Source organism: Apium graveolens, chromosome 3 (genome assembly GCF_009905375.1).
Source record: "Apium graveolens cultivar Ventura chromosome 3, ASM990537v1, whole genome shotgun sequence".
Lineage (NCBI taxonomy): Eukaryota > Viridiplantae > Streptophyta > Magnoliopsida > Apiales > Apiaceae > Apium > Apium graveolens.
This window is the reverse complement of record NC_133649.1, coordinates 274,201,402-274,341,889: the sequence shown is the minus strand read 5'-3', so window position 1 is coordinate 274,341,889 and position 140,488 is coordinate 274,201,402. Positions and strand designations below refer to the sequence as shown.

General features: G+C 36.4%; 3 protein-coding genes and 1 non-coding gene across 5 annotated transcripts; 3 read left to right on the top strand and 1 right to left on the bottom strand.

Moving 5' to 3' along the window:
• Positions 1-18,820: 18,820 nt before the first annotated feature.
• LOC141715374 (small nucleolar RNA R71) lies at positions 18,821-18,927 on the bottom strand. The gene has a single exon (XR_012572139.1). It is a non-coding gene; the product is annotated as a small nucleolar RNA R71 (small nucleolar RNA).
• Positions 18,928-47,248: 28,321 nt separating this feature from the next.
• LOC141713348 (ubiquitin-conjugating enzyme E2 28-like) lies at positions 47,249-49,939 on the top strand. Its single transcript, XM_074516715.1, has 5 exons — positions 47,249-47,461; positions 47,833-47,916; positions 48,496-48,623; positions 49,386-49,490; positions 49,567-49,939. Exons 2-5 carry the CDS (start codon positions 47,847-47,849, stop codon positions 49,708-49,710), a joined length of 447 nt encoding a protein of 148 aa, XP_074372816.1. The 5' UTR covers positions 47,249-47,461; positions 47,833-47,846; the 3' UTR covers positions 49,711-49,939.
• Positions 49,940-68,217: 18,278 nt separating this feature from the next.
• On the top strand, positions 68,218-73,757 carry LOC141713347 (phosphatidylinositol/phosphatidylcholine transfer protein SFH13-like). 2 transcript variants are annotated; one of them, XM_074516713.1, is made up of 15 exons: positions 68,218-68,350; positions 69,205-69,294; positions 69,378-69,696; positions 70,098-70,197; positions 70,528-70,794; positions 71,088-71,165; positions 71,247-71,351; positions 71,434-71,483; positions 71,562-71,661; positions 71,765-71,863; positions 71,951-72,061; positions 72,151-72,286; positions 72,659-73,044; positions 73,119-73,193; positions 73,364-73,757. In XM_074516713.1, the coding sequence occupies exons 2-15, from the start codon at positions 69,288-69,290 to the stop codon at positions 73,382-73,384; spliced, it is 1,854 nt and encodes a 617-aa protein (XP_074372814.1). In that variant the 5' UTR covers positions 68,218-68,350; positions 69,205-69,287; the 3' UTR covers positions 73,385-73,757. The 2 variants fall into 2 exon arrangements, with proteins under 2 accessions (XP_074372814.1, XP_074372815.1); XM_074516714.1 differs by having other exon boundaries at positions 69,393-69,696; positions 73,364-73,756.
• Positions 73,758-74,295: 538 nt separating this feature from the next.
• On the top strand, positions 74,296-76,385 carry LOC141711066 (GPI-anchored protein LLG1-like). Its single transcript, XM_074513512.1, has 3 exons — positions 74,296-74,557; positions 74,659-74,715; positions 75,781-76,385. The coding sequence occupies exons 1-3, from the start codon at positions 74,461-74,463 to the stop codon at positions 76,140-76,142; spliced, it is 516 nt and encodes a 171-aa protein (XP_074369613.1). The 5' UTR covers positions 74,296-74,460; the 3' UTR covers positions 76,143-76,385.
• Positions 76,386-140,488: the final 64,103 nt, after the last annotated feature.

Sequence of the window (140,488 nt, the reverse complement as noted above, 5' to 3'; positions counted from 1 at the left end):
ACCATCAACACCAAACATATGATGAAAATGAGCTAATAACTCGTAGCCAGACTTAGCATATGTCGAGTAACGAGTAGAGGTCATAAGACTACAAGGACAAGTACCCGGAAATATATTGGATGAATGAGTGGAAATTTTATGAAAAGATTAAATACTGCAAGGTCAACGTGAGAACTCGAGGTTGTCATGCGAGAAGCATATCCCTGCCTGTTTCTAAACTGATTCCGGGACGAAATCCTTTTAAAGAGGGAAGACTGTAAGAACCCAAATTTTTTACATCGGTAAAAGACCTTTATGAATAGTAATATAATAACTTGAATTTTTGAGACCTTATAAACCGTTTAATGAATAGTAATCCTGACGGACGGGAAAAAGTTTTGAGCCCACACTATGTAGTGCATGAAAAAATGAGTTTCAAAGTTGATACTATGATTATACATACCAAATAAGTATATGAAAACGCTATTAGTTTTCGAAGAAAATGACCGTATTACGACTTATCGAGGATTACGGGAATCGCAATATAATTACGAGATTAAAACCCTATGGATTTATATTCAAGTATGATAATTAAAAATATAAGGAATAAATACGAAAGGAATTACGTCGCGAACCATTTACAAGTAAGTATTACGAAAACGTTTAAGCAACTGAGCGAACGCGTAAATGATTAAATAAACGTAACGCACTAACTAAACCATGGTAAGGAATTAACCATGGTTACTTCATCAAATAATGAGCTAACCATAGGATGATCAAGCTAGCTAGCAAAATAGTGTGCTAAAGAAGCTAACCCATATAGCTTAGCTTGGTAATCTAGCAAGCTACTTGGATTTTGTCCCCAAGATTTGCAACAAAGAATAAACCTAGAATACTATGCTAGGAAGATTATCAAATCAAGTGGAAGATCTCCCACCCCATTTCCTAGAAGCAACCTAGCAAAGTAACCAAGCTAAGCAACCAAAGGAAGCTAGTATAAATACCCCCCACCCCATCAAGCTTCCATTCGACTATTCAAGAAGAAAAGGAGGAATCCAAAATCAAAACTCAAAATCTATCCATGGTAAAATCATCCCATTAATTCTCAAGCCTCCTAGCAATTAAACTAAGGTAAAAAAATTCATTCATCTCTTTTTATCAAGGTTTGATGGGTGAAATAAAATCAATAAACTCACTAGTGAATAGTATGAATAGTAACCTCTCTTTGGTTCTTGATTTCAATGGTGGTTTTAGGTTCTAAAAATCATACCAAGCACTTCCAAGCCTCTACCATCCTCAAGAACACATCTCAAGCTTTCAATAAAGGTAAAAATATTTGGCCCAACTTTATTTAAGATTCATTTTTAAGATCCATTTAGTATGTGGTAGAAAACTTAATTTAAGAAGTGGTATTGTTGAGATCTTGAAGTTTAAGTTAAGTAGATTTAAGGTTGATTTTTGTTGCCTCAAGAACAGGAAGTTCTTGAGAGGAGTTTGTGTGTTAATTATGAAATGATGATTGTTGGTGGTTGTGTTAAAAGTTAGGGCATAAACGAAACCTCGATCGTAAACGTAAACGTAACTCCATTAAAACCAGCGAATCGTAACTTTAAGTTTCTGCAGAAAGTCCCGAAGTGGTAAACTATAGTTTCTTGAAAAACAATAATTTATTATGATATACAATGTTATAATGATCGTTTAGGCACTTGAATCACTTGATTCCGATTTACGGATCAAAAGTTATGGTCGTTTTAGTAAAAGTGATTTACGCGACAAAAACTGCTACAAATCACGAACTTTGAAAATATAAAGGATCGACTTAAATGTATTCATAGATCATGAAATTTTTACAGAGAGTAACATATTGAGTTTCCTAACTTCCATAAAAATTTCAAGTGAAAAAAAAATAATTTTTCAGTTTTATAAAAATATCGGAGCCGAGACCACGCGATTAGAAACCGTAAAATCCATAAGCGGAGCCGACGGCGAAAATGAAAATGAACTTAAGATACTTAGAAAAAATGAAGCGACCATGATGTGAATAAGGACTTAAAGGAACAATAAGGGTAGTATAAGTTGAGAGGGTGCCTAATAAGTAGCGCATGAGTGCGAGTCGCCGTAAATTAGAACGGGACCTAACGAAATGAATTGTGTTTATGGTTATAGATTTCCGAGCGGAACCTAGAACATCCTCCACCTCAAACTACCCAGGAAAGTTTTCAAACCCTACCTTTTAAGAACTGTTGTGTTGTGAATATTTTAAAAAACTGTGATATATGCATGAGATTGTTTTAAACTATTTTACGAAGTTTGAGATGTATTACATTACTCAATTGTTGATAATTTCTAGTATATGTTCATACCGAGTTCGAAATGTTATATTTAGACCGAGAGTCGGTCGGTATAAGATTATAAAAACCCGGAGGTATCCCGGAGGAGTTTATAATTGAGAACGTAACGCTAGCGAGTAGCGTGGCATGTATATATTTTAGACCGAGGATCGGTCAGTGAAAATTGATGAAAACCCGGAAGTATTCCGGAGGTGCGTATTTAAGAATATTAACGCTATAGTAGAGCGTGATGTATAAGTCGTAAGACCGAGAGTCGGTCAGTTTTGTTTTATAAAATATAAACCCGGAGATCATCCCGGTGATATTATAGGACGATTATAAGTCCATAATAGTACGTTTTATAGGGACTCAACGTCCACTTACGAAACATTAAAATACCTCGAACTTTTATTAAAACGATTTCCCAACAATCATATTCCCTCAACTATATTTTATTGATTCGAATAATAAATACTATAAACTTATTATTTTATCATGGGCGTAGTATACCCCAACAATTATTTATTTCAAAACTGATTAATCATTAAAGATTAATAATTATGTAGACACGAACTAGTTGAGGAATATTATTTTTAAATATTCTTTTAAAGAGTAAACTCATTCGAGGTTTAATTATTTATCGATCATCATTTAATTATTTATTATTTATGAAAGGGTTTATTATTGATTTAAAAATTATAGATCCTGATTTAAAATATACTTTCTGATTTCGGAATATCATTCGAATAATTTCAGATCGTCGGTGAATATTATCTCGACTTATTAATATTTTGAATATAGTTTCAAGGAGAAACTTTTCCCCCTTATTAATTATCTGTTGACAACGGTCAACTAACATTCTTAGTACTTCCTCCGAAACTTTCGGAAGTACATATATATATATACAGTAAAGCTATGCCTATCAACAAGCAAAACGCTTGGAGGAACTTCGATGTGGTTCGAGTTCTCGAGATATGATAGGATTTCCTAATGGACAAGGGAGGGGTAGGATCCAAGTACTTCGTGTATTGGATAGACTACTGGTACCGTAGGAGACGGTACAATATGTACCTATGGACCTGCGAAGTGTGTGTATACCCGAAATGAGGACACATAGCCCGTATGCGGCAAGGGTGATAACCAAGATGTGAAGGTGTCGTCCCTCTACTAGTAGAAAAGGTTACTTTTATCGTAGTACGACTGATCATCGTATGCGGTGGCTCCAACGAATGTCCTATTCTTCCAATGGGAATTGTGATGCAATACCGTAACCCAAGCCTAGGTGTTGGGTTTACTATTAAGGTATTCGCAGGGTAATAAAATCCACCAAAGGATTATTTTCGTAAAAGGTGTGTGTATCACCAAGGGAAACTATTTTCGAATAAAATGTAACTATCAAATATGATGTTGTACGTGAGTTTATCATACAGTCATTTTCATACTGTACATTGTTATGTTGGGCATTATAGCTCACTCTTGCTTTCTTTTAAATGACACAACACAACAGATAACCAGTATGCCAGTGTGGGACTTAGTCGCTTGCAGCCATGGGGAGGATCCATGGCAGCTTTGTCTCAGGTGTGCTAGAGTATCAGATAGGTATAAGATATCAGTCGCAATTATTGTAACTTCATGTAGAGGTTATAAATAATTGTTTGAGATCCTGTAAAGTACATTTGAGTGTAATAAAAGAAGATTACATTTTGTACGTCATTTTTAAGGCTATAACTTGTGTGTGTGAGTATGAGATTGGGGTCTGTTGGATTATTGAATCAATACCAGGTTACACATGAGTGAAGGATGGAGTGACGACCCAGATTCCCGACCCCGGATTTGGGGGCGTTATATTTGATAATAATCATAGTACAAACTATGATATTCCTTACAAGTATAAATGGAATGCCATAAACTACCACAATGAAAACAAGGATTTTGTGGTTTAAACCTAAGAGGCCGACTCTTAACTCCTGATCTAGGAGGTAAAGAGTTTATATCTTTATTTTTCCTATAAAAAGAAGCAAGATGGTTAGAGTTTCCACAGTTATAATATTTCTTTCTAGGAGCATTAGGAACAGGCTTATAATCATTGCTTTTATTCACACCTTCCTTTCCATTCCTATTTTTCCTAGGTGGCTTTACCTTGTTTACATTCTTAACATCTTTCAGTTTATGCTTAAGTTGCTTCTTTGTCATTAAGCCTATGTTAACTTCAGTTGGCTTATCCTATTTTGGTTTGTCAGAATTTAATTTCTTTTTAGCTTCTGATTTATCAATATCAGACTTTACAACTACAAACTTAACAGGATTTACCTTTGGCTTTTGTTTAACAACTATAGGCTTAATTTCTACAGTTTCCTTATCATTCTTATCATCTCCATAACCTAAGCCCTCTTTCCAATTTCCACTACTTAACAAATTCTGAGTTGTTCTGCCAGAGTTAGTCCAAGTCCTGATAATCTCTCTTTCCTTTTCTAACTCAGTTTTTAGAGATTCATTCATTTTAAGTACTTCATCCCTAACATAAAAGGCATCATCTCGATCTTTCTGAGTTTGATGGAACATGACTAACTCTTTTTCTAAATAATTATTCCTCTTTTTATAAGCAATATTTTCAGAAGTTAATCTTTCACATGTTAAAGTTCGATCTCTATAACTAATGAACATGGTTTTAAGATATCTTCTCAACTCAATAATATCATCAGTATGAAAGGCATAAGTAGTTTGAGGTACCTTTAACTCAGCAGCATCAGAACTGCTATCAGTATTTGCCATCAAGGCATAGTTCACCTCACTTTCAGAATCTGAAGTGTCTGTCAAGCTTTTCTTCTTTGTGACAAGTGCCCTGCCTTTGTCACTCTTCACTTTCTTGCAATAAGGAGATATGTGGTCTTTCTCACCACAGTTGTAGCATTTGACATTTGAGTAATCTCCTCTGTCAGACTTTCCTCATTTGCCTTCAGATTTTCTGAAACCTTTCTTATCAGAACTTGCACCTTTCCTGGAAAATTTCTTTCCCTTTCTTAATTTCCTGTACGCAATCCTGTGATTCCTTTCACCATAAGAGCACACAGCTTCATCATCTCTTCATCAGGATCCATCTCAGGTAAGCTTTTAGTTTCTGAGTCATCATCACTATCAGAACTTGATGACTCAGTATCAGACTTTGTGATGATAGCTTTTCCCTTGCCTTTTCTTGAGGCAGCTACTTTGGGGACATCCTCCTCAGCCTTAAGAGCAACTATCCCTGACTTTCTTCCATTCCTCTTGCTTCTTTGTTCCATCTCAAGTTCATGAGTCTTGAGCATCCCATAAATTTCATCAAAAGTTGTTTCATCAAGAACATAGTTGTCTCTTATAGTCGTGGACTTCAAATCCAAACTTTCAGGAAGAGCTAATAGGAATTTAAGATTTGAATCTTTAAGTTCATATTTCTTGTCCACTAGTGACAGATCATTCAAGAGTTTGACAAATCTGTCATATAATGTAGTTAATGACTCATCATGTTTTGAGTCAAAGTGCTCATACTCTTGAGTGAGTATAGTCCTCCTGTTCTTCCTAATTGAATCAGTACCCTGACATCTTGTTTCCAAGGCATCCCATATCTCCTTTGCAGTCTTGCAGTTGATTACCCTGTTTGACATGACATTATCAATGGCACTATGTAGCAAATGTCGTACCTTTGCATCCTTAGCAATAGATGAGATATCTTCAGCTGTATATTCACTTTTCTCCTTTGGTACTGTCTGTGCTGGCTGATCTGCAACTACAACAGAGAGCTTGGTTGGCTTATGTGGTCCTTCATTGATTCTATCAAGGTATTCTGGATCTGTAGCTTCCATAAACATAGACATCCTCACCTTCCATATGTTATCTTCAGATGGTTTCAGTATGGGAACCCTAATAGTCTCATATCGATTATGGATTTGAGTCTTTGGAGGTTCTTCAGTTTTGGTGGGCTTGGTTGGAGTTTGTGTTTCTTCAGACATGATTGATTTTGGATCTTAAACTATTTGTGTGTTAACAGATTGCTCTGATACCACTTGTTAGGTCACACACACTGTAGAAGGGGGTTGAATACAGTGTTTAGCACAATCAAATCGAATTAAGAACACAAATAACTGAACACAGATTTTATTCAACATAATAAACTTTGTTACAATATGGAACTGTCCTCTCTCAATGATGAACAAATTATCACGAGAGCTGTTAGGGTTACAATGAATAATATTTTCGATAATGATAACACATATAGTGTAAACCCTACGTCTGTGTTTATATACTACACAGTTACAAGATAATGTTCTAATTGATATCAAATATAATTATGCTTCCTAAAATATATCAATCATTTATCTTTTCTTCCAAGTATTCTATTTTTCATAGAATTCCTTCTCCATGCATATCTCTTCTTATGTTTGTCTTGATCTTCTTTCCTTTCAATCAGCCGCCTTGCTTATCTGAAAGTCTCCTTAAATTCTGATATTATCTCATGATAAATATCTTCTGATAACTTAAGTTCTGACAACTTAAGTCCTGACTTCAGTATAAGTACTGATTTCCAGTTAAGTACTGATTTGTCCTATTTAAGTAAGATCTGAAAACTAAACACAAATCATATTAGACATGACATCACAAATATATCTAACACCTTGTAATCTTGTATAAATGAAATAGAGTCAAATGCCAAGAAGACAATCTCAAAGGATGATTCAAAAAGTTTCAACGGATTATCAACATAAGTCTCGACGGATGATTAACCTGAGTTTCAACGGATGATCAATCTGAGTTTCAACGGATGATCAGATTCAAAAGAGTTGTTGATAGTGACTTGACATTCACATGCGTTGGTTGTATGCAAATGGAATGTGGCAGCCTAATTCAGGTTTTAGAGAATAAAGAAGCATTTCCATTTCCATGTTAAATTGAAGATATTCAAAGATGCTGGAAAGAGAAGTGAAGAAGCATGAAGTTAGACTAGAAATAATTTGTCTTATTTGTTTGTCTTCTTATCATGTAACTTGTTGATATATATAAACCAAGAGTAGCAAGTTGAATTGTATCAAAGTTAGAAAGCAATTTACCAGAGAAATAGATAAGGTAGAATTTGTAAAGAATTTCTCAGGATTTTGTAGATTCAACTTGTAAGTAGCAGTGTACAATTCTGTAACACAGAGTTCTCTACTAAATATATATCTCTGGTGGAAAAGCTCAATCCACCAGAAAGTTTTTAAGTACTTGCATTTAAATACTTTGTGTTTTGATTTCTATAATTCTTTTATTCTGCACCATTGCTAAATCAAACACAACTATATATATTTATTGAAGAACTCCTCTTAAAAATTGAAAAGAAGCCAAAATCACATTCAACCCCCTATGTAATTCTTGTTTAGATTATTTGGGAATAATAATTGGTATCAGAGCAAGCTTTAGAAGAACAAAGAGTTTAAAGATCACAACAACTAACAAGATGAGCAGAAAAGATGTTGGAGTAAAGATTCTATTTCTAGACAAAGACAACTATCACCATTGGAAGGTGAAGATGCACCTGCATCTCCTATCCCAAGATGAAGCATATGTGGACTGCATTGAGAAAGGTCCATATGTCCCTATGAAGCATCTGTCCCAAAGCCTAGAGCAGAATGGTCTGATCCAGATATTGAACAAGTTCATAAGGATAAAAAGGCCATGAACATTCTGTTTAATGGTGTTGATGGTGACATGTTTGACAACATCATAAACTGCAAAACTGTTAAGGATGTCTGGGAAACAGTTCAAGTTATATGTGATGGACCTGAGCAGGTAAGGGAAAACAAAATGCAACTCTTGATTCAGCAATATAAGCATTTTCATAGTGAAGAAAAGTGAGTCACTCGCTGACATTTTCAGTAGATTTCAAAAACTACTGAATGCTTTAAACTACATGAAAAGGTCTATCAAACAAAAGACTCAAACCTCAAATTCCTTAAATCTCTGCCAAAGGAATGGAAGCCTATGATAGTCTCATTGAGAAATTCTCAAGATTAAAAAAGGAGTTCATGTTGGATAGACTGTATGGGATTCTAAAGACCTATGAGCTTGAAATGGAGCAAGATGAGAAGCTGGAGAAAAGAAGAAAGAATGGAGGATCCATTGCATTAGTTGCTGAGCAAAAAAAGAAAAAGGAGACAAAGGTTGAAGCTGTTGAATTTACACCAAACCATAGAGTTTGTGAAGGCAAGGGAAAAGGGCTAGTAGCTGGAAATGAAGACAATCTTAGTCAAGATGACATGGATGACATAGATGAACATCTTGCTTTTCTGTCTAGGAGATTTGCCAAGCTCAAATTCAAAAATAATTTTGGAGCAGCCAAGTCAAACAGAAACATGGTTGATAAGTCTAAATTCAAATGTTTCAAGTGTGGCTTGGCAGGTCATTTTGCTAGTGAATGCATAAAGTCTGATTCTAGTAAAAAGAAGTTTGAGTCTGTTGATTACAAATAGAAATACTTTGAGTTGCTCAAACAAAAGGAAAGGGCTTTCATTACACAAGAAAATAACTGGGCTGCAGATGGATTAGAAGAGGATGAAGATACAAGCAATGTCAATCTAGCACTTGGCCAAATCAGATGAAATAGAAGTTAGTTCATCCAGCAATAAGGTAATCACCACTAATCTAGCTCATCTATCTAAAGATGAGTGTAATGATGTTATAAATTACATGTCTACTGAATTATACCATCTGCGTGTTACACTCAAGTCTCTCACTAAAGAAAACACTAAACTTAAAGAGAACAATCTATTTTTAAGTGAAAGAAATAATGTGCTAGAAACTCAATTTGTTGAGTTTGAAAAATTAAAGATAGAAAGCAAGATTGCTAAAGATGAACTAACTGAATCCTTAAAGAAATAGTAGATTTTAAGAAAGCAGCTTGAATAAGAACATGAAGTAATTAAGACATGGAATTCATCTAGAGATGTCCATGCTCAAATTACTAAAGTTCAAGGTATAGAATCCTTCTGTGATGAAGCCTGGAAAAAGAGTAAGGAGAAACTAGATTCTAATTTGGTAGAAGGACTTTCAATGGATGTGGATTCGACGGATGACGAATGTCTTCCGTCTAAAGACATAATGGATCATCCGTCGAAAGACAAGGAATTACATCCGTTGAGTGAGAAAAAGCCAATTAGCAAAGCTAAACTAGCTAAGCTAAATGAGAAATATAGATCAGTTTCTAAGAACTTTGTTCCAGGAGAAACAAGTCAAGTGAACAAGAACAAGAGAGTCAATGTAGGGCATCTGTCTATCAAGCAATTGAATGACAGATTGGAGAAAATTGAAGTAAGATCAGAATCTAAAAGGAAAAACAATAGAAATGGGAAATTAGGAATTAACAAACATAACAACTACACACATGATAAATATGCACCAAGAAAAATCTGTGTTAAGTGTGGTAGTGTTAATCACTTATCTGTTAATTGCAAACTTGTTATGCCTACTCCCATGTCTGTACCACCTTCATTTCCCAGCATGCCTACAATGCCTGTATATGTTATGCATGCACATAATTTGAATGCACAGTTTGCTAATATGCCATTTGCTCAAAATCCTTACTATGCTGCATTTAGTATGCCACAAATGCCATTTAACATGCCATACTGGAATAACATGTTTGCACAGAATATCCCTTTCCATGTTAATCGGCATGTGCATGATAATTCTGCAATGATGAATGGTTTTAAGGACTCTACTCAACTGACTAAGGATGAACTTCAAATGCCTATGTCAAATGAGGACAAGCCTAAGAAACCTAAGAAAAAGGCTAACAAAACAGGATCCAAGGAAACTTGGGTACCAAAATTAACTTAATTTGATTTTATTGTGTGCAGGGGAATAGAAAGAATCTTTGGTATTTGGATAGTGGGTGCTCAAGGCACATGACTGGAGATTCTACCCTGCTCACTGAGTTCAAGGAGAGAGCTAGCCCAAGTATCACTTTTGGAGATGACAGCAAGGGTTATACTGTGGGATATAGATTGATTTCAAAGGATAATGTTATCATTGAGGAAGTTTCCCTAGTGGATGGACTCAAGCACAATTTGTTGAGTATCAACCAGCTTTGTGATAAGGGAAACTCAGTAACATTTAATTATGAAGCCTGTGTTGTGACAAACAAGAGAAGCAACAAAGTGGTTCTCACTGGAGTGAGAAAAGGGAATGTGTATTTAGCTGAATTCAACTCATCAAATGCAGAATATGTCACTTGCCTATTTAGCAAGGCAAGTCAAGATGAAAGTTAGTTATCGTACAAGAAGTTGTCTCGCCTTAACTTCAAGACTATGAATGAGCTAGTCAGGACAGATTTGGTAAGGAGTATTCCTCAAGTGAAATTCTCAAAGAATGGACTATGTGATGCATGTCAGAAATGAAAGCAAATAAAGGCATCATTCAGAAAGAAGCTTGATTCAACAATTCAAGAACTTTTGCAACTATTGCACATGGATTTATTTGGACCAGTCAATATATTATCCGTCTCAAGAAAAAGATACTGCCTAGTAATTTTGGATGATTTCTCAAAGTTCTCTTGGACATATTTTCTAAAATCCAAAGATGAAGCTAGTGAAATCATCATCAATCATATAAGGCAAGTCAACAATCATCCTGATTTCAATGTAAGAAGAATCAGGAGTGACAATGGAACTGAGTTCAAGAATTCTGTGATGAGATCATTTTGTGAAGAGAATGGGATCATGCATGAGTTTTCAGTAGCAAGAACCCCATAACAAAATGGTGTGGTGGAAAGGAAAAATAGATCTCTTATTGAAGCTGCAAGAATAATGCTAGAAAAATCAAAGTTGCTAACATATTTTTGGGTTGAAGCTGTAAATACTGCATGCTACACTTAGAATATTTCCTTGGTTAATCAATCAAAATGCATGACACCCTACCAATTGTTTAAGAATAGGAAGCCAATACTAAACTTTCTTCATGTCTTTGGCTATAAATGTTATATCTTAAGGAATCAAACTGATCAGCATGGGAAGTTTGATGCCAAAGCAGATGAAGGCATTTTTGTTGGATATGCAGTTGGAAAAGCATATAAAGTCTACAATCTCAGAACCAACATTATTATGGAATCTGTACATGTTGTGTTTGATGATAAAAAGTTTGAAGGACTGCAAGATGGAGATTTTCATGAAAGCCTCAAATTTGACAATATTGAGATGATTTGTGAAGACAGTGATGATGAAAGTGATCAAGAACAAATATCTAAGGATAATGCAGAAAATTCTACAACCAATGAAGCACATAACTCAACATCCATCAAGAGATCAAGTGCATCATTCATTGAAAGATAATCTGCATCATCCGTCGAAAGAAAAAACTCAACATCCGTTGAACCATCAATAGAAAGGGCCAATAAATATCACAATTAGAAAGGACCTCAACTACAAGTCAAAGATCTACAAACTCTGAGGGAGTTTCTTCAAATCAAAACTCCGTCACACATCAAGACAACAATGAGGCCTCTTCATCTAGAGCTAATCTACCACAACAGAGGAAATGGACTAGAGATCACCCATTTGAACTAATTATTGGTGACGTATCTTCTAGATTGCATACAAGAAAAGCAACTCAAAAGGAATATCTATATAACAACTTTCTATCTCAGGAAGAGCCTAAAAAGGTAGAGGAAGCTCTGTTGGATCCTGATTGGGTTTTAGCTATACAGGAGGAGCTAAACCAGTTTGAAAGGAATAAATTTTAGAAGCTGGTACCCAATCCTAAAGGAAAGAATCATATTGACACTAAGTGGGTATTCAGAAACAAGATGGATGAAAATGGCATAGTAGTCAAGAACAAAGCTATATTTGTTGCTAAGGGCTACTATCAACAAGAAGGAATTGATTTTGATGAAACCTTTGCTCCTTTTGCAAGACTTGAAGCCATCATAATCTTCTTAGACTATGCTGCCCATGCCAATTTCAAGATCTATCAAATGGATGTCAAAAGTGCTTTTCTAAATGGAGATTTGGAGGAGGAAGTCTATGTTAGTCAGCCTCCTGGTTTTGAAGATCCAACTTTTCCAGAATATGTCTACTATCTTTTGAAAGCACTTTATGGATTGAAGCAAGCACCTAGAGCCTGATATGATACTTTGTCAAAGTTTCTCTTAAAAAATCACTTCACAAGGGGTACTGTTGACAAAACTCTATTCTTTAGAAATGTTAATGGCTCTAGTATACTTGTTCAAATTTATGTAGATGATATTATATTTGGTTCTACAGATGAAAAACTTTGTAAAAAGTTTGCCAAACTAATGCAAAGTAAGTATGAAATGAGCATGATGGGAGAACTAACTTACTTTCTTGGTTTATAAGTTAAGCAAGTTAGTGATGGAATATTCATTAGTCAAACCAAATACATTTATGATCTTTTAAAGAAGTTTGACTTAATGGATTGCACATCTGCAAAAACTCTCATGGCCACTGCAACTAAACTTGAATTAGGCACAACTGAAAAGTTTGTGGATATTTCAAGTTATAGAGGCATGGTTGGCTCACTTTTATATTTAACAACCAGTAGGCCAGATATAATGTTTGCTACATGTCTTTGTGCTAGATTCTAGGCTGATCCTAGAGAATCTCATTTAATAGCTATTAAGAGAATTTTCAGATATCTCAAGGGAAAACCAAAACTTGGCATTTGGTATCCTAGAGATTCTGGTTTTGATCTAACTGGTTATTCAGATACAGATTATACAGGTTGTAAAATTAATAGAAAAAGTACAATATGAACCTGTCAATTTCTGGGAAATAAGCTAGTATCCTGGTTCAGTAAAAAGTAAAATTCAGTCTCTACTTCTACAGCTGAAGCTGAAAATATTGTTGGTGGTAGTTATTGTGCTCAAATTTTATGGATGAAAAATCAATTGTTGGACTATGGTCTACAGGTGAAAAGGATTCCTATTTTCTGTGACAACACAAGTGTCATTGCAATTACTGAAAATCCAGTACAGCATATAAGGACCAAGCACATTAACATCAAGTACCACTTCTTTAGAGAGCATGTTATGAATGGTACTATGGAACTTCATTTTGTTCCAAGTGAAAAGCAACTTGCAGACATCTTTACCAAGCCACTTGATGAATCCACCTTCATTGGGTTGGTAAGTGAGTTAGGTATACTTAATTACTCTTAGTATGTTTTAATGTCTAAGCAGTTTGAATTGCAGCCAGAATAATATTTGATATTTCTTTTCAAAAATGTAAATTGTGGCTAAGTCATTATTTACATCTTGACGGATGTTCATTATCCATTGAAAATGAACATCCGTTGAATTTTATTATCCATAAAAATATCAATTATCACTATGGGTACTTTTATCATTATCCGTCGAATTGCACTCAATCTTAGCCATTAATTTTAAGCATCATCCGTCGAATTTACTTACAGTCTGTATGTATATTTCAACGGATAATCTTAGAATTTTGACAGTTTTCTTTATTTTTGAAACGGCTATTTTGGGCTAATTTGATTGGTTACTTTATTTACTTTTTAAATTATTGACAGTTTATTTCTAATGTAAGTATAAAAGCAAATTTCATTTCTATTTTTCACTTTTATCATTTTCAAGCAATTTCTCTAACTCTCTTCTTCCCAAAGCAAATACTCTCTTTTTGCAACTAACTTCAATCATAATAATGGCACCCGTAGTCAAAATCATGTCCTCAACTGGGTTTATCTATGAAAAGAACAACTTTGTGGCTCTAGTGAACAAGCAAATTCTGGCTTCTAAGATTATCACAAGATGATGAACTTCATACTGAACTGCAAATTGAGTAATGCCATGCTTGAGTCTCCAACCATCTACTGTGAAGTTGTCGAAGAAATTTGGACTACAGCAGTGTTCAACTCTAAGGACAAAACTATTACCTTCACTCTCAAAGGTAATGAACACTGTGTTAACTGTGATGCTATTAAAAAATGCTTTAAATTGCCTGAAAATAACACTACTTGCTTCACACACAGACACTGATGTGAGTAATATGCTAGTTTCTATGGGCTATGCTCTTGATGCTACTAAATTAGGTGATGTTAGGACATTGGGTCTTAGAAAAGAATGGAGTTTTCTGTGTGATTTATTAAAGTATTTTCTTGCAAAATTAGCAATTTTGATGATGTATCTTACTCACTTATTCACATGCTTTATATGCTCCTTAGTTATAAGTACTTCAATTTTAGCACTTCTGTTATGTATGAGTTAGGGAGTAAACTAGGGGATATTAAGAAGAGGTCTAAGAATATTTATTATGCTAGATTCTTCATGATGATACCTAATTTTGTTTCTGAAAATCTCTCAGTTGAGAACCCAAAAAACAAGTTAGATTGTTGGGTCCAAGAGGGAAGAGTTATTGCTGATCTAAACAGGACAAATCACCACAAGGATGTTCCCCTTGTGTACATGCCAATCATGGAACAGCCTCAGGTAAGTGAGGTAAAAATTTATGTGCCTACTACTTCCCAACCTAATATTTCTTTGCAATCAAATATGGATATGACACCTGTGACAGTGACCAAATAGGTGCCTACCCAAGCCATCAAACCAACATTTTCCATGACCAAGTCAAAGAAAGCCCCCTCTAGTTTCTCTCAAAAGAGACTAGTTGTAAAATCTACTAAAAGCCAAGAGGGGAATGTGAAGGGAAGTGAGACTGGTGAGGGACAGGGTGAACATCAAAGAAGCCCTAAGAATAAGGATGGAGAGGTGAGTACATCCCAGCCTAGCCACACTACAGTTTCCCAACAAACTGTAGTGCTTAACAAGGATATAAGCTCATTGCTAGTTACATCCTCCCAAAAGGATGTGACTATTGGAGGATGTGACTATTGAACAAAGCTCTCAGCCAAGAGCACAAGCCAAGAGGGTTAGGGACTCAAGCTCACCCCAGACATATGTCAGAAAAAAGAAATCAAAAACCATTAGGGATACACAGGGTGCACACACTGTGCCTACTGCAGTCAAAGACTCAGTTCATGCACCTTCTCAAAGTCAGATTGATGTGGCTCCAATAAATGTGGAGTCACAACCAAAATCTTTAGTTATGGAAGCACCCAACACACCAAACTCACCCACAAATTCTTTGGATATGGATATGATTCACACATCAATTCCTGATTCTCCATCTCTAACTCTCATGGAGAAGCCAAAATCTCAAGCAAGTGAGCATCATCTTTTAGATGATTTGTTGGCTCACTTGCAATTCCTTTCTGATTCTACTGAGAATATTGTGCAAAATCTCAAATCAATCTCCACAGATTCTACAGTAGTCTCTACTCCAAACTCTGTCATTTCTTCTATCTCGATGGATATTGCTCATCTGTCTACTAGTGACTGTATCTCGACGGATGCGCTTCACAGAAGACATCCATTGAAACTCTCAACTATTATTTCGATGGATGTTTCTCATCCGTTGAATATCACTGCACCACTCCAAATTTCAACTATAGTTACAAGTGCAGATGATCAAGTGGTTGTACAGTCACTCTTAGGATTGAGGGAAGGGAGTGAACAGGGTGAGAGGCTGAGTTGCTCTCAGGCAAAAGGAGAGGAAAAGAGTGAAAATCTGTAAGCTATTTCTTCCAGCTTGGCAAAAGTGAGTGAGTGGAGTCCCACCTTAGTAGGTGAAGGTGAGGGTGTGAGGGTGGGAAGCCAAGTGGAGCCCTTGATGCAAGAAAAGAGAGATCATGAGAGAAATGCAGGTACAGAAGAATGGGAAGAGCCCATTGTAAGTGAGTTAATGGATGTCAATGAGGCTGAAAAGAAACAGCTATTTCAGTAAGAGTATCAAGCTGTCTTAGACTCTGTTTCTTATGAAGCTGAGGCATTCACTCACCCTGTTTTAGCTTATCAAGTTTTGGCTGAACAGGACAATGTGGATGTTGAAAGAATGCTCAACTTGGTGCAAACTACTGCTTCTATACAAAGGGCCAAGGATGTCATCACAGCCATGTCACCCACAGTCGATGATGATGTTGATTATCAAACTGGTGGTTCTGAGGATATATTTAGGGATGAAGATGATGATGAAGGAGAGTTCATGGATACAGGGGGAGAAGCATGCCCTAGCTCAAGATCAAACATTCCATCTTTGGTGTTTTCCAAAGCATGTGATGAGTACCATTTCAAATCCACTCTTTTCTCACATCATTCAGCAAACTCAGACAGTCCTTCAAACTACTACAAATGCCAACACCAAGATACTTCTAGAAGCACATCTAAACTCTCTCCAACTGTATCAAATTCAATATCTCAAACAAAATCTAGATGTCACTAAGCTGAAGACAGAAATTGATCAAGTCAAGAAGGATGTTACTGAGAGATTGGAGGCTAAGTTTCCTAACACAACCATGCTAGAAATTGTTGAGTGGAATTTATGACACTTTATAACGCTCCATTAAGCTTTGAATTGATATATTTGTACTCAAGTTGGTGTTTTAATGTGTTTTCTAGTAGTTTTTGCATTTCAGGCATCAATCCGGGATTCAGGTGAATTAGCATTGATTTGATGCTAATATGGTGTTAGGATGGTGCCCAAAGGCTCATGAAGACCAACTCGTTGCAGCAGTAAAAGAAGGCAATTCCAGTTTTTCCAGAAGACCGGCGCCCGCGCTGTGCTAGCGTGCGGCCGCGGCAGAGAAACCGAATGCCAGCACGCCCGCGCTAGTAAAGCGCGCGGCCGCGCCAGGTCGGGAATCCAGTTTCCTGTTTCAATTAGAAGACTATTTTTTATGGGATTTTGGCTTAATTAGGATTTTATTTAAACACAATAAAAAGACGTTTTTTAAAACGGAGCTTAAGGAGAAGACGACAAGAAGACCTATATGACAATTCAACGAAGGCGAAGAAGATCTAGTTTATTCTTGTGAATCTTTGTTCTAAGTTGTAATCTTGGATGCTCGTATTTTGTTTTATTGAACCTAATACTCTGGATTACGTACTTTGTTTATTATTTGTTTATAAATACTACGTTTATTATACCATGCTTTCATCGGAACCCACATTGATGATGAGTCCGATTATGGACTAATCGTTATCAGTGGGGTTCTAGCGGATTTATCTAAGGATTTCTTTAGTTGATTTGTTTCGATGCCTTAGTGTGTGGTGATTGTATGATAACCTAGTTTTTTTTGTGCTTATTCATCTGATGAGTGTCGTGAACTTATAATATAGCGCATTAATTCTTAATGAAGTGACAGTGAATTTAAGGATTTAGAACTTGTCATGCTAGCATAGGTTCATGTGTTACTGTTATATATGATTCGTAGGTAATTTTAACCATCTAACTTGCCCTATGTAATCACGATAGATAACTTGTGCATTAAACCGTTATGTAGTCAAATTCTATAGACATATATGGTCTCAATATAATTGGTGTCTATTCAGCTTCTATCTCTTTTATGGATGTCTGGTAGTATAGTATGCGTACAACGAAAGTTGGCGTTTATCAGTTTCGTGTTATCTGATTAGTGTCTTCACCATTACATGCTAAGGTTAAGAATGAAAAGGCTATTGAATGAAGTACTTAATGAAGCTATCCCATGTTTGTGTCATATATTATTCAACTCTCTTAAATCTTCTTAGTTAATGTTCTCTAGTATAATTCTCAATAGGTAATCGTAGTATAATCAAACCCAAATTATTATTCATCTTAGCATTGAATAGTATCCATATCATTGTTGCATAAGCGCATAAATCATATAGTTAATTTAACCAGTCTATGTGGGAACGAACTAGAAATAATTATATATTACTTATGATCACGTATACTTGCGTGAAATATTAGCGTGTGTTTAGCGACTAACAAGTTTTTGGCGCCGCTGCCGGGGACTCGGTGTTAACTTTAGTTTTTATGTTTGTCATCAGTGATCGTTAAAGTTCATTGACTCAGACATTGTTACTTATCTGTTTCCTTGTCTTATTTCAGGTACTCTAGCGAGCGTGTATACATGCGCGTTCGCGGGCTCGTAAGAGAACTCTGGATCAAGCCGAGGAAGAAGCTGTAGTGATTTGAAGGGAAGTTTTTGAGGACAGAGAGAAAGTAGAAGAAGAAGAGAAAGTCGAGGAACCAGCTTTAGTAGTGATGGGAGATCAAGCAGAAATTCCTAAGGCTATGATGGACTATTCCCAGCCTAAGATCAATGACATTCAGTCGAGCATCATCAGACCAGCCATCCCAGTTAACACTTTTGAGATCAAGTCGAGCATAATTCAGATGATACGGAACTCAGTTCAGTTTGGGGGTTCTCCTACAGAAGACCCCAACATGCACATCAGGGATTTCATCGAGATTTACGACACTTTCAAGTTCAATGGGGTGACTGAAGATGCTATCAAGCTGTGACTCTTCCCATTATCTCTGAGGGATAAAGCAAAGTGCTGGTTACATTCTCTACCACCAGGGTCTATCACCACATGGTAGGATCTTGCTTAAAAGTTTGTCACTAAATTCTTTCCTATGGCGAAGACTGTTGTAATCAGGAATGCTCTTACTCAGTTTGCACAGTAAACTAGAGAATCTCTATGTGAGTCTTGGGATCGATATAAGGAGATTCTAAGGAAGTGCCCATACCGTGGCATGCCTGATTGGATGATCATAAAATGTTTCTACAATGGATTGGGTGCTACTTCTAGACCCATGCTCGATGCAGCATCAGGAGGAGCCTTATGGGCTAAGAGCTACAATGAAGCTTATGAATTCATCGAGATGATGACTGCTAATGAATACCAGAATCCTTCTCAGAGACTATCTCAGGGTAAAGTAACAGAAATTTTGGAGTTGGATGCAGCAACTGCTATAGCTGCCCAACTTAAGGCGTTGACGATGAAGGTGGACACTTTGGCTAATTATGGAGTTAATCAAATCATTAATGTCTGTGAGCTTTGTGTTGGTGCCCATGAGACTGATCAGCGTGCTATTTCTAGTGAATCAGCTCAGTTCGTGAGTAACTTTCAGATGTCGCAACAATCTGTGCCAGCCACCTATCATCCTAACAACCGCAATCATCCTAACTTCAGCTGGAGTAACAATCAGAATGCGGTGCAACAATCTTATCATCTATACACAACAAAGCAGTATAACCCTCCTGGTTTTTAGCAACCGCAATATGTCCCTAGGCAATAACTTCAACTTCAGCAGTTACCGCAAGCTAATGAAAAATCTGAATTGGAGGAGTTGAGGCTCATATGGAAGAGCCAAGCTGTGTCTATCAAGACCTTGGAGAATCAGATTGGGAAAATTGCTAATGCATTATTGAATCGTCAACCTGGCACGCTTCCGAGCTATACGGAAGTGCCAGGCAAGAAGAAAGCTAAGGAGTATGTTAAGGCAATTACATTGAGGTCTGGTAAGGTTGCAAATCCTGAAAAAGCTAAGACTCCAGAATCTGAAGTTGAGGCAGAAGAAGAAGAAGTGCAGAAGGAAGCATAAGTGGAACCAAGGAAGACTACTGTTGAGCATACTCCTCCTGAGGGTAATACAGGGGAGAAACAGATCTATCATCTACCTCCCTTTCCTAAGAGGCTGCAGAAGAAAAAGCTAGATAAGCAGTTTGTGAAGTTTCTGGAGGTGTTCAAGAAACTTCACATCAACATACCTTTCGCTAAAGCTCTTGAACAAATGCCTAGTTACGTGAAGTTCATGAAAGGTATTCTCTCTAGGAAGGTGAAACTTGATGACTTAGAGACTGTTGCTCTCACGGAGGAATGCAGTGCGGTGCTGCAACAGAAATTGCCTCTGAAGCTTAAAAATCCTGGAAGCTTCACTATTCCTTGTACAATTGGAAAGGTGTCATTTGACAAGTGTCTATGTGACTTGAGAGCTAGCATCAATCTGATGCCCTTGTCAATCTTCAAGAAGTTGACTTGCCTGATCCAAAACCTACTTATATGACTTTGCAGTTGGCCGAATGTTCTATTACATATCCGCGAGGTATTGTGGAGGATGTCTTGGTCAAGGTGGATAAACTCATCTTCCCTGCTGATTTTGTAATTCTTGATTTCGAGGAGGATAAAAAGATTCCACAATCTTGGGAAGACCTTTCTTGGCTACTGACCGAACCTTGATAGATGTGCAGAAAAGTAAGCTCACCATGCGAGTGATGGATCAGGATGTAACTTTTAATGTGTTCAATGCTATGAGATTCCCTACAGAAAATGAGGAGTGCTTTAAGGTAGAGATGGTCGATTCCATGGTTAATTCTGAACTCGATCGATTGCTAAGGTCTGATCCCTTAGAAAAGGCCTTGTTGGGGAATTCCGATAGTGAAGACGATGAAAGGGATGAACAATTACAATTTCTGAATGCTTCTCCCTAGAAGAGGAAGATGGATATGCCTTTTGAATCTCTTGAAATGTAGGAGCTAAACAAAACTCCTAAACGCCTTAAGTCATCTATTAAGGAAGCTCCTACTATTGTGCTTAAGCCTTTACCTGAACATTTGAGGTATGCGTTTTTAGGTGATGCATCTACTTTTCCTGTTATTATTGCATCTGACCTTTCAGGTAGCGATGAGGAGAAGCTTTTGAGAATTCTTAGATAATTCAAATCGGCAATTGGTTGGACAATAGCAGATATCAAGGAAATCAGCCCTTCGTATTGCATGTACAAAAATCTGATAGAGGAAGGAAGCAAGCCTGCTGTTGAGCAACATAGAAGGTTAAATCTGATCATGAAAGAGGTTGTGAAGAAGGAAATCCTTAAGTGGCTAGATGCAGGGATCATCTATCCCATTTCTGACAGTTCTTAGGTGAGTCTAGTTCAGTGTGTGACAAAGAAAGGAGGTATCATTGTGGTTGCTAATGAGAAGAATAAGCTCATTCCTACTCGAACAGTCATGGGGTGGAGAGTTTGCACTGATTACAGGAAGTTGAACAAGGCCACGAGAAAAGATCACTTCCCTCTGTCGTTCATTGATCAGATGCTTGACAGATTGGCTGGGCATGAACACTACTGTCTTCTGGATGGCTATTCGGGCTATAATCAAATTTGTATTATTCCATAAGATCAGGAGAAGACTACTTTCACTTATCCTATTTGGTACTTTCGCCTTTAGAAGGGTTTTTTTTGGATTATGTGGAGCATCAGCCATATTTCAGAGAAGCATGATGGCTATCTTCTCTGATATGATTGGTCAGAATGTGGAGGTGTTCATGGACAATTTCTCTGTGTTTGGTGATTCATTTGATGAGTGCTTGTAAAATTTTGACGACGTTATCAAGAGGTAGTGTTGAGACCAATTTGGTTCTCAATTGGGAGAAATATCACTTTATGGTACGACAGGGCATTATTCCTTGGCACAAGGTCTCTAGTAAGGGTCTTGAGGTGGACAAAGCCAAAGTGGTGGTCATCGAAAATCTTCCCCCACCAATTTCTATTAAGGGAGTTCGCAGTTTTCTTGGTCATGTGGGCTTCTATAGGCGGTTCATCAAGGACGTCTCAAAAATTTCTAAACCTTTGTGCAATCTTCTAGAGAAGGATGTCCTGTTCAAGTTTGATGACGAGTGTGTGGCTGCTTTTGAATTCTTAAAGAAGAGTTTAATCACGGTACCTGTCATAACTGCACCAGATTGGAGTGAACCGTTTGAGATGATGTGCGATGTGAGTGACTATGCAGTTGGAGCAGTTCTTGGGCAGAGAAAGAACAATATATTTCATGTGGTCTACTATGCTAGTAAGACCCTAAATGGTGCTCAACTGAACTACACAACTACGGAGAAAGAACTTTTGTCTATTGTCTATGGTTTTGAGAAATTTCGATCTTATCTAGTTGGGACGAAGGTGACAGTTTTCACTGATCACGCTGTAATTTGATATCTCATCTCAAAGAAGGACTCGAAGCCTAGATTGATTATATGGGTTCTTTTTCTCCAGGAGTTTGAATTAGAGATCAAGGACAGAACAGGGACTGAAAATCAAGTCGATGATCATCTCTCACGTTTAGAGGATCCAATTGCAACTTCACTGGATAAGACATTAATAAATGAGTCTTTTCTTGATGAGCAGCTGTTTGGAGTATAAGAGGAAGAATCGTGGTTTGCAGACATTGTGAACTACCTTGTGAGTAATATCATGCCTCCCGACTTGTCATACGCTCAAAGGAAGAAGTTTCTGCATGAAGTAAAGTGGTATATGTGGGATGAGCCATTTCTTTATCGACAAGGAGCTGACCAAATCATCAGGAGATGTACTCCTTACAGCGAAGGGGGGATCTTGCGAGATTGCCACTCAACGGCTTATGGAGGACATTATGGTGGAGAAAAGACAATATCTCATATTTTTCAAGCAGTTTTCTTTTGGCCGGCCTTGTTTAAATATGCTCATCAGTTCGTTTTATAATGTGATCGATGTCAACGTGTGGGTAATATGTCCAAGAGGGATGAGATGCCTCTTAATATGCTTCTCGAGGTTAAAGTCTTCGATGTTTGGGGAACTGACTTCATGGGGCCATTTGTCTCATCTTGTAACAATCAGTATATCTTGTTAGTAGTTGATTATATCTCGAAATGGGTTGAAGTTAAGGCGTTAACAATAAACGATGCGAAGGTAGTGCTCAATTTTCTTTACAGGCAGATATTCAAAAGATTTGGAACTCCAAGAGTCATAATCAGTGATGAGGGGTCGCATTTTTGCAATCGAAAGTTCACTGCTATGATGCAAAGGTATAATGAAATCTAACAGAGAGATCATACACATTTTAGAGAAGGTTGTGTGTCCATCAAGGAAAAATTGGTCTTTGAAGCTTGATGAAACTGTTTTGGCGTATAGAACAGCATATAAAACTCCATTAGGAATGTCGCCATTTTAGTTGGTTTATGGTAAGGGGTGTCATTTGTCGATGGAGCTCGAGCATAAAGCGTATTGGGCTTTGAAGAAGTTAAATCTTGATTTGGATGCAGCTGGAAAGAAGAGGATGCTTCAATTGAATGAACTCGACAAGTTTCAACTTCAAGCATATAAAAACAACAAAATGTATAAGGAGAAAGTCAAGAGGTGGCACGATAGGGGTCTAGTGCTCAAATCATTTGTGCCGGGGGAAACAAGTTCTTTTGTTCAACTCTCATCTTCGTCTATTTCCTGGAAAGTTGAAGTCAAGGTGGTCGGGGTCGTTTGTTGTCAAAACTGTGTTTCCACATGGAGCGGTGGAAATTTTTGAGAATGATTCGAGCTAAGCATTCAAGGTAAATGGTCAGAGGTTGAAGCATTACTATGGTGACACGACAAACTGCGAGGTGGTTAGTGCCATTTTATTGACCGTTTGATCTCGCATTTCTACGTCAAGCTAACGACGTAAAACAAGCGCTTCTTGGGAGGCAACCCAAGTTTGTTGTACATTAGTAGGTAGAGGAAGCAAGAAGAAAAGAGAATAACACAAAAAAAATCAGAAAAACGGAAAATTTCAGGGTTAACTTCATAAGCCAAGCATGCCCGCGCTGATCTAGCGCGCGGCCGCGCCGATTTAGCAGAAAGTGAACGCGCCCCCGCTGGTCTAGAGCGCGCTCGCGCTGGGGTCCCGATTCAGAAAAAGGGCAATTTGTGAAGAGAAAATCGGGGACTTCTTTTAAAAATCAATTTCTACCCGAATTTTACTCTTCCACATCCCAAATTTCCCTCTCCAAATCAAACCTATTATTCCCACTATTCCCATAATCAATTCCCACTTCTATTCCATATCTAATTCTCTTCTCACCTCCTATATATACATACACTTATACACAAACTTCTCCACCACTTCTCAAATTCTCAAACACAATTTTCTCTCAAACACTTATCTTTTATTCTCTCTTATTCAATCCCAATGGCACCCAAGAGACAAAGAACTTAAGTCAGCAGCAGCACTACTGATTCTTCGAGTGCAGGTGGTATGAGGCTGAGGTTTTTAACTCCCGAGGCTGAAGCGGAGTATACGAGGCTTCTCTCGAAGCCTATAGTATAGGAGAGATGTTTTCTGCCATCAGGGAAAGATGGTAAGTTGTTGGAGATGATCTTGGAGATGGGCTGGGTTACTTTTTGCGAGGCACCCGCTGCTATGCCCATGAGTGTTGTTCGAGATTTTTATGCTAATGCTAAGTCGGAGAAGAATGGTTTCACTGTGGTTAGGGGATGACGGTGGAGTACATTGCGAATGCGATAAGGAGGGTGATTGAGCAGCCTGCGAGGAAGCCCGTTCAGGACACCTAAAACGATAAGACTCCGGAGGAGTTTTATTTAGATTTGATTGTTGCTACTTTGTGTGTGCCTGAGACTCATTGGAAGTTCAATAGGGGCATGACCGATTATGCCACATTCCCTGCTTCGTGTATGAACAGGTTTGCTCGTGCATGGAATGCATTTATTTATGCTAATATCATGCCATCTTCTCATATACATGAGGTTACTGTGGAATGTGCGCGTTTGTTATGGGGAATTCTGCAGGGTGACTTTGTGGATCTTGGTATATGGTGATTTACCAAGGTATTATGGTATTTTTGCGAGGGAGTACTACGGGTTCCATACCCTATGCGTCCATTGTGACGAAGTTATGTGCGGCAGCTGGTGTTCATTGGCCAGCACACAAGCAGCTCCAAATTCTGAGTGCTCCGATTGACAGCACCACTTTGGCGACGATGCAAGAGTGGGATGGAGGCAAGCCTGATTTGAAGGGGCTTGAATATTCTTTTGACCATCTTCCTAGTGGGAGGCCAGCTGCTGGGGCAGCTCAGTCGAGTAGGACTACATGGAGATATCAGTTGGGTGAGGAGGGTGGTCCATCGCAGCAGGAGCAGGAGGAAGCAGGAGCTGATGGTAGAGTTGGTTTGAGCACGGCATAGTATAGGCGTCTAGCGAGGAGGATGGATGTGATGCATGACATTTATAGTCGGTTTGCAAATGATCTCACTCAGGCACTAGGGACTGCATTCAGAGCCACGGGTGTTGACATCTAGTGGCCAATATTTGGTGAGGACTTCATGTATCCACCTCCAGACATGTCTAACACTCCATCTGTTGGGGTTGAGGATCCTGTTTCCGAGTAGGTATGCCTGATTCCTTACTATTACCTTCACTGAGGATAGCAAAAATTTTAAGTTTGGGGGTAGTAATTGAAGGAATATGTTTTGTGTGAGTCGCATATAGTTTGCATATTCATGACAGTTTAGTGCATATAGTTGCATATGTTGCCATGTAGTTTTCTTTTGTTTTTTTATTATTTTTGTAGTTTTTATGATAGTTTGTCAATGTAGTTCATGCATTTGCATAATATCATGATCCCTTAGATGATTTTTCTGATTGACTTGTGATATTGATGCTAGTGTAGTGATGTCGTATTTAGTGATGTTAAGTCTTGTCGAATTGAGTTGCATGCTAGAGACAATTTTATTTCACTAAGTCTTATAGGTTGCTTGAGTGCTAGATCATAGTCATGGTTTATTTTTTGTCGAGGTTTAATCGCTTGTTTATATTTAGAATTTAGGATATTCTCTTAATGATAATTTAACATGGATTTTTAAAATTAGAGAAAATTGGATTTCATTGCTAGTTATTATAGCTAGGTGTCAAATGGCTAGTAGCCAGCTCATTTTATATGAGTAGTCTAGGGTTAAACGAGATGGAGCGAAACACACTCGTTCAGAAATTTGTGGAAAAAAAAGAAAAAAAAAAGAAAGAAAAAAAAAAGAAATAATAAGTGTTATGTATAATTGATCACGAGTGGGCTCTTTAGTACTCGAGTTATTAAGTTCTTAGGGGACTTTGTGCCTAGTGACCTAAGGCTTTTACGGTCTGGGATCCGCTAACCTAACGCTCGTTACATGGGTACTATTGTATAAGTCTTTTGTTGATCTCACTCATTGCACGGTCAAATAAGCATACTTGTGTTGTTTATGTGTTATGAATAAAAGCATGAGTCCATGTAAAACTCCAATATAAGAATTGAAGTGTTATAAGTTATTTTCAGTCTAACTTTTATTTTATTTATAACGTTGCGATTGCTTTGATGAGTAGTGAGTCATGATTATTGATCTAGTTGCGATAGTATATCTATAAGCATTTGCACACACGCACATCTCTGGTTTGTAGGTTGATTTGTAAGGTTTGATTGATCTTTATGTGAATAACTGCATTTGTTGAGATGTTGCTTGTTGATTGGTTTAGTTATTCTATGGGGATCGTTGCATTCATTTAGTTGCATTCATGCATTTTTATTTCTTGTTCTTTGAATCTGTTTATGTTTGAGGACAAGCATCGATTCAAGTTTGGGGGTATGTTGAGTGGCATTTATGATACTTTATAACGCTCAATTAAGCTTTGAGTTGGTGTATTTGTACTCAAGTTGTTGGTGTTTTAATGTGTTTTCTAGTGTTTTTGCATTTCAGGCATTAATCTGGGATTCAGGTGAAGTAGCATTGAGTTGATACTAATATGGTGTTAGGATGGTGTCCAAGGAATAAAGGCTCGTGAAGACCAACTCGTTGCAGCTATAAAAGAAGGTAATTCCAGTTTTTCCAGAAGAACGGTGCGCCCGCGCTGTGCTAGCACGCGGCCGTGCTAGAGAAACAAAATGTCAGCGTGCCCGCACTGGTGAAGCGCGCGGACGCCCCAGGTCGGGAATCCAGTTTCCTATTTCAATTAGAAGACTGTTTTTCTAGGCTTTTGGCTTAATTGGGATGCTATTTAAAGATAATAAAAAGACATTTTTTATAACGGAGCTTAAGGAGAAGACAACAAGAAGACCTATAACACAATTCAACGAAGGTGAAGAAGATCTAGTTTATTCTTGTGAATCTTTGTTCTAAGTTGTAATCTTGGATGCTCGTTTCTTGTTTTGTTGAACCTAATACTCTGGTTACATACTTTGTTTATTATTTATTTATAAAGACTACGTTTATTATACCATGCTTTCATCGGAACCCACGTTGATGATGAGTCTGATTATGGGCTAATCGTTATCGTGGGGTTTTTATAGATTTCTTTAGTTGATTTGTTTTGATTCCTTAGTGCATGGTGATTATATGATAACCTAGTTTTGGTTGTGCTTATTCGTCTTATGAGCGTCGCGAACTTATAAGATAGCGTGTTAATTCTTAATGAAGCGACAGTGAATTTAAGGATTTAGAACTTGTCATGCTAGCATAGGTTCATGTGTTATTGTTATGCATGATTCGTAGGTAATTTTAACCATCTTACTTACCCTGTATAATCACGATAGATAACTTGTGCATTAAACCGTTATGTTGTCAAATTCTATAGACATTTAGGGTCTCAATATAATTGGTGTCTATTCAGCTTCTATCTCTTTTGTAGATGTCTGGTAGTATGGTACGCGTACAATGAAAGTTGGCGTTTATCAATTTTGTGTTATCTGATTAGTGTCATCACCATTACATGATAAGGTTAAGAATGGAAAGGCTATTAAATGAAGTACTTAATGAAGCTAGAATCTCATGTTTGTGTCATATATTATTAAACTCCTTTAAATCTTATTAGTTAATGTTCTCTAGTATAATTCTCAATAGTTAATCGTAGTATAATCAAACCCAAATTGTTATTCGTCTTAGCATTGAATAATAGCCATAGCATTGTTGCATAAGCGCATAAATCACATAGTTAATTTAACTAGTCTATGTGGGAACGAACTAGAAATAATTCTATATTACTTGCGATCGCGTATACTTGCATGAAATATTAGCGTGTGTTTAGCGACTAAAAGACATCAACAGATAACTTAGGAAAAATTCTTATCTAGCCAGTAAGGTGGACTCCATAGACAAAAGGCTCAAAACCCTGAAAACATCAATTACTGAAATCCATCTCCATCAAGCCCAATAAACTCTGCTACTTCAGAAACTGGTGGCTGCACAAACTTCAACCTCCACTAAACTTGAGGCTAACAAAAAGGAGGAGAAAGACTCTATCATTCCAGTTAGCCAAGGGGAGTCAACAATTGAGGGGGAGAAAGTGCTCAATATTCAAGTAAACAAAGTGATTGTTCCAGCAGTTACTTTCACAAAGCCACCAGCCTTGGACAACATTGATCTGATCAAAATAGTAGCTGCTAAGTTGGAATCAAATCAAAAATTTAAAAAGCTTGATGTTGCAGCAGTTGAGCAAGAGCTGGATGCAAAATAGAAGAAGCTTGATGAAAATATCAAGAAGAAATTTGGTCCAATTGGGAAGCAAGACAGGGTCTTTTCTCACTTCTCTCAATTGAGACAAATTTCAGTTAATGAAATGAGCTTACAGAACATGTAAAGGGGCCAACCCTCATCAATCAAGTCTCCAAAGGCCAGTGTGATCTTTCAACCAAAAAGGAATTATCCAAAGAATTCAGACAAAAATCCACTGGACCTATCTTATGAAACCCTTAGGCCAGATGAAAAGAAGCTGCTTGCAAGGTCTATTTCCTTATCCAAAGATCCCAGAGACACAGTGTCAAAGAACAGAATTGCTAAGATTTACAGGAATGGTAAACTAATCTGTGTAGTGGATGGACATCCATAGTTTGCAGAGGCTAAGAAAGAAGAAAAGGTGAGGCTTAAACAACAACAAAAGCAAGCTGCTTTAGAAGGCAAGAACCTAGCCAAGAAGCCTGCAACCACAGAAGTTACATTGCCTGTTGTGATAACTGAAGATCTGAATGAAGGAAAGAAAGAAGAACCAAAGTAGACTAAGAGTAAGTTTATATACAAAATCCATGCAAAGAGGAAGATATATTTCAATAAAGATAAGGAAGACTACATGCCAACCCAATATACAACTCCAGGACAACCAACCATACCTACTGTGAAGGAGGCTGAATTCAAGGTTGATCCTAACATCTCCTTTCATGGTGAACCTGTTGTTCCTAAGGATAAACCTATAGATTGGGACAGCTTGCCTCTTCCTGATCTAAACATTCTAATCCTTACCAAACCAAGAAAGACAAAGAAGAGTAGTCAAAACAATCAAGCCTGCTAAATTTCAATCTAAATCTTTGGCCAAACCCAAGCCTACTGTCAACAAGGGAGATCAACTCTACATATGTGATATCAAAGAATTTTCAGACATAAATCTCTATCTAGATGAGCTAGAAGAAGTTAGAGTTATTGATGCCTATAAGCACCTTCTAGAGAGACTAGTCTTCAGGTACAAGGGTGGTAAAGATATTACATGGCCGCTTCACAGAATTCTCAATGAAGGTTATTCCACTTTGGTGACCATCTTCTCCGTAATCAAGAAAAACTTTGGATTTAATATAGTTGCCAAGAAAATGGTACTACAAAAGATTGAGGAGATAAGGAATAGCTGAAGAGGACCAAATTCACTTCCAAGAGTATTGACAATCCCTTTTAATGGAGATAGGGTGCATTTGAGACCATACTGGATTATGGAGTTCAATGATGAAAAATACATCAGAAGATTCTTCAGATTGGAAGATCAGCTAAAGATTGCAAGCAATAAAACTCTCAAGGAGATGCAAAAAAAGCTGGATCAGACAAATGAGGATGAATCAGAATTTTTCAGACAACTCCAATGTCAAATTGAAGAGAATGATGTGAAGCTGGGAAAGAAATCAAGGCAGTCAAGGAAATGACTTAAATTTGCACAATCTAAAGGAGCACCTTGAAAATGATCTGTAAGACACATTACAAATCTTTCTTTGTGAGAATTTTCAATAAACTACAACACTTGTAAATTTTAATCTACTTTATTTCATTCTGTATTCATAGAGTGTTTTGTTATCATCAAGTTTCTCTTAATTTATGGCTACAATTCTAGTAGACATAAATTGGGGGAGATTGTTAAAAAGATGTTATGTACTTGATGATAACTTGAACAAAATACTTAATAGATTCTATTTAAGTGAAATTGTAGCTTTCAACGGATGATCAATTCAACATCCGTTGAAAGAGTAGCTTATATAACAATAAGATTAGTAGCACATTTCTGTATACCTAAGTAACTTAGTGAACTAGATGTTGTAGAATGTTTAATTCATGTTGACTACTAGATTGATATGCAAGATAGGTTGGTTAATTGTAAATATTAGATACCTTGTAATTTTGTATAAATGAAATGGAGTCAAATGCCATGAAGACAGTCTCAACGGATGATCAACATAAGTCTCGACGGATGATTAACTTGAGTTTCAATAGATTATCAGTCTGAGTTTCAACGGATGATCAGATTCAAAAGAGCTATTGATTGTGACTTGAAAATCACATGCGTTAGTTGTATGCAAATGGAATATGGCAACCTAATTCAGGTTTTAGAAAACAAAGAAGCATTTCCATTTCCATGCTAAATTGAAGATATTCAAAGATGCTGGAAAGAGAAGTGAAGAAGCATGAAGTTAGACTAGAAATAATATGTCTTATTTGTTTGTCTTCTTATCATGTAACTTGGTGATATATATAAACCAAGATTAGCAAGTTGAATTGTATCTAAGTTAGCAAGCAATTTACCAGAGAAATAGATAAGGCAGAATTTGTAAAGAATTTCTCTGGATTTTGTAGATTCAACTTGTAAGCAGCTGTGTACAATTCTGTAATATAATATATATCCCTGGTGGAAAAGTTCAATCCACCATAAAGTTTTTAAGTACTTGTATTTAAATACTTTGTGTTTTGATTTATATACTTCTTTTATTTCGCATCATTGCTAAATCAAACACAGCTATATATATTTATTGAAGAACTATTCTTAAGAATTTAAAAGAAGCCAGAATTACATTCAACCTCCCCCCCTTCGTAATTCTTGTTTAGATTGTTTGGGAACAACAAAAGCAACTCAATTTCTAGGTGATCATTCTTTTTCTTTAACACAGAGTTTTCACTCTTTATTCTATTATTCTCTAAGGTTTGATCCCTAAAAATAACATGCAGAGACTTAAGAAATAAACTTAATTCATAGATATCATCAGTATCAAAAGCAAAAGTAGTTTGAGGTACCTTTAATTCAACATTAACATCCTCAGTGTTAGATATATTTGAGATGGCATGTCTAATATGATTCATGTTTAGTTTTCAGAGCTTAACAAATAGGACATATCAGGACTTACAGAAATCAGGACTTACTGGATGTCAGAACTTAATATCAGAACCTAAGGTCATATCAGAACTTAAGTGCGGGAAGACTTTCATATAAGGAAGGAAGCTGATTTACAGTAGAAGATCGAGACTAAAATAAAAGAAGATATGCATGGAAAGAGTTAGAAGACTGGAAGACTTGTAGAAGATATCTGATTGATATATTTTAGGAGACAGAATTGTATTCCATATAAATTAGAAGTTATCTTGTAACTGTGTACTATATAAACACAGACTTAGGGTTTATACTATATGTGTTATCATTATCGAGAAGATTATACATTGTAACCTAGCAGCTCTTAGTGATATTTGTTCATCACTGAGAGAGAACAACGGTTCTTATTATAACAGAGTTTATTCAATATACTTGATCTTTGTTACATACTTGTGTTAAATCGATTTGATTGTATAAACACTGTATTCAACCCCCTTCTACAGTATTGTGTTACCTAACAATTGGTATCGGAGCTTATCTGTAAACACACATACAGTAAAGATCCAAACAATCATGTCTGAAGAAGCACAAACTCCAATCAAGCCCACCAAAACTAAAGAAACTCAAAAGACTCAAACCCACAGTCGATATAAGACTATTAGGGTTCCCATACTGAGACCTTCTGAGTATCCCATATGGAAAGTGAAGATGGCTATGTTTCTGGAAACTACAGATCCTGAATACCTTAGACAGAATTAATGAAGGACCACATAAGCCTACCAAGCTCTCTGTTGTAGATGCTGATCAACCAACAAAGACCATACCAAAGGAGAAAGGTGAGTACACAGCTGAAGACATCTCATCTATTGCCAAGGATGCAAGGGTAAGGCATTTGTTGCATAGTGCCATTGATAATGTCATGTCAAATAGGGTAATTAATTGTAAAATTGCAAAGTAGATATGGGATGCTTTGGAGATAAGATGCCATGGAACTGATGCAATCAAGAAGAACAGGTGGACAATACTCACTCAAGAGTATGAGCACTTTGACTCAAAAGCTGATGAGTCTTTAACTGACTTATATGACAGGTTTATCAAACTCTTGAATGATCTGTCACTGGTGGACAAGGAATATGATCTTGAAGATTCAAATATAAAATTCCTTTTAGCTCTTCCTGAAAATTGGGATTTGAAGTCTACTACCATAAGAGACAACTATGACCTTACTGAAACTACTCTTGATGAAATTTATGGTATGCTCAAGACTTATGAACTTGAGATGGATCAAAGGAGCAAGAGGCATGGAAGAAAGTCAAGGAAAGTTGCTCTTAAGGCTGAGGAGGAATCTCCTAAATTGGTTGCCTCAAAAAGAGGCAAAGGAAAGGCTCTCATCATAAAGTCTGATTCAAAGTCATCATATTCTGATGATGATGATTCAGAAACTGAAAGTTTACCTGAAATGGATGCTAATGAAGAGATGATGAAATTGTGTGCTCTTATGGTGAAGGGTATCACAAAGATAGCCTACAGAAAATTCAGAAAAGGTAAGAAGTTTTCCAGGAAAAGTGGAAGTTCTGATAAGATAGGGTTCAGAAAGTCTGAAGGTAAAGGAAAGTCTGACAGAGGAGATAACTCAAATGTCAAATGCTATAACTGTGGTGAAAGAGGCCACATATCTCATGACTGCAAGAAAGGAAAAAGTGACAAAGGGAAAGCACTTGTCACAAAGAAGAAAAGCTGGACAGACACTTTAGATTCTGAACATGAGGTGAACTATGCCCTGATGGTAAATGCTGATGGCAGTCCTGAAACTGCTGAATTAAAGGTACCTCAAACAACTTAGGCTTTTCATACTGATGATATTACTGATTTGAGATTATATCTTAAAACCATGTTCATTAGTTATAGAGATCAGACTTTAACATGTGAAAGATTAACATCTGAAAATCTTGCTTATAAAAAGAGAAATGATTATTTAGAAAATGAGTTAGTTTTTCTTCATCAAACTAAGAAAGAAAAAGATGATGCTTTATATGTTAGAGATGAAGTGTTAAAATTGAATGAATCTCTAAAAGCTGACTTAGAAAAGGAAAGAGAGATTATCAGAACTTGGACTAACTCTGGCAGAACAACTCAGAATTTATTAAGTAGTAGAAACTGGAAAGAGGGCTTAGGTTATGGAGATGATAAAAGTGAAAAATGAACTGAACAAATTGAGCCAATTAATGTTAAACAGACTACTAAGCCAAAGGTAAATCCTGTTAAGTTTGTAGCAAAAACTATAAAGTCTGATTCTAAAAAGATGAAAGAGTCTGTGACAGAAGTTAAGGAAAAGTCAACTTCTGACAAATTAGAACAGGATAAACCAGCTGAAGTAAACATAGGCTTAATGATAAAGAAGCAGCTTAAGCATAAGCTGAAAGAGATTAGGAATGTCAACAAGGTAAAGGAAGCTAGGAAAAATAGGAATGGAAAGGAAGGTATGAACAAAAGCAATAATTATATGCCTGTTCCTAATGCTCCTAGAAAGAAATGTTATAACTGTGGAAACTCTAACCATCTTGCTTCTTTTTATAGGAAAAATAAAGATATAAACTCTTTACCTCCTAGATCAGGAGTTAAGAGTCGGCCTCTTAGGTTTAAACCACAAAATCCTTGTTTTCATTGTGGTAGTTTATGGCATTCCATTTATACTTGTAAGGAATATCATAGTTTATACTATGATTATTATCAAATAAAACCTTCTTTAAAGAAAGTTAGTATTATTCCTTCTAGTATAAAGTCTGATGCAAAGTTTGATATAAGTTCTGATAAACAGCATGTTAGCATAAACTCTGAAATTAAATCCGTTATAAATGCTAACAAACTTAAAAAGGCCAAAGGATCCAAGCAAGTCTGGGTCCTTAAAACTAACTATTAGTGGTCTTTGTGATTGCCGGGCAACAGGAAAACATCCTAGTGCTGGACAGTGGATGTTCATGACATATGACTGAAAATAAAGCCCTGCTATCAGACTTTGTGGAGAAAGCTAGCCCAGGAGTTTCTTATGGAGATGGCAACATGGGAAAAACTCTGGGATATATATAAATCTTGGGAATGTCATATTTGAAACAGTACCTCTAGTCTCAGGAATGAAACACAATCTGCTAAGTGTGAGTCAAATATGTGACAGAGGCTATCATGTGGATTTCTTTGAAGAAAACTGTGAAGTTGTAAGCAATTCTACAGGCAAAGTGGTTTTGAAAGGTTACAGGCATGGTAACATTTATGAAGCCAGACTTTCAACAAGTTTTGATGGTTCTGCAATCTGTCTGTTGAGTAGAGCATCAATTGAAGAAAGCTAGAATTGGCACAAAGACTCTCTCATTTAAATTTCAACAACATAAATGAGCTTGTAAAGAAAGATTTTAGTGAGAGGACTGCCAAAATCAGTATTTGCTCCTGATGGCCTTTGTGATTCATGTCAAAAGGAAAAATAAAGAAAATCTTCATTCAAGAGCAAAACTGAATCCTCAATTCTTGAGCCTTATCACCTACTGCATGTTGATCTATTTGGTCTAGTCAATGTCTTGTCTATTGAAAAGAAGAAATATGCTATGGTTATAGTGGATGAGTTCACAAGATACACTTGGGTGTATTTCTTGCACAAGAAGAATGAAATTGCATCTACTCTAACTGATCATGTCAGAAAGCTGGATAAGTTGGTCAAAGATTCCGTTAAAATTATAAGAAGTGATAATGGCACTGAGTTCAAGAATTCAATCATGGAAGAGTTCTGCAAAGAGCATGGAATCAAATATGAATTTTCTGCACCTGGAACTCCACAGTAAAATGGAGTTGTAGAAAGAAAGAACAAGACTCTCATTGAAGCTGCACGAACTATGCTTGATGAAGCAAAGCTACCAACCTACTTTTGGGCTGAAGCTGTGCAGACTGCTTATTTTATACAGAATGCTACACTCATAAACAAGCATGGAAAAACAACATATGAGATGGTGAAGAAAAAGAAGCCAAATCTGAAATACTTTCATGTATTTGGATGTAAGTGTTTTGTTCTTAAGACTCATCCTGAACAGCTGTCAAAATTTGATCTAAAAGCTGATGAAGGAATTTTTGTTGGATATCCACTTTTCACAAAAGCCTTCAGAGTCTACAATTTAAGAATAAGGGTTGTCATGGAATCTATCAATGTATCTTTTGATGATAAGAAGATTACTGGACTTGAAGATTTCAATGATCATGATCAACTGAGATTTAAAAATAAAGATTTAAATTCAGATTCTGTAAATTCTGATGACTTAAACTCTGATCCTGTAAGTTCTGACGGGTGAAGTTCTGATGTCATTGAAACTATGGTAACAACTCCAAAGGAAAATGCACTTGTCCAGGGGGAGCAAGCTGAAGATCCTACCACAACTCAAGACTCTCAAAAAGCATCAGAACCTGTCACTGGCTCTTCAAGTTCTGATTCATCAAGTTCTGATGAGCCAAGTTGTGATAATTCTGGAAACTCTGATACTTCAAATCTTGATGGATCTCATGGGGAGGATCTAGTTCTAGAGAACAACTTCCATCTGCAAGGAAGTGGACTAAATCACATACACCTGACTTGATAATTGGAGATCCTGAAGCAGGTGTCAGAACTAGAACTGCAACATCAAATGAATGTCTCTATCATTCTTTTCTATCTTAGACTGAACCAAAGAAAGTGGAAGAAGCTCTTCAAGATGCTGATTGGGTGCAAGCAATGCAGGAAGAGTTAAATAAATTTGAAAGAAATAAAGTCTGGACCCTAGTACCAAGACCAAAGAACGGATCAGTTGTTGGCACAAAGTGGGTGTTCAGAAATAAAACTGACAGTGATGACATAATTACAAGGAACAAAGCAAGGCTGGTCGCTAAAGGCTACTCTCAACAGGAGGGTATTGATTATGATGAAACATTTGCATCAGTTGCTAGATTGGAAGCCATAAGAATCTTTTTAGCTTATGCTGCTCACAAAAAGTTTAAAGTCTTTCAAATGGATGTGAAAAGTGCTTTTCTCAATGGAGAATTGGAAGAAGAGGTATATGTTGAACAACCTCCAGGATTTGAAGACTCAAAATTTCCAAATCATGTCTACAGATTAGACAAAGCACTTTATGGTCTTAAGCAAGCTCGTAGAGCATGGTATGAGACTTTAGCGCAATTCCTTCTGGAAAGTGGATTTCACAGAGGTACAATTGATATAACACTGTTCTACCTCAACCATGGAAAGGACTTACTTTTGGTACAAATATATGTTGATGATATCATATTTGGTTCTACAAATGCCAAGCTCTGTGAAAAATTTGAAAAGCTAATGCAGTCAAGATATCAAATGAGTATGATGGGAGAACTTAGCTATTTTTTGGGACTTCAAATCAAGCAAAATGAAGAAGGTACTTTTATTTGTCAATCCAAGTACACCAGAAATTTACTCAAGAAATTTGGAATACAAGACAGTTCAACTGCATCCACTCCCATGGTCACTGCAACCAAGTTAGATAAAGATACTGGTTCATCAGTAGATATTACTAACTACAAAGGTATGATTGGTTCTTTACTCTATTTAACTGCTAGTAGACCTGATATCATGTATGCTACATGTCTTTGTGCAAGATTTCAGGCTGATCCAAGAGAACCTCATTTAATAGCTGTGAAAAGAATTTTCAAGTACCTCAAGGGTACAGCTGATCTAGGATTGTGGTATCCTAGAGAATTAGATTTTAAGCTAATAGGTTACTCAGATGCAGATTTTGCAGGATGTAAAATAGACAGGAAAAACACAAGTGGAAGCTGCCAATTTCTTGGAGGCAGATTGGTTTCTTGGTTTAGCAAGAAACAGAAATCAATTTCCACATCAACTGCAGAAGCAGAATATATTACTGCAGAAAGCTGTTGTGCGCAGATTCTTTGGATGAAGAATTAGTTATTGGATTATGGGTTAGAATTCTTTAAAGTACCTATTTACTGTGATAATCAAAGTGCTATTGCTATGACAGGTAATCCAGTATAACACTCAATGACAAAGCACATCAGCATTAGGTACCATTTCATAAGGGAACATGTGATGGAAGGTACAGTTGAATTACATTTTGTTCCAACAGATCAACAACTAGCAGATATCTTCATAAAACCACTATGTGAAGCTATTTTACAAGACTGGTAAATGAACTTGAAATAGTTTCAGGTTCTATCTCTAAATCTGCTTAGTTTTTGTTCTCATGCATCAGACTTTATGATCAGTGTTTACAGATTATCTTATCTTCATGTAATCTGTGTTTAAATTGAAATACATTAAATGCTGATTGTTATCTGATGTGGATCTATATACTCTGATAGCAATGAGGATTATTGTGCTAGATGTTGACCTAGTAGTCTTTAACATACTAGAAATCCCATGTTTGAATTAGTTGTTTATGTGGAAATTCATTAACACAAGCAAATTCTGATTTTGAGCTTAGTCAAATTTACTTTGTGTATCTTATTACTAAGTCACAAACTAGATTTTTGCTTCTTATCTGTCAAATTCTGATGTCAGTAAATCTTAAAGATGAACTAAATGCTGATAAGCCTCACTTATCTGAAAAAAAAGAAAAAAAAAAATTAAAGTCAGGTACTCCTTTGAGATCTAGAGTAAATATGTGGAAGAGAAGACCCAAGTGCATTGCTGGTATTAAGTAATATGCATTTGAAAAGCAAATAAATTTTCCTTGGTGACTTTTCACATTCTCTGATTACTGGAGAAATACTCTGATAATGGCATAATTTTTTATAGCAGTTGTGACTCATTTACACTGAGAAACCACTGTGAAAAAGAATTCTAAAAGATGCATAAAATGAGCATTAATAGTTGAGGTGGACTCATGCACAAATTTATCCTATAGTAGACTTCATAATTAATGACAGATTTTAAGCACTTTTCTTAGTTATGCCTTATTTCTAAGATGTACTGAAGTTTATCAAACTTTAATCTTTATCTGATATTTTGCTAATGCACACACTATCACTCCATATGAATGATGAAAATTACTGTGGTGATCAAGTTGTTTCAGATAAATAGTTAAGTGTCATTTGCATAAATTCTGAGGACAAATTCTGATGGAAGTTCTGATGATTAAACTCTGAAGAAACAAGTCAGTATTTGTATGAAGAATCACATATACAAACATTCACTTTTTGAGTACAGAAACCATGTTTTGATGACTGTTAAAATCTGATAATAGTCAAGTTCTGATATTAAATCCTGATGGAAACTCTGATGCTTACGTGGCATTATTCTTTACTTGACTTATTTGTGGTAAATACAGTAACGGTCATATTTAATCAGAATATAATTAGGTGAGATAAAAACAGTCATAATCATTTGGGTTAGTGGTAAACGTGTTTGTCTTGAAAAACTGCATGTGCACAGTAATTATTACTTATTTCACGTGCCCATTAACTCCTGCTTTAAGTATTGACTGTTCACATATTGCCTAAATCATTACATATCGGTATAGGGAGACGCTCATTAAGTTAACTCTACACTTAGTCATTAATCAGTCCTCTAGTCCCTTGATATTCCATTGGCTATTTAACCGAAATTTCATCTCAGACATATCATCTTCTATTCTCACACAAAATCATTCTCTATCTTTTAATTCTCACTATTTTTCTCCTTCATAAAAATGGTTCTTGTAAACATGTTTATGAACTATGAAAACTTCAATGTCGAGTTCAGTTGTGGTGACTGGGAACAGGAATGGCATGTCACTGCCATTCCTGATGAGTTATGGAACTTGGTTCCACAAGAGGTTCGGACAAATCTCTTGTTCTTTGAGATGGACTATCAACTCCATCTTGATCTCTTGGAAGAAGAACAGAGAGAGGCTCTTCTTTAGCAAGAACGGATCATCCGTCTTGCAGTGCTAGTTGTCAGCAGCAGGAGGAACTAATCGATTGCTTTCCTTATTAGACCAAGGCTGTTAATGTTCACCATCTTAGACTAGGATTATCTTGTAATCTTTTGCATGTAATCTACAAATTTCATAAAATGTACTCTTTTGATATTTTAATGAACTTTCTTTTGATTGCAAGATTTGGTCTTTGTTTATCTCGCATTTTGTGCATGTGAATATTCTCATTGAAGCCTGTTAATCTTTACTTCATCTACTTGAACTGTATTTCTTGATGAATGTTTTGATTAAAATTGTGGTTACTAATAATTTGTGCTGATTTGACAAACAAATATTGAATTTGAATCGACATATCCTGAGTTATACTTGAGAAGGTAGAAGCAATTGAGAAAGCTCAAGAGAAGCAATAGGCCCAAATCTCTGAGGTCCTGGCTAATCAAGCTTCTCAACAGGCTCAATTGGATGAGATCCAATCTTCAGTTGAACTTCTTCTCTCACTCCTACTATCAGATGATGCCAAAAAAGGGGGAGAAGATAGTTAAGTCCAAATGCTCTAATGATCAAATACTGAAGAAGAAAGATGATGAAGCTGATGATCAGGGAAACCCTAGCAAGGGTACAGGTCAAGTTCAAAGTAAAGGCAGAGCAGCAAGGTTTCTTTAAGGAAACTAATTACTGATGCAAGCAAATCTTCTAGTCAAAAGAAGACAAGTTCTGAAACTGCTCAAACTCAAAATCTGATAGCAAGTATTAATACTCAAAATCTAATATCAAGTTCTGATGAGCGAAGTCTGATAACAAAGCCTGATATTTTGATACAAGGTGGAAGTCAAGATTCTCAAAGGTTTATGCAAACTCTGAAGCTAAAGAGAAAGCAGACTACTGTCTACTACAAGGATCCCAAGATTCAGACACTTGATGAGAAAATTGCTAGAAGATTATTTCTGAAGCATAATCCAGGAATGGATTTGGAAAATTTCAAGGAGGAAGAAGCTAGATTTAAAGCTGAAAAGAAAAATCTAAAGCCAAAAGCTTCTGTTGTAAAGAAACCTCCAAGGCCTAAGGTAAAAGGTATTGTGATCAAGGAGAAGTCACATATTGAGGCATCAAAGCCCAAAACAAGATCACAATCTGAGATTGATCCCAAAGACAAAGGGAAAGGAAAAGTTGATGAACCAATCAAGCCACAGGAGATGAAAATTTCTCAAATCCTGATAAAACCTGTGTGCAAAATGGTTCAAGTTACTGATGATATTCTTGCTGAAGATGAAGATGTTCAAAAAAGAAAGAAGATTACTGAAGAATTCAAGACAACCTCTGACAAGGCTCAAGTTGTTCAGAGTCAAGAACAGCAAGCTATAACAGAAACAACAAGTTCTGATAAAGTCATCAAGTCAACCTCTGACAGTGCTCAAGTTGATTTAGACAAGATGGAAGTAGCTGATAAAAAGAAACTTCTGTGGAAAAATGTCAAACCATCAGATCCAAAGAAAAGCCAATTGTTGTCTACCTTTATGACTATTGGGTTAAATGCTAGAGAACCAAGAGATAGAGCTGGACTAGGTTCTGATGAAGCAAAGATCAAAACAGGAGTTGAAGTTGCTACCGGAGATCCATTTTTATTGACTGACAGACCTCTTGAAGATGTTACACGGAAACACCTTGATAAGGTTATCTCTGTTCAAGTGGTACTGGATGCTCATGACAAGCACAATATCAAGGAAAATCTGATTATATTTCTTGAAGATGAAAGGACATATCAGATGTCAGAATCAGATGTGCTGAACAAATCATTGAAAGAACTTAAATTCTTTCATTACCTTTTAGAGGTAAAGTCTGATATTACCAGGATATGGTCAAAGTTCATATTGAAGACCATCAGAGATAAAGCAAGAATTTCTGGTTCAAGAGTTACAGAATTCATTCCTAGTAATGTTGAAGATGATGGAAGTGAAACTCCAATGAAGAAGGATTCTGCTAAGCTTGAAGTGTTACTGAATGAGAAATGTTTGTGCTACAATGAAGATTCTTCTCATCCTAGGGTAATAAGACTGAATGATGGTTTAGAAAGAAATCATATCTCTGCTTTAAGGACTACAATCTATCAGATTGAAAGTCAGAATGAAGAGATGAAGCAAGTCAAGACTACACTCTCTCAAGTCCTGAGAATTAAAGAAGAAAAACTGATATCAAGCTTTGTCAAGAATCATTATGGATTCAGATTGACTCAGTGAGATTGGTAAAAGCTACAAGGACTGTAAGTTGTACTTAGTTATCTAGTTAAACTCTTATTTGCATTTGTACTTAAATGTTTTTAACATCATCAAATCTATTAACTTGTATATTTTGCATAATTTACAAGTTGGGGGAGATTATTATATATATTTGAGATGTCATGTCTAATATGATTCATGTTTAGTTTTACAGATCTTAACAAATGGGACATATCAGGACTTACTGAAATCAGGACTTACTGGAAGTCAGAACTTAATATCAGAACTTAAGGTCATATCAGAACTTAAGTGCGGGAAGACTTTCATATAAGAAAGGAAGTTGATTTGCAGTAGAAGATCGAGACTAAAACAAAAGAAGATATGCATGAAAAGAGTTAGAAGACTGGAAGACTTGTAGAAAATATCTGATTGATATATTTTAGGAGACAGAATTGTATTCCATATCAATTAGAAGTTATCTTGTAACTGTGTACTATATAAACACAGACTTAGGGTTTACACTATATGTGTTATCATTATCGAGAAGATTATACATTATAACCTAGCAGCTCTTAGTGATATTTGTTCATCACTGAGAGAACAACAGTTCTTATTATAACAGAGTTTATTCAATATACTTGATCTTTGTTACATACTTGTGTTAAATCGATTTGATTGTATAAACATTGTATTCAACCCCCTTCTATAGTGTTGTGTGACCTAACACTCAGTATCAGCTTTTTCCATGAGAGCATAATTGACTCCATCATCTGAATCTAATGAAACATCCCAATTTCTCTTCCTTGAGATTAAGGCTTGTTTCTTCTCAGCTCTGGGTTTTTCGCAGTCAGCTACAAAATGTCTAATTCCATCATAGTTGTAACATCTCTCTTTTGACTTGTCAAGTTTTCCAGATCTTGATTCCTTTCCATCAATATTTCTTCTGTTGTTCCTCGTATTAGAGTTTGAGGAACTGGAACCTTTTCTGAAAAATCTTCTCCCTTTCCTGAAGTTCTTGTAGACCATCTTCTTGAAGCTTTTAACCAGTATGGTAGCCATTTGATCCATATCTCCATTGTTGTTATGATCACTGTCAGTATTTGATTCAGTATCAGTATTTGAGTCATCATCAGAATTTGATGATTCGGTATCTGACTTTGCAATCATGGCTTTCCCTTTGGAGTAGCTTTTCCTCCTAGCTTTCTCCTTTGGTTTCTCTTTAACCTTGAGTGCAACTGGTCTAGATTTAGATCATTTCCACTTGCATCTTTGCTCCATCTCTAGTTCATGAGTTTTCAGAACTCCATAGATCTCATCTAGAAATGTGTTATCAAGTTGATAATTATCCCTTATTAATGTGACTTTAAAGTCCCACTTTTCTGGGAGAGCAAGTAGGAACTTCAGGTTTGATTCCTCCAAATCATATTCTTTGTTGACAAGGGATAAGTCATTCAGCAACTTCTGAAATCTGTCATAGATCTCAGTTAAGGAATCATTGTCCCTTGAGTCAAAGTGCTCATATTCTTGAGTAAGTATTGTCCTCCTGTTCTTCTTGATAGCGGTTGTACCTTGACACTTTACTTCTAAAGCATCCCATATCTCTTTTGTTGTCTTACATCTAATAACTCTATTGGACATAACACTATCAAGACTGTTGTGCAAGATGTGTATGACAATAGCATCATTCATGATAGATGAGAAATCTTTAGGAGAGTAGTCATTCTGGTCTTTGTCTATCATCTTCTCTGGTTCTCCTGCAAGCGAAACAGCTACCTTCATTGGTCTATGAGGACCATTATAGATCCTGTTCAGATATTCAGGATGTGTAGCTTCCAAGCACATGGCCATCCTGACGTTCCAGATTGGATATTCATGTATCTTCAGTATAGGCACCTTGATTGCTTCATACCTACTCATGTTGCTGCTTATCTGTGATGTGGCTGGAGGTGGTGGCTTTGGATTCTGTGTATCTTCTTCTTTTTCTGACATGGTTGATTGATTTTCAGATCTTAAACTATTTGTACGTTAACAGCAAGCTCTGATACCAATTGTTAGGCCCTTAATAAACTGTAGAGGGGGGTGAATACAGCTAATACAATCAATTCGACAAAGCTTCAACAGAATCAATTGTTTTTTATATTAACTAATAAAAACTTATTACAAACGTACTCTCTCGAAATGGATGAACAAATATCCTTGAGGGCTGCTAGGTTATGCGAAAGATATAACAATGTTGCAATGCATATAGCATGAACCTAATATGTGCTTTATATAGAGCACAACTACATAATGTATAAGGAATTCTATTCTATTAACAACAAGGAAACTTATACAATGCTTATGAGATAAAGTCCTTCACCGTCTTGAGTTCCCGTTTCCTTTTCCTTATCGAAGATCAACTGGTGTGACAAATACTGATTACATCATTCAGTTGACATCATCATCCGTCGATATCCTTATCCGTCGATATCATCATCCATTGATGTCATCAACATCCGTTGATATAAATTCTGATGTGAACTTCTGATAGTTTCTACTTGATATCATCAATTGCTCCTAACGAGGATGGCTCATACACTATACCTTGAGATTCTAAAGTATGGACCTTTCATTTCTATGGTGAGGGTACATGAAGAAACTCAAGATGATGTTATTATTCCAGTTCATTATGCTCCAAAAGATCCATCTACATACAATGAGTCAGAGAAAGAGAAGACTGTTGGTGAGATTGTGAAGCTGTATGAACATAAGACATGATAACTCAACACTAGAACATGACAGATAAATAATACTACGTCTAGAATAAATATCAGGAAGAAATGAAGATAAGGTAAATACAAAGAATCAATATATTAGAAGAAGTTTTGAAGTCCGTTTACTGGTCACTCTAAAAGAAGTTCATTAACATGTTCATGCCTCAGTGAAGAATAAAGATTGAAAACTTTTAAGGTTTCAGAAGTGTCGAAGATTTTAGTATGACAGTGCCACAATAAGATTTCAGTGTATCGGCACTGATTGAAGATAGACAGTGTTTAAAGCATAGAAATATGAAGAATTGAAGAATCCTTGTCGAAAAAGAGAAAAATCATGGTTATATTATTTACATAAAAATGGAAATATTTATGGAAAATATTCCCGAAAATCAAGGAATTGAAGACTAATTCTTGAAAATTCCTAAAGGTCGGGGGGGGGGTTGCCCCCGAACCCCTAAACCAAGGCGCTTCGCTTCTGGATCCTAAAGTCCTAGCATTGGGAGAATTAACCGATTCAAGGCATATTCTAGCAGAGGAAATATGTAAAGAAAATGAGTACTGGGAAATTTCCAGAAAATAGTGTGAAGCCTCGAGAATTGAAAATGGTTGTAAGCGTGTAGGTCGCTTCATACTTTACGATAAAATGATACCCTGGAAGAGCACGATATGACTTAACTTTAACGAAATCTTATGTTAAGGTTTCCTAGAAGATTGGGGGGCAAATGATATGGGCCAAAAATAAGCCTAAAAACATAATTAATGTTGTATCAATTAGACCTAATATGGTCCAATGCCAAAGCCCAATTAATGAGACTCGAACCCATAGTTATTTATTAATTTCGTAATTAATAAATGGGATGAATTAACAGCTCATTAAATATGTTCGATAAAACATATAATTCTGTGAAAAGTAGCCTCCAAGGCACCTAAACCAACAAGAAATCTGCTTCATACGTTTTAGGACTCCAACGTCCATTCAAAAACGGATACTTGCTTACCAAGTCTCGTAACCCTAGTCCAATTTGTGGACATCCAACATTTATATAAAGAGTCTTACCCCATCATTCAGAACTAATTTTTTTGACTTAATTTTTGGCATAGAGCAAGGTATGTAGGCATCTTGTGAAGGCAGATTTGAGTCACGAAGCACGAGTGCAGTTAATCAAGGGCCTTGAGCTCACGAACTCTAACATTAATTGCAACCTATTTTTTTATCCATAACAACTGTGTATTAATTAATTAAAATACGTATTATATATATATATATATTTGTGTCTTTGTAAGTTTAAGTTTAAATGATCAATTATATAATAATAATAATAATAATAATAATAAATTTTAAATATAATTTTATGGGTTTCACGGGTGGGATTCGGGTTAACCAGACTGGACCGTAACCCGTCTTTTTTATTCAGGTCAATTTCAGGTCCGATCCATTTTTGAACCGACACGTATAATGACAACTCTAACATGTAAAATTCGTAACTGGTTGTCGGGTCGTGTCCAATCTTGACATGCCTACTTTTAAAACCTCCTAAAAATCACTACATATTGAAATCACAAACTACCACAACAACTACATTGCCATTTGTCACCGTTTATCATCACTTTTCCACCAACATCATCACCACTAACATCAATATCTATATAAAAATTTGAATAAAACTTGAAATCGCCATAAAAATGATAAAACATGACAAAATTTGAAATCAAGTTATGCGTCTGGAAATGAAAACAAATGAATAAAAGATGACTTGGAAGAAGTAACTAATTAATCAAAGAAGCAAGTATCGGCAAAGTGTTGATATAATCAATATAACATATTTAAATTTGAAAAAATGGGGAGAGATAGTGAGAGAATTTTTTTAATAAAAAACATGAAGTAACAATAAAAATTTGATTTTCTGTGTGTTCGTTGAAAAGATAAAGATCGACCGAAAAGATGGAAAAAAAATTATTTTATGTGTAAGATCTGAAATGAGTGATCCTACTTAAGAGTAGTATAAAAATGAAGTGATTATGATCACTTTCAAAACTGCACTTTTTTAATTTTTAATTGAGTATTTATATAATAACTAGGCCAATATTATACAATTTATCTAAAAAATGACAATAATGACTAATTTAATTGATAAATAAATTATACAGTGTTATAAAATAATGACATCTTTCATAATTTGGATATGCAAATTTATGTATTTACGATAATAACAATGTATTTTATACAAAAGAGGAATGCGTAATTTCATATTTCAATTTTATATATAATATTATATATTTGTAAAGAATATTAATAATTATGGATCGGTAGTTCAGTGCGTAGTACGGGTAAAATGCTAGGTAATATATATATATATATATATATATATATATAATTTGGATATAACAATAATTTTTTAGTTTTAGTTATGGATTTTTTTTATAATTTTTATTTTAATTAATAATACAAATTCAAAATGAAAGTTTCCATTTTACATATATACATCACATAGTTTTTTGCTTTATTAAAAAAATATTATTTCTAGTTGTCTTAAGATATACAATTATCAGCATTTTAATTTTAAATAAAGTACAACAAATGTCAACTATATTCGATTATAAATTTTAATTATAAGTTATATCATTAGCTTTAACACAAACTAATGATTCCGACCAAAAAATTACGAGCGAGTGATTTAATCGAATTGGTTTTAACATAAATAATATCAAGAATAATTCTAGAATTCCGAAATTGGTCCTGAAAATAAAGCACAAATATCGCATGTTGTGATGTGATTGACTCTAAATTAATTAGTCATAATGGATCCCTTCCATTCACATAAATTCGTTCAATAAAAATATCTCAAATGATCGAATGACCAATATCACATAATAGCATACTAATGTTTTGAAGGAAATTCAGGTTTTTGAAAATTTGTTTTTCATGTCTCTCGGAAAATCAAAAATTTTACGAAAAATTATATAATTTATGTATTAATAATTATTAAATAAAAATTAATATAAAAGGCAATAAAAGAAAAGGTGTAGGAAAAAATGCAAAGGGGGACGTGCATGTAAAGAAGTGCGCCCCTTGAGCATCCACCGCCAAGCAGGATCCTTGCTTGACACGCGGTGTCTCTACATATATCCCATCCCCCTCTCATACGTTTTCGCTTATATATACACAACATATATCTCTATCTATAGCCGCAACATCAATCAAATTTCAACAACAAACCCTAGCGATTAGATTTCCCCTTCTCCGTTCAATCCGTATGATTTTTCTTTATCACTTTTCTTGTTTCTTTTCTATTATTTTTTATTATGATGATTGTTTCGTTTTTATTATTATTGTTTATTTTAATTGATCAATCTTAAGATCTTTGTAATCCCCCCTTTCGGTGCTGTTTGATTCAGCACATACTGTGTCTTTTAATCTAGTTTTGGTTTATTGTACAGCTTTGTATGTGTTTTTGTGTGTCTGTGTTTAAGATAATAGTAAAGTCTGATTCTTTTTTTTTAATTTACTGTATATGCTTGTGTGTGTAAAATACAATTTTGGTGTACATTCTGTGTTTATTTAAAATAATAAAAATTGTTGATCTTTTAATTGCAAGTAATTGATTGATGTGGTTGGTTTGTAGGAGAAAATCAGAGGATGGCTTCAAAGAGGATCTCAAAGGAGTTGAAGGATTTGCAGAAGGATCCTCCTGCTTCATGCAGTGCTGGTTTGTTTACTCCTCATTTTTTTTGCGATTTTAGGGCACAAACAGGGGCAGTAGATTTTAGACCAAAGGGGTTTAACCTATGGTTCAGCCTTGCTGAACTCTAAAATATACATGAGATTTTTGTCGAATTCTGAATTTTAGTTAATGCTTAAGAATCATCTTGAAAGAAAATACTAGATTTTAAACCCTGGATGAAATTATAAAATTATCAATAATTTTTTTTAGGATGCTAATCTTGGTTCCACCAAATTTAGTCATTTTTATTGAAGTTTATATTGATTGAGTTACAGAAAGATATGAATTTCTGTAGTGTGGAAATTCTAGTTGGTGCTAAACAATTTTTGGTTATAGAAATATTGATGCAGAAGTGTAAAGGTTGAATCTTTATAGTATTTCTGTTATCTTTTTGGGCAATTTGGTATTGAAATGGTCATTTATGAACTATGCTGTTGATGCTTACATTAGTGATATAATATAAGTTGAGCTATGAGGTGAAGTTGAAATTTTTATTGTGGTTAAAAGTCTGAACAATTGAAGTAAAGCGAGATATGTAAAATATATTTCTGCTTCTGTTTTCAGGACCTGTTGGTGAAGACATGTTCCATTGGCAAGCCACCATTATGGGACCTGCAGATAGCCCTTTTTCTGGTGGAGTGTTTCTGGTGACTATTCATTTCCCACCTGATTACCCGTTCAAGCCTCCTAAGGTAATAATTCTTGCAGGGAATTATGAATGAAGTACTCTGCTATTCATGCAGATATTAATTTTCTATTACCTGTATCATTTGTTTATGTGACTTCTTCTTGTATCTTAACTGTGATTTTTTTAATAAATATTTGTCAAGCTCCGGGGCTTCTATCATATGTATTGGCTATATGGTTGCCTCCTTGGTGTACTAGCTATACTTGTCAGCACACAACCTTATAGGGCCGTTTCACCCTGTTTTTTTCAATCTAAAGTTTTAATTTCATAATTAGCTGCCACTTTGTTGATGTTTCTTTTTCTTTATATGCCTCATTCTTATTTAAGGATTATGCCAAACACAAATCCCTGCCAAAATTTTAAAATGTTTAAATTGTTTCGGACTTTGAACCTTGTTGCTTTCCACTATTTTCACATTAAATTATTTGGAGTAGCTCTAAGTATCCATCCATGTGTACTATTTAGAAATCCTCTCATATGCTGTATTTGTTCTAGCCCCTTGGTACAAAGGCCTTGAAGCTACCCTTGTAAGAAAATAAAGACCCGGTCAGTAATGCACCTAGTGTCGGTAACTAAATTGATAATGAGGTGCTAGGAAAGTAACAACGTTTCTAACCCCCAATTGATTGGTAATTGGATTACTATCTTGGTGCATAACGTCACTGTTGATGGTTGCTTACATTGCTCATTTGATCTTTCTTCTCCCTTATTTGCCTATCAAATACCTGTTACGGCTTCTTTAACTTGAGATACATGTATTTGCCAGGTTTCATTCAGGACCAAGGTTTACCATCCGAATATTAACAGCAACGGTAGCATCTGCCTTGACATCCTCAAGGAGCAGTGGAGTCCTGCACTGACAGTATCCAAGGTATGGTGTACAACATGTTGTAAAATACGAATTTATTCCCCAACTTCACCAGTCTTAACATTTCCAAAATTTTCAGGTTCTGCTTTCAATTTGCTCCTTGCTCACTGATCCAAATCCTGATGATCCATTAGTCCCTGAAATTGCTCATACGTACAAGACTGATAGAGCCAAGTACGAGACTACTGCACGATCTTGGACCCAGAAATATGCTATGGGCTAAAAGGGAGCATGCTATATGCATTCTGAATGTGGTCATTATGCTATTATTAAATAAAGAACAAGTTTGAAGTTTAAAACAATGGTCTGAATTGTCTCCCTTGTTCTTTGAGGATGTTCAGTATAATAGTGTTTAATCTAAAACCCGAAAACTTTTGGTATCCATGTCTCCCTTGTTCTTTGAGGATGTTCAGTATAATAGTGTTTAATCTAAAACCAGAAAACTTTTGGTATCCATGTCTCCAATTATAATTTTTATCTGCATAATTATTATGTTTATTTGTTTAATAAATGGTCGTAATATTTGGTCGTAAGAGTATGATGGAAGTTGCTATTGTTGTTTCCTGAATGGTTTTTCTGTTTTTTTTGCTAGGATTAAATTTGAATGTATTGATGTGAGTTTAATGACCGGTTAGAACCCTTGGTGAGATTTTAATGTAATTATTACCTCAAGCTTATTACTCTGTTGTCCAACCTTAATAAAATATGGGAGCTTCAAGCTTATTACTCTACTGCTCTGAGCTTGGGTGTAAGCATTAAAGGGCTGCTTGCCAGAGTCACATTGCTTGCAAAATTACAGTTGTTTATGTTAGTTTGTACAATTTGTAGTATGTTGATGTTGGAAGGATTTTTATCATTGAGGTTGCTATGGGATTAGATTTTTGCAATGACATTAGTGTTATATCTGAAAATAAAGAATGAAAATGTGATAGAGTGTGTAAAATTTGTCTGTGATGGTAGTTAAAGTTTATTTGTGCCGCTTTCTCCTGGATGGATGTTTAGGTTGAATTTACCGGCCATATGCTCAGCTGCCCAGGCATTCATCAGAACCTATTACTCCCTCCATCTCAAATTAGAGGTCATACGTAATATAAGGTGCTTTGACCGCGTATTTTCATTGATTATTTTTTAAATTTTTGTTTTGTGAATAAAATTTAAAACCGCGTCCAATGAGTTGTTGGGCCATTGCTAGCAGGAACAAATAAATGTGTGTAGAGTGTCTCGAGTTAACCCAACAAATATAAATAATTGAAATAGTGCAGCAACAACTCATTGGATGCAGAGGCTAAGTTTTATTTCCAGGCCTGGTTGTTGGTAGAATTGTTATTTTTCTCAATGAAGTAGAGGAAAAAAAACAGAAAGGGACAACTGATAGTAGAATAAATGCAACCCTGCTCACATGTCATTCTGTTTTGCTCTCTTGCTTGTTGCTTGTGTTGTAACCCTTCTTCTTGAATAGAAAACAGTAGTAGCTTGTAATTTTATACTTGTCACAGATAGAGCTCATCACTAAAATGTGCAGAGGTTAAGTTTCTACTGTCTCTTGTGTTGGTTTCAAATACTTGGGTGGTCCAGTTTATTTTTGCAGTACAGAATTGGTGGCATTATTAAGTCAAATTCGTGTAAAGTGAGCTGCAAAACGGACACCCTTGTTGAGATGTCCTTGTTGATTCTCCCTTTTGCATCTCTACTTGTATAAGATTTGTTTTGTCGACCGTGACTTGTCATCTTGTAGTCTACATTACAACGATGGGTCAAGTACACATGTTGTGTTGTTACTTTCGCTCTTTATATTTGGCTTTGTGCTTATTATCCTACTTAATTGTCTGTTAATACCCCTGAGCCCTGATAACAGAACATCACAACTTTTTGAGTTAATTGCTCTTTGTAACTCCACCTTTCATTTAAGATCAAAACAGTATACCTATTTGTAAAATACAGTTTATAATCATTAACTTTCAATATCAACTACAACATGCATCCCTTTGCGGTTATAAAATTAAAATTGAGATGTTAATATTAATAATTAAAATTTCAAATTAATTAAAAATATTTATTTTAATACATTTTTTACATGAAAAAAATTATAGCTATTTTCTATTAGTAATACTCTAAATTAATCATAATGCTAAATACTTAAAATATATTTAAATTAAGCAAAATATATGTTTATATATATAATTATAAAGTTTTTAAATATATCTATATTTTAAAATTTTAAAAATTATACTGAGTAATAAAATAATTGACATTAATATTGTTTTTATAATTTGAAATTCTAAATTTTAGTTTAATTTTAAAAAATTAAAATTATTATTTAAATATTTTGCTGAATTTCAATTTTACTATCCACAACATAAATATTTTTAACAAAATGATTAAAAGGATGCATATTTATTTGATGTCTAAAATTAAGGACTGCAAACTGTATTTTTGAAAATAAGTATATAATTTTGTTATTTAATGAAAGGTATGAGTTGCAAAATGCAATTTACTCAACTTTTTTATCGAGAGTTTAGTAGAGAATGTACATTAGTAACGTTAATTAATGAGTAGGATTAGGGCCTTGGTAAATGGTTATGGCATTCTCTTTTGCCTCTCTCTGCGTCTTCTTTTCAATGCATGCCAATGGAAAGATCTGTATCTATCTTTCTTTGTCATTCTATTCTTCCATGTTTCAGGTCTATTTCCACATCTTTCCACTTTCAGGATTACAAGTATTTGGAAATTATAAATTTGTAGTTTGAGAATTAGGAATGGACTAAGTATCATGCCAGTTGTTTTTTTGTTTCGGGGAAGTTAGATCGTAGAGATGTACATACTTTCGTACGTTGTGGAGTTTGAACTCTCGGTTGGACTTTTGTACAATTCTTTTGACGGGGTTGAACTCTCGATTGGACTTGCAACAACTTCATAACGTTTGGATCTCGTGATCACAACTTATCCCGTATTTTTTTACGATACAAATTGTTTAAACTAGTAGGGTTCATATTTTTATTAAAATCATTCGAACTCCTCATAATATATAGTATAAGAGTTGAACTTTAGATTGCAGGAGTGGTTAAAATTTAAAAATTTGTGAGGCACGAATGCTTGGGATTAGTTATGCTTCTTCTAGATGTACTTTTTTCATAGAATACAAGGACATGTTCTGGTGCGTGGTTAGAACTCAACTTTTCATGCTTAGAATTGGTTACTTTTATAAAGTAGCGTATTATGCATGTTTGTGTAAAGATAATTAAACAAAGGCAAAGAATGGAGGGGGCAAGCTAGTACTGCGACATGGTGTGTGCATGCAAGAATCAAAAACCAGTTATCGAGTAAACTTGGGAAGTTGGTAAAATACAAAAGATATTCTGTTGAATCTGGAGAATATCTTTAAATCAAAACCCTTGACATGTTAAAAGCGAGATTAATTTAGCTAAGAAAAATATAGAAGGATTCGAAGAAAGATTTTATCCTGAGAAAAGTAGGTGAGTTTCAGTTTCACGTGCCAGGAACAGGGGGGGATAAAGCTTCATGAATTCTGATGCCCTGCAGAAAGGAAAACATAATAAAAGATGACAGAAGAAGCACAGAGATTATAAGATTTGGCAAGCTCCTGCTCTGCTTTCACTTTTTGTACTCAAGGGCGACGGGACATGCCGCTACTTAGAAACAATACTAATATGCATGGGGTGCCCCTACTGCCTACCTACCAACCTAGCCTACCCTCAATTCTACTCCCTGTAACAGTTGCCCGTGATAATGTCAGGATTACAAAGTTATACGTTTACTATTTGCAAGTTTCATAATATTTATTTTTAAAAAATATTTTGAATAAAAATTTATACATGAAATTTTTATTCATAATTCTTTTTTTAAAAAGAATATTATGGAGTTATGCTTTAAACAAGCATTGAAAAACTTGCCGAAAATTAATGTATAAAATTCAATAGGACAGAGGGAGTATAAATTTTCATAAATATTATTTATTTTTAGTTACATAATATTTTGAATTTTTATCCTGTTTTTTTAAAATACACAGTTTTTTATCCAGGCTGAACCAGATTTATATCCAGATTTTTCGATTTTCATGTCTGGCCGGAATTTCAAAAATAAAGGAGACCGGGGTCGGGCCGGGTTGAGTCGAGCTTTTTTGGAATCGGGTTTTTTAACCATTTTACCGGATCGAATCAGATTTTTCAGGATTCAGATTTTTGGAATATCTTTATATACAATACAGTAAATAGTGTTCTAGACTTGGGCACTGATTTATGCATTTTCCCCAAAAAATGGTCAAAATCGATTTAAAGCGATCTATATAGTTAAAAATCTGGAGGGTCTAGACGATCAAAAATTGGACATATGCGAAACATAACTAATAAAATGGAAAATTAAATTGTAGATCCCTGAACTTTCGACGTTTTATTTTGTAGGTCCCTAAATCAAAGATTATGTATTGCAGGATACTTAATTTTTTGAAATTTTTGATATAAATCCTTCCGTTAAAAAGATTTCAACGGCGTTATAATCAGAAAATTAGGGTTCTTGATATTCATATGGATCAAAACAATTTTGAAGGTGTTAGTGATATTCTAATTTAAAGTTCAAGTAGTTAAATTGAAATTTAAATTACCAGCAACACGCATATGACACTAATTTTTACAAATTAGGTCCGATTCAAAATTTTATAAATTAAGGTCCCCAAAATTCGATGAAGAATAAAAAATTTAGGGTCCAATTTAGGATTTTTCGAATTGAACATAATTTGAAAAAATTGGTGTCATAAAAGTGTTGATGTTGATTCAAACTTCGTTTTAACTACTTAAACTTTAAATTTGGATATTATTAATACCTACAAAATTGTTTTGATCCATATGAGCATCAAGAACCCCTAATTTTTTGATTCTAACGTCGTCAGAATTTTTTTAGCAGAATGACTTATATCATAAATTTCGAAAGTTAGGTGACCTGAAATACAAAATCTCTAGTTTAGGAATCTAGAAAATAAAATCCTAATAGTTCAGCGACCTACAATTTAATTTTCCCTTAACAATTTTTTTTTTTTAAGTTTTATGATTTTGATTCATTAATTTTATAATTTTACAAAATATTATGCCAATTTTTAATATAAAAAATAAAGTACTGTGTAAGATGTAACAATCTAGTTAATATATGTATTTTGTTATATAAAAATATAAAGTTAATATATTAGTATTAGTTTAGAATTGTGACTTTGAATATATTTAATATTTTAAATTTGATAAATAGTTTGTAATGAGTGTTAAATGTTTAAATATTGTTTAATAATTAATATCATTCTATTTTTATTTATCAAACAAATATTCAACCTACTGATTATTATATTATATAATTATTAAACAGATAAAAAAATATTTATATTCTTTCATTATATACAGATTAATCAATTCGATTAATTTCCTACTTGCAGGTTAATCTCTTGAAAGTAACCCTATCAATTTATGGACCATCCACGGGACGGCAAGAATGACAACCCTAGAGTCTAGACCATATTAGAGAGACGTTCAAGACAGGGTAAAGTTCGTTTTTGAAAAAGTGTCTGATACGTATTTTAATATGAATATAAAGTACAGTTTTATAATTTTTTTTCTAATTTTTTTAATAAAAATAGAATGCTGAAATCTTTATTCATAAAAAGAAATTTAATTAAAAAAAATATAGAACTATATTTTTTATTTATTTAAATATACGTGTCGAATATTCTATTAAAAATGATAATAATTGAGAGAAACGGAAAGGTACTAATTACTCATTTTATTATTGAATTAGTGTATCTTTTTTTATATACGAGTACCCCTAAGTATTCATTCCTTATTCATTTTAACAATTGGTTGCTTATTCCCGGGAGTAACATATTTTATAACATTAAACATTATTATATACTCCCTCCGTAACATATTATATTATGTGTTTTTTTTACTATTATATAGTCAAAGTGAATATACTTTAACTAATAATTAAGACAAATTTATATGTTATTTAAAAAATATTGAAAAATATATTTTGAAAAAGATTAAGATATATTTTTTAATAATACAAATTTTAAATTATATTTAATTATAAATAAAATATAATTTACGGTAAAAATATAAAAAATTTGATGTAAATTACTTAAAACAAGACACCTGATGGCGGAAGGAGTACACCATAATGAGCAAAGGTCACGTACAAAGTACAAATACATTCGCACATGCGAACACTGTTTTGAGACAGGGTAGTATTAATTGTTGCCCAAGACCCAGTAATGTCCTGTACGAGTAGCAGTAGTATAATGTTTCAATTGTAGCAGACGGGGCGGGGGCAATAATCACAACATAATGAAGAAAGGGTAATAAATGTATCTGAAATTCTATCTTGGATTTTGTTCACAGCGTGCCCCAATTATTCACCTTCCACCTCGGATTCTCCCATCAACGTTGCCCAATAGGCAATAGCCCTCTCTCCCCCAACTCAACCTAACTTAACAAACCTAAGGTTGGTTATGTGTGTTTCACCTCGTTTCCTGTTTTTGTTTTAAAAACTACTCCCTCCGCCCCGTTATACATTTCTCATTTTGATTTCACTTTTCATGATAAACGATTGATTATTAATTTACGTCTAATTTATTTGATCTTGTTGAATTCGTATTTATAAGTACTTTAATACAATAAAGTTTTTATATTTAATATTAATACGAAATTAAAGATATTAACAATCAAAAGTGTGCATTGACAAACGTGTCCGACATAAATATGAAACGTTTTTAGGGACAGAGAGAGTACATATGAGAGTACTATGTACGGAGTAGTAAATAACATTGTATAGTATTTGATAGGGAATAAATAAATCATGGTTGCGTGGTTAATATTGTATTAATTACGCATGATTTGGGTTGCATTGACCCAATAAGAAGATGTATGACATTCAGACCAAAAATGTTAACACATTAATCAGGCCTGATGGACCAGATCAGGCCTGATGGAGCAAAGAAGGCCCAAAATCCTGATTATTAATTAATTTCGTAATTAATTAATAAGGGGAAAATCAGCTATTGAGAAGAGTCCCAATAAGGACACAAATCATTATAGATTGGCCTCCAAGGAACCTCATAAGATAAGGAATCAGCTTCCTACTTCCTAGGACTCCAAAGTCCATTCTAATTCAGAGACTTGACCACAAAGTCTCCTATGCCAAGTCCAATTCAAGGACTCCCAGCATCTATATAGGGGGCCTCACCCCACAGATCAGAACTACGTTTTTTGGCTTGATTCTCTAATTCACAGAGATACGTAGGCATCTCGTAAAGGCAGAGTTAAGCTACGAAACATGAGAGCAGCCATTAAAGGTCTTGAGCTCCTGAACCTTAGTAATCAATACAACAAATAATAACCTTTGTTTTTTATCAATAACATTTAGCCGTCTGTGGGAAAAGACAACAACAACCATGGCAAAAACACGGAGAACAATTAGAGCTCTTGAGGAAGGAACACCATCGGGGACAACCCAAGTGATTTCGTCAATCGTGGAGATACCTCCTCATTCTACTTATGCAGCTACCCAAGGAGAAGCCCAGATAGGGGCAACTCAACCTCAACCAAAAGGGACGATTCCCTCGGCTATTCAAGGTACGAATCCCCAAGTTCAACAACTACATGCACCTGTGAATTCTCGACCCATCGGGTACGAATATTCAACTGTTGTAACTACTAACCCCCCTTATGGGATGCCCTTTTACCCCGAGGTTGGAGGAAGTGGACATGCTGGACGGAGTGAAGCGCGAGGGCGATAGCCCCCATACATACGAGGTTTGACTCCTATCCCTGAGGATCAAGAATTTCTGGTCCTTACACTGAGAGAGACTCTGAATCTTCGGATGATGAAGTAGCCCCTGAGAAGGAGACGTGCTGGCAAAGAGCCGATGGCTGATGGTAGCCAACGTTCCTCAAAGCACCCAATGGACGAATCCCCGAGAAGTGCAGGAAAGGATCAGGGACTCATGAGGCTGACATTCAAAGGCTGAGGCGAGACTTGGAGGCGCACCAGACCACCAGACCCCCAGTACCTCCTAGGGGGAGGAATCCTCCTCCTATCATAGACCTGGATGGTCCAATACAAAGAAGGGTTGTTGTCCCAAGGGCTGATCCAAGCAATCTTCTTCCCCTTTGAAAGTCCCGGACCTTGGTGACAAGGTAGCCATGATAGCACTGCAATAAGGAACTGGGGATGAATTCTTCAAGATGTCTTTAGCGAAACGGCCCCCTAAAAGCATGTTGCAGCTCCAAGATAGAGCCGGGAAGTACATCAAGGTGGAAGAGAGCATGAGGAAGACTGTAGTGAGTAATGAGCCCAGTGGAGGCAAGAAGCGGAAAACTGACATGGAATATATCGCTAAGGATAAGTATCCTAGAACCGAGCAAAACTCTGATTCAACCCCCAAGAAGGGAGGACCTGGGCAAAAGTTCACTGAATACGCTAAGCTGAATGCCCCTAGGAGCCAGATCTTGATGGAAATCGAGAAAGATCGAGATATACGTTGGCCTAAGCCTTTGAAGGCTGATCCTGCCAAACTAGATAAGAGCAAGTATTGCAGATTTTACAAAGATGTTGGCCATGACACCGATGAGTGTAGACAACTAAAAGATGAAATTGAGTTCCTCATTCGAAAAGGAAGATTGAACAAATACACTGGAGAAGGAGGGGATAGAGGCAGCAACGTGAGAAGAAACTTTGATGGCCGAAGGAGAGATCAAGAAGATCAGGGGCGAAATCCCCAACCTAGAGGACCGGTGATAAATACAATCTTCAGAGGACCGCGCCCCCAAGGGCCTGTGATCAACACAATTTTTGGAGGAGCAACTGCTGCTGGGTTATCCAAGAACTCCAGGAAAGCGTATGCTCGAGAAGTTATGCATATTGTTGGGGAAGCCCCGAAGAGGGCCAGGACAGGAGTAACAATGTCTTTTGATGATTCTGATCTGGAGGGTGTGAAATTTCCCCATGATGACCCGTTGGTCATAACCCCGATAATAGGGAACAACCCGGTAAGAAGGGTCCTTGTGGATAATGGTGCTTCAGTGGATATTTTGCTCCATGACACCTTTTTAAGGATGGGATATAATGACTCCCAATTGAACCCAACTGACATGCCGATATATGGATTTGCGGGAGTGGTAGAAGGAATAATCAAATTGCCAACAACCATAGGACAAGAACCAAGACAAGCAACTCAGATGTTGGACTTTGTGGTGGTGAATGCTAGTTCAACTTACAACGCTATCATGGGAAGAACAGGGATACACGCCTTCAAGGCAGTCCCTTCTTCCTATCATTCAGTTATGAAGTTTCCAACCCGAGATGGGATTGGAGAAGAGAGAGGAGATCAAAAATGGCTAGAAGTTGTTATGTGGCCTCTTTAAGGGCAGACGGAGTTGGGGGGCAGGTTCTTCCTATTGAAGACCTGGATATCCGTGAGAATGATGAGAAAAAAGGAAAGCCAGCAGAAGACTTGGTTTCAATTCCTTTAGCCCCCGGAGATCCTAAGAAGGTAACTTTTATTGGAGCCAAGCTCAAGGAGCCCCTTAGAGGGAAGTTGGTGAAATTTTTGCAAGAAAATAACGATGTGTTTGCTTGGTCCGCAGTTGATATGCCAGGAATAGATCTGGAACTGATCACTCACAAGCTGAATGTGGATCCAAGTCGGAAGACAGTGAAGCAAAAGAAAAGAAGTTTCGCTCCAGAAAGACAAGAAGCTATAAAACAGGAAGTGGAGAAGTTTTTAGAGGCTGGTTTCATAGAGGAGATTCAATTTCCAGAGTGGTTAGCAAACCCTGTAATGGTGAAGAAGGTCAATGGAAAATGGAGGATATGTGTGGATTTCACTGATCTAAATGATGCATGTCCTAAGGACTGTTTCCCGTTACCAAGGATCGATACTTTGATAGATGCCACTGATGGGCACAAGATGCTGAGTTTTATGAATGGATTTAGTGGATACAATCAGATCAAGATGCACACGGACGACATTCCGAAGGTATCATTCATCACTAACTTTGGTGTTTATTGTTATCTTGTTATGGCATTTGGTCTCAAGAATGCAGGAGCCACCTATCAAAGGTTGGTAAATAATTTTTTTTTTAAGGATCTTATTGGAAAGACTATGGAAGTCTATATTGATGACATGTTAGTCAAGAGTCTAGTAAAGACTGATCATATAACCCATTTGAGGGAAGCTTTTGAGGTCCTGAGGTACCACAAGATGATGTTAAATCCTACGAAATGTGCTTTCGGAGTAGAATCTGGAATTTTTTTGGATTGATGGTCTCCAAGAGAGGAATCGAGGCCAACCCCGATAAAATAAAAGCAATCCTGGATACGGAACCACAAAAAACTGTCAAAGATGTTCAGAAACTCACAGGAAGGGTTGCTGCCCTGGGACGCTTCATCTCCAAGTCAGGGGACAAGTGCTTGTCATTTTTCAAGTCCTTAAAGAAGGTCAAAGATTTTGAATGGAGTGAGGAAAGCCAGAAGGCATTTGAGAAATTAAAGAAATATATGGCTCATGCCCCGTTGTTGGCCAAGCCAACTTTGAACGAGGTTCTATACTTGTATTTGGCCATTTCAGAAAATGCCTTGAGCGCTGTGTTGGTTAAGGAGGAACTGAGAATCCAGAAACCCGTATACTATGTCAGCAAAATTCTGCACGGAGCTGAGTTGGGTTATTCAACCATTGAGAAGTTTGCTTTAGCTCTGGCAATGGCTTCAAGAAAGTTACGTCCTTACTTTCAGGCTCATCAAATTGAGGTTCTAACAAATCAACCCTTGAGAAATATAATCCACAGTCCTAAGGCTAGTGGGAGACTGATCAAATGGGCAATAGAGCTGGGAGAATTCGACATTAAGTATAAGCCACGAATGGCAATAAAAGCCCAGATATTAGCTGACTTCGTGGTGGAATGTACCATACCTAACTAAGAAGTCGGGGGGTAGGAAGATACCATACCTCAAGACAAGGAAGTTGATAAGGGGGGTAAAGAAAAGGATGATAAGGAGAAAGAATATTGGGTTCTCTATTTTGATGGAGCATCAAAAACAAATTCAAGTGGAGTGGGTTTGGTGTTACAAAGCCCCGATGGGTTCTTGATTGAGTATGCCATGAAGTTAGACTTCCCAATCACAAATAATGAGGCAGAATATGAAGCTCTGATAGCTGGCATCGGCTTAGCAGGGACACTTAGATTCAAGAACTTAAAAGTCTGTGGAGACTCGAAGCTGGTCATATCCCAGGTAAAGGGAGGGTTCGAAGCAAGGGATGATACGATGGCTAAGTATGTCCGCCTAGTAAGGGTTGTGATGACCCAATTCGATGAATACCATATTGAACACATTCCGAGGGAGGAAAAATGCTAAGGCAGATGCGTTATCAAAGTTTGCTTTATCCGAGATAGAGGAAAGTTCGGGAAGTGTGTACTTCCGCGTTCTGAAGACACGGAGCATTGATGTTAAGCTTGTAGCTCCTATGGGTCTGGGGACTTCATGGATTGATCCCATTAAGACTCATATTCAAACCGGATGGTTGCCAAACGATGCTACTGAAGCACGGAAGTTGGCTGTTCGAGCATTGAGATACTCTTTAATAGATGGATTTTGTATAAAAGATCTTTTGTGGTTTCTTACTTAAGGTGTCTCAGGCCTGATGAGGCACGTTTGGCTCTTGAAGAAGTACATGAAGGCATATGTGGGCAACACTGGGGGGGCAGAGCATTAGCTCATAAGATAACCCGTTTAGGCTTTTATTGGCCAGAAATGATGGTTGATGCCAAAGAATATTTGAAGAAGTGTGACCGCTGTCAGAAGCATGCACCTATTGTTAGACAACCCCCTCAGATGCTGACCTCCATCAACTCACCCATCTCATTTGCTATGTGGGGAATGGATATACTTGGACCTTTCCCCATGGTCACGACACAAAGAAGTTTTTAATTGTAGCCATTGATTATTTAACTAAGTGGATTGAAGCCAAGCCCCTGGCCAAAATCACAACTAAGCAGGTTGCACAATTCCTGTGGGAAAATATCATGTGCCGGTATGGAATTCCCCGCATCCTAGTCACTGACAATGGAACACAGTTCAACAACGAGGAATTCAAGAAATATTGTGAAGAAAATGAAATTGAGTTACGGTTCACCTCTGTGGCTCACCCGCAAGCCAATGGGCAAGCGGAAGTGGCAAATCGAATAATCCTGGATGGACTAAAGAAGAGGATCGAGAAATCGAGGAATAATTGGGTGGATGAGATACTCCCAATACTATGGGCCTATAGGACTACATGTAGAGTCACGACCGGAGCAACTCCCTTCATGTTAGCATATGGGGCAGAAGCAGTTGTTCCCGTGGAGATATCACATTCCTCTCCCAGGATTCAAGCTTTCAATGCTGAGGAGAATGAGGAAGGGCAAATATTAGCCCTGGATCTAATCGACGAAGTGCGAGATGAGGCACATGCGAAGATAGTAGAATATCATAATAAGGCTTTGTTCTACTACAATCTAAGGGTTAAGGAAAGGTTCTTCAAGCAAGGAGACTTAGTCTTGAGGAAGGTGGAAGCCTCTGGTGTTGGGAAGAAAGGAAAGCTTGCCCCGAATTGGGAAGGGCCGTACAAGGTTAAGAGCGTTCAAGAAAGGGGAACCTACAAGTTAGAGACTATTGATGGTTTTGAAGTGTCGAGAACTTGGCATGCACAAAACCTGAAGGTTTACTATGTGTAAGTCAGTTGAGTACGATTCTCACTTGTCAAAATGACAAGTAGGTTTAAAAGCACCTTGAAGCTTTGCTTGTGTAGAATTTTATATTCCAGTAGAATTTACATTATCGAATCATTATTGTTAAGGGTCAAACCCATACTATGTAAGGTTTTGGAAAACCAGACTTCATATTAATGAGTTTGAAATTATTTCAACCTTTGGATGTTTAAGTTGTGATAATACCTTGTGTGATTTTAACAAAAAATATGCTTTGATTGTTGAAAGAAGAAGACTTCAAGGATTCTTTTATTATAAAGAGTGCATGTTGCACAACTCAAAGGGCCAAGTAGTTCAAGTTTAAAAGCATATTAAGTGCTGGAAAGATAAAAGAGAAAGATGTGAATAGGAAAAGCAGCATAAAATAACCCCGAAGGGTAATAAGCTCTGATACAAACAAAGTTCAAACATAAGTTAAGAATAAAATCACAAACTAGAAAAACTACTCCTCCATGCGGGAGCCTTCATTCCCTTGCTCCTTATCGGCACCTTCTTTCTCAGCATCCTTCGCAAGAGAAGCGGGAGGAAGAAGTAGTGTTAGGATCCAAGATGCGATCATCTGACTGAGGGGAGTTGAAGAGGGCATCTATGCTGTCCTCCGTCTCAGCCTGTTCAGGACTTATAAAGTCCTTAGGGTCGACTAAGCCTGGATGCCTCTCAGAAACTGCCTTCACGACCGCATCCCATCCCTGGGTAAACTGTAGGGAATAAAGATCCTCATCATGAATCTCCATGAGATTCTTAAACTTATCAGAATCCATGTAATCATCGATGAGTTTTTCCTTATCACTCCTAAGTTTCACCAGCTCAGAATGAGCCTTAGCCAGCTCCTCCTTCTTCGTGTCCAGCTTCTTCTGCAGGGCTTTAGCTCTTTCCTCCCATTTCTTCATCTCCTTCTCAAACTCATCAGAGTTACCCTTCCAAGACCTAGCCTGATGGAGGGCCGCCTGGAAGTAGATGTTACTCTGCACAAAGAAACATGAGTTAACACTAGTTCATTGAAAAATAAGAAAGTTGGAATTTAAAAAAGAAAGAGTAGAATGTTACCGCAACTCGGGCCTGAGAACCCAGAAGCTCAATAGTCTCAATGTCACTCCCCTTAACGATGTCAGTGAAGTCATGGGGAGTGATGGAATGATACGACCAATTCTTAGCATGTTTGGTGGATCCAACCACCGTGTCACTTCTCCTAAAGCCCCAGTTAGGCCTGAAGGAGTGTGCCTTAAGTGGAGGATCCACGTCATCCCCCAGCTCCACAACAGGTACGTGGGGCCTAAGGAAGGTGGGAGCATCAGGCTTGCCCCTGGGGTCCCTGTTTAGCTTGGCCCTCTTCTGGCGGCCAGATTCCCCCTCCTTGGGCCTGTTGACATTATATATAGCCTCACAAGCTGAAAGAAAAAGTAGAAGGAATATTAAACTTCAGAAGATAATAAAGTTGTAATTAAAGGGAAGGAAAAATAGCTACGCAGGTATAAATTTACCCTTATCACTGGCCTGAGAGAGACCAACTTTCTTCAAAGAAAACTCCTCTAAAAGAGTTCAAGTGTCTGTTTTCCCATCATCTGAAATTAAGGCTTGATAGGCCACCTCCTCCTCATCAGTTAACCTGATGCTACCAGGACTACCATCTGATACTTTGCAAAAGGGCCTACGGAAGAGTGTGGCCCAATCACCCCCGGCCCAGGTCAGCCTAACAAACTCATCCCTCCATTAGGGTTGTTCTCGACTATGGAGTTGCTATCGAAAATATGGGGAATTTTGGGTCGTTGACGAATTAAAACCCAGCCCGGTTGACCCATGGAACTATTATAAAATTGAAAAACTTTCCTAAAGACAGCTACAGAAAGAGGTAAAGTGTTTCTAAGACAAAGAACCATAAAACAGAGAACATTCCTCCATGCATTAGGGGGAAGTTGACAAGGGTTAATTTTTACATCTGCAAGCAGACGAGGAATAAATTCGTGAAATGGAAATCTAAGACCCGCGTTCAAGGCTCCTCTATAAATAAACAAGGTATCCCCCTCCCAGTTACATGTCCTATCCCCGGGGGCAGCTGGGGTAATCCTAAGATAGGGTGGAAGTTTATACAGGGTATTCATGGACTCAATTCTACGCTCTAACTCATGAAAAGTGTTACCATGGTTATACAAATCTAATTCAGATAGAGAGGGATATTCATCACCTCTAGAGTTTATCATATCGATTAAGGAAGTATACGGAGATTGAATTTGAATGTTTGTACCTCTCTTGGAAGTGTTCATCTTCACCAAACGAGCCAAGTCACGATCCGCCATTGATATGCTTCGGATGAACGCTTGAAACCCAGAAAAAACTTGAAGGTGGTGGAGCTGCAGTGGCTGAAGTCGCCGGAAATCGCCTTCTTAAGAGAAATCTAAGAGAATTTTGAGAGGAAGTTTGAGAAATGAGGAGTGAAGTGAGGATTCTCACTTCTCACTTCTCTTATATAAGCGAAAAGCTCGGAATACGAGGCGTTTTTAGGTCCATGTAGCCAGGCCCAACTTGAAAAAAGCCCATTATCGAGAAGTGTTAGGAATAATCTAGAAGCACCAATGGAAACTGAAGGGTCAAAAATCGACCAGAATTTTAAAGAAATGATTCGATCAGAGTCCTGATCGACAAGAGGCAGGAATCCTGGTCGATATTTCATTCGATCAGAAGGGTAAAAAGCCACTTAGTTCGATCAGAGTCATGATCGATATAGAAAAGAACTCTCATCGATATTTCATTCGATCAAAAGGGTAAAAATTCACCTAGTTCGATCAGAGTCCTGATCGACAAAGAAAAGAGTCCTGATCGATATTTCATTCGATCAAAAGGGTAGAAATTCACTTAGTTCGATCAGAGTCCTGATCGACAAAAAGAAGAATCCTGATCGAAGATACCATCAATTAGAGTGGTGTATTGTGAGCTAGTTCGATCAGAATCCTGATCGAAATCGATCAGGAATCCTGATCGATTCTGCATAAATCCTGATCGAAGATTCCATCGATTAAAGTGTTTTCTGAGCTAGTTCGATCAGGATCCTGATCGAAATCGATCAGGAATCCTGATCGAAGATTCAATCGACCAAAATGACAATATCACAGTAAGATCGATCAGGATCCTGGTCGATTTCGACCAGGATTCCTGATCGATATGGTATGAATCCTGATCGATTTTAAGCCAAGAAATTAAGAAAAATTCCAAAATTAAAGGAAAAATTCCGGAAAATTAAGGAAAAATTCCAGAATTAAGGGAAAAATTCCAGAAAATTAAGGAAAAATCCCAGAATAAGGGGAAAAATTCCAGAAATTTAAGGAAAAATCCCAGAATTAAGGGAAAAATTCCTGGAAATTAAGATAATTTCTAAAGAAAATGAGATGAAAGTAAATCGTTGTAAATATGTAGGTCGCTCCACACTTTACGCAAAAACGATACACTGTAAGGGAACAAATGAACTTAACTTCTGCGAAACCTAGTTACTATTTCCCAAAAGTTGGGGGGCAAATGATAGGGAATAAATAAATCCCGATTGCGTGGTTAATATTGTATTAATTACGCATGATTTGGGCTGCATGACCCAATAAGAAGGTGTATGACATTCAGACCAAAAAGGTTAACACATTGATCAGGCCTGATGGACCAGATCAGGCCTGATGGAGCAAAGAAGGCCCAAAATCCTGATTATTAATTAATTTCGTAATTAATTAATAAGGGAAAAATTAGCTATTGAGAAGAGTCCTAATAAGGACACAAATCCTTGTAGATTGGCCTCCAAGGAACCTCATAAGATAAGAAATCAGCTTCCTACTTCCTAGGGCTCCAAAGTCCATTCTAATTCAGAGACTTGACCACAAAGTCTCCTATGCCAAGTTCAATTCAAGGACTCCCAGCATCTATATAAGGGGCCTCACCCCACAGATCAGAACTATGTTTTTTGGCTTGATTCTCTAATTCACAGAGATACATAGACATCTCGTAAAGGCAGAGTTAAGCTACGAAACACGAGAGCAGCCATTAAAGGCCTTGAGCTTCCGAACCTTAGTAATCAATACAACAAATAATAACCTTAGTTTTTTATCCGTAACAGTATTGATACTCCCTCCGTCCCACTGGGATGTTTACGTTACTATTTGGCACGCATTTCAAGGCTTTATAAAGTATAGTTTCATAATGTTTTTTAATTTTTTTTTGAATAAAAGTTTAAACATAAAATTTTATTCAGAAAAAAAAATTTTAAAAAAATATTATGAAACTATACTTTAAACGAATATTGAAAAACGTGCCGAAAAGTAACGTAAACAATCCAGTGGGACGGAGGGAGTACTATTTTTTACCAATTTTATAATAGTGGTCAAAATTTCTTATATTTAAACCGTAAATTACATAATGATAACCGTCCACTTATTTTTAAAGTAATAACTTCACTTTAAAATTTTAAAATAATGACATATTATCATTATAAGAAGAATTTTAAAGAGTTTTCCTAAATTGATCTTCATACTAGACGTCGATTAACAAATCACTATAACTTAGGTTATAAGTTTTTTTAATAGGTGGACACTCTTCTTTATATTTTTGTTAAATTTTTTGTTGATGTTATTTTGTGAGGAGGTTGAAAAAACATGGAAGTGGGACACATAGAAGAAGTGAAAAAACTGATTTGAGTTTGTTTATATTTATTTGTTTAGTGATATTATATGGTTTTTAGTGATAACAAAGGTATGAGTCTGGGTAACAATTTGATGAAACTATTATTTTGAACAAATACTTTTTTAACAATTTATAAAAATTTAACCACTATTTTGAAAATAAGGGTGAAGAACAACCACAATTATGTAATTTACGCTTTAAATATATATTATTTAACGGTAATTATTTGACCGAAGTTGACGAAAACCATTTTTTTAAAGACGGAAAGGAAAATTGATCACTATTTTAACAATTAAAAATTTGACCACTTTTTAAAAAAATCATTATAAAATACGATCACCACTAATTAATTTACTCTTTAAAAACACTTTCTTTGTTTCCCTTGCACTAAAAAAAACGCACTCTTTAATTTCACCGTTCCCACGCCGCTCTTATTTTTTTGTGATTGTTTGGTTTGGAATAAAAATAATAACAGGAGGGGATCAATTTTAACTATACTAGCTTAAATCCGTGCATAGCACGGGTTCCCGTTAATATTTAAATTTTTATTTATCTCGTTATTCTATATTTTTAAAATTATTGATATAAATATAAATATATAATAATAATAAATTTATAAAAAAGTGATAGGATAACGTGCGGGTGTAGTTTAGTAGGATAAGTACTTTATATTTAGAAGTTTAACAATTTAGTAGTTCAGCGGATATTTAACACTATTTTTTTTTATTTTTTTTAATAATAGGATAAGCAGTGATTGTAATTTAGTAGGATAAGTAAATTATATATGTAGTAGTTTAATAATTTATTAGTTTATCAGATATATAACACTATTTATTTATTTTTTTAATAACCAAAGTTAGGAATAACCGTTGAACCAAATTATAACTTATTCCGGTTATTATAGTATATAAGTATAAATTTGTCCTGATTTACCGTACGGGGTCAGGCTGCAGTAAATTACAAAAAATTATGTACAACTTCCCTTTCTAAAAGGTGGACAATTTCCATTTTTAAAAAATAGCCGATAAGTTACTACAAAATTGCTAAAAAAATAATTGTTTGATTTAATCAATTTTTGATAAATTATAGATATTTATTTTATTTTTAAAAAAATTACCTAATAAATTATAAATCAATACCTCAATTTAATAATTTGGATTTCGTAATCTATTAGCAATAAAATATATTTAAAGAAAGAAGAGTCCTGGGCTGGAAGCCTCACATTTTTTGGTTGTCAAAAATTAGATATTTTTATAATTTAAATACACATACAGACCCACAAAGTAGAAACATATACCACAATTTACTACTCCTCCTACATATATATACTCTGGGAGATGCATGCGATTATAACAGACCAGCTGATTAAACATATTCTGATCTAGATCATGTTCTACCATTTTAATTAAGGTTTGTCTTTAACAATTTTGTATTGTTGATATTGTTTTGATGTTTGCGATCAAGGTGTTTAATTGATCATAAATGTGAGATCTGTCGGATTATATTCCTGCATTCCAGTGTTCATGTTTTATCCAGCATTTGATTTTTTATATTTACATGTCATGAAATGAGCTGTTCTTGGATTCTTTGTGTTTGTGTGTATAGTTTCCATTTTTTTTATATCAACTAAAATGTTCTGTAATGATATTCAGCTCAATTTTGCCGTGTATGATTTTTTTAGTGTATTAATTTTTAACTTTTTGAATGTTTCGAAAGAGTTTGAACATTTGTGTGTAGTTTCTTAGACAATAATAAGGTGCTGTTTATGAATATGAACCTACTTGGAAAATCATTGCACTTCATGTTGCTTTACTATAATTACATATGTTCTAGAGCCTAAAGTTTCAATCTTTCATCTTATTATCATTGATTTCAGTACTTTATCTGTTTGTGGATGTGATTCATGCTGTTTATAATTCAGTTTCGTTTAAAGTTGAATGCCTTGGTTTACCTTTGTTTGTTCTCATGTTGTGTACTGGATTTGCTATAAAGAATGATATAAGATAAACGTGTTTTTGATGTCTCTCGTTGTCTGGGGTACCAAATCACACTCCTATAACTGTATTCTTGTACTTTCGAAACCTGTATAGACGTAATTCACGAGAAAAAACAAGCACGGTTTCATTTGATTTCCTGCTATCAAATTACAAACATTAGCTGTCATGCCTGTTATGCTGAATTGCTTCATTTATACTATCTTGCTGCATTTTTATGTGGTACACTAGCCTCATGTTTTTCACATTTTTGTTGTTGTGGTCATGCAGACAACAAAACTTGGACGCCTTTTCAGGAGACTCTTTTGTTTTAAGCTTAATGCTAAGTCTTTTTCTTCGGTACCTTTCTTAAAATGTCTGGTAAGCTATACATATATTCATTCAAAGTTAATGTTTTTCTGTTTATATCTCTCAAAGAAATTGCACAAATGTTTCTGATTCAGCATGTCATTCAATAGGCATAGAACGAGTAGAAGCTTATGATGAATTACTTGGGCGAAGATCCAATTTTGAAAATTTTGAAGATGAAAGGCAGGGATCCAAGATTGGACATTTTAGAAATAGAGCTTTGAATGCTTCAAACAAGATCACACATTCTCTGAAAAAGAGGGGGAACAGAAAAACTGATTATAGAGTTCGTTCAGTTTCCATAGAGGATATTCGTGATGCAAAGGAAGAGTGTGCGGTTCTGGAACTGCGCCAGAAACTCATTGATAAGAATTTACTGCCTGCAAGACACGATGACTACTATACACTACTAAGGTTTTTAACTTTTTTGTGGAAATTTGAATTGTTATTCTGTTAATCTGGATGTACTAAGATGGTATTCAAACAGAATGAGCATGCACGGTTTCCTGTAAAATTCCTAAAAGTTATAGTACTATGAGAACTTGTTGATATATTTTCTAGTTGTGGAGTTCAGTTTTGTAATCTTCTATTGCAAGATTGCTGCGTAATTTCACTGCTCCCTAGTGTGAATAATTGCTTCACTCTGTTAAATGAGCTTTAGTAAGGAATTTATCAAGAACACTATGTGTTGTAGTATGAGTCAATTATTGAATTTGTTCAGTTTTAAAGGTAAAACTGGTTTGATATCTCGAGATTTTACAGTTTCTTGACAATTCTCCCAATTAATTATTTAATTTTCTTATCTGCAAATGCAGATTCCTTAAAGCTAGGGATTTTAATGTTGACAAAACAATCCAGATGTGGGAAGAAATGCTTAAGTGGAGGAACGAGTACGGAACTGACAGTATACTGGAGGTAATCACAGTACAAAGACCTTTTAATGACCTTTTTATGTTGTTTGTTGCTGTGAACTGATTTCTTGATATTCTGCATTTTATAACTTAAAATTTTGATCTGGTGACTCTGAAGTAACTTTTTGGATACTAATAACAGCACTCTTGATATTCTGCATTGCAAGAAAAAAATATCTGGTTTGTTTACAAAAAAATGAAGAAACTTTTTTCTGGCACCTGAAATTTGTATGTGCTTTCGTAGTAAGATGTTTTGTTTTTCTGAATATTTACTTTTACCTACTATCGTTTACCATCTTATACTCATCACTAGCCTTTGATATTGTCTAATTAGGACTTTGAATTTGAAGAATTAGAAGAAGTCCTGCAGTTCTACCCTCAAGGATACCATGGGGTTGATAGAGAGGGAAGGCCTGTATACATTGAAAGGCTTGGAAAAGCACACCCAAGCAGGCTTATGCGTATTACCACACTCGAACGTTACTTAAAATACCATGTGCAAGAATTTGAGAAAGCAATTCACGAGAAGTTCACTGCATGTTCAATTGCAGCAAAGATACAGATATGTTCGACAACTACAATATTAGATGTGCAAGGCCTGGTATGCTGATCTGTAACTCAAAACTTGCACTGATTCTTTTCACATGTTTGGTTATTCAAAAACATTTTTGATTTAAATTGTTAAGCTTTCAGCATAGACATCAATGATAAAAGCAAAATTAGAGTTTAGAATATAAGATATTTTTTCCATCAAATCTGTTGTTACAATCCGCGTCACTTCAAATGAGATAAAGTGACTTTGTTAAATAGAATTTAAAATTCCCGGTAGACTATTTGATATACGGTCTTCTCTAGGTTTAACGTATTAAACGTAGTGTATACCTTAACTTGCAGGGTGTTAAGAATCTAACACCAACAGCGGCGAGTCTTGTGTCAGCCATGGCTAGAATTGATAATAACTACTATCCAGAGGTGCTGATCTAATTTTAGTGTTTATACCTTTAAGTAAACATGGTTTAATTACCTGAAGCTGTAGTATGTTATTGTTTCCAGACCCTACACCGAATGTTAGTTGTCAATGCTGGTTCTGCCTTCAAGAAGGTGCTTTGGCCTGCTGCTACGAAGTTTCTAGATCCAAAAACTATCGCAAAGATTCATGTAAAGAATTTTATTTACTCTACCATAGTTTTCCAATCGTCTTGCAGTTAAGTTATTTGAAGTCCTTGATCTCTTTTTCCAGGTTCTTGAACCCAAATCTCTGGGCAAACTTCTTGAATACATTGACTCGAGGTATATTATTTTAATCCTGAGACTTCCTTTGTTGCTTTAGATTAATAACAACTAATTACCTTATCTTAATTATTTCAGTCAATTGCCGGACTTCTTGGGTGGTTCCTGCACATGTCCTTCCGAGGGAGGGTGTCTTAGGTCTAATAGTGGTCCATGGAACGACCCTTATATAATGAAGGTAATATATATAAGTTGGTTAATAATTTTCAAGATATAGAATTACATTTCAAGTTTATATGTTGGAGAGAATTCTAAATGAGGTTGTTTTCTCCAATTTATAGTTCATACGTAATGCAGAGACTAAATTTGTGAGGCAAATCATTCGAGTATCAAGTGACCAGCAAAAAGATGAAGCTTATACTCAGTTGTGTGGGATTAAGGCAAGTTCCTAGCTTTTGTACGGAGTATCATATATATGTCATAAAAAATCGGACTCTGTATATAATTAATATATTATGATCTGACAGGGTAGTAGTGATGGATCAGCACTAGAAGATGTAACAGAGATTGATGATCCATGCTCTTTAAGTACGAAAAATAGTTGTAGAATTGCAAGATTGTCACCCATTCACAGTGATGTGAGTTTTGTATATTATGCCAGAAATATATCCTGATGTATTGTTGTATTACAATTTACATTATCTGTTTATGCGACTGAATGATACAGGCAGCGAAATCAGATTTAACTGTCTACTGTAGTTGTGATGATTATTCTGGTCAGGGTGATAACGCTGTTGAGACCGACCAAGTACCGGAATATTGTCAGTATTTCACTTCTAATGAGGGAACACTAGATAGAGAAGGTACTATTCATATTGTACATTTAAGTTATGATAGATTAGTTCTGTGATTGGTATGCTTTTTTCTTTGTGGAGAACTCGTGTATTGTACATAGAGAAGTTTTTGGTGGGGGGATTTGCTTACTACTTGAATGCCTGCCCGCTCACCAATATATTTCATCTCACAGCTTTGCCAGATTCCTTGGCACTGTTCAATCATCTGTTTGCCTTCCTCTCGTTTTTGATAATGTGCCAAGAAGTCAAAAAATCACTACATATTAATGATTAAATGTCAACCAATCTTGTCTAATATAATAAGTTAAAGTATGTTCTAGCTATTCAACCACAATGTATCATCTGATAATCGTGTCTGTAATAACTGCTTTTGCGATTCAGGTGGTTTGGTTATTCACTGGTTGGTCGCTATTCAGGAAAAGGTGGTGAATAGAAGTTTCTGGTGTGTGGCAAAAACATTGCTATATATAGTGATCAAACTGTTCACATTTTTGTGGAGTTTTCCCTTTGAATCTAGGATAAGGACCAATGAACATTCATCTAAGGTTATTGAAGACAAACCTGACGTGCAATCACCCAATGGTGGTAAAGCTGTCATCGGAGAAGATCTTATTAATCCTTGCGTGGAGCGTCTGCAAAAAGTAGAGCAGATACTTGACAAACTGAAGAACAAACAACCTGAAATTCCGAGAGAGAAGGATCAAATGCTTCTGCATTCATTGGAGCGGATCAAGTCCGTGGAGTTTGAGCTTGACAAAACCAAGAGAGTAAGTCACATTGACATGTTGAGATATTAGTGTTGAAGCTTTAGTGTATTCACCTGCAAATCTTTTTCGCACAGGTATTGCATGCAACAGTGATGAAGCAAGTCGAAATTGCTAAGCTCATGGAGAATCTGCAGGTCTCCAAATCAAGGGTATGCTATAACACTTGTCTGTTAATAATATAAAAGGCACCCCTAGCCAATTGATAATATGCAGGCGGTACATGTATCACATTTTGAGACACCAGAGGGTGTTGTAAAACTCTGTGTATTCAGTCGTTCTTTCTTCTACTCTACTGATCAACCGTTGTTTATTGTTGCAGAATCGACGATTATGGCATTGATTTTGGACAGCTGTATAGGAACATGCTGCATAGTCATAGATACCCTTCAGAGGTGATTTTATCAGGGAAAAAGAGAGAGAGGAACTTGATAGGCTTGAGATATGTAGGTGAGAGTATAGAGGGAACAATCACAGCAGTGAGAAGATGAGTTGATGTGTATGTTGTAAATTGAAAAGATGTTGAAACTACATCCATCTATTTAGCTCCAGAAGTTGTTCCCTGCTCAAATACAGGGGGGGGGAGTGTAAAGTAAAAATATGTTAATGCGGAGAGAGTTATACATTGCAGGATCTTTGTCTGTCCTGTTTAGTATGAATCGATGTTGCTGCTTATATACCGTCATAACACCAACAAGAGTAACTAAAATTGTCCAATAATAAAGAAATTTAACAACTGTTACATCTGGAAGCTGAATACCTGGGACGGTGTTTGAATAAGTGATTTTTGCCGCCTCCAAGATTTTAAGTGTCATTGCTTGGTTTTTAATTCAATAATAATGACACCCCTAATATAAAATCGATTTTTCTATCATTTGTGTGTGGGCATACTATAATAGCTGAAATTTATAAATTTTGGTCATTTTGATTGATATAATTTTTGTTTATCCAGGTAGTCATCACTAATAAAAATAAGTAATAAATTAAAATGACTTAAACGTATAAATTTTCACGCTTATTGTGTGCTGATGAAGTATGATAGAAAAATCGATATAAAATTAAGCCCTCATAAATGTTATAGAAAGTTATAATTTTAGAGTGTACCACTTAATAGAAAAATGAATAATATTTTTAAAACATGTGATTAAATTGAAATTAGGCATCATCTAGCTATAAATTATAAAATTAAATTGACCGAGTAAACTAAAGTTGACCTATTATAAAATTTGCAGGCACAACATTAAACAACTGTAGTAAATATATACAGTATACTAATTTATTCCCCAGTTCATCCACAGGCGACCTAGAAGAAGAAGAAGGGATTGTTATCAACAGCTTTCTTGTGTATCTATATTTAAATACATACATCAAATTACTTAATTAGCTACATTTTATCAGATCAAGTAAAATATATATACTATGGAGAGTAATTCTGTTTCTTATTCTTCATATTTCAAGATTTTATTAATTTCGATTTCTATTTTGGTACACTTCTCTGCATCTACTTCCCTTTCTGGTATGTTATTCATGTTTTTAATGCTACTAAATCTCTATTTGTTTGCACTTGGTTTAATTAAATTAAGCCTCTAATTTTCTTTGATCATGATTTCTCTACAGATGGTATCTTTGAATCTCCTACCTCCATAGCACGCAACTTGCTTCAGGCTAAAAAAGGTATTGATTACACTCTTGTATCCCCCTTTGTTTTTGTTTACGTGCTCAAACTTTACTCGCGTAATTGGGTACGTTTGGTTTGGTTTGGTTCTTAATTAGTCTAATGGTTACTGTTAATTAGTTAAGATTAATTTAGCAAACAAACGCAATTCTTGTAGTTCCTGTAAAATATACAAAGCTTCCACTTATGTGCTTTTGCGGGATTAATTGAAATCTTGATGCTATCTTATTTAATAGTACTGATCAGTAATTGTAAGTATTTGTTCCGGATAGCTTTCTGGAGTTATGAATCCAGCCCATGCTAAATGTGCTGTCTATTAGCAGTAATATAGTCTGGGAGTTTGTTCAGTGGTCTATTGAAGATTGGATATTAGGCAAACCTATGAACATTTTGGGCAGTTTTTTATCATACAAAAACTCCTTAAGGGGGGAACTACCTGTTTTTTTTTTTGAAATTAGAATAATTTTGACTTTAAAAAGTGACTTACAGACGAGGAGTAATGAAGATCATTACATTATAACAGAAGTTGTATAGAATATTCCAGAATTATGTTCCATGTTTCTTAAGGATAAAAAAAGGCCCAGACTTCACTGCAAAGTCTGAGCTTAAGAGGTGTGAAATTCAAGAATCTGGACTTCATCCCAAACCTTGTGCAGTTTTTTTTTGGCTAAATAACCTGTTATACATTTTCGTCCGTGCTTGTTCAATTTTAAGTTAGCAATTCCTTAAACAAAGCATGAAAACCTTGCATATCCAAATGAAAAGTATGAAACTATTTTACTTGTCTTGACACTTAAAGAGTTAAAGTTATAGTGTGCCTGAAAGCATATGCTCAGATGTCTCCTTAGAATAGTAGGACCACTCCATTGCGATAGATGAAGCTGCTCACAAGCAGTTTCCAGAAATAATTTCCCAGTGTATGTTGCACAGACTTGAATCAGGCATTTAATGTGAATTAATATTCTTATACCCTGCGATTTATGCTCATATCATATTGTATATGTCTGGAACTTTTCCAAGTTATTTATGCTCTAACAATAAGTTCAACTTTTTGTTATGTACAGATTGCCCAATTAACTTTGAGTTTAAGAACTATACCATCATTACTAGCCAATGCAAAGGACCCAATTACCAACCCAACCCTTGTTGTGACTCCCTTAAAGAATTTGCTTGCCCTTACACGGATGAGTTGAATGATCTATCAAATACTTGTTCTGATACAATGTTCAGCTACATCACAAGGAAAGGGAATTATCCACCTGGCCTGTTTTCCAGTTTCTGCAGGGAAGGGAAGGAAGGTCTCGATTGCTCTTCATACATACCACCAGATTCAGCTAAAGATGCAAGTGACGGGAATACAAGAAATGGATTTCAGTTTCTAATGTTAACAACAGCCTGTCTGATTGCATCGTTTTTGGCTTTCTAAAAGCTCTAGAGGTTCTTGTTGTAGACATAGTTTTATTTTGTTGGCCTTTATGCAAGGTCAGAGTTCACTCATACTGGAGGTAAGGTTATATGTAATAGATTTACTTGTAGCATTGTATGATTGTAGTATATCCTGGCTTCGACCAAGGATTTTCATATCTTTTTCATCTTAGAGTAATAATATATTTGAACATATTAAATATTAACTAGCATCAAAATCCGTGCGAGACACCGATAACTCAAATTGCGTGTATTAAATTAAATTATGTATGAGCAATGTTGTTTAAAGAAGTTCGTTAAATTAAATTACGTATGAACGACGTCATATAAAATAGTTTGTAATTTGGAATTTGATATGAGAGGTATTGATAACGTGCATGACAGTTTTTAATTTTGTTGTGGAACATGAATATAATTATACTATTTTATGGGTGTTATTTAATTAGGATGAATTTTCAAAATATTTATACCCATGCCTAACCATTCGAAAAAATGACAAAAATAGCCAATTTTTGAAATATTTTAACCAAAATAGACATTCTGAAAAAATGACTAATTTTAGCCGATTGAATACTCTACCGTCAGTTGGGTATCCCAATTTGTATAAGATACTTCACTGGTAGTTGGGTATTTCATATATGGGATACACCAGTGACAGTTGGGTATCTCATATAAAGTGAATTGGAATGTCTAAAAAATTACGTCTGTATTATATCATATTTATAATAAATTATGCGTGTTAATGTGTCATTTATGTGGAATTATCTGTCAAACCTTAATTGCTATTTGTTATGTGCATTCTGTGTCGTTCCGGTATTTTTAAGTTATTTTTCAGATATTTTATTTTGCATTCATAGTTTTCATTTCAAACGTTTTACGACCCGAACTATGATTTTAAAGTAGGTATTTCAAATAAAATAATGGGCCTTATTTTTCATCAAACAGCTTTTACCATCGCATTATTCTGAACATCTAGGCATTTTATAAATTTTCTAGTTTTACGAAAAATGACTTTTCCGGGCCCCATTGGGTGTTAAAAATCCCACAAAAATCATATTTTTATTTTTATAAAATTATAGGACTTTTTTTTATACCTGTTTTTTTGTATTTTTGCATTATTCACAATTTTTGAGAAATTTTGGCATATATATTGTATATAAAATATTTATAAATTAAATTTAAATACTTAAAAATTATAAAATAAGGGGCTTATTAATTTTAAAATATGTAGAATTAGGGCCTTAATTTTAATTAGGAGTACTAATTTTACTAATATAAATAACCTAATATTTATTTAATTAATTATAATTAATCATTAAAAATATGCAAAATTCACAAAATTCTCTGAAATCGGGTTGGGAAGAACAGGGTCGGGTCAGGAATTCAAGCCGTGATTTCTCACTGATTACAACATCAATTCGTGTGATTCGAGTACCCAAATTGAAGGTTTCGATCTGTTCTTTCTGTTTCTAGCATCAATTTCATGTTTTAATCCGTAATTTTTGATTTTTGATTTCTAGGATTTATGTTCGAATTAGGACTTTTTGATTCTAGGGTTATTACGATGTTTTGATGATTGATATAGCTTTGTTAGATGATTTACAGTCGATTCATGGTATTTAATTGAACAAACGATGTCTGTATAGTGATTCACGATTATTAGGGTTTATGCTTAATTTTCAAAACCTAGCTTCGTGATTTTGGTGAATATTTGGTTCTTGATATGTTAGGGGTTTGATTGTACAATTCTTTAGCTTTGATTTGCACTATTGAACGTTAAGTTTCATATACAGAATCAAAAGTTGGTATTTTGACCCGTTTGTAAGTCGGGTTGAATGATTTTGTGAACTATGTGATGCTTCTTGGTTTCATTTGATGTTGTGAATAGATTATGCATGTTCTAAGCTTCATTTTGATGTATAGAACATAGGGTTTTAAGTTCAGAATAGCAAAAGCGTACTTTGGCCAGAGTTGTGGGTTGCAGATCACCGGAGATGAAGTTCCGGTGATGTTATGGTCATGTTCTGATCAGAATCAAACTTAGAAGGATACAGGGAAAGATTTGGGAACGAAAACGAAATGGAATGATGTATTTTTGGCCATGAACGGACGTTGTCGGAGTCTGACCAAAGGCTGCCGGAATCTGGAAAATTTCCAGAAACCGGTGGACCTTCAAGGTCGACCCGGTTGTGTTCTTCATGACCCGACTGGATTACCCGGTTTTGATCCAATTTTGTCAGAGTTTGATTTCTGACAAGTGTTTCTAGATTTAATTTTAATTTTATTTTTATTAATTATAAAAATCAGTTTTGTTTATTTTATAAATTAATTAATTATTTAATTAATTAATTTATATTATAAATAATTCTGAAATATTTTCTAAAAATCAGATTTCATTTTTTTCTCAATTATTTATTATTTATTAATTTTATTTAAAAATGATTAATTATTTTGATAACTAATCAAATAATTTTGAATAAATCATAATAAATTCATTTTAATTCCAAAATTATAGAAAAATCATTTTTAATTTTGATTCTTCTTAAATAGTTATTTAAAAATTATTTTAGGGTTTTAAAAATTAGTAATAATTATTTGTATCGAATAATAAATTGAATTATCAGTGTTTGATCGATATTAATTAGACCGTTAGTCCGATTCGAGCGAAACGAATGCCCTTTGACTCAGAAAAATGAATTTTTTTCATTAAAAATAATATTAGAGCCTAATTTCTTCTAGAAATTAGTTGACTTTATTACCTGTTTGGTTATCAGTCAAATTGCGTGCCGAGACTAGTCCGAAAAATTCCGAAAATAGGAAACGAGTCAGATAATGATCAGTTGAGCGATCAGCGAGTCGATTTTGATTCTAAAATTATTTTTAATTATAAAAATGATAATGTGCTTATGTACTTATGTGTATTATGTAGTTAATCGAGTCTTACTTGCTAATATATAATATACGAGTCAGTCATAAGCGCATGGTTAGATAATAGGAACGATGTGAAGTCGATTCAAGACGTAATTGAAGTACGAAATGACTAAATCAGTCTATTTCTCTGACAGAGGCTAAGCTAGCAAGGCAGATTGAGTTGGTAATAGACGAAGGTGACATATTTACAGTGAGTCCCGCAGAAGGCAAGTTTTTCCCCTATTCTAATTTCAGAATAGTGGTATTTCTTTAGATGCTTATCAAGCTTTCACTCTTTTGATTCTTGTTCATAAACACTGATACACACATGCTATTCTTTTGTTTATATTTCATTTCGATTCTTGATTTCTCCGTTTTCTTGGATTCTTGATTCATATTCCATTTGTTACACACTTATATTGATATATTCTGGTGATTAAAATATATCAAAGCATACCGATTGTTCCGGTTACTGTTCGATGGATTGAATAATGATGTTTTGGGGATTAAGTGTGTCTTAATCCTGAGGACCGGGATATGACTGGTGTCTCGAGATGGGCCGTAGTGCCTGGGTACCCGACTGGATCTATATATGGAGATATAGATCTGCATTATATTCTGACTGATCAGCAGGATATAGATACAAACTTGTGTCAAGTTTAGTTCATTTGTACTCTCCAGTAATGGCCTTCTTTCTATCTTCGTGGGGTTATATCTTTGCAGATATACCCGGGTTACCGATTCATTTAAATTAGTTTAACACTGTTTATATTTTGCGGACTTGTTGAGCAATTTTTGGTTGACCCTTTTTGTTGTTATTCACTTATTGTTTTCAGTTAAGAAGGAATATGAAACCCATCAGGACTCGAGTAGTAAAGAAGCGGGTCAAGCCTCGGGATCCTCTCATACCCAAGGTGTTAATCCCAATCCAGGAAGAAAGCTTTGCCCGAACAGGTGGAGTGTAGATAGTTAGTGTGTGTTTGAATAAAAGATGAAATTAGTTTAAAACTGATTAGACAATGGTTTGTCATAAAGAGAGTTTGTGAGATTTTGGATTTGGTTTGTAATAAAGTAGTTAATGGTTCTTGTTTTTATACTACAACCTAAAAAGATCCTGGTTAGTGTTAAAGGGGTTTAGATTCATTTCTTTATTATTTGTTAATCAGATTGTACAGGTTTGGTGATTAGCTAGTAACCCCCAGACTTATACCCCGGGTCTGGAGGGCGTTACATGAATACTCCACTGGAAGTTGGGTATCCCATATGCTAAAATTGGCCAACTTTTCAGAAATTGTTGTGTAAAAATAGGCTAAATTTTCCCTTCACCCTAACCATTCTTCAAGAATGATGTTAAAGGAACTTTAACTCATGACCAATAATCTTCATCATAAAATTTGGATAGTTTTCAAATGTTATATCCTAAAAGTTTAAGTTCTGGTTCTAGTTTTAATCACAAATCTTTGTAAGTCTTCTGAAACTTTACTCAATCCTTGTGCTCTCAGTTTTTGAGACTTTTTTTCTAACTATTTCATTATTTTGTCTTCTAATCTCTGATATTTTTAAGCATTCTTTGTTTTTTTCCTTTTTCCCTATCTGTATGTCTTTCAATACATTAAACAATTCAATTTTGAGTAATTAACTAAATGGATCTATATTGTGTAACATTATGATCAATTTGTCGACCTATGAGCTTGAGAATTGTTCAATTATGATTGAATAAAAACATTTGTGCTTTCATTCTCATAAGTTATGATTGCTCCTTACCTGTCCATGGATAATAAATGCATTCATTTATTTAATAAAATTTAGTTTCATTCACAGAAATAACTTCACTAAAAGAAGTGACCAAATGACCCAGAATTGAAATGAGTTTATTATCACTATTAATGAGTTTTGTATAAACACACTTTATTGAGAAATTTTTCTTTATTTATTAAAAGTGTTGCCCAGTAAAGATACAACTGTTTAAGGGGGTTGGATACAATTGTATAAATATTTCGAACAAGTAATAAAATATAACAGTTTTTTATATTTCTGATAAAAACTGTTACAAAATCCTCTCAAGAAATACTATTGTTCTCGAGAGCTGCTAGGTCGAATGATCCTCGAGTATTCTTTTCTAAGTGATGACCTAAACTGTATTTATATACTACACAACTACAACAGATTAATCTAAGATATGCATTATCAAAAACTAACTGAAACTGATACATATCTTAAACTAAACAGATAAAGTCCTATAACTCAGATATAACAGATATCTGCTCCAAATTATAAGGAACATAACAAATCTTCTAATGCTGGCTGTCTTCAAATATTGATGCCATACAAATGCCGATGACATACCAAATCCTGACAGTACATCAGATCCCGATGACACCCGAACAGCTAGACTGAGCTTCTTCTGATCATTGAGAATTCAATATGTAACAATCTCCCCCAATTTATGCTTAATACAATGAAGCATAAATTCCATTCTCAATGATGCCAAAACCAATCTACAAAATGTACAAGGAGTAAAGCTTACTTCAGTATCTTTAGATAACTAACAGTTATTCCAAGAAAGTTCTTCAATCTTTCTTCCTCCTTGTCTCGTAGGACTTTAACAAGCTTTTTCTTCAACTCTCTCTTCTCTTCAGTGTCTTCTCCAAGCTAATAGATAGCTGATCTTAACTTAGAAATTGAGCTTTTTCTTATCTTAAGACCACCAATCAACATGAAGCTTAAACTGACATCTTCATGATCAGGACTGAAGGATAACTGATGACTGTTGAGAAAAACTTGTAGCACTGCAGCTCCCTTTTTCATCTGCATCTCTTGACCAATATAAGTTCTGTATTCAGGAACATAATCACCATTGTATTTATCATCTTTTGTCATGACTCTTCTTCTGATTGATTCAAGTATCATAGAAGACCAGTTTCTGGTGACTTTGTTCTCAACTCTAAGAAGATAGTGAATGTATTTCAATTCTGTCACAGTCTTCATTAAGAGTTACTGCAATGTAAAGCTTTTTACTTTACCATCCCTGAAAAAGTACAGAATCTCTTTTCTGACATCATTATCATTTATCTTTCTATGTACAATCTTCACAACTTCAACTTTCTCAAGATGTGAAGGAGAAACTCTTTCACCAAGATTTTCTGTAAGAGTATCTGTATCCAGCAGTCCAGATTCTAAGATCTCCATACTAGAATGACCAATGCCTCCTCTGGTTCGAGATTTGATAAGTTTCAGTTTTTCATTGTATATCACCCAAGAAGGCTTCTTGATGGACTTATCAACATCTTCCTGTTCTGAGATAGAATCTCTTAACCCACCTGACACAAATTCAACATGCTTGAACCCCTTAGAATAATTGAATACATGGATGTCTTTCCATCCTCTATTCTTCTTGCCGGGAGGAGCATAGTTTGAAGACAAATCATCAGTCTTCCCTTCTGCTTTATGCTATAGCTCCCTCTTTGATTTTAAAACTCTCTGCAAATATTCTTTACATGCTTGATCAGCTTTCCTTCTATCAATCTTTTCTTTTTCATTAGCCTCTGAAATATGAGGAGTGATTACCATAGAAGGAGCTGACCCATTTAATGCTTTGATCACTTTTTCGTCAGAGTTAAAATCAGTTATCAGGTTTACATCATTAGGATCTGCTTTTACCTCAGAATTTGTGTCTGCATCAGGAGTTACATTCTGATTTGCTGTATCAGCTTGATCAATGTCAATGGCTGATCTTTTCTTCCTTGCTATTATCAACTCTTCTGGAATCTGAACTTCTTTATATTCTTCATTTCCTTGTACAGGAACATAACCTTCTCTGGATAGAAAATTCAGAAAAGTAGAGTTGAATGCAGTCACTTGACTTGATCCAAAAGTTCTTCCACCTCTTCCTCTTGACTTGACTTGCAGATCTACCACCTCTTTTTCCTCTTCCTTTAGAAGTGTTAACTTCAGCTTCAATCTGAGCCAAAAGCTCCTTTTTTTGCATAACTGCTTCTTCAGGTGTTAGATCAGGAAATTCTTCAGTTATATACCCAAGAGCACTCCCAGCATTCTTTTGCTCAAACTTCTTGTCTTTGTAGTACAAGACAATCTCTTCACCTGTTTCCTTATGTTTGTAAGGAAAGAAAATCCCTTTAGCTTCTGCTAAATTTGAGATTGTAATATCATCATCCTCAGGAGCACCAATAGTAGTCTTGTACTTGGCTTTATAAGTACCAGTATACTTCCTTTATCCTGAAGGATCATTCTTCTTGGAATGTTAAGTTGTTGAGCAGTAGAAGCAATTTGAACATCTGTAACTGGATTATTCTTATCACCATCATTATCAATATCTTTATCCTTTGTCTGAATAAAATCTGGTGTACATTTTATAGCAACTATCTTCTCCCCCTTTTTGGCATCAGTATTTGAAATAAGAGAAAACAGAGCATCCAGTTTGTCACCTATAAAAGAAACCTTGTCTTCTAAGGAGGAAAAAGGCCATGCTGTCTTGAGACTTAACAACATCTTTGATGGTATTTTTCACACTTTTGATTTCAGCTGAGTTAGGTGTGTGAAGCAAAAATCCATCAATTTTCTCTTTGATACCAGCATGAGACTTCTTCATTTCATCAAGTTCAGAGTGAATTCCTTTAACAGAAATGGTTGAGGCCTTAAGATGCAACTTCAGATCAGGAGTTTGAATTTCATCATAGGCACGATGAATGTGTTGCAGGCCAACAACAGATGAGATAAAAGTATTTGCAAGTCTCCATTTATAATCCCATTCTGTCTGCCTAAAATACTCAGCATCAGGATTGTAATAAGAAGGATTTTCAGTGAAGTGCGAAGAAGAACCAACATTGGACTTCTTAGATGCATCAATTACAGACTTAAGCTGAGCTGAATCAGAATCATCGTCATCACTATCATTGTCAGAGTCAGACAAGCCATCAGAAGAATGTGCAGAATCAGGCAGAATTGCCTTGCCTTTATCCAGATTCTTTACAAGAGATGCCTGTGGCTGCTGTGATCCTGAAACAGAAACATAGTAACACCTAAATCTCTCTGTTCTTTTCAAGTGATCTCATCACTTCTCACACAACATATTACTTTTAAGAGTAACATTTTTCTCACAGAAGAAACTTTTTAAGTAAAGAAAAACTTATTAGATTCTTGTCTCAAAACTACCTCTCCTTTTGCCAGTACAAGAGACTACCACTCAATTTATTTTTTTTGTTTTTTTTTTAAAATCTGATATTTTCACACAGTCTCTTAAAGGTTCAATCATACATATAGTAAAGAAATAAGAGATGGCTGAGAAGAGTTGTATGATTGTCATATAAATAGAGGTAACCTCAAAGAAGAGACTATTTATAATCATACAAAGATGAGAATATATGAGAAGTTAGCAATACCTGAAGGTGATTCCTCAAGTGGAAGTGATGAAAGTGGAGGAACAAACAGCACATCAGGATGCTTTTTCAAACTAGCAACTAGTAATGGATCATCAATCGTAGCTTGTGCAGTTGAAGGATGATTCTCAGTAGGAGCTGTTGTATAATCAGGATTTGATCTATCAGGAGAAGTTGAAAGACCAGCATCAGTACTTTGAACTGATGGTTCTTGTGGAGTCTAAGACATTTGAGCTGCTTCAGCAATGCTTGGTGAAGTTTCTTGTGTGCTCTTCTCAAATATAGGATCATCAATGATTGCATCCACCTGTGACAGTATCTCCTGATGAGTTTGCTTTTCTTGGAGTAGTTGGACAGAGTTAGCAAGAAGATCACTCTGAGCAATATTAATAATGATCCGTGCAGCCTCAGTGTCTGCATCTTCCCTTTGAGAAGATGGTTCTTGTATGACTGGATGTGTTGCAGTTGCTAAATCCCTTTGAGACCTGGGTTCTTGTCTACTAACATCCTTGTCAAGAGGTTGAGTCTTCTTCTTCTTTCTGATGTATCCAACTACTTCTTCACTTCTTCTATTCAACTGGCTCTTTGTAGTTTTCTTGTGTTCAACAGTTGCTTCAATTACTGGAAGCTTGTAAAGCAGAGCACTAGCATCAGTAGTTGGCTCCTTGATTCCAGTAGTATCAATCAAGTCATCAGGATTTTGATCAATGGACTTCTTGATTTTTGATAGGGACCCTATTGGCATATGACCATCTGATTCAGAATCTTCTTGAAAGATCAGTCTTCTTTTCCTGATTGGAAAGTAGTCTTCTTTCTTCTCACTCTCTCTCAGTGAGACCTGTTTAGCTTTCTTTCCAGATGTGACAGATTTCTTAAACAACCTTTTCTTTGTTACAACTGATATCTTTTGAGAGACAGCATAGGAGGCTAATTTAGAGGCTTGTTGTGTTTGCTGTTTGGAAGAAGAAATGCTTGGGTTAGAAACAAGATGGGTGATTTCTTGAGTCTTAGCATCAAGAACCGTGACAGAGGTGCCATCATCAGGATTTGCAGGCACTTGTGTAAGAGTAGGTCTATTTCTTAATAGAAATTGCCTGACCTCTCTAGGAAGAAAGGGTGGTCCTAAAAATTTGTTCTTTTCATCCCTTTTAATATGATCAGTGATTGCTTTTTCAGAAATTTGAAAAATAGGGAGTAATTCATCATCATCAAACATAGCATTAGGGCATAGAAAATTGAAAATCAGTTACAAAAACCTAGTAGACCCTATTACTCCTGAAACATCTGCTCTCCTAGCAATTATGAACTGTAATATAGTTTTACCATAATCAAAATTACCAGAGTTAAGAAGAGAGTACCCAATTCTCAGGGAAGTGGATGGAAGAGCATCAAAGTTTGTTGTCTTATTCAAGAAACATCTATTGATGTAGTCAAAGAAAAAGTTTCACTCTCTTTTCAGTTTGGTCCTGGCCAGTTTTCCAATGGTTGTGATTTCTCCTTGATAGCCTAAAGTTCTGAGCATATCAAACAACTGCTCAGTGGTATGAGTATCAGGAGCACCATCAAGAGCAGGCAATCTCAAGGTTTGCAGCAGAATATCAACATCAACTTCATATCTTTGGTCCTTATACTCAAAGGAAAAGCCGGTATATGTTGGATTTACCACAGCTGTGTTCCAAACCTGCATGACAGCCCTGTTTGACACCTTAACAGGATTTGTGAGAGCATACCCAATTGAACATAGCAGAAGAAAATCCTGAATATTATGAAAAGATTATGGTAGCTGCTGATGTGTAAGCAGAGCTAAGTAATTGTTAGTGCCAAATGTGTTTCCATGAATGATTGTGGTTTGACTGAAGAGTGGTGAAACTTCAGACGTTGTCATGATGTGAATAGCTTGTGAGAGAGAGTAAGTGTGAGATTTGCACAGTGAAACTATGTGTATGATGAATTGTGTCACATAATTTCTTCTGGTTTTATAGCTTCACTATTCAGAAATATGTGTAACACACTCGTAAGAAGAAGGTAACCTAGCGATTTGACTTCGAACAGGAAACAATTACCGAGTAATTGATTTTGATGGTGGAGTAAATTGCGGAAGTAAATACAAAACACATACAGTTATATCAACACACAACCGTAAAAGTTTGTTTATATGATAATCCACCATTAATCATCAATTAAGTGAGACACTTAATTGCAATAGTAAAACTTACTTAGAGATTTATTAATACTACTGATTCTGAATTAGAACGTGTTGACCTGTCGTCAGGATTTGAGACCTTTCTTCTGTCAGGATTTGACTAACTCAGGTTATGTCGATTCAAATTCAACATTTGTTTGTCAAAGTATCACAAATTATTAGCAACCACATTTTTAATCAAAACAATCATCAAAAAGTACAATTCAAGTAGATGAAGTAAAGATTAACAGGCTTCAAAAAGAACATTCACATGCTTATAATTCGAGATAAGCATAGACTAAATCTTGCAAAAAAAAATTTCATTAATATATCAAAAGAGTACATTTCATGAAATTTGTAGAATACATGCAAAATATTACAAGATAATCCTAGTCTAAGATGATGGACATCAACATCCTTGGTCTAAGAAGGAAGGCTATCAATTAGTTCCTCCTGCTGTTGACAACTAGCACTACAAGACGAATGATCCGTTCTTGCTGAAGAAGATCCTCTCTCCGTTCTTCTTCCAGGCGATCAAGATGGAGTTGATAGTCCATCTCAAAGAACAAGAGATTTGTCTGAACCTCTTGTGGAATCAAGTTCCATATCTCATCAGGAATGGCATGACGTGCCAATTCCTGCTCCCAATCACCACAACTGAAATCGACGTTGAAGTTGTCATAATTCATAAACATGTTTACAAGAACCATTTTTATGAAGGAAGAAAGTAGTGAGGAATAAGGAAGAGAATCGTTTTGTGTGAGAATAGGAGATGATATGACTGATATTAAATGACGGTTAAATAGCCAAGGGAATATCAAGGGACGAGAGGACTGATTAATTATTAAGTGTAGAGTTAACTTAATGATTTAACCAAAAAATTTCTTTTTAAGGCGCATCTCCCTAGACTGATGTGTAATGAAGGCAGTGATATATTTATTCAGACATGCACAATTAGCAAATAAAATTTACTTAATTTTTCATGCATATAAAATAGAATACATCAATTATTCCTGGCGTAATATCTAAAAGTTACAGCATTTAGGACATATCAGGATTTGATCAATATTCATCAGGATTTGATCAAATATAAAAACAAATTTACTTATCCCAATTAACCATACCAAGTTCATTCACAAGCTTTGTAAATGTTGCTTCAGGTAATGGCTTTGTGAAGATATCAGCCAACTGCTGATCAGTAGGAACAAAATGAAGCCCTATGGTTCCTTCCATGATATGCTCTCTTATGAAGTGATATCTGATACTGATGTGCTTTGTAAGAGAGTATTGCACCGGATTTCCTGTCATAGCAATAACACTTTGATTATCACAATATATAGGAATTTTTGAGAATGATAATCCATAGTCCATGAGCTGATTTCTCATCCATAACAACTGAGCACAGTAACTCCCAGCTGTAATATATTCAGCCTCAGCAGTTGAAGTAGAAATAGATTTCTACTTCTTGCTGAACCATGAGACTAATCTGCCTCCCAGGAACTGACAGCTCCCTGATGTACTCTTCCTGTCTATTTTATATCCAGCAAAATCAGCATCTGAATATCCACATAATGCAAAGTCAGCTTCCCTTGCATACCAAAGTCCAAGTGAAACTGTACCCTTGAGGTATCTGAAAATTCTCTTTACTATAATAAGATGCGGCTCCCTTGGATTTGCCTGAAATCTTGCACACAAACAAGTGGAAAATATAATATCTGGCCTGCTAGCAGTTAGGTATAATAGAGAACCAATCATAGCTCTGTAGGTTGTTACATCAACCGTTATACCTTCATTTGGATCAAGTTTTGTAGCAGTTGCCATATGAGTACTTGCAGTTGCACTTTCTTACATATTAAACCTCTTCAGTAGATTTCTTGTGTACTTGGACTGATTGATATAGATGCCACTATCAGTCTGTTTAATCTGCAAGCCTAGGAAGTAGCTCATCTCTCCCATCATACTCATTTGATATCTTAATTGCATCAACTTTGAAAACTTATCACATAGTGTTTGATTAGTTGATCCAAAAATGATATCATCCACATAAATTTGGACTAAAAGCAAATCTTTACCTTTATTTAGATAAAATAGGGTTTTTATATATTATACCTCTTTTGAATCCACTTTCAAGTAGAAACTGAGCAAAGGTTTCATACAATGCTCTAGGTGCTTGCTTCAGTCCATATTGTGCTTTATCAAGTCTGTAAATATAGTCAGGATGTTTGAGATCCATAAATCCTGGTGGTTGTTCTACATAGACTTCTTCTTCAAGTTCTCTATTGATAAATGCACTCTTGATATCCATTTGGAAGACCTTGAACTTCTTGTGAGCAACATATGCCAAAAAAATTCTGATTGCTTCCAACCTAGCAACAGGAGCAAATGTCTCATCATAGTCAATGCCTTCCTATTGAGAGTATCCTTTAGCTACCAACCTTGCCTTGTTTCTGATGATTGTTCCATTAGAATCAGTCTTATTTATAAAGACCCACTTTGTGCCCATAATTGACATGTTCTTAGGTCTAGGCACCAACTTCCACACTTCATTTCTTTCAAATTCATTCAATTCTTTTTGCATTGCCATGACCCAATCTGCATCCTTGAGTGCATCTTCTACTTTCTTTGGCTCTTCTTTTAAAAGTAGATTGTGATATAAACATTCATTTTGAGTTGCACTTCTTGTCTTTATGATCATCAGGATTTCCAATGATCAGATCAGGAGTATGATCTTTAGTCCATTTTTTGGCACTGGGAAGTGTCCTTCTGGAGCTTGATGCTCCCCCTGAATTGTATGCCTCTTCAAATGCATTTGAGGCTCCCCCTGAATCTGTTGTGTGATATTCTGATGAGATATTGGGACTTGACTCATGTTCATCTGATGTTGAATCAGCATTGGATTCTGAGAGATTAGATTGAGAAGAATCTTGAGATGATTCTTCAGTGTTAGTACCATCAGCTGGCCCTTGCTGTTGCTCCCCCTCAATATGTGCAGGTTTATTAGTACATCGATTGTCTTCGGAATCTGAAGGATTATCAGGATTTGGATCATCAGGATTTGACAGTTCATTTGAGTTTGATCCAGATTCTATCAATGCATTTTTATTTGCAAAAATTAAGCTTTCGTGAGTGTCTTCTTCAAAACCAGGAATCTTCTTATCATCGAAAGATACATTTATGGAGACTACTACAGTATATGTCCTCAAATTGAACACTCTGTATGCTTTTGATGGTGAGTATCAAACAAAGATTCCTTTATCAGCCTTTGATTCAAACTTTCCAAGCTGATCAGTTGAGTTCTCAAAAAAAACACTTACTTCCAAATACATGAAGATGTTTGAGACTAGGCTTCTTTTCTTTTATCATTTGATTAGGAGTAACACCATGTCTGTTTATCAGAGTGATATTCTGAGTATAACATGCTGTGTTTACTGCTTCATCCCAAAAGTAAGTGGGTAGTTTTGCTTCTTCTAGCAGAGTTCTGCCAGCTTCAATCAGGGTCCTGTTCTTCCTCTCAACAACACCATTTTGCTGAGGTGTACCGGGAGCTGAAAATTGTTGCTCTATGCCTTTGTACTTGCAGAATTCCTCCATCTTTGAGTTCTTGAATTCAGTGCCAGTATCACTTCTCAGGATTTTCACTTTGTGAGTAGATCCATTCTTAATTTTCCTTATGTGGTCCAGAAGAATTTCTGGAGTTTCATCCTTTCTGTGTAGAAAATAGACCCATGTATATCTAGTGAAATCATCAACAATTACAAGTGTGTACCTTTTCTTGTTGATGGACATAATGTTCACTAGTCCAAAAAGGTCCAGGTGCAGCATGTGATATGGCTCAGAGATAGAGAATTCTATTTTGCTTTTGAAAGATATTCTTCTTTGTTTAGAATTTTGACATGCATCATGAAGACCATCATTTGAGTATATCATGGTTGGCAATCCTCTTAAAAGCTCCTTCTTGGCAAGTTCATTGATTGAATTGAAGTTGAGATGTGAGAGCTTCTTATGCCAGTTCCAGCTCTCATCTACTGATGCCTTAGAGATAAGGCAAGTAGCTTCCTTTTCAAGACTTTCATGTAGCCTTGCTCCATATATGTTACCATGTCTGTATCCTATCAAGACAATTTTCTTTGACTTGTTATGAACAACTTCACAGTGTGAGTCATAGAATACCACATGATAACCTCTGTTAGTGATTTGACTGATGCTCAGAAGATTATGCTTCAGTCCATCCACCAGAGCTACGTTTTCTATTGCCACTTTTCCAATAATCAAGTTGTCATATCCCAGAGTATGTCCTACATTTCATCTCCATAAGATACATCTGGGCCAGCCTTCTTCTCAAATTCTGACAGCAGGGATTTGTTTCCAGTCATGTGTACTGAGCATCCACTATCCTAGGACAAGTGTATTTTTCTTGTTACCCTGCAATCAGAAGAGTAATTAATTAGAAGGATTTTTAAGGACCCACACTTGTTGGGCCCTCTTTTTGGACAACTTAAGCCTTTGTGCGTCATGAGTACTTTTGACAGTTTTTCCTTTGTCAGGATTTGTCTTGTCAGAAACAATTTTAGCAAAACCAACATATAACCTATTTGCTTTGCATGAAAATACAATAGATGAATAGTCATTCGATGAAAAATTATTTATTTATTTGAGGGATACTTATCGGACGCTGAACCTAGGAGAGAAGCAACCCTCAAACAACTTTATTAAACTTAGGCAAAGGTTCATAGTAATTGTGATACAACTTGTGATAAGAACTATAAGTATAAATCGAATGCCAACTACTACCACAATGAAAACAAGGATTTTGTGGTTTGTAAAATACTGATCTACCCCTAACATCAGACTCAGGAGTAGCAATTTTCTTTTTCTTATTCCTCCTGCAATCAATAGCAAGATGATTAGTATTTCCACAGTTAAAACAAGTTTTCCTAGGAGCATTGGGAACAACCTTGTAATTTGAATCCATAGAAATACTTTGCTTCCCATTCCTGTTTCTTTTAGGACTTTTTGCTTGAGGTTTATCAGTAGTCTCAGATTTTTTTTTTCAATTGTCTTGCTGACAAAAGTCCTTTGTTCTTTTCTTTCTTAATAGACATAATGGTTTCTTTGATTTCCTTTCTTAGAGTTTTATCACTTACCAGTTTTTCTTGTGATACTGATGTTGAACCCTTTTCAAAAGTGGATTTGGGTTCATCAGCTTTTGCAGAGATAAACTTAACAGCAGTTTTAAGAGTAATTTTATTTTCAGTGTCAACATCCTTAACTCCATCTTTATAGCCTAAACATTCTTTCCAGTTTTTCTTTGAGATTATCTCATGAACCTTTTTGCCTGAAACAGTCCAGGATTTAAGGGTTTTTCTCTCATTTTCTAGATCTTTTTCTAACATACTATATCTAGCCTCAAGAATCTTAACTGAATGTTTAGCTCTCTCACATTCTTTCTTCAAATCTATCTGATTTATTAAGTCAGACTCTAACTGTTCATTCCTAGACTTTAGGATCTCAATTTCAGTTATAAGTCTATCATTTTCTAGAGTTTTATTCTTAAAACTACCATGCAAAGATTTAAGAATAGATTTCAATTCAGATATGTTTTCAGTATCAAAAGAGAAGAAAGGAGTTTGTACCTTAGGCTCAGAAGCAACAGGATCATCAAGACTGGCCATCAGTGCATAGCATGTGTTATCATCTTCAGAATCAGAGGAGTCCACCCAATTCTTGCTTGATGTGATCAGGGCTTTGCCCTTCCCATTGTCATGCTTTATTTTCTTGCACTCTGTGGCAAAGTGACCAGGTCTATCACAGTTATAGCATTTGATCTTTGCCCTGTCTACCTTTCCAGCTCTAGAGTCCTTTCCATCTTTTCTCCTAATTGACTTCCTTTCACCTCCAATAAACTTCTTCCTGAAGCTTCTGTTGTTCTTGGACTTCCTAAACTGCATCCTCCTGAAGTCCTTAACCAGCAATGCGGCCATTTGCATGACATCAAAATCTGTCATGTTCTCATCAGTTTCAGAATCAGTATCATCATCAGGATTTGATGATGAATCATGAGTATCTGATTCTGGCAAATTGTTCTTCTTTCTTGCAGCTCCAACAGACTTTTCTCTTGAAGCTTTATCATTCACTTTCAAAGCAACAAATTTCCCTTTGTTGCTTTTCCTCTCCCTCCTTTGCTGAACTTCCAAATCATGAATTTTCAGCATGCCATAGGCTTCATCCAGAGTAATTAATTCCAGATCATACTGATGTCGTATGATTGAAGTCTGAATCTCTCATTCTTCACTCAAGGCTCTCAGAAACTTGGTGTTTAAATCCTCTCGATCATACACCTTCCCATCAAAGACAGATTATTGAGCAGGGTCAGAAATCTGTCATAGATGTCAGTGAGACTTTCATCAGGCTTGGCCTCAAAATATTCATATTCTTGAATCAGAACATCCCTTCTGTTCTTCTTGATAGCCATGGTTCCTTGACATTGAGTTTCAAGAGCATCCTAGATTTCTTTGGCAGTCTTGTAGGCTATAACCCTGTTTGACATCACAGAATCAAGACTGTTATGCAAAATGTTTCTTACCTTTGCATCCTTCAGCACAACTACTTTCTCTTCTGGTGTCCATTCTGTCTTCTCCTTCAGTTGATAATTTTCTGCAATAGTAGGAGTTGCAGGCACCGGTTTTGTTGGCATGAAGGGTCCATCATTGATTACGTCTAGATAATCTGGATCCGTAGCTTCGAGGTACATGAGCATCTTCACTTTCCATGTTGGATATTCAGTCTTTTTCATAATGGGAATTTTAATGCTTTCATACTTGTTCAGAGACATGTTTAGATCATTTTTGATTGTAAATTTATCAGTGTGCTCTGATACCAATTATTACCCAGTAAAGATACAATTGTTTAAGGGGGGTTGGATACAATTGTGTAAATGTTTCGAATAAGTAATAAAATATAACAGCTTTTTATATTTTTGATAAAAACTGTTACAAAATCCTCTCAAGAAATACTGATGTTTTCGAGAGTTGCTAGGTCGAATGATCCTCGAGTATTTTTTTCCAAGTGATGACCTAAACTGTGTTTATATACTACACAACTATAACAAATTAATCTAAGATATGCATTATCAAAAACTAACTGAAATTGATACATATCTTAAACTAAACAGATAAATTCCTATAACTCAGACGTAACAGATATCTACTCCACATTATAAGGAACATAACAAATCCTCTAATGCTGACTGTCTTCAAATACTGATGCCATACAAATGCTGATGACATACCAAATCCTGACGGTAAATCAGATCCTGATGACACCCGAACAACCAGATCTTGAGATTCTTCTGATCATTGAGAATTCAATATGTAACAAAAAGACTATACGAGATATGAGCCTTTTGCATAACTATTTTCTATAACTTATTTACAATATTTAATTGACGTTTAATTTTTACAAATTTCGTAAGTTTACCTATTTATCAAATCAATCTTGATAAATGAATGAATATAAATTAATACTTTCATCGAATGAATAAGTTGTATGGATAATTTGTATGGTTTTAAAAAATATTGATCTTAATTAATAGAAGAATAATATTAGTAAGTGAAATATTATAATCGCTCTTGAGGGTATTTATTAATGAAGATTTAACTGTATATTTTAAATTGATCAAGACTAAAAATGGTTCCCCGATCAAACATCAGTAATTCAAATTCTACATTAATAACCTTTTAATATGCAATTGATTTTTTTTAATTATCCTAACTTCTAAAATTCTTTTAACACACCATTCAATATTAATATCAGTCGTTGTTAAATACTATCTACTATCTTAAATTAGATTTTTACGCTTTATTGCATGAACTTCTATACTAACTATTTTAAATTTTCGTCTTCAATTATACAAGTTCCATGAATTATGTACTATGCATGACTCTTACGTATTTTTCAGTCACAACTATAAGTAGTACAATATATATTAAATATAATCCTCTTTTCAAAAATACATATTTTAATCAAACATTCAGCTAATTTGTATATAAAATCTTTTACTTTATTCTTATGAGCTACATTTTCAAAATCTACTAATTTTACAACCTCACGAATTATACTAATAAGTTACTGTATCTCTTGTAATAAAATACAATCTTGGATATAATATTATAATTTTTATTTTACGCTAAAACTTTCATATTTTTCATTATAACATATTATTGTATAACATCCATAATTTTGAGTATAATATAATTTTATATCTAGTTACGTAATCGGTAACCGATAAAAGATAAAGAGTCTGAATCTCATTTATAGTTATTTCAAATTTTTTACCAAAGTTTCATATTTTTCTTACTTTAGTAATAAATTTAATATTTTTTCAGTAGTGTCTATAATTTTCTTATAATGTCATCTTATTAATGAACTACATATTCTACATAATCATTAATAGATAATCGATATGTAATCTATAATTTATTTAAATATTATTTTGAAAAATTTCAAAAGGTTCGTATTTCCTAGTATGTACATTTTAACTAATTCTATTTTGAGTAAACAATTTAATATAATTTTGTAATACCAAGATTAACTAAAACATGTTATGCACTTCATTTGCGATTTTGTTAACCAAATCATGCATCTCAAAAGAGTAATTAATTTATCTAATTTTATAAGTAAATAAATTATCAAAATGGGTGATAGATATAGTGTTGTATAAGACATGCATGTACCTTAACAAGACTAAGATAATTTGTCAACCCTAAGCAAGTTGTATAGTTATCTTAATTTGTATTTTGTACTTGTAACATTTAAAGTCTATAAAAATGCAAAGGAGCAGACTGGAGTCTTTTTCCTGAAACAGTATCAAGCCTAAGGATTCTATCTAGAAGAAGATCAAGGTGATCATGCCTCAGAAGAATTTTGAATAAGCTTGGAGTTGAATAAATTTGTTTGGTTAAAAATATTCAAAGTCAAGATCTCTACAAGTCACATATTTAGTGTTATAGAGAAGTCATTTGAGAACTCCAAATGACTTATAGAGAAGTCAGGAAAGCTACTAGAGAAATCAGAGAGATATCGACAAGTCAAGAAGACATGAAGGTTGGAGATATCGACAAGTCATTTCTTCACTAGAGAACTCAGAGTTATCGACAAGTCTACATTCATTAGAGAACTCTGAGTTATCGATAAGTCAAAGTTCACTAGAGAACTCAGAGATATCGATAAGTCAAAATTCACTATAGAACTCTAAGTTGTCGATAAGTCAAAGTGAAGACATGATGCTGAGAGATCTCGACAAACCAAAGTTTCATTCGAGAACTCAGAGACCTCTATAAGTCAAATTCACTAGAGCATTAGAGATCTCGATAAGTCATTATACTTATCGAGATGTCAAGATCTCTATATGCCTAATTGGAGATCTCGAGTGAAAATTCTCAAAGTACAAAATCACAGGACCAATTCAATATTCAAGGTAAATAATCAATAAACAATCTAACCAGCTGGATTGACAAGTCTACACAAAGCAGCTTGAAGAATGTGCAAGATCAATGGTGAAGATTAACTGACAGAGGAAGATCAAGATAATCACAGGATGCTAAAGAAATGCTAAGCCAAAAATGGAAGAGTTACTTTTCTAGAAATAGAAATGACAAGTGACAGTTTAGAAAAGCTAATAGCATGTCTTATTGTACACTGTGTAAACCAGCAGTTAACTGAATTATAAAGTTAACACTGGTCCTTCAGTCAGTTATAACAATTAAGATCTTGTAATTCTCTCAAGAAGAAGCTAAACTCTTTATCAACAAAGAGCCTAGAAATTTTGTAGCAAAACATTCTTAATTTTAATATAAAATTAAGTGAGTTTAGAAGATTTGTGTTCTTTATTTCTGCAAGCTAAATTTCTGCATGAACACATTTTACTACAAGATTTAATTTACTTTGTTCAACCATAAACATTGAAGAAAAGCTAAAAAACATCTAAAATAAATTCACCCCCTCTGTGTGTTATTCATTTCCTAACATATAGGCCTATATATAATTATATATAATAAAAAAATACATACAAGTTATCATACAATAATCTACAACTATTTTCTTATTTATTGAGGAGATTATAAACAAAAAAAACTCTATATACCTAGTTAATGAATTACATCACATGGCTAAATGAGTTGGTTATGAGGTTTAATTAATTTACCTAGTAATTCAAATCACATAAACAACCATATTTTATGAAAAATTCACTAAATAGGTTCGAAAACTAATATATTTATTTATGATTTAATTTCTAATGAATTGGCTTATGAGTAAGGTTCAGATGCAAATAAATTGGCTTAGGAGTTATGTTCGGAAGCTTTCTAATAAATTGGCTAGGAGTTAGGTTCGGTAACTAATAAATGTATGTTAAGTATATGAATAAATGGTCCATAAATCAGGTTTGGTAAAGTAAATTTGCTTAAGAGTTAAGCTTGTAAGTTATGCCAGAGTTTAAATTGGTTCATAAATCAGCTTTGGTAAAATTAATTTGCTCAGGAATTAGGTTTGTAAGTCATGTTGAATTTTAATATATATATATATATATATATATATATATAAGAGATAAGAGATGGGCACAAATTTTTCAGTAGTATCAATTTTTCAGAAAAATTATCTGAAATAATATTATTTATTTTATGGGTTATATCTGCAGAGATATAATACAATTAGGCCAATACAATATGTGATCTAGTTACTTAGAAAAAAAGTGATCATGTTCACAACTATTTATATACCCAACTTCAACACATTATATGTTAAATGTAATTACGAATTAAATTATTCTCATGAGAAAATGACATTACCCTACTTTTCATAACTGGACACCAAAATAATCATGTGCACGGAACAGTGCCCAAAATGCGTGCCAAATACACATGTGGGTAATGCGTAGTCCGCCACATACGGGTTCTGTATACTTTTTAAAATTTATAAGCTACATGCATCTTACAAATGTGTGCACACCTAAATTTAAATATAAATATAAATTCAGACGGAACATGATTCTATGAAAGTTCGATTAGATGAAACGTGGTTTCTTCGAGCATTCAATTAGGTGAAATGTGGCCTATACGAGCCCTCGATTGGATAAGATATGGCCTCTACGAGCCTTATTTTTAATTAGTCTGAGTATGTGTGATTCCTTACGCGGATGCTCGGTTAAACTAAACCTTGAGGTTTGAGGTGTATCGAGTCTAGCTACCTCATTTTTTTAAGCATTTTTAATCTTGAAGGAGTCTCGCCCCAATTATGTTCTTGACTACATTTGGCTCTTCCAAACTGGGGATTGCTGTGGCGCCCCAAAACCCGGGGTCAGGAGTCTCGGAAGCCACGCTATCTAAACTCACACAACTCACACTACAATATGTAAATACTCACGCTTCACGACCCCACACTTAACACACACACACACTACAGGTTATTGTCTTGGAAACGAACCATCATTACTAGAGAAATTTTATTACAACCCAAATGTAATTAGTCTTACCGGGGGTGACCTTTAAGTAAGGTTAATCCGCCAGCCGAATATACGCTTCTTATTTCTTATATTACATAAACCATACTTATAAATAAGCCGAACTATAAACAACTGAAAACTAATCCAGCTTATTCCAACTACCTGAGGTACTGCACCAAACAATCTACGGAACAGCTGGCCATTTCCTACCCATTTCCTGGCTGTGGTTCTCATGGCAGGCATCTTGATTCACTGTTGTGTTATGTCAATTTAAGAAAACAAGTGTGAGCTAAGATGCTCAGCATAATAATGTACAGTATGAAAATGACTGTATAATAACATCATATATTATATATATGTTTTATTTAAAAGTAGATTTCTCGGTGTCCCACACCTTCTTATGAGAATAATTCTTTTAAGGGGTTTTTATAACCTGCGAATACCTTCATAGTAATCCCAGCACCTAGGCTTGGGTTACGGTATTGCATATCAATTCCAATTGAAAGATTTTGGACATCTCACAGGAGCCACCGCATACGATGATCAGTCGTCCTACGGAAAGTAACCTTCTTTACTAGTAAAAGGACTAATACCGTCATCTCTCGGGTATCACCCTGGCCGCATTCGGGCTACGTGTCCCATTTTCGGGTATACACATACTTCACAAGTTCCTTAGTACACAAAGTACCTTCGCCTGCGGTACCTTTGGTAGCCCATCCAGCACACGTAGTACCAGAGTCTACCCCTCCATTGTCCTTCAACAGAATTCTATCCATCCCGGAAACTTGAACTACATCGAAGTTCCCAAAGCATTTTGCTTGTTGATAGAGATTATTTATCTTTTTAGAATATAAGTGTATATATATGTATATACGTACTTCCGAGAATTTCGGAGGAAGTACTAGGGATGTGAGTTGACCGTTGTCAACAGATAATTAATAAGGGGAAAAATTTCTTCTTGAAACTATATTCAATATAATAATAAGTCGGGATAATATTCACCGACGATCTGAAATGATTCGAATGATACTTCTAAATCAGAAGGTATATCAGGATCTATGATCTTTAAATCAATAACAATCCTTAAATAAATAATCATTAATTAAGTAGTAGTCTATAAATAATTAAATGATAATTGATATTCATCATACCTCGAATGAGTTATTCTTTTAAAAGATTTATTTAAATAGTGTTCCTCAACTAGTTTGTGTTTACATAATTAATAATCTATAATGATTAATCGGGTTTGAAATAAATAAACGTTGAAGTATACTACTCCTATAATAAAGGAATACGTATATAATATTTAATATCCGAATCAATAAAATATAGTTGAGGGAATATGCTCATTGGGAAATCGTTTTAAAAGTTCGAGGTGTTTTAATGTTTCGTAAGTGGACGATGAGTCCCTTTAAAACGTATTATTATGGACTTATATCCGTCCTATAATATCTCCGGAATGATTCCCGGGTTTTATCTTAAATCCCGACCGACCCTCGGTCTTCTATCATACATTACGCTTAAAGCGAAATAACATTTCACGATATATACTTATCGTACAACATCGCTATATCATGCGAAAATTCAAAACTACGTATCATGGCAAACATAGTATTTATGCGATGATAGTAAAACAATATTTTCACAACACAACAGTAAAATAGAGTTGGGTTTGTAAACTTTCCTGGGTATCTCGAGGTGGAGGATGCTCTAGGTTCCGCTCGGAAATCTACAACCATAAACACATTTCATTTCGTTAGGTTCCGTCCTAATTCACGGTAATTCGCACTCATGCGCTACTCATTATACACCCTCTCAACTCATACTACCCTTAACATTTCTTTTAAGTCATAAACACTTTATGGTCACTTCATTTTCCTAAGTATCTTGAGTTCATTCTCATTATCTTTGTCGGCTCCGCTTAAGGATTCTTACGATTTCTACTCGCGCGGTCTCGGCTCCGACATTTTTATAAAATTGAGAAATAATTATTTTCACTTGAAATTTTTATGACTGTTAGGAAACTCCACATGTTACTCTCTGTAAAAATTTCATGATTTATGAATAATTTTAAGTCTATCCTTTATATTTTCAAAGTTCGTGATTTGTAGCAGTTTTTGTCGCGTAAAACACTTTTATTAAAACGATCATAACTTTTGATTCGTAAATCGGAATTAAGCGATTCAAGCGCCTAAACGATCCTTATAACATTTTCTATCTTAAACAAAGGTTATTTCTCAAGAATATACAGTTTACAACTTCGAGACTTTCTGCAGAAACTTAAAGTTACGGTTTGTTGTTTTTAACGAAGTTACGTTTACGATCGGGGTTTCATTTATGCCTTAATTATCAACACAACCACCAACAATCATCATATCATCATCAACACACAAACTCCTCTCAAGAACATCATGTTCTTGAGGCAACAACAACCAAACTTAAATCTACTTAACTTAATCATCAAGATTTCATAAACAACACTTAGTAAGCTAGGTTTACTAACACCCACTAAATGGATCTTAAACATGAACCTTAAATAAAGTTAGGCCAAAGATTTTTACCTTTCTCGAAAGCTTGAGATGTGTTCTTGAGGATGGTGGAGGCTTGGAAGTGCTTGGTATGATTTTTGGAACCTAAAACCACCATTAAAATCAAGAAACCAAAGAGAGGTTACTATTCACACTATTCACTAGTGAGTTTCTTGAATTTATTCCACCCATCAAACCTTGATAAAAAGAAATGAAAGATTTTTCTTACCTTAGTTTAGTTGCTAGGAGGCTTGGGAAATAATTGTGGGATTTTACAAGAACTAGAGCTTGGAGTTTTGAATTGCAATTTCCTTCTTTTCCTTCAAATAGCCGAATGGAAGAAAAACTGGGGGTGGGGGGTATTTATTGCACTTGGTTGCTTCTCTTGGATGAATTCTAGGTTGCTTCTTGGAAGGTGACTTGATATCTTTGCAAGTTGATCTTTATTCTTCCTAGGATAGCCTAGGTTTATTCCTTGTCTCCAAATCCATGGAAAAATCTTTGTAGCTTGCTAGCTTACAAGCTAAACTACAAGGTTAGCTCCTTAGCACACTATTTGCTAGCTAGCTTGGTCATCCTAGGGTTAGCTTACTATTTGATGAAGTAACCATGGTTACTTCCTTACCATGGTTTAGTTAGTGCATTACGTTTAATTAATCGTTTACGCGTTCGCTCGGTTACTTAAACGTTCTCCGCAATACTTATTCGTAAATGGTTCGCAATGTAATTCTTTTCGTATTTATTTCTTATATTTTTATTTATCCTAATTGAATATAAATCCGTAGGATTTTAATCTCGTAATTATATTGTGATTCCCGTAGTCCTTGATAAGTCGTAATTACGATTGTTTTTTCAAAGTTCGTTTTCTTCAAAAACTAATAGCGTTTACATACACTTATTTGGTACGTATAGTCGTAATATCTATTCCGAAACTCATTTTCTTATGCACTATATAGTGTGGGCTCAAAAGTTTTCCCGTCTGTCAGGGTTACTATTCATTAAACGTTTTACAGGGTCTCAAAAATTCGAGTTATTACAGTCTTCCCCTCTAACAAGGATTCCGTCCCGGAATCAATTAGAAAAATAAGTGGGGATATCTATTCCTCATGGTGTCTTCAAGTTCCCAAGTTGATTCCTCAACATTTTGATTTCTCCACAAGATCCTAACTAGCTTCACCCTTTTGTTCCTCAGCACTTGTTCTTTCTGGTCCATTATCCAAACTGGCTGCTCGATGTAGGTCAGATCTGGTTGTAAATCTACCTGCTCGTACTCTATTACATGTCGGGCATCGGCATGGTACTTTCTCAATATAGATACGTGAAACACGTTGTGTACTTGTTGCAAATTAGGAGGCAAGGCGAGCTCGTAAGCTAGAGGTCCTATCCTCCTCAAAATTTCAAAGGGTCCTATGAATCTGGGACTCAGCTTCTTTTTCTTTCCAAATCTCATTACTCCTTTCCACGGAGATACCTTCACTATCACCAAATCTCCTACTTCATATTCCCTATCCTTCTTGGTCTGATCGGCGTACTTCTTTTGTCTATCCTGGGCTGCTGCCAGTCTCTTCCTGATGAGTTTCACCATTTCTCTGGTCTGCTGGACTAACTCTGGTCCTAATAGCTTGTGTTCTCCAACTTCATCCCAACACAGGGGAGAGCGACATCTTCTCCCGTAAAGAGCTTCATACGGGGGCATTCTTATGCTAGCGTGATAGCTATTGTTGTAAGAAAATTCTATCAGGGGTAAGTGATCATCCCAATTTCCTTTGAAGTCGATGGCACATACTCGCAACATATCTTCTAGGGTCTGTATAGTCCTTTCGCTTTGTCCATCCGTCTGGGGTAGTAAGCGGTACTCATGTTTAGTCTGGTGCCTACACATTCCTGGAAGCTTCTCCAGAATCGGGAATTAAACCTCGGGTCTCTATCTGACACTATGGCTACAGGAACGCCGTGTCTTATTATAATTTTCTTCAAGTAAATATCTACCAACTTGTCTACGGTGTACCTTTCGTTGATTGGTAGGAAGTGTGCGGACTTGGTCAGTCTATCAATGATAACCCATATAGCATCGTGATTGGTCTTTGTCCTAGGTAAGCCTGTCACAAAATCCATGGCTATGTGTTCTCATTTCCATTCCGGAATTTCTAAGGGTCGTAACAGTTCACTAGGTCGCTGGTGTTCCGCCTTCACTCTTTGGCATGTCAAGCACTTGCTAACCCACTCCGCTACTTTTCTCTTCATGTTAGGCCACCAATAATATTCCTTAAGGTCACGGTACATTTTCGTACTTCCTGGGTGGATTGAATATCTAGAGCTGTGCCCTTCATGCAACAGCTCGTCCTTTAATTCTTGCACATTCGGAATCCAAATCCGGGACGCATACCTCATGATCCCTTCCTCATCCTTTTCGCATCTCACTTCCTCACCGATCAATGTCCCTTTTTCCTCGCTCATCTTCTTTTCCTGACATACTCATATCTTTGTAGTCAGTTCTGGTACTAGCTTAATCTCAAATAATCCTTCCGTTCTCTTACCGGTCATTCTTACATCGATTTCCATCTTCTCAAATTCCTTAACTAATTCCTCCGATGTCATTATCATTTTGAGTCTTTCCTTCCTACTAAGGGCGTCAGCCACCACATTGGCTTTACCCGGGTGATACAAAATTTCACAGTCGTAGTCCTTTATCAACTCTAACCATCTCCTCTGTCTCATGTTTAGTTCCTTCTGAGTAAAAATATATTTGAGGCTTTTATGGTCAATGTAGATCTCGCATTTCTCACCGTATAGGTAATGTCTCCAAATTTTAGGGCAAATACTATGGCTGCTAATTCTAGGTCATGCGTAGGGTATCGGCTCTCATACTCCTTCAATTGTCGAGAGGCATACGCTATAACCTTGCCGTGCTGTATTAGTACACATCCTAATCCTTTAAGTGATGCGTCACTGTATATCACAAACTCTCCCTTTCCATCGGGAAGAGCGAGCATTGGTGCTGACACCAGCCTCTTTTTCAGTTCTTGAAAACTCTCTTCACACTTTTCCGTCCATACGAACTTTTCTGCCTTCCGGGTAAGTCTAGTCAGTGGACCGGCTATCTTAGCGAAGTCTTGCACGAATCTCCGGTAATAACCTGCTAAACCTACGAAACTCCTAACCTCTGTCGGGGTTGCTGGTCTTTCCCAATTGGATACCGCCTCTATCTTGGCGGGGTCAACTAAAACTCCTTTGCTACTCACCACATGTCCTAAAAACTGAACTTCTCTCAGCCAAAATTCGCACTTCGAAAACTTGGCATACAATTTCTCATTCCTCAAGATTTCTAAGACTATCCTCAAATGTTCCGCATGTTCTTGCTCTGTCCTTGAGTAGATCAGAATATCATCTATAAAAACTATCACACATATGTCCAGGTACTTTTTGAACACTCTGTTCATCAAATCCATAAAGGCTGCGGGTGCATTGGTTAATCCAAACGACATGACTAAGAACTCATAGTGTCCATACCTAGTGCGAAAAGCAGTCTTTGGTATATCTTCCGGTTTGATTTTCAACTGGTGATATCCTGTCCTTAAATCTATTTTAGAAAAATGTACAGCTCCTTTGAGTTGGTCGAATAGGTCATCAATTCTGGGAAGAGGGTACCTATTCTTTATAGTCAGCTTATTCAGCTCTCGATAGTCTATACATAATCTCATGCTGCCGTCCTTTTTCTTTACGAATAGTACTGGTGCTTCCCATGGTGACACACTGGGCCTTATCATTCCGTTATCTAATAATTCTTGCAGTTGAGAAGCTAGTTCTTTCATCTCAACTGGGGCTAACCTATATGGGGCCTTGGATACGGGTGCCGTTCCTGGTGCTAACTCTATAGCGAACTCGATTTCTCTGTCAGGTGGTAATCCTGGTAAGTTTTCTGGAAATACATCCTCGAATTCGTTTACTATGGGTATGTCCTGTATGTTGGGGACCTCCTTCTGGGTATCTATCACATAAGCCAAATAGGCCTCGTTACCTTTCCTCAACAATCTTTTTGCTTGAAGCATGGTCAAAAATTTCTGGTTCTGTCGTTGACCTTTAAACACTACTTCTTTATCATTCTGCACTCTTATCTTAACTTTCTTCTGTTCACAATCTATTTGCGCTCCATTACGGGATAACCAATCCATTCCTAAGATCACATCAAATTCTCCTAACGCGAATGGTATTAAGTCGACCTCGAAAATCTCCTCTTCTAATTTCAGCTTGCTCTTAAGGTATATTTGATTTACAGGGATTATTTCTTTGTTTGATATTTCCACTCGTAATACCTCACGTAAGGGTATGGCATTGAGTTTTAACTTTCTAGCAAAATCTTGAGATATAAAAGACTTGGTTGCTCCAGAATCAAATAGGACATTTGCATGTTCGGAATTTAACAAAAGGGTACCTGCTATCACATCAGTGTTTCAGACAGCATCCTGAACAGTCATGTTAAAGGTCCTAGCGGCTGGAGGTCGGTTAGATGCAACTCTACTCATTCCTGAGGCTGGGGGCTTCAACGTTGGGCAATCCCGCTTCATGTGTCCTACCTTCCCACATTGGAAACACGTTACTTTGGGCCGGGTGCAACTGTTGGCAAGGTGCCCGATTTGGTCACACATGTAACATCTCAGAGGGGCTCTTGTCTGGTTACACACTCCAAGGTGCCTCTTCTTACAGGTTTGACATTCTGGTATTGGGGCACGTGGTTGGCTATGAAATGTTGCCCTAGATTGTCCGCCGCCCTGGCCAATGCTCTCACTTGGGGCCTTTCTGAATCCGGGGCCTCTTGCAGATTGGGACACCGCTCCCCTGATGAACCTACTTGGAAGGCTCCCATTTCCGGTTCCTATTCCTTGGCTTCCTATCTTCCTCTTCCTATTCTCCTTTTCTTTCACAGTCTGCTCACTACCAGCTTCAACAATCGAGACTTTCTGTACTAAGGTGGCATAGTCTGTCAGTTCTAACACTGCTACTCGGTTCTGTATCCATTGTTTCAGACCAAGCTGGAACCTTCGCGCTTTCTTTTCTTCAGTATTCACAAACTCAGGCACAAATCTAGACAACTCAGTAAATTTGGCCTCATATTCTGCCACGGTCATCTTATCATGTTTCAACTCCAGAAACCTAATCTCCATCTGGGTTTCCATAAACCTAGGGAAGTACTTGTCTAAGAACAGTCGGGTAAATCTATCCCATGGGATCACAACATCAGTTTCTAGGTTTCGTTTGGACTCCCACCAATAGTTAGCTTCTCCTTTCAACATGTAAGAAGCGAAAATGGTCTTATGTCGTTCCTCAACTCCTAGTATCTCGAAGGACATTCCTATCTCTTTGAGCCAGGCCCGTGCTTCAACGGGGTCAGCAGATCCTAGAAACTCTGGGGGTTTGAGGGACTTGAAGGCTCTAAAGACAGTAGCTGCAGTCTGTTGGGCAGCAGGGGGCTGTGGTGGAATAGGCTGTTGGTTCAGATTTGCTCTTAGCAGTTCCATAAATTCATTCACGGGGTTCCCTCCCTGATGGGTATCCTCAGCCTCTTCTTCTATATATTCTTCCTCATCATATTCATTATAGTCTATGTCATCTTTACTTCCCTCATTTACTACTGGGTCACCTCGTTGTTGGTTAACAGACTCTGCGGGCTGTGCCCTGGTTCCTCTTCTACGGGGTGGCATTATTCTGATAAGGAAAATTGGTCACATGATTATGACAGTTAGGTTATTTTATTCATATATAAGCATGTCATTTATTATTTAACAGGTTTTATAAAGTGCATTAATATAGACATCAATTCTTTAATAACTGCTTCGATATATATTCATAAGATCTCCCAATTATATCTTGGGGATGAAACAACTAGCCGAGTTCATACATGCCTGATTACAATCTATCACTGCTAGTTCTAAATACTGAAAGGAAAATACATAAGCCGTGTACCCTGAAAGGCTAGGAACGCTATCTACTACTAGCAATCCTATCAAAATTGGTGACAAGTCACTCAGCCTTCTTCAAGGTCTAAATCTAGTCACTAATCTCTCAGTCACTATCACTGCGAGTGAGGTCACGCACCCTCCTTATCGCTCCTGCAATCATCATCTCTGCATCGACTACCGGAATGTATCCTCCCACCGATGTCATCCTCATCTGAACCCTGGTACGGAGCTCGATCCCATCGATCCCTCTACGGGCTATGGCTGAGGAAGCAGCTCTGAAGTCCCTGGGGTAACCTAGTCGGGTAGCTCTCTCAGCTGTCAGTGCCTGGCGTAACTCAGCAATGCGGGCAGACGCCGCCGTGATCTCAGCTTTAAGCTGACTCACTACCCAGTCGTGTACGGCTACATGCATGGTCGCCGGTGGTGGTAGAGGTGAGTCTGGGTCGCTAGAGGATATATTCTGGACCTCATGGAACTGTGCTCGTATTCCCTCCTCATCATCGTCATCCGTATAGGACATAGGGCTCCGGATCCCTGGGGGTGGTGTAGGAGAGCGAATAGCCTGGTGTGGGTACATCTCTACATCTCTCCATACTACGCCATTAGCTACGGGGACAAGAAGCTCAGTCTCCTCTTCTAGGACATCCTCAGTAGGGTCATTGTCTGAATCATCAATGGGTGGGCTCTCTGGCTCAGGAATAGGGTTATGCTCAGGAATCATCAAATCATCAACAGGGTCAACCTCCCTCCTAGGCTCCACTGGTACCTAACACAATAGGCAAGGTGTTACTAACTTAGAGTTGGAATTCCCTTGAGGGTAAAACAGTCAAGACTACCCGTGTAGCCCGACGACGAACTCGACTTGAGCTCTAATTGATTGTTTTATTATTCTTAGGTCTACATATTTTATATCCTATCGTTTCCAAGATTTGATAACCTAGGGCTCTGATACCATTTCTGTGGCGCCCCAAAACTCGGGGTCAGGAGTCTCGGAAGCCACGCTATCTAAACTCACACAACTCACACTACAATATGTAAATACTCACGCTTCACGACCCCACACTTAACACACACACACTACAGGTTATTATCTTGGAAACGAACCATCATTACTAGAGAAATTTTATTACAACCCAAATGTAATTAGTCTTATTGGGGGTGACCTTTAAGTAAGGTTAATCCGCCAGCCGAATATACGCTTCTTATTTCTTATTTTACATAAACCATACTTATAAATAAGCCGAACTACAAACAACTGAAAACTAATCCAGCTTATTCCGACTACCTGAGGTACTGCACCAAACAATCTACGGAACAGCTGGCCATTTCCTACCCGTTTCCTGGCTGTGGTTCTCATGGCAGGCATCTTGATTCACTGTTGTGTTGTGTCAATTTAAGAAAATAAGTGTGAGCTAAGATGCTCAGCATAATAATGTACAGTATGAAAATAACTGTATAATAACATCATATATTATATATATGTTTTATTTAAAAGTAGATTTCTCGGTGTCCCACACCTTCTTATGAGAATAATTCTTTTAAGGGGTTTTTATAACCTGCGAATACCTTCATAGTAATCCCAGCACCTAGGCTTGGGTTACGGTATTGCATATCAATTCCAATTGGAAGATTTTGGACATCTCACAGGAGCCACCGCATACAATGATCAGTCGTCCTACGGAAAGTAACATTCTTTACTAGTAAAAGGACTAATACCGTCATCTCTCGGGTATCACCCTGGCCGCATTCGGGCTACGTGTCCCATTTTTGGGTATACACATACTTCATAAGTTCCTGAGTATACAAAGTACCTTCGCCTGCGGTACCTTTGGTAGCCCATCCAGCACACGTAGTACCAGAGTCTACCCCTCCATTGTCCTTCAACAAAATTCTATCCATCCCGGGAACTTGAACCACATCGAAGTTCCCCAAGCATTTTGCTTGTTGATAGAGATTATTTATCTTTTTAGAATATAAGTGTATATATATGTATATACGTACTTCCGAGAATTTCGAAGGATGTACTAGGGATGTGAGTTGACCGTTGTCAACAGATAATTAATAAGGGGAATAGTTTCTTCTTGAAACTATATTCAATATAATAATAAGTCGGGATAATATTCACCGACGATCTGAAATGATTCGAATGATACTTCTAAATCAGAAGGTATATCAGGATCTATGATCTTTAAATCAATAATAATCCTTAAATAAATAATCATTAATTAAATAGTAGTCTATAAATAATTAAATGATAATTGATATTCATCATACCTCGAATGAGTTATTCTTTTAAAAGATTTATTTAAATAGTGTTATGGATTTAAAACTAATATATATAATTGCTGTGTTTAATAATAAGGAACGTGAGCTCCAAGGCTCGATTTGACTGCTCTTGTGTTTCGTGACTCAATCTGCCTTACAAGATGCCTACGTACCTTGCTGATTGCCAAGGATCAAGTCAAAAAACGTAGTTCTGATCTGTGGGGTGAGGCCCCTTATATAGATGTTGGGAGTCCTTGAATTGGACTTGGTATAGGAGACTTGGTGGGCAAGTCTCATAATTAGAATGGACTTTGGGGTCCTAGATAGTAGGAAACTGATTCCTTATCCTTTTAGGTCCCCTTGAGGCTAATCTGTAAGGATTTATATCCTTATCGGGACTCTTCTCAACAACTGATTTTTCCCTTATCAATTAATTACGAAATTAATTAATAATCAGGGTTTTTGGGCCTTCTTTGTTCCATCAGGCCTGATCTGGTCCATCAGGCCCTGATCAGCATGTTAACCTTTCTGGTCTGAATGTCATACATCTTCTTATTGGGCCTAGCAGTTCACACCTTGTACAATTAATGCAGTATTTAATTATACTATCATAATTTATTTATCCCTATCATTTGCCCCCCAACTTTTGGAAAACATTGATTGGGTTTCGCAGAAGTTAAGTCTATTCGTTCCCTTACAGAGTTTCAGTTTTTCTGTAAAGTGTGGAGCGACCTACACATTTACAATGAATTTTCCTTTTATTCAGGAATTATCTTAATTTCCAGGAATTTTTCCCTTATTTCCGGGATTTTTCCCTAATTTTCTGGATTTTTTCCCTAATTTTCTGGGTTTTTCCCTAATTTTCTGGGATTTTTCCCTAATTTTCTGATTTTTCAGATTTCCAGCCCTTTTTTCGACCAGGATCCTAGTCGAAATTTCGACCTGGATCCTAGTCGAAATAGGGGTCAGCCTTGCCATCCTGGTCGAAGGAATTCGACTAGGATCCACTACCTGGAATTCGACCAGGATCCTAGTCGAACTTTCAACCTGGATCTAGGTCAAAAACTCCCCCACTTTTTAGCTCCTGGTCTTGAGCCTCGACTAGGATTTTGACCAGGATTCTAGTCAAAATTTTGACCTGAATCCTGTTCGAAAATTCTTTGATTCTCTTGCTTCCTGGTCGAAGGATTTCGACTAGGATCCACGACCTGAAATTCGACCAGAATCCTAGTCGAACTTCGACCTGGGTTTTTAATCCCTATTTTTGTAAGATGCTTGTTTAATCGACCTCATTCCTGGTCGAAGTTTCGACCTCAATTCATTCCCATTATTTCCGTTATTTTCGTGAAAAATTTTGGGCAGGATCCACGACCTGGAATTCGACCTGAATCCTGGTCTTTTTTACCCGTTATTTTCGGGTGCCTGTTCGAAAGTTTTCGGGCAGGATTCATGACCTGGATTTCGACCTCAATCCTGGTCTTTTTTACCCGTTATTTTCGGGTGCCTGTTCGAAAGTTTTCGGGCAGGATTCACGACCTGGATTTTGACCTGAATCCTGGTCTTTCACTAGCCTTCTTCATTTGGCTTTAATTTAAGGTATTTGTATTTTCCAAATCCTAATTGGATTTGGGCCGGGCCTTCTTTATTGGGCCTTATTGGGTTTTTCCAAATCTTACTGGGCCTCTTTTATTGGGCTTTTCCAAATCTTACTGGGCCTCTTTTATTGGGCTTTTCCCCGTTTAGATTCCTCTAGTATTCCTAGGAATATTCTGGAATATTCCTTTTTCTGGGCTTTTTCCCATGGGCCTTTGTCCTTGATGGGCTTTTTTCCTTCCAACTTCCCTTTTCCTCTTATATAAAGGAATGAGGAGAGGCTACTACTCCTCACTTTCTTATTTTTAAGTTTTTCTTCTTTCTCCTCCTGCTAAGATTCTCAGAGCAATAACAGCAAGTCGGAGCTCAAAGCCCTTTTTTTAGGAGCGCATCTTCAGGTAAAGTCCCTCCTTTTTTTGTGTGCCCTTTTTAAGATATCCTGTATATGTCCTTTTTGCAGATGGCTGACAAGAAAATGACTCGCTTGGCCAAGATGAACGTGGCTAAAAAGTCCAGTGAGTTCCCTATCCGATCGAGGTACACTTCTTTAATCGACATGATCAACACTCGAGGGGACGAGTACCCGTCTGATGCGCATCTGGACGCGCACGATCATATTAGTGCTTTACGGGATCCCAAGGAGCTGGAAAAGTTGAGCAGCTGCTTCAAAATCAAGGAACCTTTTAAGCTGGTTCTTGCAGGTCCGGCCGACAGGGCCTGCCAGTGGAAGAAGGACGCGCTATGCGTCTATAGGGATACTCTAAGGGCAGGTATCAGACTCCCTTTTCATCCATTCATTCCTTTGTTGTTGGCTGATGTGGGCATCAGCCCTTGCCAACTCCCCCCAATTCTTGGAGGCTTATTCTGTGCTACCTGTCACAATGTGCCAAGCACGAGGTTCCTACTTCCTGTTGCTGTTTTCAGGAAGATTTTTCAGTTCAAGAACAGCCCTGATAAAAGTCCGGGTTAGGTTTCTCTGAACTAGCACCCCACTATTCCCCATATCGTGAATGGTAAGTCCATCCCCGACAACAACTTGGGGTGGAAGAAAGATTTTTTGTTCATTGTTTGGGAAGGTGGAGACTGGGGCTCCCTGTTTCGATCAGTCCTTCGGGCTGGCCGTGGATGGGAGCCCAAATGATATAACTTTATCTGAGGAGGAGGCTAGAGCTTTCAACCTCCTTACACAAGACAATAGGACTTCCCATTCTTGGGACCTTATTCGGGAGACCGTCCTGGTAGAACGCGGCCTCTCGCCCATTCATAAGAAAAGTAAGTTCCCTTTCTTACCTCCTTTTTATTTCCTTCATTTTCTATTCCATTGATTTTTCAACTGACTTCGTTTGTTGCAGTGGCTGAGAAGATTGAGGAGGCTACCAAGCCTAAGGACCTGGAGACAACCAGGATGATGAGGGCTGGGAAGGTCTTTAAAGACCCTCGCCTTGGTGACCGCTTCCCTGAGTTCCTCCTCCAGGCAACGGAGCCAAGCAAGGAAGGCCCCAGCCAAGTTTTGCGCACCAAGCAGAGGCCAGGGGCCTATTTTTAACCTGCTTGGGGGATCCGAGGCAATAATTCAATCATTGGCAGCACGGCGCTGTCCAAGGAATGGTCCAAGCATTCCATCTCCCCGGTGGATTATCAAGACTTTGTCCTTCAACAGGACTTAGAGGGGAATGAGCTTTTCGGAGCCCAGGCTTTGGCGACGGTACGTCCTTTTCCTATGCCCTTCATACTTGTCTCTTCATGTTTCTTTTCTCATACTTTTGCTGTTTCTCTTGCAGGCTAACGCCCACTTCCAAGGGGCAATTCACCAAGCTAAGGCTTGGAAGGTTGGCCTGGAAGATGCTAACAAGAAGTTGGAGGAGGCCAACCAGAGAATACAGGCCCTTGAAGCTCAACTGGCCTATTCCACTTCTGACCTGGAAACAGCCCGGGCCGAAAATGTTATTCTGAAGGCGCAGAAGGATAAAGCCTTTGATGGCTGGATGGACACCCAGGAGTTCAAGGACTTGATGGTGGAGCACGATGCCCTCCTACACCCAGTTAGCTATAAGGAGGGCTGGGATGCTGCTGTGGAGGCCATCCAAGATGAAAATCCGGAAGTCCTAGAGCAGTCCTCCTTTCCTTGCCCTGTGCGAGTTCCGGAGCTGGGGGGGGCGTTACTAATAAGCTTGCTGATATGATCAAAGACGGCCCTTCAGGGAGCCCAAACCACAAGAGGAAAGAACTGGAGTCTAGCTCTGGGGAGGAGGAGGCTTCATTCGAAGAAGACCCTGCGCCTGCTGCGAAGAAGATCAGGGTGGAAGAACCTCCAAGGGCTGCGCCTCAGAATCCAGTGTGTCCCGCATCCTCCAAAGCATCTGAAGGCAATTCTGACAGAACTTCTGCAGGGACTTCTGAAGGGAGCACTGAGACGTCCGAGGAGACCTCGGATAGTGGTTCCTCGGATAGTGGTTTCGAAGAATCTCAGCCTTCCGAGGCCTAAGTTTTTTTTGTATATCTTTTTTGAGACAATATGTGATTTTAGTTTATGTCAGAAGTTGTTACCCTTCGGGGCTATATTAGCTATGCTGTTTTCCTTATTTGTCTCTTTCTTCTTTACAATACTTAATATGCACTTAAATTTTAAGCATCCTTAGATTGAAATAATTTCAAACTCTTTAATACGAAGTCTGGTTTTCCAAAACCTTACATAGCATGGGTTCGACCCTAATCAATAATAACTTGACAATGTAAATTCTAATAGAATATAAAGTCATACGCAAGCAAAGCTTCAAGGTGCTTTTAAACCTGCTTGTCATAATGACAAGCGAGAATCGTATTTCGACTATCTTACACATAGTAAACCTTCAGGTTTTGTGCATGCCAGGTTCTCGGGACTTCTGAACCATCCATAGTTTTCAGCTTGTAGGTTCCTCTACCCTGAACGCTCTTGACTTTGTACGGCCCTTCCCAATTCGGGGCATGTTTTCCTTTCTGTCCTACCCCAGAAGCTTCTATCTTTCTCAAGACTAGGTCACCTTGTTTGAAAAACCTTTCTTTAACCCTTAGGTTGTAGTAGAATGAAGCCTTTTTTTGATATTCTACTATCTTTGCATGAGCCTTATCTCGCACTTCATCGATTAAATCCAGGGATAACCTCTGCCCTTCTTCATTCTCTTCTTCATTGAAAGCCTGAATCCTTGGAGAGGAATGTGATATCTCCACCGGAACTACTGCTTCTGCCCCATATGCCAACATGAAGGGCGTCGCTCCTGTCGTGACTCTACAGGTAGTCCTATAGGCCCATAATATGGGAAGTATCTCATCCACCCAATTATTTCTTGACTTCTCGATCCTCTTCTTTAGTCCATCCAGGATTATCCGATTTGCTACCTCCGCTTGCCCATTGGCTTGCGGGTGAGCCACAGAGGTGAACCGTAACTCAATTTCATTTTCTTCATAATACTTCTTGAATTCCTCATTGTTGAATTGTGTTCCATTGTCAGTGACGAGGATACGGGGAATTCCATATCGGCACATAATGTTTTCCCACAGGAATTGTGCAACCTGCTTAGTTGTGATCTTGGCCAAGGGTTTGGCTTTGATCCACTTGGTGAAATAATCAATGGCTACAATCAGAAACTTCCTTTGTCCTGTGGCCATGGGAAAAGGCCCCAAAATATCCATTCCCCACATAGCAAAAGGAATGGGCGAGTTGATAGAGGTCAGCATCTAGGGGGGTTGTCTAACAACAGGTACATGCTTCTGATAGCGGTCATATTTCTTCACGTATTCTTTGGCATCAGCCATCATTTCTGGCCAATAAAAGCCTAAACGAGTTATCTTATGAGCCAAGGCCCTGCCCCCCAAGTGTTTTCCACAAATACCTTCATGCACTTCTTCAAGAGCCAAGCGTGCCTCATCTGGCCTGAGACACCTCAAGTAGGGAACCACGAAAGATCTTTTGTAAAGAATCCCATCTATCAAAGAGTACCTTAGTGCCCGAACAATTAACTTCCAGTGCTTCAGTTGCATCGCTTGGCAACCAACCGGTTTGAATATGAGCCTTAATGGGATCAATCCAGGATGTCCCCAGGCCTATGGGAGCCACAAGCTTAACATCTATGCTTCGTGTCTTCAAAACACGGAAGTACACACTTCCTGAACTTTCTTCTATCTCAGATGAAGCAAACTTTGATAGCGCATATGCTTTAGCATTTTCTTCCCTTGGAATGTGTTCAACATGGCATTCATTAAATTGGGTCATCACAGCCCTTACTAGGCGGACATACTTAGCCATCGTATCATCCCTTGCCTCAAATTCTCCCTTTACCTGGGATATGATCAGCTTCGAGTCTCCACAGACCTTTAAGTTTTTGACTCTAAGTGTCCCAGCTAGACCAAGGCCAGCTATCAGGGCTTCATACTCTGCCTCATTGTTTGTGGTTGGGAAGTCTAGCTTCATAGCATACTCAATTAAGAACCCATCAGGACTTTGCAAAACCAACCCTGCTCCACTGGAATTTGTTTTTAATGCTCCATCAAAATAGATAACCCAATATTCTTTCTCCTTATCATCCTTCTCTCTGTCCCCATTATCGACTCCCTTGTCTTGAGGTATGGTATCTTCCTGCCCCCCGACTTCTTGGTTGGGTATGGTACATTCTACCACGAAGTCAGCTAGTGCCTGGGCTTTTATGGCCGTACGTGGCTTATACTTGAGATCGAACTCTCCCAACTCTATTTCCCACTTAATCAATCTCCCACTTGCCTTGGGACTGTGAATGATATTTCTCAGTGGCTGATTCGTTAGCACCTCAATCTGATGAGCCTGAAAGTAAGGACGCAGTTTTCTTGAAGCCATTACAAAGGATAGAGCAAATTTCTCAATAGTTGAATAATTTAATTCAGTACCATGCATAATTTTGCTGACATAATACACGGGTTTCTGGACTTTTAGCTCCTCCTTAACCAACACCGCGCTCAAGACGCTCTCTGAAACAGCCAAGTACAAGAATAAAACTTCACTCAGAACTGGCTTGGCCAACAACGGGGCCTGGGCCATATACATCTTTAACTCTTCAAATGCCTTCTGGTTTTCCTCACTTCATACAAAGTCTTTGATGCTCTTTAGCGACTTGAAGAATGACAAACACTTGTCCCCCGACTTGGAGATGAATCGTCCTAGCGCAACAACCCTTCCTGTAAGCTTCTGAACATCCTTAACAGTTTTTGGTGGTTGCATGTCCAGGATCGCCTTTATTTTATCCGGGTTAGCCTCAATTCCCCTCTTTGAGACCATCAGTCCCAAGAATTTTCCAGTTCCTACTCCGAAAGCACACTTCGTAGGATTCAACATCATCTTGTGGTACCTCAGGACCTCAAAAGCTTCCCTTAAATGGGCTATATGATCAGTCTTTACTAGACTCTTGACTAACATGTCATCAACATAGACTTCCATAGTCTTACCAATAAGATCCTTAAAAATTTTATTCACCAACCTTTGATAGGTGGCTCCTGCATTCTTGAGACCAAACGCCATAACAAGATAACAATAAACACCAAAGTCAGTGATAAATGATACCTTTGGAATGTCATCCTTATGCATTTTGATCTGGTTATATCCGCTAAATCCATCCATGAAACTCAGCATCTCATGTCCAGCAGTGGCATCAATCAAAGTATCAATTCTAGGCAGCGAAAAACAGTCTTTGGGGCATGCATCATTCAGATCAGTGAAGTCTATACACATCCTCCACTTTCCATTAGCCTTCTTTACCATTACAGGGTTTGCTAACCACTCCAGAAATTGAATCTCCTCAATGAAACCAGCCTCTAAGAGCTTTTCTACTTCCTGTTTTATGGCCTCTTGTCTTTCCGGGGCAAAATTTCTTTTCTTTTGTTTCACTGTCTTCCGGCTTGGATCTATGTTTAGCTTATGAGTAATTAACTCCGGGTCTATGCCTGGTATATCAGCTGCTGACCATGCAAACACATCACTATTTCCTTGCAAAAATTTCACTAACTTCCCTCTAAGGGGTTCCTCTAATGTGGCTCCAATAAAAGTCATCCTCTCAGGATTCTCGGGGTCTAAAGGAACCGAAACCAATTCTTCTGCTGGCCTTCCTCTATTCTCGTCATTTTCTCGAACATCCATATCTTCAATAGGAAGAACCTGCCCCCCGACTCCATCTGCTCTCAAAGAGGCCACATAACAACTTCTAGCCATTTTTTGATCTCCTTTCTCTTCTCCAATCCCGTTTCGGGTGGGAAACTTCATGACTGAATGGTAGGAAGAGGGGACTGCCTTGAAGGCATGTATCCCTGTTCTCCCCATGATAGCATTATAAGTTGAACTAGCCTTTACCACCACGAAATCCAGCATCTGCGTTGCTTGCCTTGGTTCCGTACCTATGGTGGTTGGCAATTTGATTATCCCTTCCACAGGACATTCTACTCCAGCAAATCCATATATCGGCATGTCGGTTGGTGTCAACTGGGAGTCGTTATACCCCATCCTTAGAAAGGTGTCGTGGAGCGAGATATCCACAGAAGCACCATTATCCACAAGGACCCTCTTAACCAGGCTATTTCCTATTATCGGTGTTATGACCAGCGGGTCGTCATGGGGAAACTTCACACCCTCTAGGTCGGAATCATCAAAAGCCAATATTACTTCTGTCCTGGCCCTCTTCGGGGCTTCTCCAACAATATGCATAACCTCCCTAGTATATGCCTTTCTGGAATTTTTGGACAATCCAACAACAGTTGGACCTCCAAAGATCGTGTTTATCACAGGTCCTCGAGGGCATCGCGGTCCTCCAAAAATTGCATTTATAACCGGCCCTCTAGGTTGGGGATTCCGCCCCTGATCGTCTTGGTCCCTCCTACGATCTTCAAAGTTCTTCCTTCCATTATTGTTTCTGTCCCCTCCATCTCTAGTATACTTGTTCAATCTTCCTTTTCGAATCAAAAACTCAATTTCATCTTTCAATTGCCTACACTCATCGGTGTCATGGCCAACATCCTTGTGAAACCTGCAATACTTGCTCTTATCTAGCTTGGAGGGATCAGCCTTCAAAGGCTTAGGCCAGCGAATATCTCTATCTTTCTCAATCTCCATCAAAATCTGACTTCTAGGAGCATTCAACTTAGCATATTCAGTGAACTTTTGCCCAGGTCCTCCCTTCTTGGGGGTTGAATCAGGGTTTTGTTCGGTTCTAGGATATTTGTCCTTTGCAATATATTCTAAATCAGTTTTCTGCTTCTTGCCTCCAGTGGGCTCATTACTTACTACGGTCTTCCTCATACTATCTTCAACCTTGATAGACTTCCCTGCCCTCTCTTGGAGCTGCAACATGCTTTCAGGGGGACGTTTGGCCAAGGACATCTTAAAAAAATCGTCCCTAGTTCCTTGTTGCAGTGCTATCATGGCTACCTTATCATCAAGGTCCGGGACTTTTAAAGCCTCCTTTGTGAAACGATTCAGGTAATCTCTCAAGGATTCCTTAGCTCCCTGCACAAGACTCATAAGAGATGCTGAACTTTTCTCATGGACTCTTCCACTGATGAATTGCTTAATAAAATCCTGACTTAATTCTCTGAACGATCCAATAGAGTTTGGGGGCAGGCGACTGTACCATCTTTGAGCCATACCCGACAGGGTTTGAGGGAAGGTCCGACACTTTATAGCATCATTCATGGGTTGCAGCAGCAGTGCATTAGAGAATGTCCTAACATGATTAGCGGGGTCTCCCGTGCCATCATAGGCTTTGATAGTGGGCATCTTGAATTTCCTTGAGATATGGGCATTCATTATCTCTTCTGTGAAGGGTGGAGTTGGATCATCAGGATCTCCAAGGGGAAGGAGATTGCTTGGATCAGTTCTTGGGACAACAACCCTTCTTTGTACCGGACCATCCAGGTCTATGACAGGAGGAGGATTTCTCCCCCTAGGAGGTATCTGGGGTCTGGTGGCCTGGTGAGCCTCCAAATCACGCCTCAGCCTTTGGATTTCAGCCTCATGAGCCCTGATCCTTTCCTGCACTTCTTGGGGATTCGCCCCTGGGGTGCTTTGGGGGCGTTGCCTTCCATCGACCATTGGCTCTTTTCCAGGACGCCTCCTTCTCGGGGCCACTTCATCATCCGAAGATTCGGAGTCTCTCTCAGTGTAAGGACCAGAAAATTCCTGATCCTCAGGAATAGGAGCCAAACCTCGTATATAGGGGGGCGACTGCCCTCGTGCTTCACTTCGCCCAACATATCCACTTCCTCCAACCTCAGGGTGAATGGGCATCCCATAAGGGGGGTTAGTAGTAACAATAGTTGAATATTCATACCCGACGGGTCGAGAATTCACAGGTATATGTACTTGTTGAACTTGCAGATTCGTACCTTGAATAGTCGGGGGAGTTGTCCCTTGTGGCTGAGGTTGAGTTGCCCCTATCTGGGCTTCCCCCTGAGTAGATGCATAAGTTGAATGGGGAGGAACCTCCACGGTTGACGAAATCACCTGGGTTGTCTCTGATGGTGTTCCTTCCTCTAGAGCTCTAATTGTTCTCCGTGTTCTCGCCATGGTTGTTGTTGTGCTTCCCACAGATGGCGCCAAATGTTATGGATTTAAAACTAATATATATAATTGCTGTGTTTAATAATAAGGAATGTGAGCTCCAAGGCTCAATTTGACTGCTCTTGTGTTTCGTGACTCAATCTGCCTTACAAGATGCCTACGTACCTTGCTGATTGCCAAGGATCAAGTCAAAAAACGTAGTTCTGATATGTGGGGTGAGGCCCCTTATATAGATGTAGGGAGTCCTTGAATTGGACTTGGTATAGGAGACTTGGTGGGCAAGTCTCATAATTAGAATGGACTTTGGAGTCCTAGATAGTAGGAAACTGATTCCTTATCCTTTTAGGCCCCCTTGAGGCTAATCTGTAAGGATTTATATCCTTATCGGGACTCTTCTCAACAGCTAATTTTTCCCTTATCAATTAATTACGAAATTAATTAATAATCAGGGTTTTTGGGCCTTCTTTGTTCCATCAGGCCTGATCTGGTCCATCAGGCCTGATCAGCATGTTAACCTTTCTGGTCTGAATGTCATACATCTTCTTATTGGGCCTAGCAGTTCACACCTTGTACAATTAATGCAGTATTTAATTATACTATCATAATTTATTTATCCCTATCAAATAGTGTTCCTCAACTAGTTTGTGTTTACATAATTAATAATCTATAATGATTAATCGAGTTTGAAATAAATAAACGTTGAAGTATACTACTCCTATAATAAAGGAATACGTATATAATATTTAATATCCGGATCAATAAAATATAGTTGAGGGAATATGCTCATTGGGAAATCGTTTTAAAATTTCGAGGTGTTTTAATGTTTCGTAAGTGGACGATGAGTCCCTTTAAAATGTACTATTATGGACTTATATCCGTCCTATAATATCTCCGGAACGATTCCCGGGTTTTATCTTAAATCCCGACCGACCCTCAGTCTTCTATCATACATTACGCTTAAAGCGAAATAACATTTCACGATATATACTTATCGTACAACATCGCTATATCATGCGAAAATTCAAAACTACGTATCATGGCAAACATAGTATTTATGCGATGATAGTAAAACAATCTTTTCACAACACAACAGTAAAATGGATTTGGGTTTGTAAACTTGCCTGGGTATCTCGAGGTGGAGGATGCTCTAGGTTCCGCTCGGAAATCTATAACCATAAACACATTTCATTTCGTTAGGTTCCGTCCTAATTCACGGTAATTCGCACTCATGCGCTACTCATTATACACCCTCTCAACTCATACTACCCTTAACATTTCTTTTAAGTCATAAACACTTTATGGTCACTTCATTTTCCTAAGTATCTTGAGTTCATTCTCATTATCATAGTCGGCTCCGCTTAAGGATTCTTACGGTTTCTACTCGCGCGGTCTCGGCTCCAACATTTTTATAAAATTGAGAAATCATTATTTTCACTTGAAAGTTTTATGACAGTTAGGAAACTCCACATGTTACTCTCTGTAAAAATTTCATGATTTATGAATACATTTAAGTCTATCCTTTATATTTTCAAAGTTCGTGATTTGTAGCAGTTTTTGTCGCGTAAAACACTTTTACTAAAACGATCATAACTTTTGATCCGTAAATCGGAATTAAGAGATTCATGCGCCTAAACGATCCTTATAACATTTTATATCTTAAACAAAGGTTATTTCTCAATAATCTACAGTTTACAATTTCGAGACTTTCTGCAGAAACTTAAAGTTACGGTTTGTTATTTTTAACGAAGTTACGTTTACGATCGGGGTTTCGTTTATGCCTTAACTATCAACACAACCACCAACAATCATCATATCATCATCAATACACAAACTCCTCTCAAGAACATCATGTTCTTGAGGAAACAACAACCAACCTTAAATCTACTTAACTTAATCATCAAGATTTCATAAACAACACTTAGTAAGCTAGGTTTACTAACACCCACTAAATGGATCTTAAACATGAACCTTAAATAAAGTTAGGCCAAAGATTTTTACCTTTCTTGAAATCTTGAGATGTGTTATTGAGGATGGTGGAGGCTTGGAAGTGCTTGGTATGATTTTTGGAACCTAAAACCACCATTAAAATCAAGAAACCAAAGAGAGGTTACTATTCACACTATTCACTAGTGAGTTTCTTGAATTTATTCCACCCATCAAACCTTGATAAAAAGAGATGAAAGATTTTTCTTACCTTAGTTTAGTTGCTAGGAGGCTTGGGAAATAATTGTGGGATTTTACAAGAACTAGAGCTTGGAGTTTTGAATTTCAATTTCCTTCTTTTCCTTCAAATAGCCGAATGGAAGAAAAAATAGGGGTGGGGGGGGGTATTTATAGCACTTGGTTGCTTCTCTTGGATGAATTCTAGGTTGCTTCTTGGAAGGTGACTTGATATCTTTGCAAGTTGATCTTTATTCTTCCTAGGATAGCTTAGGTTTATTCCTTGTCTCCAAATCCATGGACAAATCTTTGTAGCTTGCTAGCTTACAAGCTAAACTACAAGGTTAGCTCCTTAGCACACTATTTGCTAGCTAGCTTGGTCATCCTAGGGTTAGCTTACTATTTGATGAAGTAACCATGGTTACTTCCTTACCATGGTTTAGTTAGTGCGTTATGTTTAATTAATCGTTTACGCGTTCGCTCGGTTACTTACGTTCTCCGCAATACTTATTCGTAAATGGTTCGCAATGTAATTCTTTTCGTATTTATTCCTTATATTTTTATTTATCCTAATTGAATATAAATCCATAGGATTTTAATCTCGTAATTATATTATGATTCCCGTAGTCCTTGATAAGTCATAATTACGGTTGTTTTTTCAAAGTTCGTTTTCTTCAAAAACTAATAGCGTTTACATACACTTATTTGGTACGTATAGTCGTAATATCTATTCCGAAACTCATTTTCTTATGCACTATATAGTGTGGGCTCAAAAGTTTTCCCGTCTGTCAGGGTTACTATTCATTAAACGTTTTACAGGGTCTCAAAAATTCGAGTTATTACAATTGAACTTCCTTTCAGTCCAATTTAGGATGCCTTAATCTTTCGGAGAACTAAGCCCCCCTGTCGAATAAATCTTTCTTTTACTCTTATGCTATAATAACAAGAAACTCGTTTATGATGCTCAACAATCGTGGTGTTGGCTTCATCGGGTCTAGAGCGAGCTTCATACATTTTTCGTTATTCTCGGGGCTCAAGCCGTGGTTATACATGAGAAATTTGAATTGGAACCATAACCTCAGCTCTGTAATTTAACAAGAATGGTGTAATTCATGTAGTAACTTTATAAGTGGCACAATATGCCCATGATATGTGAAGTAGCTCATTCGTCAAAGGATTTCTCGATTATTTGACCATCTTCATCAGTCTATCAAGAATTATTCGATTGGTCATCTCGACTTGCCCATTCGCATTAGGAGGAGCAACAGTTGTGAAGTAGGGCTCACTGTCGTTCTCCTCACAAATTCGTCTTAAAATCTTTATTGTTCAACTGTCGTCCATCATCCGTAATTAGGATTCGTGAAATTCCATGTTTGCATATCAATCTTTCTCGTAAAAATTGTGTAGCTAACTTGTTGGTTATCTTTTCCATGAGTCCAGACTCACATCACTTTATGAAGTAATCTATGACTACTATGAAGAACTACCTATGGGCACTAATAACAGGTAACGTACTGTAACGCCCTCCAGACCCGGGGTATACGTCTGGGGGTTACTAGCTAATCACCAAACGTGTACAATCTTATTAACAATTAATAAAGAAATAAAACTAAACCCCTTTAACACTAGCCATGATCTTTTTAGGTTGAAGTATGAAAACAAGAACCTCTAACTACTTTATTACAAACCAAAATTCAAAATCTCACAAACTCTTTTTATTATAAACCATTATCTATTCAATTTAAAACTAAGTTCATCTTTTATTCAAACACACACACTAACTATCTACACTCCACCTGTTCGGGCAACTCAAAGCTTTCTTCCTGGATTGGGATCAACACCTTGGGTATGAGAGGATCCCGAGGCATGACCCGCTTCTTTACCATTCGAGTCCTGATGGGTTTCATATTCCTTCTTAACTGAAAATAATAAGGTGAATAACAACAAAAAGGGTGAGCCAAAAATTGCTCAACAAGTCCACAAAATATAAACAGTGTTAAAGCAATTTAAATGAAACCATAATCCCGGGTATATCTGCAAAGGTATAACCCCACGAGAATAGAAAGAAGGCCATCACTGGCGAGTACAAATGAACTAAACTGGACACAAGTTCGCATCTATATTCTGCTGATTAGTCAGAATATAATGCAGATCTATATCTCCATATATAGATCCAGTCGGGTACCCAGGCACTACGGCCCATATCGAGGTACCAGTCATATCCCGGTCCTCAGGATTAATGCACACTCAATCCCCAAAATATCATTATCCAGTCCATCGCTTAGCAACCGGAACAATCGGTATGCTTTGATATATTCTAATCACCAGAATATATCAATATCAATGTGTAACCAATGAATTATGAATTAAGAATTCAAGGAAACTGAGAAATCAAGAATCGAAATGAAATATGAATAAAGGAATAGTAAGTGTGTATCGGTGATTATGCACAAGAATTAAAAGAGTGCAAACGTGATAAGCATCTGAAGAAATGTCACTATTCTGAAAGTAAAATAAGGGAAAAACTTGCCTTCTGCATGACTTACTGCAAATACGTCACCTTCGACTATTACCGACTCAACCTGCCTTGCTGGCTTAGCTTCTGTTAGAGAAATAGACTGATTTAGTCATTTCGTACTTCAATTGCATCTTGAATCGACTTCACACCGTTCCTAACGTCTACCCATGCGCTTATGACTGACTCATGTATTATTTATTAACAAGTAAGACTCGATTAACCACATAATACACATAAGCACATAAGCACATAGTCATTTTATAGTTAAAATAATTTTTAGAATCAAAATCAACACCCTGATCGCTCAACTGATCGTTATCTGACTCGTTTCCCATTTTTCCGGAATTTTTCGGACTCGTCTCGGCACGCATTTCGATTGACAATCAAACAAGTAACAAGGTCAACCAATTTCTAGAAGAAATTTGGCTTTAATATTATTTTTAATGGAAAGAATTCATTTTTTTGAGTCAAAGGGCTTTCGTTTCGCTCGAATCGGACTAACGGTCTAATTATTATCAATTAAACACTAATAATTCAATTTATTATTCAATATAATTAATTATTACTAATTTTTAAAACCCTAATATAATTTTTAAATAATTATTTAAGAAAAATCAGATTGAATTATTTTCTCAATTATTTATTTATTATTTATTTATTATTTATTAATTAATTAAAAATGATTAATTATTTTGAGCTTGAAGCCTTTTTTGAATCCTAAAGTAGCATCCGGGTCACCAAGAACATCCCGGGTTGGGGATGAACTGGCCGGAAATTGCCCAGAATCCAGCGACCGGCCAGGATTCCGACAACCCTGATTCATGCCCAAACAGCTTCGTTTGATACAGTTTTTAAGTTCAATTCATTCCGAATCACTTCCCCAATCTGTTTCAGTCCAAACTCGACCAAAAACATCCCTGCAACAATTTCTCCGGCCAAAAATGACATGAACTCTGGCCAAAATCCTATCTTTTGATTTTGTAAACGAAACTCAACGTTCTATAGTGCAAATCACAGCTAAGAACACATACAAACTAACCCCTAACATCACAAGAAACAAATATTCACAGAAATCATCGAGTTGTGATATGAAAATTCGATATAAACCCTAAAAATCGTACTTTGCTATCTGAGTATCGTTTGATCAATTAAATACCATGAATCGACTGTAAATCATCTAACAAAGCTATATCAATCATCAAAACATCAAAATAACCCTGAAATCAAAAAGGCCTAATTCGAACATAAACCCTAGAAATCGAAAATCAAAAACGATGCATTAAAACATGAAATTGATATCAAAAACAGAAAGAACAGATCAAAACCTTTGATTTGAGTACTTGAACTGCTTGATTTGGTGAAGAAATCAAATCAAAATCACAGTTTAATTCCTCGACCCGACTTGATTCTTCCCGACCCGGTTTGCAGAGAAAATCAATTAATTTCTGATTTTTAGTTAATAATTAATAATAATTAAATAAAAATTAGGCTATTTATAATAGTAAAATTAATACTCCTAAATAAAATTAAGGCCCTAATTCTAAACTTCTTAAAATTAATAGGCCCTTAATTTTATAATTTTTGAGTATTAAATTTTAATTTATAAATATTTTATATATACAATATATATATGCCAAAATTTCCCAAAAATTGTGAATAATGCAAAAATGCAAAGAAATAATATAAATGAAAGTCCTATAATTTTATAAAAATAAAAATGTGATTTTTGTGGGGTTTTTAAAACCCAATGGGGCCCGAAAAAGTCATTTTTCACAAAACGAGAAAGTTTATAAAATGCCTAGATGTTCAAAATAATGCGATGATAAAAGCTGTTTGATGAAAAATAAGGCCCATTATTTTATTTGAAATATTTGCTTTAAAATCATGGTTCTGGTCGTAAAACGTTTGAAATGAAAGTGATAAATGCAAAATAAAATATCTGAAAAAATATCTTAAAAATACCGGAATGACACAGAATGCACGTAACACGTAACAACTAGGGTTTGACAGATAGTTCTTACACATAAATGAAACATTAACACACATAATTTATTATAAATATGATATAATACAGACGTAGATTTCCTAGACGTTACACGTACCAAGAATATATGTTATTGTGCAAGACATGCCTGCATATAATAAGACTAAGTCACATTGACAGCCCTAAGGATAAGTTGTATGATAATCTATATTTGTATTTTTTTAATTATATTCCTTGAGTCTGTAAAAATGTTAAGTCGATTAGATTGGAGGATTTTTATGTAAACAACCTTCAAGCTAAGGAATAAACTTTGAAAGAAGATCCAATCCTGATCATGCATCATAGAGAAGTATAGCAGCTTGAATTTGAATAATATTGTTGAAGGAAAAATGTTCTAATTCAAATATCGACAAGTCGCATATCAAGGAATATCGAGAAGTCTGCCGAGAAGTCCAAAATGACTTGTAGAGAAGTCTCAAGAGATATCGACAAGTCATTTTTTTATGTAGAGATCTCAGATATCGACAAGTCAAAAAGTCTATGTAGAGACCTGGAGATATCGACAAGTCATTTCTTCATGTAGAGACCTAGAGATATCGACAAGCCAAATCTTCATGTAGAGAACTAGAGATGTCTACAAGTCAAAAGGCTATATAGAGAACTAGAGATGTCGACTACCTATTTTACGTGTAGAGAACTGGAGAACTCGACAAGTCAAATACATATGTAGAGAACTCAAGATATTGATAACTCATTTTACTTATCGACATGTGACATCTCTATAGAACAAAAGAGATCTCGACAAACTATCTCAAAATTCAGAATTCAGACAAGTTCAAGATTCAAGATTATCAGTCAACAAAAAATTCATTCACTGAATTGGAAAGACTACAAAAGTAACTTGAAAAATACAAGATGAAGGGCCAAGATTCACCGGACAAAGGATGGTCACAGACCTACAAGATTCTGCACAGATTTGCTAACACCGGAAATGGAAATAGACAAGATAGCTTTAGAAAACGTGTTAGTGTATTTTGGTGCAATTTTTGTAAACCCGTGCTGTTGATCTCTAAAGCATGCACGGGTCCTTAGTTTAGTAGTAAGAAAATAGATCTAGAAAATATCTTCTATTTTCTCAAGATTTGTAGCTGAGTTCTTATTGCTAAGAACACAGATTTGTAGCAAAATAAATTTGATTAATACAATCAAGTGAGTTTTGATATCGTGTTTTGTGTGCTTACTGTCAAACAATTTATCTCTATAAATTCATATCTGCTTTGTTCAATCTAAGCCAAAAACTTTCAAAGTTAATTAAAATCCAAATAAACACATTCACTGCACTCAATATCTAATATACATCCATTTCATTACAAATAGAATGTGGGAATTGATGGATGAACACCTCAGAGGATTTCCTGATGATCGATGTGTGCTTCTGGCATTAATCACACTTTCTTCCTATAATCTTTTGCATCAACCATCATCTTTGACCAATAGAACTCCAAAAAAGTAACCTTTTGAGCGATGACCCTTCCTTCTGGGTGCTGCTCACGGATGAACTTTCTTCAAGGTTAGTTTCGCTTCTTGGTGGCATCAAACATTCTAGGTAAGGAGTCAAGAATGTTTTCTTGTACAAAATCTCTTCATTCCACAACACTTTTTACGACAACTTCCATGCCTCCATGGCATTGTTAGGTTACTAACTGTTCCTTGGGAAAGTGACGTATATGTTATTGTTTAAAGGTATAGAGAGCCGTAAGGGAATACTTGTTAAGGCTCAACAAAAGAAAGTGATGATCAACAAATTTGACATTCATATGGCTATATAGACATTTCGACGAGGACTTGTGACAAACTCACCTCTATGATGAGCTAACAAAATACTCTTTTAAAATAATGGACAATGTGCAAGCCAAAATTATGGCACAAATAATACTTAATGAAAATAAAAGAGAAGATATCGACAACTACTATCACCCTGATAGAAAGATAAAAAATATAAAGGCAAAAGACTATAAACTTTACTAAAGAGACACACGTGAAAGGTTACATGTCAACATATTATGAGGGCCACCCGGATTAGACACATGCATATTTGACTTAAGCTCAACTGCGCCTATTTGAGACTGAAGCAAATTAGGAGACGCCATAAAATGCCCACCAAAAAGTTATGAAGTCACAATCCAACCCGAACTCAAAACTATGATGTGATTGTCATGGAGATTATGAACATAAGATACATAAGTGCGTACCATTGAGAGAAAAATTCAAGCACTTCTCAAAATGGGCTACATAATAGAGTATGTGTCGAAATGCAAAGATGACTACAACAAGAGGGAGACGACGCCTCCTAAATGGTAACATCCACCCATTCATCACAAAGTGATCAATTTCATTGCTGGAGGTTCAGATGTATATGAAGTAACATACTTCCAAGACTATTGTGCAAGACATGCCTGTACTATAACAAGACTAAGTCAAATTGATAGCCCTAAGTAAGTTGTACGATAATCTAAGTTTGCATTTGTATTGTATCACTAAAATATATAAAAGTGTAAATAGATTAGACTGGAGTATTTTCTGTAAACAGACTCAAGCCTAAGAATAAACTCTGGAAGAAGATCATGCCTCAGAGAAAGTGTGAAGAAGTTTGGAGTTGAATAAATCTGTTTTAGGAAAAACATTTTAAGTCAAGAAATATACTAGTCACATATTAAGTCTTATAGAGAAGTCATTCGAGAACTCCAGAATGACTTATCGAGAAGTCAAGAAAAGCTTATAAAGAAGTCTCAGAGATATCAACAAGACAAAATGAAGAAATAAAGATTTGAGATATCGACAAGTCAAATTATCACTAGAGATCTCAGAGATATCGACAAGTCAAATTATCACTAGAGATCTCAGAGATATCGATAAGTCAAAATATCACTAGAGATCTCTGAAATATCGACAAGTCATTTCTGCACTAGAGAACTCAAAGATATCGATAAGCCAAAATGAAGACATGAAGATTGGAGACCTCAACAAGCCTAATTCTCTTATAGAGAACTCAGAGACTTCGATGAGCCAAAACAACTATAGAATAATAAGAGATCTGCATAAGTCATTATACTTATCGAGATGTCGAGTTCTCTATATAACAAACTGGAGATCTTGATGTAAAACTCAAGTACAGAATGCAGATCAGTTAAATATCCAAGATTATCTGTTAGGTCACACACACTGTCAGAGGAGTTGAATACAGTGTATAGCACAATCAAATCGAATTCAAATAACACAAGTAACAGAAAACAGACTTTATTCAATGCAATAAACTCTGTTACAATATGGAACTGTCCTCTCTCAGTGATGAACAAATATCACGAGAGCTGCTAGGGTTACAATGAATAATATTCTCGATAATGATAACACTTATAGTGTAAACCCTATGCCTGTGTTTATATATTACACAGTTAAAGATAATCGCTAATTGATATGGAATATAATTCTGCTTCCTAAAATATATCAATCAGTTATCTTTTCTTCCAAGTATTCCATTCTTCACAGAATTCATTCTTCATGCATATCTCTTCTTATGTTTATCTTGATCTTCTTTTCTTTCAATCAGCCGCCTTCCTTATCTGAAAGTTTCCTTTAAGTCCTGATATTATCTCCTGATAAATATCTCCCGAACCTTGAGTACTGATCACTTAAGTTCTGACTTCAGTATAAGTGCTGATTTCAGTTAAGTACTGATTTGTCCTATTTAAGTAAGATCTGAAAACTAAACATAAATCATATTAGACATGACATTATCAAATATATCTAACAATCTCCCCCAACTTGTAAATTAGCATAATATACAAGTTTAACATATATTTGATGATATAAAAAACATTAAGTACAAATGCATGAGAAATTGACTAGATAACTACAACTTACAGTCCTTAAAGCTTTACCAACTTTAATTTCTGATAACAACTTTAGTCTGTATCCATATCAGAATTTGAGCAGTTGTAGATCTTGATTTGGCTTCACTTTCTGATCTCTTTGATGTCAGGAGTTGTTCTGAGATAGTTCTTTAACAAACATCTCTCAGCATATCTGAGTTCATCAGTCATCCTCCTTTTAGCATCTTTGAGTTCTGCAGTATCTTCACCAGTTTGGAAGATAGCATACATGAGATCATTAATTTTTGCTTTTCTCAACTCCTGATCTAGTCTTATGACATAGGCTTTGTCAGACTCTAGATTGAATTCAAGTCCCTTAATACCAAGATATGTTCTGATCTATGCAGTATTAGGCTTCATATCAACAATATCACCCTTGTGATCTCTGTACTTTGGACAGTATGTGCTGTCAAACTTTACAGAATAAAGCCTTTTCTGTCTCTGAATTTGAGTTTTCAAATAGTTTGCAGCACTTTCTGTTATTCTGTCATTTACTTGAAGTAAGAATAAAACATGTTCTAGTTCTTCAAAATACTTCAGTGGTATAGCATTTTCCCTTATATGGTAAACTCTACCATCTGTCATGAAATATAACAAGATGTGTTCTTTCAAGAAGGTATGGTAGACCATCTGTACAGATTCTAGTTGATTCAATCTTTCAGGAGTTGCTCCAACACCTGGTTCACTTAAGGAAGTTGGATTATTGGTTGTGTTCTGCAATCTTCTTTCATCAGCACTACCCAATCCAGATTTATCTCTTGCTTCCTTTCCAGTAACCACTCTTGCTTCAAAACCACTTGCTGCAGTCTTCAAAGGTTGAGTCTGTTTGGCTTTAGTGAATCCTGGTAGGAGTAACTTTGAGGATTTAACATGAGCAATGTCAGAGGTTTCCTTTGACTTATCTTCTGATATCAAGTCAACTTGAGCTATATCAGAGGTTGCTTGCTTCATGGTTATGTTAGAACTAACTATATCTTGACTCTGAACAACTTGAGCCATGTCAGAGGTTGTCTTAGAAATCTTCCTTGAAGTCAGAGTAAGATCAGCATCTTCAACAAAAATTTCTTCATCCATAGGAGGCACATAAACCTTTATAGGTTCACCAACTTTTTCTTTGCCCTTGGACCTTAGATCTATTTGTAATTGTGATTTGGCCTTGGTTTCCACAGGATTTGTCCTTTCTTTTATCACAATGCCTTTAGCCGTAGGAAGTTTCTTTTTAACAACAGAAGCTTCAGATTTAAAGTTGACTTTTTTCTGACTTAAGCCTGGCTTCTTCTTCTATTAGACTCTCAAAGTCCATTCCTGGATTTTCTTTCAGAAATAACTGTCTTGAAATTTCTTCATCAAGATCCAAAAGTTCATCAAAACTTATCCTTTTACCAGTATCAGAAGTTATTCTTCTCCCAGTATCAGAACTTGTTCTATGACTTGTAGTTCCAGCTCTTCTTGATGAGAGACCTCCACCTTGACCACGACCTCCACCCATTCCAGAGTTTCTTGGGTCATTACCATCATCCTTTTTATTCGGTGTCTTATCAGGTTTCCATTTAGACTTAATTAATTTCTCCCCCTTTTTGGCATCAGCAGGTAAAAGAAGAGAGAGAAGCAATTCCACTAAGGATTGGATTTCATTGAGTTGAGATTGCTGAGAAGCTTGATTTTTCAAAATTTCATCAATCTGAGATTGTTGCTTCTCTTGGGTTTTCTCAATGTAGGCAACTCTGTCAAAGGTAGGTTTGAAAAAGTTTTTCTTTTCAAGTTTCATAGCTGTTTCTTGCTTGAGTAAAGCTTCTTGAATTTTATGCACCCCGGCATGAGTTGTTGAGTCTTGACCTTGAAGATGTCTGGTACTCAAATCAGTAACTCTCAGCTGTGTTTTGAAATCATCATTAACTAACATCTCATCAGCTTTTGCCAAGTGATCAGCAAGAATCTTTTCAGAAGGAATAAAACTGACTGAGTTCCATTCCTTAGTCCACTCCTGTCCTCTAAGAGTCTCACTCCAAGGTACTGGTGCATCTCCTCTAACAAACTTTTTAACTAGTTCAGCTTTTGAAGGAGCTTGTAGAGGTGCATGGCCAGAAGGACCAGCTTCATCAGCATCTGCATTTGTAGCAGCATCACCAGTATCATCAGCATTTGCAGCATCAGTACTTACAGAGTCAACATCCTCTGATAAAAGAACAGTATGAGAGGATATGGAGGCTTCAACATCATCCTCTAAGTGCTGATATGCTTCCAAGTTCTGATCAACAGCCATATTCGGATGCTCACCTATAGTCTGACCTTTAATGTCTAGATGCAGAGAAGGTGTTGTAGACAATTCTGGAGTTTCATTAGCATCAGGAATTGGTGTTGTTGATGGATTGATTGGAGCTGGTGGAGCTTCTAAGTAGAGAACCTCAGGCACAATTAGGTTATGAATATCAATCTCAGCACTTGTGCCTGGGTCTGCAGTAGATACTGGTTCATTTACAGGAGACACATGTGGTGTAGATACTTTATCTTGAGCAGTTTCCTGAGTTGGTGACAATGGAGGTGTAGATGCAGTAGCTTCAGCAAATTCTGGCTCTTTTGAGATTAGAGATTCCTGATCTCCTTCCTTAGCTGCTGCTTCCTCATCCTCTGAAACTGACTCAGCCCTATACCTTTGTGCTCTCTGTTTCTTGTATCTCTTTGAAGGTGGAGATTCCTTGGGAGTTTCATCAGAATACATCCTTCTAAGCCTTTTGAGAAGCTTAGAACCCCCAATTCCAATATCCTTCTGAGAAGAGACCTTCTCAGCTTCTTTGACAACAGGTTCTGACACAGGAACCTATTCCTCACTGTCTGACTCATCTCTCAGAACAATCATCCTTCTCTTCTGTTGTGTCTGAGGTACAATCTTTGTCCTCTTGGGCTTTGAAGATGAAGGCCTCACAGTATGTGAAGGTTTGAGATATGTTCTGATAGAGGGTTGAGTAGGTTGAGAGTAAAAGTATCATAGTTCAGAGCTAAGTCGTAATGAACCATAGTTGTGATGAGAGAAAAAGAAATGAGTTTGAGAGTTTGAGAGAAATGAGAGATGTGTTGGCTGAGGTGTTGGTTTATATAGCCAATAGAATGCCAAGAGATGCAAGGAAAATTGATTAATGATAGGTAAAATTAATTCTACCTCGTCTCCCTAGACTGATGAGAAGAAAAACAGCCATTGGAAGTGTAAAATAGGGTTTAATGCGCACAAGAAATAAGTAAAAAAAATTACTGTGCATAGTCGTGTACCACTAACCCAAATTATATTGACTGTTAATATCTCACCCAAACATATTCTGATTTTAAATAAGACTGTTTCAGATTTTAACCACAAATAAGTCAAGTAAAGAATCAGAGTGTAATATCAGAACTTAGACTTATATCAGAACTTAACAGTCATCAGAACATGATTTCTTAACTCGAAAAATGAATGCCTGTTTCTGCAATTCTTCACACAAATTCTGATTTCATTTCTTCAGAACTTAATCATCAGAACTTCCATCATAACTTGTCCTCAGAATTTATGTAACTGACACTTAAACGTTCATCTAAAATACCATTTATCACCACAGTAATTTTCATCATTCATATGGAGTATATGTGTGTGCAGTAAGCTAAATATCAGATAAAGATTAAAGTCTGATTCACTTCAGTTCATCTTAAAAATAAGGCATAATTAAGAACTTTACTCAAAATCTGTCATGATTCTGTAGTCTACTTTAGAATGAGTTCATGCATGAGTTCACCTCAACTGTTTTGTGCTCATTTTATGCATCTTTTGAAATTCCATTTTACAGTGGCTTCTCAGTGTAAGTGAGTCACGACTGCTTATTAGAATTTATGCTATTATCAGAGTATTTCTCCAGTAATCATAGAGTGTGAAAAGTCACCAAGAAAAATATTTATTTTTGCTTTTCTGATGCCTATTACTTAATACCAGCAATGCACTTGGGTCTTCCCTTCCACAGTTTTTACTCTAGATCTCAAAGGAGTACCTGATTTTTATTTCTTTTTCTTTTCCTTTTCTTTTGATAAGTGAGGCTTATCAGCACTTAGTACATTCACCAGATTTACTAACATCAGAACTTAATAGATGAGAAGCATTATTCTAGTTTTTGACTTAGTAATAAGATAGATAAAGTAAATTTAACTAAGCTCAATATCAGAATTTGCTTGTGTCAACAGATTTCCATATAAACAATTACTTCAAACATGGGATTTGTTAGTATATTAAAGACTACTAGGTCAGCATCTAGCATAGTTATCCTCATTGGATTGAATAATCACAGAAACATTCATATCACTATCAGAGTTTAGAAATTCACATCAAACAATAATCAGTACTTAAGCAATTTTCAATTAAGCACAGAATACACAAAGATAGTAATGTCTGTAAATACTGATCATAAAGTCTGATGCATCAAAACAAAAGCTAAGCAGATTTAGAGAAAGAACCTGAAACCATTCCAAGTTCAGTTACCAATCTTGTAAAAGTAGCTTCACACAGTGGTTTTGTGAAGATATCTGCTAGTTGTTGATCTGTTGGAACAAAGTACAATTCCACTGTACCTTCATCCACATGTTCCCTGATGAAGTGGTACCTAATGCTCATGTGCTTTATCATTGAGTGTTGAACTGGATTACCTGTCATAGCAATAGCACTTTGATTATCACAGTAAATAGGGATTTTAAAATAAGTTAACCCATAATCCAGTAACTGATTCTTCATCCAAAGAATCTGTGCACAACAGCTTCCTGCAGCAATGTACTCTGCTTCTGCAGTTGATGTGGAAATTGACTTTTATTTCTTGCTAAACCAAGAAACCAATCTGCCTCCAAGAAATTGGCAGCTTCCACTTGTGCTTTTCCTGTCAATTTTGCAACCTGCAAAATCTGCATCTGAGTAACCTATTAGTTTAAAGTCTGATTCTCTAGGATACCATAATCCCAGATCAGCTGTTCCCTTAAGATACTTGAAAATTCTTTTCACAGCTGTTAAGTGAGGTTCTCTTGGATCTGCTTGAAATCTTACACAAAGACAGGTAGCATACATGATATCAGGTCTACTAGCAGTTAGATAGAGTAGAGAGCCAATCATACCTCTATAATCAGTAATATCTACTGATTTACCAGTATCCTAATCCAATTTTGTTGCAGTGGCCATGGGAGTGGATGCACTTCAACAATCTTGCATTCCAAATTTCTTCAGGAAATTTCTGGTGTACTTGGTTTGACAAATAAAAGTGCCTTCTTCATTCTGCTTGACTTGAAGGCCCAGAAAATAGCTAAGTTCCCCCATCATACTCATTTGATATCTTGACTGCATCAGTTTGACAAACCTCTTGCAAAGTCTGTCATTTGTAGAACCAAAGATGATATCATCAACATATATCTGAACCAAAAGTAAGTCCTTTCCATGGTTGAGGTAGAACAGTATTTTGTCTATAGTTCCTCTGTTAAATCCACTTTCCAGAAGAAACTGAGCTAAAGTCTCATACCATGCTCTTGGAGCTTGCTTAAGGCCATAAAGTGCTTTATCAAGCCTGTAGACATGATTTGGATATTTGGGATCTACAAATCCTGGAGGTTGTTCAACATATACTTCTTCTTCCAATTCTCCATTGAGAAAAGCACTTTTCACATCCATTTGAAAGACAGTAAACTTTTTGTGAGCAGCATAAGCCAAAAATATCCTTATGGCTTCCAATCTAGCAACTGGTGCAAATGTTTCATCATAATCAATTCCCTCCCGTTGAGAATATCCTTTTGCAACCAACCTTGCTTTATTCCTTGTAATTATGCCATCACTATCAGTTTTGTTTCTGAACACCCACTTTGTACCAACAACAGATCTGTTCTTTGGTCTTGGCACTAGGGTCCAGACTTTGTTTCTTTCAAATTCATTTAACTCTTCCTGCATTGCTTGCACCCAATCATCATCTTGAAGAGCTTCTTCCACTTTCTTTGGTTCATTCTGAGAAAGAAAAGAATTATAGAGACATTCACTTGAAGTAGCTGTTCTAGTTCTGACACCTGCATCAGGATTTCCAATAATTAAGTCAGGTGTATGTGATTTAGTCCACTTCCTTGCAGATGGAAGGTTTTCTCTAAAACTGGATGCTCCCCAATGATCCATGCTATCTTCATCAACATTTTCTGATGCTCCCCCTGAAACTATGCTCTCTGAGTTGGATCCTTCAGAATTTAAGTTTTCAGAACTATCAGAACTTGATGAATCAGAACTTGAAGAGCTAGTTGTATGTTCTGATGCGTCTTGAGATGTGGTTGTATCTTCAGTATGCCCCCCTACACAGGTGCATCTTCCTTTGACGTAGTCACCACAATTTCAATAACATCAAAATTTAATCCATCAGAGTTTGCAGTATCAGGATTTAGACTGTCAGGATTTTCAGTATCAGAATTTAAGTCTTCATTTTCAAATCTCAGCTGATCATGGTCATTAAAATCTTCAAGTCCAGTAATCTTCTTATCATCAAAGGAGACATTGATAGATTCCATGACAACTCTTGTTCTTAAATTGTAGACTCTGAAGGCTTTTGTGGAAAGTGGATATCCAACAAAAATTCCTTCATCAGCTTTTAAGTCAAATTTGGATAGCTGTTCAGGATGAGTCTTAAGAACTAAACACTTGCATCCAAATACATGAAAATACTTCAGATTTGGCTTCTTTTTTATTCACCATCTCATATGGTGTCTTTCCATGCTTGTTAATGAGTGTTGCATTCTGAGTAAAATATGCAGTCTGCACAGCTTCAGCCCAAAAATAGGTTGGTAGCTTTGCTTCATCAAGCATAGTTCGTGCAACTTCAATAAGAGTTCTATTCTTTCTTTCAACAACTCCATTTTACTGTGGAGTTCCAGGAGCAGAAAATTCCTGCTAGATTCCATGGTCTTTGCAGAACTCTTCCATTGTCAAATTCTTGAACTCAGTGCCATTGTCACTTCTTATGATCTTTACAGAATCTTTGACCAATTTATCCAGTTGTTTGACATGATCAATCAAGATTGATGCAGTTTCACTTTTTGTGTGCAAGAAATACACCCATGTGTATCTGGTGAACTAATCCACTATGACCATAACATATTTCTTCTTTGCAATAGACATGACATTCACTGGACCAAATAGATCAACATGTAGTAGGTTATAAGGCTCAAGAATTGATGATTCAGTCTTGCTCTTGAATGAAGATTTTCTTTGTTTAGCCTTCTAACATGAATCACAAAGGCCATCAGGAGCAAATACTGATTTTGGCAGTCCTCTCACAAGATCTTTCTTGACTAGTTCATTTATATTATTGAAATTTAAATGAGAGAGTTTCTTGTGCCAATTCCAGCTCTCTTCAATTGATGCTATACTCATCAGACAGATTGCAGAACCATCAGTACTTGTTGAAAGCTTGGCTTCATAAATGTTACCATGCCTGTATCCTTTCAGAACACCTTTGCCTGTAGATTTGCTTACAATTTCACAGTGTTCTTCAAAGAAATCCACATGATAACCTCTGTCACAGATTTGACTAACACTCAGCAGATTGTGTTTAAGTCCTGAGACCAGAGCTACTTCTTTAATGATGACATTCCCAAGATTGATATTGCCATATCCCAAAGTTTTTCCAATGTTGCCATCTCCATAAGAAACACTTGGGCCAGCCTTCTCCACAAAGTCTGATAGCAGGGCTTTATTTCCAGTCATATGTCCTGAACATCCACTGTCCAAAACTAGGATGTTTTTTCTGTTGCCCTGCAATCACAAAGACCACTAATGATTAGTTTTAAGGACCCATACTTGCTTGGATCCTGTGGCCTTATTAAGTTTGTTAACATTTGCAGCGGATTTAGCATCAGAGTTTATGTTAACATTTTTCTTATCAGCATTTATACTATCAGACTTTGTATCAGAACTTACACTAGAAGGAACATTGCTAACTTTTTTTAAAGAAGGTTTTATTTGATAATAATCATAGTACAAACTATGATATTTCTTACAAGTATGAATGGAATGCCAGAAACTACCGCAATGAAAACAAGGATTTTGTGGCCTATATCTAACAGACTGACTCTTAACTCCTTTCTTTGAAGGTAAGGAGTTTATGTTCTTATTCTTCCTGTAAAAAGAAGCCAGATGGTTAGAACTTCCACAATTATGACATGTTTTTCTAGGAGCATTAGGAACAGACTTATAATCATTGCTTTTATTGATACATTCCTTTCCATTCCTATTTTTCCTAGGAGACTTTACCTTGTTTATATTCTTTACATCTTTCAGCTTATGCTTAAGCTACTTCTTTGTCATTAAGACTACGTTTACTTCAGTTGTCTTTTCCTGTTTTAGTTTGTCAGAAGTTAATTCTTCTTTAACTTCTGATTTCTCAGTTTCAGACTTTACAGCTACAAACTTAACAGGTTTTAACTTTGGCTTTTGTTTAACAACTATAGGCTTAATATCTACAGTTCCTTTATCATTCTTATCATCTCCATAACCTAAGCCCTCTTTCCAGTTTCCACTACTTTACCTTGTTCATTTTAAGTACTTCATCCCTAACATAGAAAACATCATCTCTATCTTTCTGAGTTTGATGGAACATGACTAACTCTTTTTCTAAATAATCATTCCTCTTTTTACGAGCAAGATTTTCAGAAGTTAATCTTTCACATGTTAAAGTTTGATCTCTATAACTAATGAACATGGTTTTAAGATAACTTCTCAACTCATTAATATCATCAGTATGAAAGGCATAAGTAGTTTGAGGTACCTTTAACTCAGCACCTTCAGGACTGCTATTAGCATTTTCCATATCAGCATTTGCCATCAAGGCATAGTTCTCCTCACTTTCAGAATCTGAAGTGTCTGTCCAGCTTTTCTTCTTTGTGACAAGAGCCTTGCCTTTGTCACTCTTCACTTTCTTGCATCCAGGAGATATGTGGCCTTTCTCACCACAGTCGTAGCATTTGACATTTGTGTAATCTCCTCCGTCAGACTTCCATCCTTTGCCTTCAGATTTTCTGAAATTCTTTTTATCAGAACTTGCACCTTTCCTGGAAAACCTCTTTCCCTTCCTGAACTTTCTGTATGCAATCCTTGTGATTCCTTTCACCATAAGAGCACACAGCTTCATCATCTCTTCATCAACATCTATCTCAGGCAAGCTTTCAGTTTCTGAGTCATCATCACTATCAGAACTTGATGAATCGGTATCAGACTTTGTGAAGAGCGCTTTTCCCTTGCCTTTCCTTGAGGTAGCTGCTTTGGGGGATTCTTTTTCAGCCTTAAGAGCAATTGTCCTTGACTTTCCTCCTTTCCTATTGCTTCTTTGTTCCATCTCAAGTTCATGAGTCTTGAGCATCCCATAAATTTCATCAAGAGTTGTTTCTTCAAGATTATAGTTGTCTCTTATAATTGTTGCCTTCAAATCCCAACTTTCAGGAAGAGCTAACAGGAATTTAAGGTTTGAATCTTCAAGATCATACTCCTTATCAACCAGTGACAAATCATTCAAGAGTTTGACAAATCTGTTATATAAATCAGTCAATGACTCATTAGGCTTTAAGTCAAAGTGTTCATACTATTGAGTGAGTATTGTCTTCCTGTTCTTCTTAATCGAATCAGTTCCCTGGCACTTTGTTTCCAAGGCATCCTATATCTCCTTTGTAGTCTTGCAGTTAATTACCCTGTTTGACATTACATTATCAATGGCACTATGCAGCAAGTGTCATACCTTAGCATCCTTAGCAATTGATGCGATATCTTCAACAGTGTAATCACTCTTCTCCTTTGGTACAGACTTTGCTGCTTCATCTGCAACTACAACAACGAGTTTTGTTGGCTTGTGAGGTCCTTCATGGATTCTGTCAAGATATTCTGGATGAGTAGCTTCCAGAAACATAGTCATCCTCACCTTCCATATGGGATATTCAGATGGCTTCAGTATGGGAACTCTAATAGCCTCATATCGACTATGGATTTGAGTCTTTGGTGGTTCTTCAGTTTTGGTGGGCTTGGTTGGAGTTTCTGCTTCAGACATGATTGTTTTTGGATCTTAAACTGTTTGTGTGTTAACAGATAGGCTCTGATACCACTTGTTAGGTCACACACACTGTAGAAGGGGGTTGAATACAGTGTATAGCATAATCAAATCGAATTCAAATAACACAAGTAACAGAAAACAGACTTTATTCAATGCAATAAACTCTGTTACAATATGGAACTGTCCTCTCTCATTGATGAACAAATATCACGAGAGCTGCTAGGGTTATAATGAATAATATTCTCGATAATGATAACACTTATAATGTAAACCCTATGCCTGTGTTTATATATTACATAGTTACAAGATAATCGCTAATTGATATGGAATATAATTCTGCTTCCTAAAATATATCAATCAGTTATCTTTTCTTCCAAGTATTCCATTCTTCACAGAATTCCTTCTTCATGCATATCTCTTCTTACGTTTGTCTTGATCTTCTTTTCTTTCAATCAGCCGCCTTCCTTATCTGAAAGTTTCCTTTAAGTCCTGATATTATCTCTTGATAAATATCTCCTGAACCTTAAGTACTGATCACTTAAGTTCTGACTTCAGTATAAGTGCTGATTTCAGTTAAGTGCTGATTTCAGTTAAATACTGATTTGTCCTGTTTAAGTAAGATCTGAAAACTAAACATAAATCATATTAGACATGACATTATCAAATATATCTAACATTATCAATCAACAAACAAATCAATCACTGATTTGAAAAGTCTACAAAAGTAGCTTGAAGAGTACAAGATCAAAGGCCAAGATTAACTGAAAAAGTAAAGTCACAGACATACACGATTTGCAAAGATATACTAAGCCAAAA

What these genes read in the sequence shown, in the direction of transcription:
- LOC141713348 (XM_074516715.1), top strand. Translation starts at nt 47,847, where the DNA reads ATGGCTTCAAAGAGGATCTCAAAGGAGTTGAAGGATTTGCAGAAGGAT. An exon ending in ACCCGTTCAAGCCTCCTAAG is followed by an intron (nt 48,624 to 49,385) that starts GTAATAATTCTT and finishes TGTATTTGCCAG; the next exon opens with GTTTCATTCAGGACCAAGGT. An exon ending in CTGCACTGACAGTATCCAAG is followed by an intron (nt 49,491 to 49,566) that starts GTATGGTGTACA and finishes CAAAATTTTCAG; the next exon opens with GTTCTGCTTTCAATTTGCTC.
- LOC141713347 (XM_074516713.1), top strand. An exon ending in ATAATAACTACTATCCAGAG is followed by an intron (nt 71,166 to 71,246) that starts GTGCTGATCTAA and finishes TATTGTTTCCAG; the next exon opens with ACCCTACACCGAATGTTAGT. An exon ending in TGCAGGTCTCCAAATCAAGG is followed by an intron (nt 73,194 to 73,363) that starts GTATGCTATAAC and finishes TTATTGTTGCAG; the next exon opens with AATCGACGATTATGGCATTG.
- LOC141711066 (XM_074513512.1), top strand. Translation starts at nt 74,461, where the DNA reads ATGGAGAGTAATTCTGTTTCTTATTCTTCATATTTCAAGATTTTATTA. An exon ending in TGCATCTACTTCCCTTTCTG is followed by an intron (nt 74,558 to 74,658) that starts GTATGTTATTCA and finishes ATTTCTCTACAG; the next exon opens with ATGGTATCTTTGAATCTCCT. An exon ending in CTTGCTTCAGGCTAAAAAAG is followed by an intron (nt 74,716 to 75,780) that starts GTATTGATTACA and finishes TGTTATGTACAG; the next exon opens with ATTGCCCAATTAACTTTGAG.